At 59.6% G+C, this 139,788-nt stretch overlaps 2 protein-coding genes and 3 long non-coding RNA genes across 6 annotated transcripts; 4 read left to right on the forward strand and 1 right to left on the reverse strand.

Annotated features, from left to right (window-relative positions):
* The first annotated feature begins 7,087 nt into the window (after window positions 1-7,087).
* LOC131505634 (uncharacterized) lies at window positions 7,088-10,074 on the forward strand. The gene is made up of 2 exons (XR_009258497.1): window positions 7,088-9,017; window positions 9,712-10,074. It is a non-coding gene; the product is annotated as an uncharacterized LOC131505634 (long non-coding RNA).
* Window positions 10,075-10,679: 605 nt separating this feature from the next.
* LOC131505630 (uncharacterized) lies at window positions 10,680-14,144 on the forward strand. The gene is made up of 3 exons (XR_009258493.1): window positions 10,680-11,233; window positions 11,358-11,507; window positions 13,128-14,144. It is a non-coding gene; the product is annotated as an uncharacterized LOC131505630 (long non-coding RNA).
* A 1,255-nt stretch (window positions 14,145-15,399) lies between these two features.
* FAAP20 (FA core complex associated protein 20) lies at window positions 15,400-24,791 on the forward strand. Its single transcript, XM_058694212.1, is given in 9 exon segments — window positions 15,400-16,124; window positions 16,126-16,160; window positions 16,162-17,222; window positions 18,195-18,523; window positions 19,520-19,647; window positions 19,685-20,044; window positions 20,359-20,488; window positions 20,591-20,877; window positions 24,709-24,791. Coding segments are annotated over 9 exon segments (2,712 nt in total). The 5' UTR covers window positions 15,400-15,815; the 3' UTR covers window positions 24,782-24,791.
* A 3,219-nt stretch (window positions 24,792-28,010) lies between these two features.
* PRKCZ (protein kinase C zeta) lies at window positions 28,011-108,219 on the reverse strand. The gene is made up of 15 exons (XM_058719412.1): window positions 108,106-108,219; window positions 61,306-61,391; window positions 56,639-56,770; window positions 55,584-55,662; window positions 54,113-54,165; window positions 51,017-51,205; window positions 48,124-48,221; window positions 37,826-37,912; window positions 35,946-36,081; window positions 35,656-35,743; window positions 33,923-34,042; window positions 33,198-33,277; window positions 32,700-32,789; window positions 28,769-28,884; window positions 28,011-28,480 (listed from the first exon to the last, which is right to left on the reverse strand). Exons 1-15 carry the CDS (start codon window positions 108,113-108,115, stop codon window positions 28,393-28,395), a joined length of 1,452 nt encoding a protein of 483 aa, XP_058575395.1. The 5' UTR covers window positions 108,116-108,219; the 3' UTR covers window positions 28,011-28,392.
* On the forward strand, window positions 28,884-33,006 carry LOC131505632 (uncharacterized). Of its 2 annotated transcripts, XR_009258495.1 has the most exons (3): window positions 28,884-29,879; window positions 32,264-32,581; window positions 32,794-33,006. It is a non-coding gene; the product is annotated as an uncharacterized LOC131505632 (long non-coding RNA). The 2 variants fall into 2 exon arrangements; XR_009258494.1 differs by having other exon boundaries at window positions 32,264-33,006.
* Window positions 108,220-139,788: the final 31,569 nt, after the last annotated feature.

The raw sequence follows: 139,788 nt of genomic DNA on the forward strand, positions 1-139,788 counted from the left end.
GCACAGTGTGATGTGTGGCCCTGGGTTGGATCCCATGCACAGTACTGGGACAACCAGAAAGTCTTGGATGTAGTCTAAGACCAGATGGCGATGACCCTACTTTGGACGAGGTGTTATGGTTATGTCAGAGAACAGCCTTGTTTGGGTGCAGGGTAGAGCCCTAGGTCAGCAATTAATTCACAAATGCTTCAGGGAGAGGTCCTGTATCATTCTTACAACTTTTCTGTAAGCTGGAGATTGTTAGAAAACACGAAATGTATTTTTTTTTATTATTTTAACGTTTATTTATTTTTGAGACAGAGAGAGACAGAGCATGAACGGGGGAGGGGCAGAGAGAGAGGGTGACACAGAATCGGAAGCAGGCTCCAGGCTCTGAGCCATCAGCCCAGAGCCCGACGCAGGGCTCGAACTCACGGACCGCGAGATCGTGACCTGAGCTGAAGTCGGACACTTAACCGACTGAGCCATCCAGGCGCCCCCAAAATGTATTTTTAAGGATGTTATGGGAAGAAGCATAAATTCTCTCTTTGACCCCTCTTAGCTTGAACTGCCCAGCGGAGCAGGCTCTAGCCTGAGGCAGCCGAAAGTCTTACCATTGTGCCTGTAGGTTGAGGCCTGAGGGGACACTAGGAGGACACCAAGAGCATCGGCTTCTCTTTCAAACAAGAGGGCAGAGGAGCTGGCCCCCTTCCTTGTGTAACACAAACGTATGCCAGAGAGTGGAGGCCACTCTTTAAATGTTCTGTGAAAATGCACAGGGAAGGAAGTTCTGCAGAACTGGAAACATTGGAACATGAACCATAGTGGTGAGCAGTGTGGAGACAGAGCAGCCTACATGAGGCCTGGAGCTGGCCTTATGCCTGTTGTGAGCTGAGAGTTCAGGCCGGTGTGGGACACAGTGGAGGTCATAGGCCTTTCTGAAATGGGAGTTGGAACCAGTCATGACAGCACAAGTTAGGAAGGGGCTGTCCACTCTATGAAGGGGACTTGGAGACTCTGCCCACCAGCCTGGTGGTGGAGCTCAGAGAGCAGCCATCCCAGACTGGGACAGGACAGAGAGTTCTAGGAAAATGCAGAACCAATGGAATATAGGATGCATTCTACTAGATCAAAAACTGTACGGAGTGCCTGTCGGAAGATGTAGGAGGCATTAGCTATAGGTACAGAGGAAACTCAGCAGGTGAAAACATAAAGGCAAATGTTAACTCCAGGAAAAACAAAGAAAACAATCTAAACAGAGTTCACTACTTGGCCCAGCAGTGAATAGTATTTATATAATTATAATAGTGCAAACAACAGTAACAAAAAAAAATGAAATAGTTCACTTGGGAAGGTGAAAGAAAAGAAAGACTGGGAGCTGAGGGTGCTGGTGAGAGCTCCTTCAGTGACGTCTCATAATGTCTAAATCTGGTTTAAAAAAAAAGCAAGGGCATGTAACTTAAAAATGTGGAGAAACATCAGACAAGAAACAGCTGAAAGAATTGAGAGAGGCTGACACCAGACCCTTGGACCCAGGGTCCAGAGTGGGACTCAGGGACCACTACGGACTTGTTGAAAGTGGCCTAACTTTTTGGCTCCTTCTGTTCCTTTTATCTATGTATCTGTCTTTCTTTGGTAATAATTAAAACAAACAAACTGGAACTCTAAACTGAAAATAACAAAGAAAAATGAATTCATATCCCCACCATAAAATGCCACAGTTTGGGACATTAAAGAACAGACTTTGACTAAGACATTGATTAGAAAAGGAATTAAAATGGAATCACAAAATCTTTTAATGAGAATGATAACGAAAACACTGTTAGTCAAAATTCCTAGATGCAGCTGACGTAGTACTTAGACTTTTATAGCCTTCGGTTCCTATATCAGAAAACAAGATAGTGGTTTTTGCCGAGTGAGGAAACTATAGATATTTTTAATTTCTTCTTTGTGCTGACCCGCACTTTCTAGTTTTCTAAAGAAGCTGCTTTTGATTTTGTTGACCTTCCCTGTTGTTTCTTCTGGACCATTCCGGCCAGGAAGAACGCCCCCCCCCCCCATTCCCCATAGGAGCTTCTGTGGGGTCAGCCTTGTGGGCTATCCAAGAACTATTCATTCCACGTGGCTGAGATTGTGTGTCTGCCTTCCCTGGGATGGTCAGGGGCCAGGGTCTATGCAGGGTCACCCATGGGTCCCAGCATTCAGCAGGCAGTTAAGACCTGCAGAGTGGGGGTCAGCCAAGGTGACGCTTGGGAAGCTGAGCAGAGCACCTGGCCACAGGACACACGAGTCCCACTCTGGCTGCCATTGGGAATGAGGGGGCGAGCCCAGCACAGTGCTGCAGGGGCTGACTGCCTCACCCTGTGCCCCGAAGTCCTGCTTGTCACCCCTATGTACCCGTCTCCTGCCCAGGAACTGCCCTTGTCTTCCTCCAGGTGGGAGGAGGGAAAATCAGGGGCCCCTTGCCCCAACCACCCACCCCGTGGCTCCATGGCACTGCCGGCTTGGTGGGTCCCACCGTGGCAGGCCTGGTCTCAGCTGCCGAATGAAGCTGGATGGGGCAGCACTGTCACTGCCCAGCCCCTGGGAGCCTGGGCAGGGCATTAGGGCCGTCGCGCCCAGGAGCCAGGTGTTTGCTATGTCCTGCCTGTGAGCCCACAGCCAGGGAGGGAGGGGGCCTGGCCCAGGCCCCAGGCCCCGGGTTGGAGAGACCAAGCCGGCTCTGGAACCCTTTCCTCTGGGAGAAACAGCTCGGCCAGCACAGAGCACATTCGGGATCCAGGAACAGCAGCAGGAAAGGTGAGCAGGGGTTGGACCCAGAGCAACCCACCCCCCCCCCCCCGCCGACCCCCAACAGGGGCTTTGAGCTCCAGGGCTTGCTGGCGTGCTCTGGGGATGTGTCCTCAGCTGGTGGGGCCCTCTGGAGAGGACTCAGCCTGGAGGAGTGCAGAGAGAGCCTGTGTGGGCGCTCTGCCCTGCAGCCCCACCCCTGCCTGCAGGACCCCGTCCCCCGAAGCATCCTGTGCTGCTCTGGAACGTACACCTTGCCGGGCATGGCCTGCCCGGGGCCCTGGCCATACCCCACAGATCACAGGGTGGCCGCCTCATGCCTGTGCCCTGTAGCCCTGGGCCAGCCGGGGGCCCCAAAGTCAGAGCGTGTGGCCTCCACGTAAGCCAAGAGGGGTGGGGGCACAACACTGCAGGGCGGAGGGGATATCAGGGCCGAGCCGGGGCCTGGACATCACCAGCATCCTTCAAAGACCTGCCCCCACGCCCCACCCCCGCCTCTTCGCCCTACAGACACTGCTGAGCCGGGTGGGCACTGGGGACCCGATGGGGGCAGGAAGGGCAGGTTCTTGCCTGCAGGAAGTTTCCCACCGGCACCTTCCAGAGTCGGTCCTCCCGGGGCTGGACTTACTGCAATGCGCTTATGACCGTTGGGCCACGTGGCCAGAAGTGGGATCTGGGTGCCTGGGGCTGTACGCACACCCCAGTATCGTACCTTCGAGGCACTGAGTGGGGAGGTGCTATGGTCCCCGTGTCAAAGCAGAGCACGGCGAGGCTCAGGGTGCCCCCGACCTGCCCGGGGCACCGTGGGGTGAGCCGGTGGGAGCCTGCCGCAGGGTTCAGACAGGTGATGTGGCGGTGAGTGCTCCGAGCGCCCCGGTGAGTGCTCCCAGCATCCGGGGAGGGGCAGCAGGGAGCCCCTTGAGACAGCCATTTCCCCAAGCGGCTGTGTTCCCTCCCCATTGTGGAGGGAGAGTCCCACCTGCTGGGCCCCCACCCCCACCGAGGTGTCCCCTCTCTCTCCTGTATCTGCCCTTCCCCACAGCAGCAGGACACAGCCTCGTCTTCCCTCTCTCGGGCCCCCAGCCCCTCCGGCTGCCTCCGTTCGGCCCTTCCAGCCACACGTCCCGGGCGCCAGCACTGTCCTCCCCCTCCTCCGCCCCCCACCCAGGCTCTGGAGTGAGCCTCCCCTTGCCTGGTGCCATCTGCCCTCTGCCTGTCACCTGCCCCTTGCCCGCCAGGGGCCCTGTCACTCTAGCAGCGAGTGGTGAGTAGACAGACTCTCATTAAATCCTGGTGAACCGACTGACCAGCTGACAGAGGTCCGAGGAGGCACGTTGCCTCAGGCCCAGCCACTGGTCTGGCCAGGTGTCCCCAGGTGCTTCCTCTTGTCTGACAGGCACCGCCCTAACGGCCCCCAAACTGCGGGGGCCCTAAGACCTCTACCTCTCTGGGCCCGAGGTAGCCTCTCCAGGAGACAGAGAGGCCAGGTTGAGTTAGGGTTCGAACCTACTGCAGAGGAGGCGAGAGGACACCGCACACCCCAGAGGTGAGGGGCCACGGCGGGGGGGGGGGGGGTGCTCCGGCAGGGAAGGGAGAAAGGGGAGTCATCCTCAGAGCGGCAGAGTCCCAAGATGAGGAGGGTGGCTGGCGCCCCCCTCCGGGGCTCCCTCAGTGCTCCCTATAGGGTTTTAGATGACTTAGGAGGGTTCTGTCAGCACCTGGCTGGTCGGCGGCGGGGGGGGGGGGGAGTAGGGCCCGCACCCCAGGCCTGGTCACAGCACCCAGCCCCTCCAGGGCCTCCTCCCGTGCCAGGGGGACCCAGGTCTGTCATCTCCCACCCCAGGCCCCTGGGCTCCTCTCTCCTGGAAGCAAGGCCACAGGCTCCCCTCCCTGAAAATCATAAACTGTAAATCGGAGGCATGCTTGGTTCCCCGAGCAGGCCCCCTCCCGCCCTCCTGCCGTCATTCCTGGCAGGCGGACCAGTGAGCTCACTCATTACATAAGGCATGTGAGCTATTTCTTGGGGGCAGGAGCTCCCCCTACACGGGGCTCCGTTTCCCCTCTCCAGCTCCAACCACAAGCCAAGGGGGTCTGGGCCTAAGACGCAAGACCCCCATGTTCCCAGGGCCCCCTCACCCCGTGCGGGAGGAGGGGCTGCTCAGCCCAGGTCCCAGCCCCCACCCCTCCAGGAACAGGAGACCGAAGGTCCTCCCTGAGCGGCACCCGGAGGGCGGTGGGCAGCGACCCAGCCCCAGCCAGGTCTCAGGCATAAGGGAAGGGGTCCCAAGGGCATCACTGGCTGCTGCGTTTCAGTCATTGCTCCCAGGACGGGCACAGGCGTTCCTCTCTCTCTGGATTGGGGGTCGCTCCCGCTGGCACCCCCTCCCCCCCCCCCCCCCGGCCCCATCTGGTGCTCTTGGCCCCTCCGAGGACACCTGGATCATCCGAGGGCCCCAAGCCCAGCGACATTTCAGCCAGGACGTGTGCTCCTGGGAGGAGAGGCAACCAGATATCACTTTGCTCAGAACAGAGGACCCCCAGGGAAGGACCCCGGGGGTGGGGTGGGGGGGTGGAAGGAGCCCCAGCAGGACAGCCATGTTTCCCGGAGGTGGGCCCCAGCCCAGGGAGCCCTCCGCTCGCTGCTGGGGGTCCTCCCAGGAGCCTCCGGCCTCAGCTGTTGGGGGACAGGGGCCCAGGGACCTCGGACCCCCTGCCGCACTTCCATGACCGACCTGGAACCGGGGACTGAGGGTGACCCGTGAGGACACGGCTTGAAGGGACCGACGGCAACATGTGCAGGGCATCTGGGGGGCAGGCAGCGAGAGCAGGGCAGGGCCGCTCCCCGCTCCCCGCCTGGAAGGGGGGCCGTGGACGCAGGTGGGGTGGGTGTGCGGGCCGCCTGCGCTGTCTGCCCCGTGGTGGGGGGCTCCTCGGCGGGGGGGGGGTGGGGGGGGGAACACAGGGTGCTAAGCCCCTGTCCTCCCCACCTGCCCGCTTGGCCCTGCCTGGAAGGAGAAGTCGGGAGGACACCCAGCCACTCGCCGCCCTGCCCGCCCCCGGAGGGAGGCCTCTGTGGCGATCGGGGCTTCCAAGGCGCCTCGCTGCGCCCTGCGAGGGGACAGGGGACAGGGGACAGGGCTCTCGGGCGGCGGGGACGCGGGGAGCCCGCAGGCCGGAAACAAGACCACGGCTCCTTTCTTTTCAGAGACTCGATTTCTTGGAACGCACACCCTTCGGGTTTGCTATTTTTACCCGCCCCAGCCTTCCGGTCTCCATGGCGACGCCTCCAAACAGCAGATTCCAGGCGGCAATGACGTCACCTTTCCCCTTCCTGCCGCCCAGGCCTCCGGGCGCTGCCGGGCCGACCCCGTCGCGCGCCCCCCTGCGCCCCGGCCGGGCCCCCACCCCCCTCCCCTCCCCCGGCCGTGGGGTCCCCCGCGCCCCCGCGCCCCCGCGCCCCTGCCCGCCCGCCGGCGGGGCCTTGGGGGGCCGCGCGGCCCGTCCCCGCAGGGCGGCTGTGCTGGAGCCCCCGTGGCAGAGGGCACGGGCCCAGGGCGGCCCTCCCTCCCGCTCCGGGATCCCTGCCATGCGGGCCGCCCTGTGGGAGCTGCGCGGGCCCTCGCGGCCGGGGAGGCAGGGGCAGGCCGGCGCCAGGCCTCGCTGGCTGCGGGGGTAGCAGCCCGTCTGGCCTGGGAAGCCCCTGCCGCTCCCTCGTCGGAAACCGGTGACCTACGGCAGAGGGGCTCCGAGGTGGCGGGAGAGCCGCAGGGGCCCGTGGCCCGGTCGGCTGAGCCCCTGCCGCTGTGCCCCTGGGCGTCCGAACCCCCTCCCGCATGGTGGCAGTCCTGTCCGGGCCTGTCGTGGGCCATGCGCTGCACACCTGGGTCCTGATCGGCAGTGGAGCCGTGCGGCCTCTGCTCCTGGGCCCGGGTCTCCTACCGGGGGTCAACCGCCGCGCCCGTGTGGGCCAACACTTTGCCCAGCTGTCCCTGTAACGCCCAGCCTGAGCTCAGTCCTCGGCGCAAACCAAGCACAAGGACACTTGGGGCTGGAGGGCCAGCCATGTGCGACTGGGGTCGGGTGGGAGCGTGGGCTACCCGGGTCACCGCCCCCCACCTCCCGTGAAACACCCTCCCCCCTCCGGGTGCTAGCGCCACACTGTGGACTCACTTTCTCCACAGTGGTTGAGGAGTCTCCTCGGTGGCTCGTGGGCTGGGAAGCGCTGCGTGGGGTAGGGGGCACCACACCCCTGCTGTGGCCTGCTGGGGTGCGGGGGTGCGGGGGTGCGGGGTGGGGGGGGGCCCACCCCGAACCCGAAGCAGGGCCCGCCCCTCCCCGGCAGCCCAAGGGGCGGAGACAAAACAACCCCCGGCCCCACCCCCAGCAGCCTCCCCCACCCAAAGCAGAAGCTGGGCCTGAGGTTCAGAGAGGGGAGCAGGACAGGCAGGGCGGAGGGTGGGGGCCGGTCGGAGAGTCGGGGCCGCGCTGCATCGGGCCAGCGTCCAGAAGGGCAAAGAAGGTGCTCATAGCAGCTACCCCGTCGGCTGCGGTCTCTGCTCCCAGAAACGGTATTGAAACAAGGTGGTTTCGAGGCTCACATTCCTGCCCTCCTGCTTCATGTGAGGTACGAAGCCCCAACTCGCCCCTGTCTGACGTGGGCAGGCGCGCTCGCAGGCCCGGGCACGAGGCAGGCAGGTGGGCCGCCCGTCTCCGGAGCCCCGCACAGACGCGTTCACAGAAAGGTGTGCAGGGAAGCAGCCAGCCCTGCAGGTGGGCCTCGTGACGCACCCCACCCACCCCTGCGAGCCTGTCTGTCCTCAGGCTGTGTCCCAGGGGCCCTGCCCGTGCTGGGGGCCCCCTGGAGTGGGGGCGGCTCTAGCCGGAGGTGGACGGGGTTGTCCGCTTAAGCACCAACTCCAGCGGGCTCTGTCCGGGCGGAAGACAGGAAGGGGTCACTGGGTCTGGGGAGCTGTTGGACACTGAGGGGCCTGAGAACAGGCTTCATGCGGAGGGTGTGAAATTTGAGGACAGACGGCTGGTGGCCCTGGAGCAAACGGAGTCTGGGCACCCCCGGCACCCGCAGGCAGTCCTGTCCGTCTGCCCTTCTGCCTCGCGCTCTTTATGTAACAACGCAGGCTCCCGGGACCGCCACTGCCCCTACCCTTTCCTCCCGACCTGACCGTATGGGCTCCTGCCAGGCCCCACGCGAGGCCCCTGGTCTGAGCTCCGGTCAGCCAGACGTGTCCTGCCCAGGCTGAGATCCAGGAGGAGGTCAGGGGGCTCTGGCCCTGAGGGGCGGTGGTGTCCACGGGGGAGACCCCATGCCAGGCATGAATGTGGAATCGATTTCTTCCACCTAGTTTATCAAGGACCTGTATTTACTGAGAGATGAGCAGGAAAAAGTTCTTGTTCTCAAGTGCTTACAGTTTCATGAGAGACAATGAAAAATTAAATTTCCATATGTTTTATACGAGATGGGGACACACAGTCCTACAAAGAGTAGACCAGAGTGAGGTAGATGGGATGCTGAGGGGGCTCCTTATGAAGTCCATTTCAACAAAGCCCCAAAATGGGTAAGGAATGAGCATTCTGGGAGGAGAACAGCAGGTGCAAAGGCCCTGAGGCAGCAGCTCTGGTCAGGGTCCACGTGGAGGGTGGAGGACAGTGAAGTAAGGAGGAGGAAGAGGTGTTCACCCCCAGCATTGCTCCCCCAGGGACAGGGTCCTAGGGGGTACTGTGTCGAGCCCGAGAGCCCCCCCTCACCTCTGTCACTGACAGGCTGGGCAGCACAGCTTCCGGGTGGGGCGAAGGGAAGTTCAGCAAACAGCACCCCCTGCCTCCACTTTGCTGCTGGAAACACTGAGGACTGGATACGGACAATAGATTCCGAGTGGCCGAGGCTACTTTTCTGAATGCTGTGTCCCCAGGCTGGAGTAACAGCCAAGAGGAAGTCCCTCGCCTGGCCCCGGCCAGGCCCCTCCGCGGTCCCTGGGCAGCCCCTCCCCACCCTGCCCAGGGACCCCCTGCCGGCTGCCCTGCCCGTGACTTTAGGAGTTGGCCATGGGGCCGAAGGGCCTGGGTACGGGGCGCAGGCTGCCTGGCCCGCCACCCCCAGAGCCACCTCCCACAGCCCCACGGACACGGCAGGGAAGGTCCCGCGGCCACGGGCCTGGCATTGGCCTCTGCCCAGCACCTTCCACAGACCGCCCCACCTCCAGGCCGAGCGCTGCCCAGAGGCTCTCATCTCCGTGAGTAATGTTTAACTTGGAAGGGCTGCCGGGGAGAGGTTAACAAGTTTGGATTGGGATCTGCTTGCAGGAGGGGGAGAGGGAGAGGGGAGGGGGAGAGGGCAAAGTTGAGAGGGAGGAAGGGGGGCAGGAGGCGGGGCTGCGGGCCGGCTCTCACGGCCAGGGCTTGAAGGGCCCCTCCCTGGGATCTCCCCCCTGCGAGCCGAGCCGGGCCTGCCAGCGGCTCCTCCCCGGGGAGGGGGGCTTTGAGGCTGAAGACACACCCTGGGCAGCAGGCTGAGCCCCTCTGGGCTCGGTCTCCCCCACGGGAACCCCGCGGTCAAAGCTCCGGGGGAGAGAGAGCACGAGGAGTGCACACACACACACGGGCCCGTGTGCACGCACCAACACACGCTCAGGAACACGGGCTGTGGGCGGAAGGGCCCCCTGCGGAGCCAAGGCTTCGCCGCGAGGGACCCAGGGAGCAAGGATGAAGCCTGGCCGGGGTGGGGGTGCCGGGCAGCAGGAACACCGAGCTCCTGTCCTGCCCCCTCCGGCTCCGGTGTCCACCGGCCACACCTGAGAAGGCCGAGGGGCGCTGGGGAGGACTCCACTCCAAGCGACCAAGGGGAGAGGCCTTCTGTTCCACCCTGTGTCAGGGACGGGCCACCCCGGGCCGCCATGCTAGGCGGGGTCTGCCCGCCTCCCCCACCAGGACCCTGCCCGGGCTCGAGCTCCCTCACACCAGGCAGAGCGCCCCCCCACCCCCCCTTCAGCATCTGTAAGACAACGGATGCCTTTTCCCGAAGATGGCTCTTCAGGGAAAATGCACCCCTCTCCAACTCGGGTAGTTTCTCCTGACCGGCTTTACCCCTGGGGGGCCCAAACACCTGCTCTTGGGGAAGGGCCTACCCTGGCTGGTTGGGCCCCCCGGCACCAGGTGGAGCAGGGGTCTCACCCTCACGGAGTAACAGCAGTTGATGGAAGATGCTGGAAGGGAGTCCCTTTCCCGCCTTGGCCAGCCCGCCGGCCAGCCGCTGTTGTTTCTCTAAAGATAAACTGTTTCACTTTGAACTTCCTCCTTGAGAATTCTGAATTCGTGACCTGTCTTGTGAGCTTGGCAAAGGGCCTGGACAGAGTAAGGATATTCCGCCCCCCCTACCCCGGTGTGCGTGTGATTGCACGTCAGAGCCTGGGTCTCGGGGCGCCCCCCGCCCGAGTGGTGGAGCCTGGGTCTCGGGGCGCCCCCCGCCTGAGTGGTGGAGCCTGGGTCTCGGGGCGCCCCCGCCCGAGTGGTGGAGCCTGGGTCTCGGGGCGCCCCCGCCCGAGTGGTGGAGCCTGGGTCTCGGGGCGCCCCCCGCCCGAGTGGTGGAGCCTGGGTCTCGGGGCGCCCCCCGCCCGAGTGGTGGAGCCTGGGTCTCGGGGCGCCCCCGCCCGAGTGGTGGAGCCTGGGTCTCGGGGCGCCCCCTGCCCGAGTGGTAGCTGGCAGGGCACCTGGAACCCAGCTGGCGTTCTGCAGTCGGTGTATTTGCATCCCCTAAAATTCAAGGTTTCACCTTGAAACCTAAGCCCCCACTAGAGAAGTGAGGACTTTGGGAGGCGAGTAGCTTACGAGGGGGGAGCCCCATGACGGGATCAGTGGCCTCGAGAGGGGACCCCGGAGAGCTCCCTCGCCCCGTCTTCCATCTGTGACCCAGAAGAGGGTCCTCAGCAGACCCCGACCCGCCGACACCCGGATCTCAGCCTTGCAGCCCCCGGTCTGCGATAATCTGTGAGCAGCCCAGACGGACTGAGACAGCGGGCGTCAGCACCCCTGCCGGGGCGTGCGGGCTCTCAGGCCAGGCTGGGGAGGAATGGAGAGGCTGAGGCCAGAGGGACCCTTGCTTTCCCCGGAGGAGGGCGTTCTCGGGGCCCAGGCCCCTTCTGTACCCAGCTGGGGTACAGAAGGCCCGGGTGGGGGGACGAATCTCTGGGGTTTCTCCCACCCTTAGCAGTGTGTCCAAGCACGTTGATAGGGGATTTGGGGACAGTCAGGAGCCCCTCGCTGGAGCCTGCAGCCTCAATGTGGCAGGAAATGCCCAGAGTGGAGACCACGGGCTCCTCAGGCCCCTGCCCCCCAGTCCACGGTGCTGCCCACCACACGTGGCCCCCGAGCACTCACTCTGTGGCCAACGGACCCTGCACTTGGTTCCAGACATCTAGCGTGACCAGAGAACGTGTGACAACACGCTCATCACGTACGTGCAGGTTCCTCGTTGAAATGTGACGTTTTAGGGATGTTGGGCTCAAATGAAACACGTTATTACAGTTAAGTTCGCCTACTTTCTTTCACACTTCCACGGGGGCTACTGTCATTTACAGTGACCTGGGAGGAGGGGCCGACAGGGGGACAAAGGCCGCGATGGCAAGGGCAGGTCTGAGGATGGGCGCATCAGGGACAACTGACCAGCAGAGAGAGGACAGTGCCTGCAGGTGACAGCAGGGGACGCCGGCGGAGGTGGTGAGGCCCAGGTCTGTTTCACAGGACTCCGTGCTGCGGGGCATCACCACCACTTGAGTACAGGTCCCTCACCAGCTATCCCCGGAAGCCCCGGCCTGTGGGGACAAGGGCAGCTGGAACCCACCCCAACTGTCACTCTGCCACGTGCCCACCAGCTCCAGGCCACTCTGGGTGGTCAGGGGGCCTGGGGCTGTGGCCCTCAGGGAAGGCTGCCCAGCAGTGGCAGGCATCTGGGGTCTCTCTTTGTCCCCAGGGGGCCCCTGTGGCCTGAAGTCCTGGCAGATCTTCCCTCCCTGTCCACATGGCTTGGTGGCTTTTTCTTTGTACTGCCCACCCCCCAAAGCCAGATGCTCTCGTTCCGTGGGGAGGAGGTGCTGCTTGTTGGCGGCTGTTGGGGGGGGGGGGGTCTGGCCATCCTAGGAGGCGGTGGGGGGGCTGGCCATCCTAGGAGGTGGGGGGGTTGGGCATCCTAGGAGGCAGTGGGGGGGTTGGGCATCCTAGGAGGCGGTGGGGGGGTTGAGCATCCTAGGAGGTGGTGGTGGGGGTTGGGCATCTTAGGAGGTGGTGGGAGGGGCTGGGCATGGGTGCAGAGCAGGGGGGACAGTCAGCTCCCCAAGGGTCTTGGGGGAGGCGGGTGCAGCAGAGGGCTCTCCAAAGCTTAGGAGCCCCCAAACGGGAGGAGTGGGCCTCACGCTCTGCCCGGCCTTGGGCACCCAGCTCCGCCCCTCGCGCTGTGGCCCCAACCACTCCTATGCCAGGCCCCCGGCTGCCACTGAGGCAGCGAGACCAGGAGCCCAGACAGCAGTGAGGGGGCGCTGCGTTCAAGCCCCAGCTCTGTGCTCACTGTCCCGTGGTCTAGGACTAAGGGACGGATGGCTCCTGGCCTCAGTAGGCCCGTCTGTAAATGGGGCCGAATGAGGGCACCTCCCCCGCGGGGCTGGACACGGGCGAGCAGGCTGGTGCCCCCGAAGCGAGAGCTGGGCCTGAGGCCCCTGGCCCCTCAGTGGGGCTGCTCGCAGGGCAGGGTGTGGGAGAAGCACACACTGACACAGTCTCACCTCTGTGGCAGAGGGTTAGGGCTCTGAGAAACCAGGGACCTGTCCCTGCCTCCACCCCAGGCAGGGCCTCGGGGGTACCATCCCCACAGCTGGGAGACCGGGGGGGGGGGGGGGGGGGGAGGGGGGGGGTTGCCGCTCAGGCCCCAGCTGCCTGCCCTGCCCTCCACGAAGGGGCGGACGATGACCGAAGGGGCCAGGCACGTGTGACCCATGTGCGCCGAGGCCGCTGGGCCGCCTGGCGTCTGGCGGGGGCGGGGTGGCCAGCAGCAGAGACTTGCCCAGCGATGCGTTAGCAGAGTGCGGGCCACACGGAAGCCCCCACACTCCCCGTGGGAACAGAGGGAGGCGGCGTGGGAGGAGAGGGGCTGCTGGTGGGGCCTCCGCGGTGGCCAGCTGGTTCTGCCCTCCCAGCTCCACCCGGGGGGGGGGGGTGGACAGGACCACCTGCGCCTCCCCGCATCCCCAACAACAACCCAAAAGGAGTCCTGTGTTCCAGATCCCAGTGCCCTTCTCCCTCCCCAGCCCCCTCCCTCCCCCCTGGGTGTTTTCAACCATCATGCACCCCCTCCCCAGGCTTCTGAGCGGCCAGCTGGGCCTGAAGGTGCCTCAGGGACTGGGGGGGCCGGCTGTCTCCCAGGGCTGCCGCTCCAGCCAGGACCCCTCCCTCCGCATCCTGGACTGAGGGCTGGAGAGGTGAGGCCCCGGGGGAGACAGCGTGACCCAGGCAGCGGGAAGGAAGGACAGGCCCATTTCAGTGGCCCAAGGGGACTTGGGGCGGCTGCCTACGTGGGTGCCCCCCCTCCCCCGCTGCTTGGCCCCGGGCGGGTGTGCGGCCAGTTCAGACAAGGGATTCTGCAGGCCGGTGTGCCAGGGCTCCCACCGGCCGGACGGCCCCTGCAGGCCTCAAAAGGGACCCTCAGGAACCAGGGCTGCCCTCTGGCCTGTGCAGGGGCGAGGGGGTGTTGCCAGGCCCTGGAAGGTCCAGGCAGCAGAGTCGGAGAAGCTCAGCGCCTACCTGAGGCCCAGGCCCCGGGGCAGCGGTAGCGGGCGAGGCTGGGGCTCCTGCAGCTCCGGCTTCCGGAAGGGTGAAGCTGAGGGGTCTCAGGTCAGAGAGCCAGCCTGGCCCCTCCTGCCGGCCCCCTCGCCGGGCCAGGCAAAAACCCTACCAGCTTCCCGCTCCCAACCTGGCAAGCGGAGACACAGACCCTCTGCTGGGGACTAGTGTCCCTCACTGTGCCGCGAGCTGATAACCCTGTGACCCCTGGTGGCAGCCTGGCCCTCTGGTTGGTCAAAGGGTCCCAGTAAGACTCAAAGGCTGAGAAGTAACTCCAGGTGCCTGGCCCCTGGGGGTAGGGGTAGAGGAGAGAGGGGGCTCCCCCTGCCCGTGCCCAGCAGCCCTGCCCCCAAAGACCTCTACCTGTCATTGCCAGGGAGGTCAAATAACCATCCACTGACCCCTGACCCAGCCTCTCTGCCCTCAAATGGAGGAGGGGGCCAGAGAAGAAGGGTCAGGGTTGGGGCAAAAAAGGAGGAGGGGAAGAAGGAGAAAAGGACAGAAAGGAAAAGAAGTCAAGTGGGAGGAGGTGCATAACGGAAAGGGGAGGGGAGGAGGGGTGAAGGAGGAGGGAGGGGAGGAGAGAGGGAGAAGGGGAGGAGGGCAGGGAAGGGGAGGAGGGGAAGGAGAGGAGCACGGAGAGGGAGGAGGGGGAGGAGGGGAGGAGACGGAGGAGGGGAGAAGCGGAGGGGAGGAGGCAGAGGAGGGGAGGGGGAGAGGGGAGAGAGAGGAGGGGGAGCAGGGAGAGGGAGGAGGAGGAGGAGGAGGTGGAAGGGTAAGGGGAGGAACAGGGAGAGGGAGGAAGGGGAGAAGGGGAGGAGTGAAGGCCCAGGCTGAGGCCCAGCAGCTCCTCTGACAGAGACCCCCCCCCCTACTGTGGGCCCCAGCAGGTGCCCCAGGAGCCAACTCAAGGACACCTCCAGGGAAGCGGATGACAGCTTTCCAGGTCAGAGCTCTTTCACAGCGCCAGGCTGGAAATTGGCCTCACAGAAACGGGGGCTCGTGGTGGCCGCGCAGCCATGGCTCATGGTGGCCGAGGCCGGGGGCCTGGAAGGCACAGGGACCTGCCGGCATCTCAGGAAGTCAAGGCCCCGGCAGGGTTGTCCTAAGGAGGCAGCAGGTGGGACGAGCGGTCCCTGTGGAGAAGCCACGCCCACTCGGGGGAGGCCGGGGGGAGGCCCCTCGCTCCTGGGAGTGGGTCTGACCCCTGTTGCCCCGGCCTGGGCGCCCCCCGGGACATTCGTGAGCTTGAGGCTGAGCTGGGCCTGCTCCGGGCCATACTCTCAGGCGGCAGCGGCCTCCTCTGCTCTGGGGGGTGGTCAGCAGGCAGGGGGTGAGACAGGCGGGTCGGGGATGCCCAGTCGCCCCCGACTGACCGCACCGCACCGGGCGCTGAAGCAGACGGTGTCCCGACGCTGCCGCACAAATGACTGGGGGCTCAGAACCACAGAACTAGTCCGTGCTGGCACAGTCTGGGGGCCACAGTCCCCACTCAGGCTGAGCAGGGCCGCCGTCCCTCGAAGGCCCCGGGGAGGACCTTTCCTGCCCCCGGGCCGCGTCGCTCTGGCAAGCTTCCCTCTTCCCACAAGGACACCAGTCGGGGTGGACTGCGGGCCCACCCTGACCCAACGCAGCCTCTTAACTTGATTCCGTCTGCGGAGACCCGGCCTCCAGATCGGGTCCCATTCGCGGGGTCCCAGCGGACGCAGAGTTTGGTGCAACGTGGCTCGACCCCCTGACGTGACCCCCGCTCCCCACAGGAGGAGAGCCCACAGCGCCGCCCACCCCCGGCTCACACTCAGGGTCGGCCGAAGAGTCCCGTCTGGGCCCCCTTTTGGCCGGCACCGCCAGAGGCTCTGGGGACACGGTGGGGGCAGACGGCAGGCTGGCCCTCCGGGAAGGCAGCGGCACCCCCCGGCCTCCCGCCCCCACTAGTGCGGTAGGAAAAGCCAGCGGCGGCCACCCGGTGGACGGAGGGCCTGTGGAGGAGCTTCAGGTGGCTCAGGAAGGCTTCTTTGCGCGGGGACGCACCGGAGCAGAGCCCGAGGGTCAGCAGGAGGAGCCGGTGGGGGACAGAAGCCTGAGCCGGAGACACAGGGACACAGGCAGGGCCGGTGTGACTGTGCAGAGGGCGTGGGCGCAGGACGGAGCAGGGGGCGCGGGACGTGGGACCTCACGGCAGTGACAAGGTTCTACGGGACGCCGGGATGGGGTGGGGAGGCTTGGAAGCAGGGCTCGGAAACTTGTCCCGGAGAGAGGTGGGGGCTTGGAAACGGGGCCGCGTCTCTCCCGTGCCAACGCCCCAGCTGTTTCTTGGCTTTTGGGCTCGTAGAGCGGGGGCTGCAGCCCGCTGCTCGCTGCCGGGTCCCGGCCGTCCACGCCCATCCCTCTGCGGCCGGGAGGGGACGCCTGGAGGAGGCCGCGCACGCCCTTGTTCCAGAGCCGGTGAGCGGGCCCCACACACCCGCTGCCGCCCGACAGATCCTGCGATGTTTCCCAGGCAACTGCTTCAATCTGGCCCGTCTACCAGGCACTCCACACGCCCACGGATGCCTCTGCCTGGCTGCGGGCAGGCTTGCCAGCCTGGCACACGCCGGCCGGCAGGTGTGGTCCAGCGGAGCCCGCCGCCTGGCTTCGTCAGAGGGCCGAACTCTGGGGAGGAGGCGGCCCGGCATTCCGGGCCGTCCTCACCTGGAGAGCAGGCACGGCCGGGGCGCCCCGAGCGGGAGCCCTGCTGTCCCGTCACGCGGCAAGGGAGGCGGCGGCCGCCGCCGTGAACACGCGCCGCCCACGGCCAGCGTCACCTACGAGGCCGTTCCGCTTTCCAGGGCTTTCCAGGTCGTGCCCGCCAGCTTCGGCCCCTGTTCCGCCCGTCTGTGCCGTCCTGACCCCATTTGCACGGTGGCCCGCGGGCAGAACCGGCCCCCCCAAAATCCAAGGAGGGGGCGGGGGGCTTAGACGGCCCCAGCTTGTTCCGGGCCAGGACGTGGCTAGAGGCCTCGCGGGGCTCAAGCCCTGTCTCGGAGCAGGGTCTGACTGGGAACCTCAGCCGGGCTCCCGGGGACATCGGCGCCTGCGGGAGGTCGGTCTCGCTCCCCCAGAGGGAGCGAGGAACCCGCACCCACCTGGCTCTGAGAGCACCAGGAGCCGAGACCTGTGCTCCCTGGTGGCGGAAGGTGGCGGGAGCGAGGGGCCCCTGACCGCCCGGCCGCACATGTCCCACGCCGGACCCGGCACCCGGGAGGGGGTGGCACTGGCCCATCACGCACATGCCAGCACTGCCCTGCGGACGGAGCCGGGGAGAGCTCGGAGTGGGCCGCTGGCTGCGGGCTCCCGCACCCCTGCCCCGCACTTGCTGCTTTGCCCGAGGGGGCCTCTTCTCGCGGAGACGGTCTCCGTAAACACGAATTTGGCTCGTATGGAACTTGTCTCCGCAGGGCGGGCATCCGTCACACTCAGAAATGATCTTCCAGTGAAGCTCCACTCGCTGCCTGTCACCGCGGTGGGCGGCCCAGAAAACGTGAGCCCTTCAATCAAGTTCAACGTCCGACCTTCTCCTGTCCCACACCGCCGCTGCGTCGGGGGACCCGGCGCTTCCACTCCCCGTGCGAAAGGTCCCTGTGCGGGCAGGGGCAGCGGGCAGCTGTCTGTCGGGCAGGCGGTGGCAGAGAGGGGGAGGGGCAGGGCTTCCTGACAGGCGCCAGCACCTGCCCCCCGCCTGGCGGGTCACCCCGGCTCCGTCGTCTGTGGAAGCGTCCCAGGCTGTAGGCGCCGGCGGGATGGGGGGAGTTGATCCCCGGGAGCCGGATGAAACCAGGGAGGAGGAGCCCCCAGGAGGACGAGTTGTACGCGGTGCTCTGGCTCCCGGAGGGCCTCTGCTCCCCCGGCGGCGCCGGCTTGGCCTGGGGACCCGGGCTTCTCCCTTGGCAGCCAAGGGCAAGCAAGGCCCCCTGGGCTGGAGAACGGGTGCCCCCCGCCCTTCTGGGCCCTAGGCCACAGCCAGGCTCTGTCAGGCCCTGACTCTTTCCCTGGGCTCGTCCTCACCGGGTCACCTGCCCTCACCGGGGGCACCAGTCCTTACCAGGGTGTCACCTGCCCTCACCAGGGGTCACCTGCCCTAACTAGGGGGTCACCTGTCCTCACCGGGGGTACCTGTCCTCACCAGGGGCACCTGTCCTCACCGGGGCACGACTGCCCTCACCAGAGGGTCACCCGCCTTCAACGGGGTCACCTGCCCTCACCAGAGACAGCTGCCCTCACCGGGGGGTCACCTGCCTTCAGGCCAGGGCAGTAGTCTCCCCGCCAATGCCTTGCTCTGCCTTTCTTTTTTTTTTTTTTTTTAAATTTTTTTTTTTCAACATTTTTTATTTATTTTTGGGACAGAGAGAGACAGAGCATGAACGGGGGAGGGGCAGAGAGAGAGGGAGACACAGAATCGGAAACAGGCTCCAGGCTCCGAGCCATCAGCCCAGAGCCCGACGCGGGGCTCGAACTCACGGACCGCGAGATCGTGACCTGGCTGAAGTCGGACGCTTAACCGACTGCGCCACCCAGGCGCCCCGCCTTGCTCTGCCTTTCTTGGTCAGGAGCCCAGGCCGTGCGAGGTCTACAGAGGAAGGCACTGGAAGGGGCAGGAATAGTTGGGACACTGAACCCCGGCGCTCAGCTCCCGGGGAGAAGTCAGCGCCTTCCTCTGCCTCAGGGAGGCGTGGCGCCGGCCCTCCCGCGTGTCCCCGTGGCCCGGAACGCAGAAGTGCTGGTGTTTCCATCAAAGGCTTCGAGGCTGTGGAGGCTGAAGCCGGGCGCGTGGGAACCCCTGACACGAGCCGCTGGGCAGTCCCGGGGCTGCTGGGCTCCTGCGGCCTGCATGCCCGGGGTCCGTCTGGGCTTCCCCACCCTGGGAGCAGGCCCCACAGTAGGTCGCCTCCTCTAGGGACTCCTGGGACCACCTGCTGGCAGCTCTGCTGGCTTATGCACGTGGGGTCTGTTTTCCATCGGTGGGCAGGCTCTGGGGGTGAGGACCCTGCCTCGCTCCCCCGGGGGGCGTTAGTATCTACGACAGTCCCCGACACAGGTAGACATTCAGGGAGCATTGGTGAACAGGCCCGTCCCCCCCGGTGAAGGTCTGTCCTGGCAGCTGGATGAAGGGTGACCTTGACCTCGGGATGGGGGGCCTTGGGACTGGAGTGTGCAGTGAGGGGGGGGGTGCTCAAGACCTGGGCTTGGCAGAGGGCAGGACCGTGAGGCGCAGAGGGGCCAGGGTGAGGAGGGTTGGAACTGGGCCGTGGGAGCCCTGAGGAAGGGGGTGCAGGAGCAGAGCCCCAAAGCCGCTGGGGTCCCAGCGGCTCAAGTGACATCCACGTGTCCACGGAGGGGAGCTTCCGGCCCCCCGGCTCCCTGTGCACTCCAGCCCCCGTGAGGTGGGGGGGTCACCCAGGGGCCTGTCTTGGGGCCCACGGGGCACAGGGCAACGACGGAGCAGCAGCGGCGGAGGGTGCCTGGACGTTTGCTGCCACCAAGTGGTGGGCTGGGGGCTCGCCAGCGAGAGCCTCCCGGCGAGAGTCTCCGGGAGCCCCCACAAGCCCTCCCCTAGAGGCCCCCTCCCCGCCTTGGCTGGCCACCTGGACCTTGTTGCCTCACTTTTCCCCCCCTTAATTAAAAAAACAAACAAACCAGGTTCCTCCCTTTATTAGGAAAACTCGATGGTCCTAAGGAGGCTAGTCCCTTTCTCCGCCTGGACTGAGAGGGAAGCTGAGGGTCCGAGCTGACCCCTGCGGTGGGAGGTGGGAGAGCCAGGGCGGGCCCAGGCGATGGGGCAGGTGGGCTTTAACTGAGGGTGGCTGCCGGGGGCGGATGCGGAGGGGCCCCTGGCCTGACTTCATGTACAGTTTCTCCTCCCAAACCTCTGCAGACCCCAAACCTACCGGGAGGCAGCCCGAGATGGGGTCCCCCCACGCCCCTCTGCTGCTGGAAATCAGTTCCCTCAGTCCCACCTCTGGTTAGAGGAGGGACCCCTGGCCTCAGTCTCCCCAAATGTTGAGGTCAGAACCCCTTCCTCCCTGACGGTGTCCCAAAGGCGAGGCCGCCTCGGGGCCGCGAGGAGCAGGCTGTGGGGCGCGCTGGGGCGGGTGCAAAGCGCGGCTCCCAGCGCGCACAAGGGCGGGGTGGGGTCGGGTCGAGGAGGGGGCCCGGGTCCACGGCGCGCAGGCGGGAGGTTGGCGCGCGGGCCCGGGGCCCGGGTCCTGTCCCCGCAGGGAGGGGGCGGGGAGCCGGCGGGGGAGCCCTGCGGGGGCCGGGGCCGGGGGCGGGGCCTGTCTCGGGGGCGGGGTCCGCGGCGGGCCGCCCACTTCCGCCGGACGCGCGGCTCAAGACGAATGGAGGCGGCGCGGAGGCCGCGGTTGGGGCTGCGCCGCCGGAGGCCGTCCTCGGGGGGCGGGTGAGGCTGGGGGCCGCGGGACGGGGGAAGGGGGCGCGGGGCGCAGGCCCGTGTGTGCTTCCCGGAACCCGGCTCGCTCCGCCCCCTCGGGGTTGTCACCCTCCCCCGCGCCCCCCTCCCCGCTCCCCCCCCCCCCCAGCCCTCCCGGCCCACGCCAGCCGCGTCCCTCGCGGGACGCACGCTCACTAGGTCTCCCCGCTCCAGCCCCCCACCCCCCCGCCGAGGTCTCCCCGGTCCCACCCGCCCTCCCCGAGCCCCCTCCCCCACGGGCCCCCTGCGGAGCGCCCCCCACTGAGGTCTCTCTGCTCGCTCAGTGGCCGCGCGGGGCCCCCCCCGGAGGACGGAGGCGAGTGCGCGCGGCCGTGGGCGGAGCTGCTGCGCGCTGCGAGAGCGGATCTGAACCCCGACGGAGAGCTGCCGCCGCTGCCCGCCTTCCCCGGCCCGGTGCGTCGGGGGGACCCCCGGGGTGGCCGGGTGTGTGTGTGTGTCCCTGGCCCCGGAGGCGCCCAGGCACCAATGACGCGGCCCGTCGACCCCATTTGGCAGGAATCTGGACGCGGTCCCGAGCGTGCCGCGTCCCCCGAGGTGTTCACCGTGGGACCGCACACCTTTTCCTGGACGCCCTTCCCACCGGCCCCGAGCGGAGGCGGGGGCTCAGGCCGTTGCTACAAGCCGCTCCTTGGGGCCGGGGGGCTCCCGGGGTCCCCCGCCCGGTCCCCGCAGCGATGTCTGGGGCCTGAGCCCCGCGGGACCCCCGGCGCCCGGGAGCGACCGTGGGAGGCGGCGCCGACCCTGCGGACCTGCCCCATGTGCCAGACCGACTTCGCCCCCGGGTGAGTGCGCCCCGCCCTCGGCCTCCCTCCGCCTCTGCGGACCCCAGCCCTGTTTGGAAACCACAGCGGGCTTTAGGGGGTTAAGGGTGCCCGAGCTCAGTTGTGGGCGCTTCAAACAGTAGTTCGTGCGGGCGGAGTGCGGGACTGCACGCCTCGGGAGACGGGCAGGTCTGGGGGTCCGCCGGCCCTCTCCTCCCTGGAGAGGACGCCACGGCCCGGGGGGCACCGAACCTCTTCCCCCGCCTCTAAGCCGGTCCACCCTGACACAGGGTCCCTGTGGTGACTGCCAGACTGTGGGGTCACCAAGCAGTTTCCTGTGTACATAGTTCACCGGTACCTTCCCAGTGGTAGGTTGGAGGTTTTAAAAATGATTTTTTGTGTCTAGAGGTGTTTTGTTCTTTAAAAACTCGATGTATACCTTTTATCTTTTTTTCTTTTTTTTAAGTAAGGGGAGTGGTTCCAATTTTGTTAAGATATTAATCTCCAGACGCCCAGCTCGTGGGCCGTGTGTCACACAGCTCAGGACACAGACGTGGGGGTCACAGGGGTCAGGATTATCAAAAGGATCCTGGTCAAGTGAAGTGAACGGACAGCAGGTTCAGTAAGCGGACCAGCGCCGGACCTCGCGTGGCTGGGAGAACGGTGTCCTTAAGTCGCGGGTCACGTCCCTGGTCCCCGGAAGCAAAAACAGCCCAGGACGGTGAAGGCAACGGAGCCGCTGATGACATAGCAAACACCAGCAAACCTTATCGAAATAAGCAGCGCAGAGCCCGCACCGGAAGGTCTTTAGACCCGACCTTTTAATCAGAGAGACGATGTCCCGTCTGTGCTCAGCTGTCTGGGCTTCTCCAGGCTGCGCTTTGTATCACAACAAGCCTTTGAGAGCCTGGTGTTGGGGGTGGGCCCGGCACCCCCGTGCTCATCTCCTCGCGGAGCCCACAGGTCGGGCGAGGCAGTGGGTGAGGTCTCGGCAGGGGAAGCCACCTGCCGGGCAGGGAGAAGGGAGCCCGGTGGCCCACGGGAGGTTCCCTGGCTGTCGTGTGAGCGCCAGGTCTGCAAAGCGTCTGCGGACCCGGCCTTTCACCGTCCTGCCTGCCTCTTGCCAGAACCGATGTTTGGGGCTGGCTTGGCCGTTCTGACAAAGCAGTGAGCGCCTTTAAACCAGGGGTGCTCCTGATTTCCTGATTCATCCCCATCCACAGAAACCCAAGGGCCGGAGGTACCATCGGGAGCCCCGGAGGGAAATGGTTTTCTGGAGAGCTGATGCGGTCGGGGTGGCCCAATTGTCCTCCTGTTCTAGGGGGTCCTTTTTATCCTTGGCATGCTGGCATTTCTGCACAGTCTAAAAAACAGACTTCAGCGACGGAGACGTTACAGAAAAGTTCCAGTTTCGAGTTTTGTAAGCAGTTGAAGGAAGACTTGGGAGCGCGCCTCATTTTTCCCAAAGTAGGTGTCGGCGCGTTTGGGCTCACGTCTCCGCGCATTGGAAACGCTGTGGCACGTTCTTCCACTTGATGAGGGAGAGGGTCCGTGGGCCAGAGCACAACCCTCAGGTTGTGGCTGTGACTGGGGACAAGAGACATCCCGGGTCACTGGAAGCGAAGGCTCACGTCCTTTGTGGGATGTTCGGGGCAAGGAGACAGACTGGGCCTTGGGAGAGCCCGGGTTAGCAGGTGGACACGGTGATCGAACTGTCAAATTGTCTTGTGACTTTTCTAGAAAAGCGTGGGCTTTTAGTAATTCTTGGGAATTTTTTAAATGTATTATCTTTCATTCAAAACCAAAAATTTTTTTTAAAGTAAAGTCTACACCCAACGTGGGGCTCGAACTCATGATCCCCGACGCCAAGAGTCACACGCTCTTTTGGGCCCAACCAGCCAGGCGCCCCACTTGGGAACTTCTCCCCCGGAAACTGAAGTCCTGCATTGCTCTCCGTGTTCGTCCCCGGGGGGGACAGACGCCCGTAGCGATTCTGGCGGAGTATGTGCCTCGGGGAGACGGCGCCTGAGGACAAACTCGCTGATCTTCTCAAAGCCTTAGCGTTTTCCAGGTCACTCGGGGCACTGTTTTATTCTTCAGTGTGACAGACAACTACGTACTGGGTTCGCCAGACCAGGTGTGAGCCCTGTGCCCTGAAGATGTGCCTGTTGCCGTGCCTGGTGCCCCGTGTACTTTCTGATGCCCGTGAGTCTCTCACACACACACACACACACACACACACACACACACACACACGGTTGGGAAAACAGGCTCCCATGGAAACCGGAAGCTGAGCTGTGTCCCCTGTGCTCCACGAGAGCCTGGCTTGTTGGCATCTTGCGGCTCCGAGGCCCCTCAAGCTGCCAGACACGGAGCCCGCTCTGTTTGAGTCGGCAGCCAGCGGAGGATCTCGGGCTGAGTCTCCTCTCGTGCAGCCGGGCCAGCTGTCCACACACTGGGTTCCCGTGTGACAGCGAGGCAGGCCTGTCTTGGGACAAGCTGCTGCAGGGACTCTGTAGAACTGGTTTGGCCGAGACGAAGCTCGGTGTACCTCCCGGACACCCCAGACAAGGTGGCCTGGTGCAGACCTTAGAATCTTCTGGCAGCCTCGGAGAGAGCCTGCAGGGGCCCCAGGGACTTCAGAGCACACCGAGCCGCCTACAGGGTCTGAGGGCGGCCGACGGCCACCAGAACGGGCATGGGCTCCCCGGGCCACAGGGCGAGGGCGGTGCCGTGGCCCTCAGGGCCTCGCGGTGATGCCCCGGGAGAGGGCCTTGCCCCTCTGGCCGGTGAACTTGACCAGCTGACCAGGAGGGCCCTAGATGTGGGCAGGGGAAAGGTCCCATCTTGGGAGGTCTCTGCGAGTAGAGAAGCCATCTGGACAAATCCCCTCAGAGGCCATGTCCCACAGGCGTCTCCGGAGGTCCCGACAGGACTCAGGACGTTGTATGAGGCGGCCGTTCTGTCAGCCACTGATGGAGACCTGGGGAGCCCCCGGTGGGGAGGGCTGTTGGGGCAGGACCCGCGTCTTCTACTCTGTGAGGTGCAGGTGGGGCCTCGGCCGCCGTGACACGTGCCTGGGCTGGGGCAGAGGTTGTGGGTGACGTTCGAGTCCCAACGTGAAAGGGGTCGTCATCCAGGCTGCCGAGCCCAGGGAGACGGAGGAGGCTGGGCCCGTCCGGAGCATGAGCAGGGCTGGACGAGGGGGGCCTGGTCCGGGGGCGGCCGATAGCAGGGGGCCCAGGAGCTGCGGGCCGGCCAGCCACCAGGTAAGGGAGACCCCACGCTGCAGTGGACACAGGAGCTTTGCTGCTTGCAGTCGGGGGGGCTCAGCCCTCTGGGGGTGTGGGCACGAGGAAGGAAGACCGTGAGGCCTGACGGAGGAGCCGCTGACCCGTTCTTGCACCGCTGATGGTCTCTGCCGATCCCCTTTCTGGGGACGGGCTTTCAGGCTCCAGCCCCGGCAGTTGGCTGGGAGCCGTGAGGTTCTCAAGCCGAGTCGGGGCCAGAATCCCCTGGGGGGTTCGTTCAGACACAGGGTGCCCCCGCCCCCCAGCCTCAGAGGCAGGAGTCTGCGTGAGCCTCGAGAACGTGTGTGACGGACCCGTGGCAGGTGCACTGAGTGCCTGGGCCCAGAGAAACCTCCCCAAGGGACAGGATTGGGGAAGGGCCCTTTCCGGTTGGTGCGCCACCCCCCCGCCCTCCCCCGGACCTTCCCCTGGGTTCTGACCAGCTGTGGAGACCGGGTCTCTCTCTGGCTGACCTTCGCTGTGCTTGTCAGCAGAGGGAAGGGCGGGAACGTGTGTGCTGGGCACCCTTCCCTCGGTGTGAGTGACCATCTCCCTGTCGCAGGCTGGCCCAGCTGGACATCGACAACCACCTCGCTCAGTGCCTGGAGGAGAGTGCAGAGGACGTGGTGTGGTGACTGACCTGCGTGAGCCCCGCGGGCACAGAGGCCCTGACTCCACCTGCCAGAACCGTTTTGGAAGCTGCCTATTAAAAAACGTGTCCGTGTGGACTGCTGGCGTTGTAGGTGCTTCGTCTTGAGGCCGAAACACAGGATCCTTTCTGGCTTTCGGGAAGCAGGGTGCTTTCCTGGAGTCAGAAATGGGCGGAGCCCCTCGGCGGGCGGGCCCAGGCTCGCGCAGATGAGCGGAGATTCTCGTGAGCGAACTAGGCATCTGTCCCAAAGTCGGCCATGTCTACAGACAGGTGGACAGGCGGGGGACAGTGCATTCTCCCGCCTCCGCGGACTCCGCTCGCACCGTGTTTTAATTCCCCGGATGAACTTGTTCCTTGCACAGCGCAGACTGCTACAGGGTGAAGAGAATCACTGTGAGGCACCCCGGACCTCGCCGACGGGCAGCATCTCCTCCAGTGGGGAACTTCAGGGCAGGGAACGGGCCAGGTGCCACCGGCAGTGGGCAGGCCAGTCTGCCGGAACATTCTGCACCAGCCCTGTGTTCTGGCTTCCAGGGCAAGTGGAAGATGGGGCACGAGACTGTATAGGTAGTTTTCCTTCTGGTGCTGGTGGCCCACGGGCTCTGGTGACCTCTTCGTCCCCACCACAGCCACGTGGCTGTAGAGCACCAGCAGCAGGAAGCGGGTCACACAAGCCATGGAAAGACCACGGAGGGCCCGGGTGACAGACACCACTCTGAAAAGACTACATGGGACAGGACTCCCAAGTGTGGGAGCTTCTGGGAAAGGCAACGCCACGGAGACGGGAAGAAGACCACTGGGGGCCAGAGGATGGGGGAGGGGCACGAATCGGGAGCCCGGGGGTCTCGCGGGGCCCGAAGCCACTTGGCACGAGCTAAAGTGGTAGATGCGTGTCCTGAAACGTTCTGTGCCAACCCGCGTGCTGCCCAGCACCGAGACGTACACGTGGCACCCTGGAGACGATGCCGCGTCCCTGCAGCCTCTCGGAGGGGGAGGGGGACCACGAGGGTGGGGGGTGCGTGGGGGGCTCTGCAGCTGCCCCGCCATTTTCATGCGAACCTGAAACTGCTCTAAATAAAGCCTGGTTTTGAAAAAACCGCCGCTTCCTAGAAACATCCACCGCTGACGAAAATAACAGCAAGTGTGTCCGCTACAGCCTGTGCTAGACGGGCAGAGTCCGACGGCCTGGGCCCGAGGGCAGCAGCATCGTCTGCAGGAGGCAGGCGGCCAGCCGCACGGCTCGCTAACCGCACAGACCACACGGGACAGCGTGGCGGCTCCAGTTTCCTCGGGCCGGCAGGACGCGCGCCATACGGGGCCCAGAGCTGTTGGCAAGTGTCAGGACGGCTGTCTCCGACCCCTCCTTCAATCTGTCCCGCACCTTAATTTATACTTTGGCCACAAGCAGCACGCTGCACACGTGAGCGGCCACGCTGGTAACTGGGAAGCCGGTGGCACCGTGGCAGGGAAATACGTGCTGTAAATGGGGACACATCCGGGGCCCCTGCAGACGTTGTCCTTGTACCCACTGTGGCAGATGGCCCCCATCAGGACGAAGGGGGCTCTCAGGGGACGTTATCCCTTTCCTGGGCACGCCGGGGGTCTCACCCTCCCCAGGTGACATCCGCTCGTCCCCGGGCGCTGCTCACCAGTCAAGAGTGACCGCGTGGCCCTCTGACAGGAGCCGTGCTACTGGACGTCACCACCGGCTGTGACCCTGAGACCCCGAAGTTGGCTCCCGCATCTGCTCTGCGGTCCTGAATTTCGGTCTTCGGAGGCAACACTTCCGGGTTGCGGTTGAGGTGCTGGTTGGGGCAAGTGTCCGTGGTGTGTAAAGGCTGCTCTGCAACCGGGGTGGGAGGGTCCAGAGGCCACGGGCGGCCGGGGGCTGTGGGTCGGTGGTGCCTCGCCCTGAGCACGCGAGTCGGCTCATCTGCCTGAGTCAGGGCAGGACGGGGGCACTGCCATGCAGGTGCCCCCTCGTTTCCACTTTTCCTACCACCATCTCCCGCCCCAAACCCCCAGCCGCGGGGTGCAGAGGCGAGCCCCGGTGCGCGGGGGATGCGGTGCGTGTGGTGACGGAGCGCAAGTGGGCAGAGGGACACTCGGTGTGTCCCGCGGATGGAAGAGGAGCCCTCCCACGCCCTGCCCGGGGCTCGAGCCACAAGGAGCGTGTTGGGGGCGGCTCACCGCCTTTTAGAAAACCTTCAGTTTGGCATCCATCCGAGGAGGAGGGTGATGGGCGCATGCCACCCGGGCAGGTTATGGGGGCAGGAGGTGGGCTGTGTCAGGAGCGTGCGTGTGGGTGTTCCAGACTTATTCCAGTAAGCGGACGGCCACCCACACAGATCTGTTCAAACTTCCCAATTCTGAGCATCATTTTTACTGATACAAATAGTTTTTAAAAAATGTAATACGTAAGACATCATGTAGGCGCTGCTTAGTGTTTTCAGAAGTATTTTGTGCGAGTTTAGTTCGACTTTCTCCCTTTTCTGTGGTCTTCAGGAGCTTCGGGGAGCAGCGTTAGAATCTAGGATCCTGGGGCGCCTGGGTGGCGCAGTCGGTTAAGCGTCCGACTTCAGCCAGGTCACGATCTCGCGGTCCGTGAGTTCGAGCCCCGCGTCAGGCTCTGGGCTGATGGCTCGGAGCCTGGAGCCCGTTTCCGATTCTGTGTCTCCCTCTCTCTCTGCCCCTCCCCCGTTCATGCTCTGTCTCTCTCTGTCCCAAAAATAAATAAAAAAATGTTGAAAAAAAAAAAAAATAATAAAAGAATCTAGGATCCTGGCCCCTTGCCATCCAATGCCCCACTCTGGGTGAGGCGTGCCCTCTGCATCAGCCTGCGCCGCTGTTCAAGCACCTACGTGTTAAGGGGCTCATGGGGGGCTCGGTCGGTGAAGGGTCCGACTTCGGCTCAGGTCATGATCTAGCTGTTCCTGATTTCAAGCCCCGTGTCGGGCTCTGTGCTGCCAGCATGGAACCTGCTTCGGATTCTGTGTCCCCCTCTCTCTGCCCCTCCCCCACTCACTGTCTCTCAAAAATAAACATTAAAAACAAAAGTCAAACAAAATATGTGTTAAATCTCAGCGACAGGAACTTACCGAATCCAGCCTCCTGCAGGTGCACGGCCCCGCCCGCTGGCGGCCCGCCCGTGTGATGTCACCTGCCAGGCCGGGCAGGCGCCCCTGGCAGGAAAAAAGGCACCGAAGGCAGGCTTCGACATCATGGGCACATTTTATTCCTCAGGACGTTACAGGCTAACTCTCCTGGCGGAGCAGGTCAGTTCTGTTTCTGTGGAAAGTGTGCACCTTCGAAATCGTGGGGCAGTTTGTCCCTCGGACACGGTCACCGCGGCTCCTCCGCGGCGCAGGCACAAGAAGCAGGTTCCTCCAGCACGAAGCCGGCCGCGCGGGCCCAGACGCGAGACCGGTCCGCCCCGAGAAGCGCCGGCGGGACGCCCCCGTCCGCGGTCTCAGCGGCAAGCGTCCCTCCCTGGCCGCGCCCGGAGCCCCGCGCCCAGCCTGGCATGCATGCGCTGTGGTTAAGGATAGAGTGAAGGGGTCATTCACAGACGTGTCCATGACACAGAAGACGGCCTCACACGGACTCCTCGGTGGACAGCAGTAACGGGTTGATGTACTCAAAACCTTCAAACTCCGACTGGTCGATCCTCTTTATGACGTCCCTGGGTGCACAGAACAGCGCGGGCTTGGGTCAGCCCCGCCCCCGCCGGCAGCTTGGCACCCCAGCAGCCTCCGCCCCAACCCCAATGAGGCCCCTACGGCCCCGCCCCCAGCAAGCCCCGCCCCTGCCCGTAGCCTCCTAGCCCCTCACAGCCCCGCCCCCAGAAGGCCCCGCCCCGCCGCGGCTTCACCTCCTCAGACCCCGCCCCCAGCGGAGAGCCTCCTAGCGCCCAACAGGCCCCGCCCTAGCCTTCCCCCTGTCTCGCCACGCCACCCTCCCCAGGCCTTACTCGTCGTCAGGGGTCAGTTGCACGGGCTCGCTGGTGAACTGGGTGTCAAAGTTGTCCAGACCGTACTCGTCGGTTATCTGGGGCTGGAACGGCGGGAGGGCCTGCTTCTTCTCCAACTGGGAAGGACAACGCGACAGGTCAGAGCCGTGTACTGTGCGTCGTCTCCACCGGATTTGGGTTTTGGAAGGGACTTAAGTCACAGAATGGAATAGGAAGACGGGGTTTAAACACGTCCTGTATCTGAATGCCAGTTTTCCATTCCCTTAAACACAAGATCTGGGAAAACGTATCCGAAGCCAGAAAAGTCCTGACCCGAGTTAAAAAAAATGCTGGCTGTACCCGGGACAGAGCTACGCTGGGCCCAGTGGTCCTGCCACTGAACCCGAAGGAGGCTGCCCTTGGGAGTTTTTGTTTCTTACATCTTGGAATCCTGGTCATAAAGGAGCGGGGACTTGGCAGGGGCACCACTGCCCATGCCGGTGCCTGGTGAGTGCCCATCCCGCCAGGCCCTTCCTCCCCATAAAGCCATCGTTGACCTTCTGACTTTCTAATCGCAGTGCTCACCAGGTAGGAAACAGGACTCCTCAGGATCCAGACTCTGACTTCCAACTCACCATTTATGGGGCTGGGACATACTTGTGCCACAGGGCAGAGACGAGTGCCCAGGACAGGTGCCATTCAGCAGCATGTCACATGGGCGAGGGTGGGGAGGGCCTGCCGGCTCAGTCCCTCAGTTACACGCCCAGTTCCCTCCCCCCTCACCAGGTGTGTGCTGTGCACCTACCAGTGCTGGGCCAGGCACGTTCCCCAGAACACTGAGCCGTAAGTGAGGGACGAGGGTCCCTGCTCCATGGATCTATCGCGTTGGGTCTCCTCCCTCCCATGTAGCCACACGTGGAGCCAGCCCTGTGCAGCCCCCACCCCTCAGCTCCCGGGGCCTGGAGGGCCCTTGGAAGGGCTGAGCCCGGGACCTCCTGCGGGGGCCGCCACATGTCCCCGAGCAAGCCGTGGGACTGTCCAAGACCAACGTGACGGGGAGCTGTTCCGGGCACGGGATGTGACAAGCACGGGCCCCGCTTGAGCCAGTGAAGGACATGAGGGTGTCTCAGACGTGAGTCGTTTCCGGCGGCTGACCAACACGCACAGGGACGTGGCCAGCATGGCAGCCAGTCACAGGGCAGAGACAGGCGTCTTCTGTCACCCAGAGGAAGCCAGGAGGGGTGCGTGGCAGAGAGAACGGCCGTCCCTGCAGCCAGAGCGGGTCAGCCGTGTCCAAACGCACGGGGGCCACGGGGCTGTGCCTGGGGGGAGTTTGCAGCTTCTCACCTTTGCGCAGTTACCCAGATTCTTTGGTCAGGACGAAGTCTTTTCCCCCAAGAAGTGGGAAGGGGGGCATTTCTTAAACTAGCTGCCTACCTTAGGTCTTGGCTGCTATAAGATTTAAACAGCAAGTCACGGCGGATCAAGAAGCGAGCGCACCTGGGTGCTCACCTGGGATCCTCCCGGCCCCCCCCACCCCCACCCTCCCTCGGACCCCCTTTCCTCAGTCAAAAGCAGGAGCGAGAACGGTGCACCTGGAGTGCCTCCCGGGGCGGCTGCCGATTGGCCGCACCGGGTGGGAGCAGAAGGAAGGTGCTGGAAGGGGCTCGCCATGGCGGCCGGGTGGGTCTGTTCTGATGGGCTGAAGGAGGTGGACGGCCCTGCAGAGTGTGCCAGGGGCATCGAGGGGCTCAGTGCCGCCTGAGAGGAGGCTGCCTCTGGCGAGGCCGGGCAGGGGACCGCTGGGAGGGCAGCGGTGGGGGCGGGGAGAGGCACAGGCCCCGGAGGCCGGGTCCCCGAGGACTGGGCAGAAGGGAGGGGCAGAGCAGGGTCCAGCTGACCGCAGGGCTCCAGCCCCAGCCCGGCGGGAGGCTGGTGCTGTACGCCGTGGCGAGACGGGGCCCCGGCCTCTCTGAGCGGGGCTTCTCTGGTCTCCACTGCTCCCTGTTTCCCCAGCTCTGGGCTATGACCCCCCAACAGCAGCACGTGTGTGGAGCAGGGACTGGCCTGGGGGCCATGAGGCAGAGGGACCCTAGCACCCACTGCATCAAAATGCTTCTTCCCTCCACTAGCTCATAGTGCTCTCAGCGAAAACGCCACCCCCTCAAGCACCGCGGGGGTTCCGGGCCCTGGACCCCGTGTCCCTCTTCACGCAAAGCACGTGCTTCTGCTCAGGCAGATGTGCATCTGTAGCAACGGCGGCTGCCGGCCAGGCTGTCCCTCACTCGGTAGAGCCAAGGGCGGGCCCACATGCGCCTGCCTCGGCCCACTGGGGTCTGAACGTGGCTTATAAACATGGACTCTGATCATAAAAGACTAACCTCCTCACTTCATATCCACGCCCCCGACCCTCTCCCTTCTGATCTTGGGAAAACCGTTAAGGTCTAGAATGAGACCCAGGCCAACTAGAGACAGGAATGGGGCTTTCGGCAAGGACGCACTGGTCAGAATGAGCAGGTGCCACCTTCAAGGGATGCGGCATCAAAGGGCTCTCGCCGAGGCCGGACATCTGGCCGGAGCCCCAGGGCAGTGGGCGAGGTTTCCACAGAGGCCTTTCCTGTTTCTGGGGCTGCACTTCGTGGAACCTAAGTCTGCAGGGCGCGAGGGCACTGGGCACTGCCATAGCTTAGCCAGTTGGCACGTGGGCCATGGGCGGTCCCTCCAGGGGTTCTATGGGTGCCTGGGTGGGGGGACAGGCCTGAAAGCAGAAAGGGGCCATCACTAACCCTAGCCTGGGGGCAGCTCGTTCCTCCAGCGTGTCCCGAGCTGTATGGATAATAGAGACCAGCCAGAATCTAGATCTCCTCCCCACTGCTGCTGGAGTCATCAGAGGCAGTTCCTTTTTTCTTTCTTCAGCTTTCCTTTTTTTAAGTAGGCTCTATGCCCAACGTGGGGCTTGAACTCACAACCCTGAGATCAAGAGTCACAAGCTCCACTGACTGAGCTGGCCAGGCGCCCCTCAAAGTCAGCTTCTTAGTTAAAAAGTGCATGTGCTCTGAATATTGTTCTAAGTATTTGTCTAATAACCCCAAGGAAGAGGAGGCTGGATTCTGTCTTGAAAACAGCTCAGCCAGGGCCTGGACAGGGCAGCGTGTGGCAGGGCGGGCGACCAGGGTCTTGAGAATGGGGTTGGCCCTTCTCCCCACAAAGGCACAGATGACTGTCCTCTGGAAAGTGACAGTGACAGTGACCAGGTGGAGCGGACAAGAGCTTCTCTGTCCACAGGGCTGGGGGTCGTCCTCGGCGCTGGCCGTGGGGCCACTACAGCAGCCAGGAGGGGGGGCACGACACTGCCCCAGAGAGGGGCTTTCACCTGATCTAGTTCAAGCTCAAGTTCAACATGTACTTAGTGAGCTAATCTCCTTTTCCTCAGAGGAGCATATTTTCCAGGTTATATTTCAGTAACTTGCAACCATCTATGTATTTCAAAACAAAATTGGTTCAATTCCCCTTTAGCACCAGAAACCACGGCACGAAGGTCGGAAGGGCTTGCACACTTTGCTGTTAGCAGCAGCCCGGGACGGGAACAAGAAAGGCAGCTCTGGAAAACCAACTATGAAACCAGAGAAGACGCCCCTCGCTGGGCTGGCTCCCGCCACTGGATTTCGGACCAGGCGGTGTGGTCACAGATCAAGGACATCCCCAAGGCGACCCGAGGCGGTATAGCGTGTGCTAGGGGACTCCCAGGCAGGACTTCTCCTAGGACCACCTGGGACCACCATCCCAGGGGCTGATCACGGCCCCACAGGGTCCCTGTCAATTATAGGTGAACAGGTGAGTTTCCAAATCGCTTCCGGGGCCCAGATCCTCACGACGGCAGGAACCATGCCCTTCACCCCCATCCCTGCCTTGGGGGCGAGGTGGGGTGGGAACTGGGTCTTTTGTGCTTTACCAGGTCCCAGTCGATGCTGCGAAAGAATGCATGAGACTTGATATCGGAAAATCCAGTCTGTGGCCGGCAGCCGAGCCTCTCTTTGGGGTCCTAGGGGTCAGAGATCAAATAAGGACATGTCAGCATTGAGCAAAGAAGCCCCAAGTCATGGCAAGAGAAAACCAGCTTTCCTTCCCTCCAGGATAGAAAGAGCTTCCTCGAATCATCTCCAGCCAGTCTTAACCAGCCCGGTGATGAGCAGACATTCCCTTCACTAAAAATTCTACCCCTAACACCGGAGGCTTCGTTAAATTTCTCTTTGGCATGATTTCGCATTTCGTGTTTCGGCAAGTGTGACTAAAAACTGATGATTCACGGGACAGAGGTCAAATAGGGAGGCAGAGATTCACACCCACCCCGAGGCGTCCCGCAGCTGACCCTGGAAACAAGTGCCCGCGGGGCCCCGGTCAGCCCAGGCAGCCACAGACGGGGCGGGACGTCAGGGCGGCCACAGTGTACCTTGTTTAAAAATCCTTTCAAGACGTGGGAGGCTTTCACCGAGAGGAATCGGGGGATCCGGATGGGTTTCTCCAGGATTACTGCAACGATCGGGGCCCTGGTGAGGAGTCTGTGTCCCTCCCGACGCTCCCTACTGTGTTTGCTCTGCCCAGCTACCTGGGAGCTCCAAACCCTTTCTGAGCAAGAGTGTCCAGGGCGCTCTTAGGGCCCTGGCCCCTCCTCCCTCCATGCAGCAGGGCCTCTCGCCCACAGAAGGTCCCCCACACCCCCCATGTGCACATAGTCACACGTGCCCAGGACCACACGGGAGCCAAGAGCATCCTCACAAACGTGGGCGCCTCCACACACGACCGCCAGAGGGCGCCGTGGGGACCCGGTGTTCCTGGGCATCAGCATCCCGCAGGCAGGTGTTCTGCACTTCCGGATGGCCCCGCCCACCCAGGCCTCCAGGGCTCACAGCTGGCAGGGGCAGGGAGGAGTCTGGGCTACAGCAGGGCAGGCTGTCTTTCCTGGTGGGGCTCCCACTTCCCACCCCAGCCTTTGCCTCCCCGAGAGCCAGTCTATGAGGACGTGGCTTCTGTAGCACTGCAGGGGCCAGCCCGGGACCCTTCCATCCATAGCCCCCCAAAAGAGGAAACACCTGCTCCGTGAGGTGGGGACAGACCTGCGCGCACAGCCTGGGGGCGGCACCTGAACCCTCGGGAGACGCCCGGTGTCCCACGTACCTTGAAAAAGGTAGTCCTCTGTGTTCATGTCGGGGTTGTCGGTGATGATGTCAAAGGGGGAGCGCCCGGCCATCATCTCAAACATCAGGACGCCCAGTGCCCACCAATCCACGCTGAACCCTGGAGGGATGGCAGAGGCCCGGCACACGGGCGGTCGGCAGGGGCACGGCTGCAGGATGGGTGTGCTCCGACCGCTGAGGGAGGCAGCCGAGTGGGGCGGTGTGCACGTCTCTGACTGGCGCTGTGACCCCTCTGCCCACCATCGTGGGGCCCTTGTCTTTTTCTTTCTTAACTAGTTGCAAAGCTGTTTTCACACCAGGACCATTAACTCTTTGCCTGGCACTTTGCTGGTTTTCCAGATTGTCGTTTGGCCTTTAATCCTGCTTGTGGCCCCTTCGACCACACAGACACGTAAAACTGAGCACACCTGTTGGGCAGCCGTTTTCCTTCGGTTCACCTGAGCTTGAAAAAAAATCCCTTCTCTAAGCCTGCATAAACTCAGGGGCACCTGGGTGGCTCGGTCGGTTAAACGTCCAACTCTTGAGTTCAGCTCAGGTCCTGATCTCATGGTTCCTGAGTTCAAGCCCTGCATAGGCCTCTGTGCTGACCGTGGGGAACCTGCTTGGGATTCTCTCTCTCTCCCTCTCTCTTGAAAAAATAATAAACTTGAAAAAAGAAACCCCGTTTTTCACATCTTTCTATATTCACTGTTTCAGTTAATCTGACAGGGTTAACAATTTTACTGCACAGGGCAGCGGGAGTGGGAGAGCCTGGCTTCAGTCGTGCCTGCAGCCCCGAGACTGTTTGGGACAGTCGCCCCCATCCCGTCCCGGGCCAGCTGCTAGGCTCTCCAACCGGCCTGCCCATCTACCGGCTGTCCTTCCCCGTCTGGCTACTCAGCGACTTTGGTTGTAGCAGCCTCCTGGGCGCCTCCTGCCCCAGAGGACAAGCGACCTACCCGCCCAGCCAGCCAGCCCCCATTTTCACGGCAAAGAAACGTTTAAAAATACTTGGTGACATATTGGTGATGTGCTCCACTGCAAACCCTAGGACACAAGGGTGTGGGGTGTGCACATGTGTACAAAGATGCATCACACGTGCGAGCACACACACACACGTATCCGGGGCACACACGTGAACACAGGCACGCGCACACACTGTAATCTCGTTTTCATTTCAAACCCGGAGAACGGAGAGGTGCAGACACGCTCTTCACGGTCTGCAGGGGCTGCAGGGCATTCTGGGTAACCTACAGCTGCTGGCTCGGTTTACAGCCGTGTGTCTCCCACTGACTGGGGGCAGGACACCAACTGGGGCTCCAGGCCTGGGGGCTCGTGGTTTCGTGTGGCTTTTCCTCCTTCCCAACCCCTCAGGGCTCCTCGAGACAAAAGGAACCCCACGCAGTGTCCTCCACCAGGGGACGCTTGAATGGACACCCGGGACACGTGGGAGCCACACAGGTTCACATAGGGCGGAGGCCAGCGGGTGACAGGAGGGAACCAAGTGAGGGCTGTGTTTTAGGTGTAATTTGGTCAATAAAACCGCTCTCCCCGGCTGTGGGGTCCGTGGTTAGGTCCCCCAGCAGCGTCAGCCCCAGCAGGTCAACCTGACCCTCTGCATCGTGCCCACATCCCCGAGGGGTCAGGGGTCCCCTTACAGGGGTGGGGGGCTGTGCTCGTCCACACCCGCCTGCTGTGTGCCTGTGAGCAGCCCCGTCCCACAGCCCCGCTCACCGTACTCCTCTCCCCGCAGGATCTCCGGGGCGATGTAATTCGGGGTCCCGCAGAACGTGCTGGTGGTGTCGCCAGGGCCCAGGCCTTCCTGCGGGGACACAGTCAGTTACCAGGAAGGAAGAAAAGCGTCTGAGGTCGGTTAGAGCAGGAGGCGCCTTGCCTGGGCCCCTTCGGGCTGCGGTGACCGGCCGGTCAGCACCTCCAACCCTGAGGGGCTGAGACGGCCACGGTGCTATGCTGACCGTGAATTCCAGGGGCAGGCGGGGTGGCCCTGGGGGCCGGGTGCTCGCCTTGCACATGCCGTAGTCCGTTAACTTGATGTGGCCGTCCGCGTCGAGGAGGACGTTGTCCAGCTTCAGGTCCCGGTAGATGATCCCTCTCTCGTGTAAGAAGTTGAGTGCGATGCAGATCTCAGCAGCGTAGAATCTGGGGGCAGCAGAGCAAAGTCAACGAGGCGCCTGGACGAGAGGCCCGGGTCCAGACAGAGCGGGAGCTGGGGGGACGCCCGACGCCCTGGGGTCCTCGTGCTCATCCAGCACGTGGGGCCAACCAGACCACCAGAGGCGCTCGGCGTCCCAGACGTTAGGGGAGCGCAGATCGGGACCACCACACACCCGCTAGGGTGGCCACTCTCAGAGACGGGCGGGAAGTAAGCCACGCTGGTGAGGACGCGGAGAGCGGACTGTGAGAGCACGACCGGTGGGCGCTCCCGTGGAGAACAGCACGGAGGGTCCTCAGTAAGCTAACACGGGAATGCCACACGATGCAGCGTCCCGAAGGGCCCGGTCACCGGGCCACCCGGTCACCTAAGCCAAAGGCGGGAGCAGTGTCAGACAGGCGGGTAAGCAAAACGGGGTCCCTCCATACAAGGGAACGTTCCTGAGCCTGCTGCAACAATGAAGCCTGAGGACGTCGGCCAGTCCTCAAAGGACACATGCCTAGGATTCCACTCTCGAGGTCTCTTGGGAGGACTGGGGAGACGCTGGGGGCCAGCATTTCACAGGGGCAGAGCATCAGTTAGGGAAGATGGAAAGTTCTGGAGGCGGGCGGTGGGGATGGCCGCATGACTGTGTGGATGTGCCTAATGTCCCTGAGCTGTGCGTTTACACTGGCACAGCTATTTGGGGTTACGTCTGTTCTACCACAATCAAAGAAAAAGAAAACGTGAGGCGCCCGGGGGGCTCAGTCGGTTAAGCATCTGATTCTTGATCTCGGCTCAGGTCCTGATCTCACGGTTCGTGAGATCAAGCCCCATGTCGGGCTCTGCACTGACAGCGCGAAGCCTGCTTGGGATTCTCTCTCTCTCCCTCTCTCTCTGCCCCTCCCCCACGTGTGCCCTCTCGATCTCTCTCAAAATAGATAAACTTTAAGAAAATAAAAAATAAATAAAAAAGAAAAGGCCACTGTGTGGGGAGCGAGCCATTCCTGGGTTAGTACCTGCCTTTCCCCGGAAAGGATGTAAGGTGACCAAAATCACTGTAAGGGATTGACTTTTTTTTTAATGTTTATTTATTTCTGAGACAGAGACAGACAGAACATGAGTGGGGGAGGGGCAGAGAGAGAGGGAGACACAGAATCTGAAGCAGACTCTAGGCTCTGAGCTGTCAGCACGGAGCCTGATGCGGGGCTTGGACTCACAAACTGCAAGATCATGTCCAGAGCTGAAGTCGGACGCTCAACTGACTGAGCCACCCAGGCGCCCCTGCGTGGAGTTGATTTAAGGGAGGTGAGGAGGAGCAGGGAAAACCATGGAAAACAGGAAGGAGGTGGAGAGGAGATTCACACTTAGGGCCCAGGCTGCGGAGGGCGGGCGGGGTGGGTGGCCCCGAGAGTCACTGTCACTTCAATAGAAATGGGTTATTCTCCTCCGAGAGCCATCGCCCTGCATCCGTGAACCAGAACCAGAGGCGGTGGCCATGATGCCCACTCAGGTGAGTTCCCAGCAGGAGTGTGCCCCCCCCCCCCCATTTTGGAAACAGGAAAAAGGCAAAACAGCTCGGCGGTGTCCCTGTGAGCACATACTCGCCTAGGAAGCACCCACTTCTCCGGGCGACGTGCCAGCTGGCTCTGGAGTCTGACACTCGGCAGGGGACAGCGACGTCCTCTTTGCTGTGCCCCCCCGGGCCCCTCCCAGCTCATTGCCGGCCTGTGCCCGCCTGCCCACACCCACCTGGCATGGTCCTCTGGAAGCTTCCTCTGTCTCTGCATGTGGAACATGAGGTCCCCGCCGTTGACATACTCTATGACCAGGAACAGCCTGGAGGGAGACAGAGGGTGGTTGGGGCTGAGACGCCAGGGCGGCCCGTGCGGACCTCACCAGTGGGGGTTCAACGTGGGGAATCCCCGGGGCCAGGAACGCTGAGCCAGGCTGCGGGCACGTCAGCTCTCCTCCCATGAGGAGGGAGGCCCCTGGGTCACCTGACCCCTCTCGCTGGGTGAGGAATGCGGCCCAGCCTGAAGAGCTGGGTCACTGAAGCAACATCCTGGGGGGCGTGTGCTCAGTTCCAACAGAGAACACCGTGACAATCCCGTTCAGCCGCTCATGTCCCTCAGCACAGGAGCAAGAACTCCCCCCACGGGGCCGGCCCTAGGGTAAAGGAGGTGAAGGTACGGCAGGGGCGGGGGCGGAAGCCACTGCGGGTAGGGAGGGCACCACGTGCACAGGTGGCTGGGGAAGGTGTCCCAAGAGGGCAGACGCAGGTCATGGAGCTGCAGGGCCACCCCGGAGGCAGAGGGGACAGGAGAGCGGTGTGCGGGTGCACAGGCCAGGTGAGGGGTGACGACGTCCGGCGAGTGACCGCTCTGGCCGCCGAGTCCGGGTGGACCCCAGGGAGGCACAGGAGGTGTCCTGTTGCCGGGCGGGAGCCCAGGAGGTTTGGATGGGGGCGGGGCGGTGAGCAGGCACCAGGGACAGCGGGCGAGGTTGCGGGGGGCTGGCCACCGGACGGACAGCCCCGGCGCAGGGGTGACTTCATGGTGAGAGGCCCGGGGGCAGCTGGGCAGGGGGGCCCGAGTGACCCTGTGTGACCCTGCGACTAAGGAACTAAGACCACACGCTGTCCCGGTCTCCAGGCCAGCTACCGCGTGGTTCCTACTGCGTGACCTCTTTCTCGAGTTCGGTAAGATGCCGTTTTCAAAGTTAAATTCATGCACAATCTTCCAGAAACACCCCGTTGAGGGCAGATCATGGTTCCTCCGGGCGGGGAGTGGGAGGGTCACAGGTACCCACACGACTGGAGAAGACGGGCTCCAGACCACCTACCAAGGTTCTGACACACACTTTACACACTTACAAGAGCAACGGCCCGAAATCTGTGAATCCGCAGATGGAAACAGGCCCGAGCAGCCCCGGCCACCCGGCCCGAGGCGGGGGGCAAGTCAACCCTCACTCCGCTCCCCTGCTCCAAAGGGCACATCTGGTGCAGAAACCTGGACCTCCCCACGGGCTCGGCTGCGTCTGTGACGCTCCCCGCCACAAAGCCTCGCCCGCTCACGTGTGTGTTGTGTGTTGGCATTCACGCTGCAGCAGAGACAACAGGGTTCACGCCACCATCTGGCTCTGACAGTTTGCACAGGCGGCCACCAGGGCGGAAGTGTGGCAAAGGTCATCGGACCCCTGGGAAGTAGACCCCCGGACCTCTAACCCCGAGGGTGACTTCAGATGCAGGGCAGAGATTTTCCACAAGGACCAGGAATCACGTCCCCAGGCGATACGGCTCCCTTGACAGCCTGCACCCCCAGCAGCGACGTTCACCCCAACGCTGTGCTCCCCGGGAAACGCTGCTGGGGCCCGGCCCGCCTGCGGTGACGTCAGGTGATGATGCAAACCCACGCCGTGGCCAGAGAGAATAACGGCACGCTAACTCTGGGGAGAGCATCGGGAGCTTTAAGGAGCCGAAAAACGGAGGGGACGTTTAAAAACGGAGCAGTGGAAGCAAAGGCAGTTTCCTTTTTCCACCCAGAGAAAAGCCGTGGGAATCTGAGGGGAGGTGGAGCCAGGCTGGGCTGCTCTGTGGTCCTGGGGTAATTCCCAGGTCAAGGGGTTTGTTCACTTTGCAAAGCTGATCAAGCCCCAATCCCAGCGGAGGAGGAACTCTGCTTTCTTTGCGAAGGCGGCGGCAGACCTATGTTTTTCCCCGTCTTTGGTCTACAGATAAACCTAAGACTGCTTTCGGCGTTTCCTCAGAGCAAAACTGCACCAGAGTCACAGGGCTCACCTCCCGCTAGTGGGCGCCTGGCACGCGGGGCGGCTCCCGTGTGGCACGAGTCCCTTCACCCACAGCCCCTCCCAACCCAGAGGGGGGCCGGCGACGGGTGGAGGAGGCCTGGGGCGGCCCTTCAACATCGGATGGCCAACCTCTGCCCAACTCCCCCCAGCCTGCGTGTCCGCCACCGGGAAGGGAAGGAAGCAGGACTGAGGAGCCCAGGTCAGCGCCTAACCCTGCCCTGACCCCCCCAGAGGGGGACCGAGGGGCTGTGCCCCGCCGGCTGCAGTAAACCCGGGCATGGGACCCCCACGGACCCCCACAGACCCTCAGAGCGAGAGCCCAGCGTGCACTCACTCCTCAGAGCCGAGGACCTAGCACCCCCTCCCCCACGTCTCCCCACCCCTGGGGAATAAAGCCCCCAGCCCCCCAAACCAGTCAGACGGAAACACCGATGCCACAGGATAGAGCGAGCTTGGGTCAGGGGGTGAAACTATGAACTAGGTAGGGGCCGGCACGACCTGTTTGTAAATAAAGCTTTATCGGGACACAGGCGAGCGTCGGTGTCTCCGTGCTGTGTAGGGCTGCCTGCACCACGGCAAACACTTCCGACACGAACCGAGCGGCCCTCAGAGGTGAAAATCCTCACTGTCTGACCCTCTGAGAGAAGGTGCAGGCCCCTGGTAGGAGAAATAAGGAGGGCTCGTGCGGCCTCACCGAAGCTCGGGCAGTGACCTCAGCACATCCGCGCCTTCACGGTCCGCCCGGTGACCGAGAGGCAAAGCTCTACCCCTCCCCTACTTCACACGCGGGAGGCCGGGGCCCTGCAAGGCTAAAGGACTCCCTCGGGGTCACGGTCGCTGTCGACGAGACCTGACGTCACACGAGGCCGGGGCACCGAGACCCCAGGCTCAGAACCCCCGCTTGCAGGTGCCTTTCCCACACCACGGGGGCTGTCGTCCTCCCCCCCGCCCCCCCGCCCGAGAGAACGGTCCCGGGAGGAAGGAGAAGCCGCTCGGGGGACAGAGGAAAAGAAGAACTCGTGGTGAACGGCAAGGAGGGGAGGCAGGAGGCAAGGCCGGTGAGCCCCGCAGGACCGGGCAGGTCGAAGATGGCATAGAGGTGCCGGCAAAAGGCGGAAGCTTCCGGAGCGGGAGACACTGCAGAACATACCCACCCGTGGCTGGGGCCTGGAGGCTCGGCCCGGGGACGCAGGGGCCGAGCTGGGGCAGGCGTCCTCACACGGGAGAGGGACACACAACCGCTCAGGAGGCCACCTGCGCACGGAACGGAGCAAAGCCAAGCAAAGCAGGAGAGGCCACCGCCGCGAAGCGGCCGCAGGACGCCGGCGGGAGCGCGTTCCCGCCAGGAAAACGTAAAAGTCATGTGAACAAAGCTGGCAGGCAGAGGGGGAGGCGGCTCCTTCCACAGCCCCAGCCCCAGCCGTCTCGCGAGGTCCTGCCAAGAGACGCCAGCGCAATTGAGAATGTTCTAGAGAATACAAGAGAAAACTCAAAAATCCAGCGAGGACGGCACAAGAAGCGTACGGAACGGATGTTGGTGAAAACTCCCAGAAGAACCATCCACAAACCAAATCTAAAAGCACATTAGCAATAATGCACGACGTGGCCTTGTCCCCCAGGGAGTCAAGCAAACGTCAACCCCACGTGTACCTCGTGACGGCACAGCTCAGGGGCTTAGTAACGGCTGCGTCCCGACATGGTGGGGACACTGACACGCCCTTTCTCCCTTTTACTTTTATTCTTCATTTTTAAAATGTTTATTTATTGTGTGTGGGGCCGGGAGGGGCAGAGAGAGACTCCCAAGAAGGCTCCCAGGTCAGCACGGAGCCCGACGCGGGGCTCAAACTCACAAAACAGGAGGTCACGACCTCAGCTGAACTGACTCAGGTTGCTTTTCAACCGACTGAGCCACCCGGGCACCCACGGCCACGTTCTTTCTGGACGGTAAACTAGAAACAAGGCCACTATCCCTGCTGGTTACTGGCCTGTCCGCTCTCAGCCTGTCTGGAACCTTCATGCAACTCCTGGGGCTGGGAGCCTGCAAACTGTAGCCCAGGTTCCCGGGGGAGGCCCCGGAGGAGACCAGGTGACAGTCGTCCAAGCGTCAGGAGGGGACGGCTCCGGCAGGCGAGGCACCCCTTCTGCAGATGCAGAGCCCGGTGTGATGGCCGCAGGTGGGGACACCGGCCTCTGCTGTCCCCCACCTCCCCAGCCTCTTGCGGGAGCAGGTGTCTGTGTGACACTCGTCAGGTGGCTTGGTGCCACTTTTCCCACAGCAGCTGCCGATGCGCTCACAGTGCAAACATCAGAACACTCCCACGAGGTCGGGAAGAGGCCAGGCTCGCCCACTGCCACGCGCCGCCCGCGCGAGGCAGCACGGGCCGCGTCATCAGAGAAAGAGGTGAACCGACGCGTGCACGGGAAGCGAGGGGCGGCCTCCTGTCTACCAGCGTTCTAACCACATGTCTGAAAAGCCAGGAGGGCGCGAAGCTTAGCCGGCCGCTCTGCGGGGAGGAAAGAACTCGGGCCAGAACGACACCAGGGAGTGGAGACTCCGCACGGAGAAAACTGTACCCACGTCAAAAAGCAAACAGCAGAGGGGCGCCTGGGTGGCGCAGTCGGTTAAGCGTCCGACTTCAGCCAGGTCACGATCTCGCGGTCCGTGAGTTCGAGCCCCGCGTCAGGCTCTGGGCTGATGGCTCGGAGCCTGGAGCCTGTTTCCTATTCTGTGCCTCCCTCTCTCTCTGCCCCTCCCCCGTTCATGCTCTGTCTCTCTCTGTCCAAATATAAATTAAAAAAAAAAAAAAAAAAAAAAAAAAAAAAAAAAAAAAAAAAAAAAAAAAGCAAACAGCAGAAAGGAAAAAATAAGACGCAAAAGCGTGACAGTGAAAACCCAGGGCGCTGGGGGTCCGCTGAGTTGTCTCCCCCGCTGGCGTTTCTCTGCATTTTAAGACTGCACAGGGGCGCCTGGAGGGCTCAGTCGGGAGAGAGTGTGGCTCTTGATCTCGGGGTCGTGAGTTCGAGCCCCACATGGAGATGGCTTAAATAACTAAATAAATAGAAAAATAAAATTGCATAAAGTTTTTAAAAGAGGCTACTCTTTTCTGTGGCCTCTGAGGTCACAGTCTGTCCTGACAATTTCCTGGACATGAGGAGCCCTGGGTTTGTCTGAGCCCGAGTGAGAACTGTCCTGGGCCAGGATGACTTGGCCTCATGGCCTCATCCGAGTCAGGTCCCCAGGTGCTGAGGGGACAGTCCCAGGATGCCCCAGAGCATGGCCTGCGCCCAGGCTCCTCTGTCCTCAAGCACACGGCGATAACGTGCCTGCCCCCAACTTGTCCTGGCCCCGAAGCGACCGGTCACCTCTGGATGAGGCAGACACAACCACCCGCTTGCACACAAGAGCAGTGTATGGTCCCCGGTGGTGGGAGGGCTCGGCGCTGAGGCCCTGGGGACGTATGCTGGTCCCTGAGGGCCCCTCACCGTTCGGGGCTTCGAGATGGTCCATCAACACGGCCCTCGATGTTTCCAAAAGCAGTGCCGTCTACCTGGGCTTGTGAAGGTAAAGCGGAGAGCCCCCCTAAACCTCCTGCAGGTGGGACTGAACGACCCTCCCCCCACTGCGCCCTTCCTGCTGGGGGGGTCCAGGGCCCAGGCAGTCCCACCCTGGGAACCGGGTCAGGGCCAAATCTTAACCCTTTCGGACGGTCCAGGTACAAAAGGAGCAAATGCATCGATGGCTCTGCCCACCCCCCCACCCCCCCCACCACGTGGCACCTGCTTCTTTAATTCCAGGCTCACATTAAATCATGACTCTGACAAGCGTATTGTAATTTGAATGCGCGGTGGCTCACGCGCTCACAGGGGAGGCGCCCATGCTCCTGCCCTGCTCACGGCCTCCCTCTGATCCCACGGCTCCGAGGCAGCCTGGTTTTCCCCCAGCCCCCAGGGACACGGTTTGCCTCTGCTCAGCCGCCTCTCGCCTCGCCAACCATCCCCCGGCCGCCACCGTGTGCACAACCAGGTGATGCACGGGAGCTCTCCCCCACTCTCGGGGCTGCTTGGGGATCCCGCCTGGCATCGGGCAACACACTTCATCCCCAGCTCCGCTCTGAGCCTTCCCTTCAGGCCTCCGTGTGCCCACAGGGCCTTTGCTCATGCCCTGACCCCACGCTGCCAACCCTCCCGGGGACTGGGCTTCGGGCTTCCCTAGCACAACACCACCTCGCTGGGAATTGCCGTCGCCTCGGTTTCCCCGGAGCCTAAATGGTTGTGCACAGCTTCGGGACGGCCCCTTACATCTACAAGTCGTCTCCTGCTCCTTCCTGACACACACCAGCTCGCCTGGGACCCATCCCTGCCACCTGCCCCGCGGAGAGGCGCTAGGGCCGAGCTCCAGCCCCCTCCTCACCCCCGCTCTCAGGGCCTTCCCGGGCCGTCGCTCACGCACTGCGGTCCCTCCTCGAGCCGGGGCCATCACCGAGTCCCGGCTGACATCTCTCCAGAGCTGCAGGCAAGTATTCGAGTGCAGTTTATAAAGAGCACACAGAATAACACTGGCTAAGTGGCATTTACTACCTAGACACCACTTTGAACCAAGAGCAATTCACTCGAGTGTCTAGGTCGGCGGAGAGCGCACGAGGCTCTTCCGTAAACAAACAAGGGTGGAACAGGCTCCTTCTGTTTCCCAGCGAGCTCGCCCCCCACGCGGAGTGAGGGTACGACGATAAACCGAGGCACACGGAACAGCCAGTTAACTGCGAACGGCGTAACGGCAGCGTGCTCGTCTGAGATCTGAGATCCCGCGAAGTGAGAAAAGTGTCCCCAGACTACAACTTCATGGGGGGGCTGCTAAAAATAGCCACGTTAGCCCATTTTTCCTGGAACGGCTCGAACAGAAGCAATTCCTGTTGAGGCAATTTTGCAGTTGATTTTGGCCGCTCGCTGGAAGATGGGCGGTCGGTGCAGCGCTCACGTGGTCCCTCCGCGACGCAGGTGTTTATTTTGTATCACGACACGACTGCAGTTGTTTCGTGACGTTCGCGGCGATATTGTTGCCGAGCCGTAAAACTTGGGGTTTCCGCGTAGCCACGAGCACGGACGCGGCCGCCCCGAGAGGCAGCCACAGCTCCGGTGGCTGATCATCCCGCGGTGTCTGCGGGCGCTGCTGCCCCCAAGGGTCCTGTCCCCGCGGCCGCCCCCACCCCGCACGCTGGGGCCTCGGCACGGCTCCTGACTTCAGTCCCTGGGGGGGTCCTGCTGGCGGGAGGGTTTGTGGGCACAGTGCTCACAGACACCTGACCGCAACAGGGAGGCTGCTTGTCCCTCGGGGCCCCGACACCCCGCTGGCGGTGCCTCTGTTCAAAGGCACAGCACCCACGTGGGGAGAGGCCCTCAAAGGGGCCCACGTCCATGCACAGGTGGCCACGAGCTGGGCCCGTGGCGACGGCTCCGTGTCCTACTAATCCCACAGGAGCCCCACGAGGCAGCAGCCCTGCAGCCCCATTCCCAGAGGACACCGGGGCACAGAGAGGCGACCCCGTGCGAGGTCGCACCGCCGACAGCAGGGCTGGGCCTCCAGGCAGAAAACCGGGGGCTGCGTGCACGAGTCCTCCCAGCTCTCTGCTCTAGGGGGTCTCTCGGCGAATCGGGGTGACCTCCCAACTGTGTAAGCGGCTTTGCCAAGGCCGACTTGCGAGGCAGCCCGTCTGCCGGAAGGACCCCCGGGCCCCCGGGCCCCCGGGCCCGGAACCAGGCGGTTCTCCCCTCGTGAGTCCGCATCTCTGCCGTGGGTGGCTCAGGTGCGCGCGGGAACTGGAGCTCTCCTCCGAGCCGGCTGTGACACCTGTGACCCCCGCTGATGTGTGAGTCGCGTTCTCTTATCCCCATACCAGGGACTTGATTGTACCTTTACAAAACATGCTTTAAACTCCACGCCTGCCTACGAGGGGCCAGGTGTTAACCAAGTGCTCAGGACACAAAACCGCCCAGCACCACTGCTGCCCCGGAGCCGGAGCCAGTCGGGGAGGCAGGTACGTGAACACAGCTCAGGACAGACGCCCCAGCCCAGGCAGCCAAGCGTTTGGTGCTTCCAGACAGACTGACAGATCCTGTGAAAGTGAGAGACAAACCTGTCGTGCACGTTAATTATTGCCCCCCGCCCCCGAACACTGTAAACAGATCTTCTAAATGTCCGTTTGAAAAGCGGTGGGGCATGAGGTTGTGCCACAGGGGTCACAGAGACACCGAACGGACAAGCAGTCCACCTGGGCACATGACACGCCAGGCCATCTCCGGGGGCAGAGAGGGCTGTGCTCCAGGCAACAAAAATGGGAGTGAAGTTGGAAGTCCGGCCTCCCACATCCACATCCCCGCGGTTCGTACAGGGAAATTAACCAAAACACAAGTCTTTTGGAATCTCGCCATTCGGGAAGGATATGGTTGGGATGGGCTGTCTTCCCCTGGGCGTGTTCCATGATTCCCAGAGGCTGCGGCCAGCCTAAAAGGACACATGGAGAGAATGTACCGAAACACAACAAAGGGAATCTGTGACTGCCGGGCGTTTCCAGAAGCTCTCGGGCAGGAGGGGAGGTGGGAGGGGCTGGGACCACCTGGCAAAGTGGCAAAGGGACGGGGCGGGGGAGGGGAGGGAGCCAGGGAGGAGCCCGGTCACAGCAACCTCATCCACATGCCGGGGAGCCCGGATCGTATCGCAGAAGCAACTGGGAAAGTAGCCAGAGAAGCTTCGAGGCAGGAGAAAGACACTTTGGATCTGTGTTTTCCAAACATGGCTTGAGCGCGACGTGGGGGAACAGAGACCCGAGGCCCCAAAGAGGCCGGGGCTCAGGCTGGAGAGAACAGAGGAATCTGCGACACACTGAGGAGGTGCGATCAGTGAGACCCAGGGAGGGAACAAGGGCAAGGTCATTTATCCCAGGTGCTTTGGACACACAGGTGGCAGCCAGTCCAGGTGGGCCAGGGGACTGAAGGTCAGGAGGGAGTTGCGGGTGGACGTGGGACTGTAGGAGTCGCCGGCCTGACTTACAGCTGAGCTGAGTTACCACGAGCGGGACAGACGCTGTTGTCCTCAGAAAGGCCTGCTTGCAAGGCTGGCCCTCGGCTGACTTGCCCGGTAGCAGCTCCTGCCACCGATCAGGGAGGGCGGCCCCGCTGGGCACCCACAGTATGCTTTCTGCTCAACACCTGCTCGCCTTCCGGCAGCCCAGAGTTCTGCTCTGTGCCAGGTGGAGGGCGCTCCTTTGTCAGCCCCCAGTAGACACCCCAAGCTGTCACAGTTCCTTGCTGGACGAGCACGGGCATCCTGTGTGACTGCCCTTAGAATCTCCCGCCTGCTTTTCTCCTGACTTGGCCCCAGGCGTCTCTTTCCTTTGCCAGTTTTGCTTTATACCCGTTCACAGCAAGAAATCTTCACCTTGAGTCCTACTGTGTGCCAGTCCCATGAGTTCTCCTACTAAATCACTGAACCTGGGGGTGGTCTGGAAGACCCCGACACAGAATGTGGTCAATAATTTTTCAAATAAACAAACTGGGCGAGTTCAAGTCAACTGGCTGAAAAGAATTCTAAATATATATTGACTATCCTAGACCAGTAGTTTTCAAGCGTTTTGTTTTAGTTTAACTTTTTTTTTTTTTTTTTTTTTTACAGAGAGAGTGAGCGAGCACGAGTGGGGTTGGGGCAGAGGGAGAGGGAGAATCTTAAGCAGGCTCTGCGCCGTGGAGCCCGATGCAGGGCTTGATCTCATGACTGTGAGATCATGACCTGAGCTGAAATCAAGAGTCGGCTGCTCAACCAACTGAGCCACCCAGGCCTTTTAAAACAGTAGGATTCCTGTACACCTAAGTTTATGAGTGAAGCCGTTGGTATTTATTTATTTATTCTGCTTGTCGGTAAGAGCTATGAGCACAGAAACCCACCTCCTGCCCACAGTGGCATCCCAACACCTGACCCAACGCCTATACGCCTAGACTCAACTCAGTGGGATGTTTTCGTTAAATATTTTATAAATGCAGTGAAATAATTTAGGTTCAAATGCATGAAATTTACTTAATATGACACCAGCTAATGAGAATAACAAAGCTAGTCTGATGAGCCAAAGAAGAAGCCCCATGCTTGCAATTCAGAGAACCTCACATACGATAGTGAAAACCTTATGCCAACTCAGTTTCCACGTAGTTCAATTCAGAAAGCGGCACTCTTAGAAACATGCTCGTTTTCTTACCGACTTGTTGTCTGGAAGCAGGAATGTAAGCCGACCAGGAAAGGGTTGCTGGATGCCTGCTCAAACACATGCTTCTCTGTCTGCACCCAGTCAATATCCTGAAATAGAAACCAGGGTGTGTTAACGAGGCTCCCAAACACCCTTCATCCTGGAGAAGGGGGGCAAGAGAGACGTGTCTCTCACCTCTGCTTGTAAGAAGACAGTGCACACAGGAAAGGAAAATGCCCACTAAGAAATGTATCACCATCACCATCCCCACCATCATCACATCTCTGCCTCCACCACCAGCTCCGTGCTGGCCTCTGGGTTACAGGCTCTCCATGCACTGCCTCAAGTGCTCCCCACGGCAGCCTCGGCAGGTGGGTATTATCATCTCCGCTTAAGACGCGAGGAAACAGGATGGATGCTTAAGCAGATTCCCCGGTATCCCATCCCATGTCTCGCACCAGCTCCCGCCACAGGCTATCTGCCTCCCAGTCCACGCTGGAAGTGGGGGGAAAGCTGCAAAGTCAAGTTACTCTAGAGCCACAATGATTCCACAGCACTGATTCCATTCCAACCCCAAAAGCAGAGGTAGATGAGGTTCCCAAACTTCCAGGTTAAACCTCTCCTCCTAGGGGCTGAGAAAGCGAGAGGGAGAGGAATGTGTCCAGAGCGGCGCCGCCTGTCCCTGAAGGTTTTTGCAAACAAAAGAGTGCACTCTTCAGTGGACCAACGACCATGTCGGCTTCGTCCTCCTTGGGCTCAGTCTGGAGCCCCCTCTCTCCCCCAGAAGACCCCCTGTGCACACCGGCTGCAGACCTGACGTCCATGCAGAGCGCTCCCAGCCCACCTCTCCCTGAGCTCCAGACTCGCTCGGGCGATGGGTGCTGGGTAGCCGCAGCGGGCGTCTCGCACTGCAGAGGAGGCCTCCCGCAGCGCCCGACCAGCCTGGCCATCCGTGCTCCAAAGGGGCCTGGGTCCCCAGGTGCTCAGGCGAAAACCCTCGTGAGTGGCCGAGACTCCCCTCCTCTCCCCCCCCCCCTCCCCCCCCCCCCCCCCCAGAGTCCAGCCGCCAGGGTCTCCCACTCCACTGCTGCCAGGCTCCCGAGTTTCCAGGGCCCGGAAACTTCCCCACTCGTACTCTCTGTTCTGAGTCAGAAGCCTGACATGGGGGTGGGCCAAGGGCGGGGGGGGGGGGGGGGGGGGGGGAGGGCCTCTTGACTCTCCTGTGCCTCCATCACCACATCGGCTTCCCTGGGTGTCTGTGCCGCTTCTGTCTGTCTGTCTGTCTCTTTCTCTAGGACACCTCTCATTGCATTCAGGGCCCACCCACATAATCCAGGATGATCTCCCCAAGATCCTCAACCTAATTACATCTGCCAGGACCCCACTTCCAGATTCACAGGCTCCAGGGATTAGGATGCAGACATATCTTTTCAGGGGTCACCATTCAGCCCACTGCGGTGCCCCTACGCCTGATGTCCACAGCCCAGACTCACGGTCACGGACACCGGGGTCTCCCTCAGACGCAGACATGCACACAGGCAGCCATGTGACACGAAGTCTTGCACACACACAGACACGCCCATGACACGGGCAGACACGTAGCGACACGCCCGTGACACACGTGGACGTGCACACACACTCACACACATTCAGCTCCCACTCACTGACTCCCAGAGTCCCGCTCTTCTCGAGAGACCACCTAAAAGTCCCACCGCCACACCTTGGGCCACAGGGGATGATCTGAAAACGCCAAGCATGAACCAAAGCAGTAAGTCTCTCCTGACCTTTTCTTTCAATTCTACAAACTTGACCTCACACATTCCACTAACTTTCCAGTTGGCCAGGGTGCTGGGAGGGGGCGTCTGGAATCATCCTGCAGTGCTGCTGGCCAGCAGTGAAGGTGGTAGCAAGCCGCTGCTTCTCTGAGCCGCAGTCTCTTCACCTGTGAGCTTAGCACTCAGGGCCAGTTGGGCAGTCCGTGCACTGCACGAATGCACCCTGCTGGCAGAGCAAGTAAAAGCTCCAGTTCAGCCCCCCTTCTCCCTCCAAACCACGAGTCGGGGCCCGGGCAGGGCAGCCTTCCTGGGTGCTCTGGCCCCACATGCACCGAGCCGCCTCCTGCGCTACAGGGCTGGCAGTCCCAGGACCACTGCTACCTGTGAGCCAAAGACGTGGAACCCGCACTCAAGTGCGAGGCAAAAAGACCCAACGTCCACGAAGCCAAGAGGCCCACGGAGGGAGTCACCACGGGAATGCAAAGCACACTGCCGTCTCACACCTGCCGGGACAGCGGTAATCGAAAAACAGGAAGCAGCAGTTCCTGGAAAGGGTGCGCAGAAAGCGGGAGCCTCACGCGTGGCTGGTGGGAACGGGAAATGCTGCGTCTGCCGTGGGACCGCTGCTTGGTGACTCCTCGAATAGCTAAGCACCAGGAACCCTGGCGCCCCGGCGCCCCCGCTCCCGGGAAGACCCCCAAAGGCCTGGACGCAGGGCCTGGAGCAGATGCCCGTACGTGGACACTCACGGCGGCACGAATGACAGTCGCCAAAAGGTGGAAGCAATCCCGATCGCTGCCAACAGGTGAGCACATAGACCACGTGTGGTCTGCTCACCAAACGGAGTCTTGCTCAGGCATAAGAGGCAATGCAGTTCTGACTACACGCAAGGGCCAGAGACAGGAGGCCGATGGGTGGTGCAGGGGGGGGCGGGCGCGGGGCTTCCTTCTGGGGGTGCCAACGGCCCGGGACGAGACGGCGGGGACGAGGCACCGAGTATACACAAACGTGTACTTGGACGTGGCCGCAGCGGTGAATTTTGCTACGAGTGTCTTGCTCCCCTTGACGGGACAAAGCCCAGGAGCCCGAAGGTCCCCACGAAGGAGGCGCGAGCCCGCGCCGGCCCTCACCTCGTCGTCATGGACCAGCTCCTTCTTCACCACCTTCATGGCGTACATCTGGTCGTTCTTCTTCAGCCGCACCAGGAGCACCTTGGCGTAGCTCCCGCGCCCAATGACCCGAATCAGGTCAAAGTCCTGCAGCCCGAGCCCCTGAGATATCTTGATTCCATCCATCCCGTCGATAACCGGCTTGAGGTCCTGAGGACGAGACAGAACGTGGGAAAGGGCGGGACCCCTCCCCGCGGAGGGTGACGAGTCCCTGCGCGTGGCCTGGAGCTCAGGGCACGATTCCGCTCACAGGCCCCGACTCTGTGCCCCGAAGACCACCCCAGTCCCGCCACTCCGAAAGCCCGTCATTTCTGCAGACCGTGGCCCAGTCGCCAGCCACAGGTGGCCCTCTGTGGGCACGTGGGTGACGGGGGCCGGCCTCCCCAGGACAGGCTCCCCCGGGGGCTACAGAGCAGAACTAGCTGAGATCTGCAAAGCCCCGAGTTCGGACTCCCGGAAATACACAATGAAAGAGAAAGGTGATCCGATTAAGAACAGAAGCCTCCCTCCTAAGAACTGTCTCTGGCAAGGGTATCTGTAGGGGAAGCAGGGGGTAACTAAGTGCTCCTGACTCATCCCAGACGGGGAATGACCAGCAAGGAAAGTCAGGAAGTCTGGGCGCCATTTATCAGGTACTCTGGGAGAGCTGTGGTCCCAGCAAGGCAGAGCTGTCCTGAGGTTTTGTGGACGGAGGCTGCAAACTGGAGTCTGTGTGACTTCTCCTCACTCACTGGAATCATCTGATGCCCCACCGACCGCCCAGAGCCGGCCGCACACTGGGCCGAGCCGAAACTCTCAGTCCAAAGCCGGGGTGGAACACAAAAGGGCAGCAGCAGGCTTCCCGGGACAGAAGGAGTAAATCGTGACCCTGGGATTTATACTGACAAATATGTTGGTCTCAGCCCCATTCCTGGCACAGAGTTCCCAAACACCCCTGGAGCTCCCTACCTCACAGAAAAGGCATTTTTTTTTATGTGAATGAGACAACTTTTGAGAAGCCCAGGCCACCTAAAGATGGGGGTGATTACCAACCCCTGCTTATTATAGAGCGCCAGAACTCAGCCTCACCCCCTGACCTCCGGGGAGGGGAGAGGGGCCAGGGTTGGGCCCCTTCTCCAATGGCCAAGGACTCATCGACTCATCAGTCACGCCCCTGTTACGAAGTCCCCACACAAACCCAAAAGGACCACGTCTGGAGAGCTTCTGGTTGGTGACACGGGGAGCTGGCCTGGACGGAGCACGGACACCCCGCCCCCTTCCCCCAGCCCTGGCCCCGTGCACCTCCTCCATCCGGCTGCTCCTGAGCGATCTCCTCTTATCACAAACCAGGCATCCAGGAAGCAAAATATTTCCCTGAGTCCTGTGAGCCGCTTTAGCAAATTAACTGAACCCCAGGAAAGGGTCGTGGGAACCCCGATTTACAGCTGGTTGGTCAGAAGCACACACAGGTGGCCACCGGGATGCATGAACGGTATCTGAGCCCTTCCCTTTGGGGTCTGACACTAGCTCCAGGTAGAGGGGGGTCAGAATTGTAGGACACCTGGTCAGGGTCCCCCAAGACTTGGAGAATTGCTCGGTGGTGTGGAAACAGTACAACAGACAAATCCAGGGAGGGTCTGATGCACATAAAATCCGACAAAAGTTGCAGCTCAAGAGCTGTAAGCCCTGGGCCCACTCTGCTGTCTGGACGGAGAGGGGGCACTGGGGAGACTGAGCCTGCAGCAGGTGTTGCCACATCTGCGCCCCAAAGAGCCTCTGGGGGATTCATAAAAGGACGTGCCCCAGCAAGACTGAGCCATGACAGGCCAGCAGCCCGTTTTCGGCAGGCAGGTTCTGGGCCGGCGCCCACCCACTCCGCACTGCCCCCCAACACACTGACTTCGCCACACTGCATACCCCGTCCCCCAAAGCCAGAGGCCCCGTGCCCCACGCGGGCAGCGCCAACATCCTGCTGCTTCCTGAGGTACCAATTTCCCAGTGACGGGAACGCCTGTCCTGTGGCAGGAGACAGGAGAAAACGCGACGTTTGAACCTTAGGAGTGAGGGGAGAACAAGTCACTAGCAAATTCGGCAAGAATCTATCAATCTACCTCTGACCCTGGACCGCCCAGCCATAAACACGCCCGAAACAGGACAAAGGGCAAGAACAACCCAGGGTGATTCCTCCACGTGGACCCCGGGAGACAATAAAAAGCTAGCAACCCCACCCACCAGGGACCAGCTCTCCCTCCTTTTCTCAAAGCCGAAGAGCATGGGGGCTCCCTTGTGGGGGCGGGGATGGCCTGTGCCACCCTGGACCGATGCGGAAAGAGCCCCGCACTGATTGGTGTCGTGGAAAGCTTCCTGTGTGTGCCAGGAGTGATCATTATCCAAACTGGACAGAAGAGGATTCTGAGGTCAGAGAGGCCCCCTGACCCAGGCTCACACCAACCCGTGGCCTGGGCTCACACAGGCCTGGCCAATGACACCTCATCCCCCAGTTCCCCGTCGCTGAGAGAACCATGCAGTGAACGCTGCACCCTCACGCCTGCGACTGAGCCGTGGCTCCTGTCAGCCGCACACGCTCGCTCTCTGTCCACCTAATGCTCTGGAGATCCCTTCTGCGCGAAATGCTAGAACCTCCGTGGGACTCCATCCTGAAGCCCTGAGTGAACATCACCCTAGATGTCCGCAGACCACTCCCTCGCTTACGGTGAGGTTAGACAGGTTAGCATTCCCAAGCCTGTCCAGTTCCTATTTAAATTTCCATAACTGGGGGCACCTGGGTGGCTCGGTCGGTTAAGCGGCCGACTTCGGCTCAGGTCACGATCTCGCGGTCCGTGAGTTCGAGCCCCGCGTCGGGCTCTGCGCTGACGGCTCGGAGCCTGGAGCCCGTTTCAGATTCTGTGTCTCCCTCTCTCTCTGCCCCTCCCCTGCTCATGCTCTGTCTCTCTCTGTCTCAAAAATAAATAAATGTTAAAAAAAAAAAAATTTAAATTTCCATAACTGCCCCAGAAACGAGCTAGTGAACTTATAAAAAAAAATTGGAAACACTAACGAGCCATCTCATTTACTCACCTCAGAATCATCTTTAATGTTGTCATGTTTCCGGCTTGAAGAAATATAAGCAACTAGTCAAGAGAGAAAGAAAAAACAGGGCATATTCTAGGCATTGTCAGGAGTGTAGCCTGACACACAGGGGAACCCAGGGCCCCCCGATCCTCTGGACACACCGGTGGCCCAGGCCAAATCTGCAGCATTCAGGGCGAATCACGGAGTGGCCACAGCTGACCGCACAGTCATAAGAAAATGCAGCTTCCTGGTCCCACCCAGACCTGCTGACTCTACACCTCTGTGGGTGGAGCCTGGGAACCTGCATTTGTGACACATGTTCTCAGCGATTCATGTGGAAGTAACGTCAAGAAGACTGTGGTATTTAGCTTTCCAGACACTGTTCTTAGAGTGTGCAGATGGATGGGTGGGCAGGCGGGCAGAAGAGGGGATGGTGGATGGATGGATGGTGGATGGATAGATGGATGGATGGATGGGTAGGTGGGTGGGTGGGTGGATGGAAGGAAGGAAGGAAGGAAGGAAGGAAGGAAGGAAGGAAGGAAGGAAGGAAGGAAGGATAGATGGATAGGTGGGTGGGTGGACTGATGGACTGATGGATAGTTGGATGGATGGAAGGATGGGTGGATGGATGGGTGGTGGATGGATGGATGGATGGACTGATGGATGGTTGGATGGATGGACAGAAAGATGGATGGAAGGATGGATGGACAGAAGGATGGACGGATAGATAAGTGGATGGATAGGTGGGGGGGGTGGATGGATGGATGGTGAGTGGATAGATGAGTGGACAGGTAGACAGATGAATAATAGGTAGGTGGATGGGCAGATGGACAGATAAGTGGATGGATGGTTGGATGGGTAGGTAGGTGGGTGAGTGTGTGGGTTGTTGTCTGCTTTGTGTGAGCTGTTATGCTAAATGCTTTATCTTCTGTGGTCTCATTTCATCCTTCAAGGACTCTCAGGGTGCAGAGCTCACATTCACCACTCGAGGGCAGGGACTCTTCCAAGCTCTCATAATAAGCCACAGACTTTGGGAGCTCAGAGCTAAGCTATCAGTCCAACTAGTATTCAAAATCATTCTCCGAATGCTTCTTACTATTAAACAAAAGTCTCTCCCCCACCCAAACCCCCACGAAATCCTACAGAAACTCAAGAACCACCTTGACAGCAGGCCTTTCCACGGATGGAGACCAGCTCGACGCAGCAGCCTGCCCAGGGTGGGTGCCACCGTAAACAACTTCTAGAACTCCCACGGTCGGTGCCGAGGGAAAACGCCCACCCCGACTCCTATGGCAGCCACTCACAGAGATGTGCGTGTCCACAGAAGGCCACCCCACCCTGCCATCTCTGCCCAGGATGAGGGAAGGCCCTGGGGACATCCCCAGCCCCGCAGTGAGGTGTGGTCAGAATGGCGGGCAAGCAGGGATTCCGGGGCGGAGAGCCCGGGCTCCACGAGTGGGAAGAAAGCAGCCCCTACTTCCATCGGTGTTCTCAGAAGGAAGGTCCACGTTGTCCTTGTCGTCTACTGCAGGTTCTTGGGAAGGCATGACAGAATCCTGCCAAGACATGAGCATTACAAAGTGACCAGTCAGGTGTCACGGTGTAGCTTCTGGAGATACCCTGTGACTTTCTAGGATCACCTCTTCTGGTATACACATTGTAGCGTGTGTGACAATACATGTTACACAAGTGTACCTGGTAACATTGTTGCCCTGGAGGTGGAGAGACCCACATAGAAATAATTACGTGATTCCACAGGCAGGGTGATCACTCAGCACCTCACACTGTGACCTTTCCAGTAGGTGCTTTAAAAAGCAGGGCATCTGTTCATAGTGCTTGGTAGTCTCCCTTGCCCCCACGGCTGCATCAGAGTCCCAGGAGGCTGAGGTCACCCCTGCCACAGCCCCCTATTGGCGGACACCGGGCTCCAGGCATTGGCATCGTTCGGCCCCCGACTGACTACATCTGTGGGGCTGGCCTCGTTTCTTAGGCCGACGCGGACCTACGGGACCCCACATCCCAGGGCTCAGCAACATCGGGGTGCGACAAGGTCTGGACTCTGCTCTTGTCCCATCAGGGGTGACGGCCAGAGGCCCAGGAGCACAAGCGAGCCCGGACGCTCAGTAAGGAAACGAACAGCATCTCAAAGGGCTGGGAGCTCCGACTCCAGGATCGCGGGCTGGCGGTGAGGGTCACACGGCGCAGGCCCTGGCGTGCGGAGCGTCATGGCGCTTTCCCCTCTGCTCTGCTCGAGGGCTGCTTCGTGCCTGGGGTCCACACAAGCCTTCCCTGCCCCCGCACCTTCGTGCCAGAGCGGCAGCGGGCACCGGAGGCCCCCGCCACGAGTGCTAGGGGTCACAGGGCTCGGAAGAGGGGCCCCGTCCCAGCCCCTCCTCTTGCCCTGCTGGCGGCAGGACCCTATTTGGACAGAGGGGGACTGAGGGCCGCCAGGGTCAGCGTGGGCAGTGGGCTCGAGGCTGCCCCCCCCCCCCCCCCCGCGGGCCCCCGGGGCCCAATCTGGGCCACACTCACCATATGCCTTTTGCAGGTCAGCGGGACGAGCACGTGGCAGCGTTTATGGACCAGCAGCTTGCAGTTGATGCATCTGTAGCCCTGCCCCGCGAGGCCCCATATCCTCTCGCTGCACCGGCCGCAGTACGCTCTCTGCAAGGACAGCGGCCGTCACGCCGAGGGCCTGGGCACCCCTGAGGCCCGCGCCTCACTGCAGGGGACCCAGCTCAGCCCTGGGGCACGCTGCACCTTCCCGGATGTCCCGAACGATGATGGGAGCTAGACAAGAGGTGGCCCAACCAGTGGGTCACGTCGGGCACCAGGCTCTGCCCAAGCCCCGGGCCCCCTGCTTGGGTCCGCTCCCAGGCTGGGGGAACCATGGGGTCCCGCTCCGGCAGGGGTGACAAGACCCCTCCCCGGGCAAGGCCCCCCCTTGCTTGCAGGGACCGGAGGGGATTCCAGCCCTTGCCGGGTCGTGTGCCGAACAGGGTGGCGCCCCGTCTGGTGCAGTGACCCAGGCTGAGTGGGGCGCGGGGGGGCATCCACACACCTCCCCCGCACGGCCACAGAGAGACTAACTCTGCCTGGCATTACGTGTCGTGTGTTGGCCGCTAGGGGCGGCCTGCGATTGCTTGGGTTTTGGTAGTTTTAAAGATTTTTCCGCGGTCAATCTTCGTGCTTCAAGCTCTAAGTAGCTGAAATTAATGGCAATCGTCAGCTGGTTTGGTGATGTTTTCCTCACGTTGGGCTGTTGAAAGGGCACGAAGATGAGTGTGTTCAGAAAGCCGGTCACACGCGTGGCCGCACGTCCGCCGGGTTCCCGCGACCATCTTTCCTGGCTTGAACTCCTTGGCAGGCTTTAGCCTCTTTTGCCGTTTTTAACAAATTCCCTTCTTTTGAGAGAGTCTCTGCTCCTGGAGACAACCGTGAAGGACCACACTGTACTGCAGTTCATTCACGACGGCTGATGGAATCCTCTGATGGGTGGACTCGGGCGGGGGCCGGATCGGGGTGACACGGACAGGCCGTGGGCCTGTGCTCAGGGCCACGGGCACCAAGAAGCCGACTCCTCACCAGCGAAGCACCGAGCTCGGAAACCAGGGCCTGAGGGGGCAGGTCCTGGCACACAGGTGGTGCCCCAATCACGTTTGCTAAGGTTAAGCAAACACACACTCACACACCCCACGTCACTTTTAACTTCGGAAACAGGAAAGAGAAGAATTTATTCCGAGTCCTCCGTGTTGCCTAAAGCGTCTGTCCCACGAGCTGGCAGGCACAGAGGGTGGGCCCGGCGGGGAATGGCCTGGACGGGGCGCAGTGGACGGCCATGGGGGCCACGGTCTCATGCCGAGTAAAAGCCCAGCTTCGCATTCAAAGGAGGAGCTTCAGGTATGAAGATGGGTTTCACTCTCTTCTGCGCGTGTGTCTGTCAAACACCATTTATGAAGCCATGAAACAAAAGCACCTTCTTACGTAACCCACCAACACGCACAGCCTTCCCATTGTCACCCCTGAACAACCTAATCTGCAACGCTTGGCTCGCGGATAGGGGCAAACTCATAGCCGACCGGTGCCTTTGCGAGGTAACACATTCCTTCCCAGAGGTGAGCAGGGGCCGGGCCGGGCCAGCCGCTGACCAGCAGCAGCGTGCCCTCGCTTGTCCGGAGAGGCTATCGCACGTTGGCAAGGGCTCTTGATCTCAGACCTGTGTTTGACTGGTTAACACTTCAGGAGACATCACGAAGAAATAAATCAAAACCTAACCCCCGAGCCACGATTCTCTGAAATTCACATGAATTAATAAGTTAATGGGGTAAAAACATTTTAAGTCTCCTTACACACCACTGAATCTGTCCCTTGCTCGGATTTCGCATCATCCGTTCTAGTTTTGGGCCATATTGAGCTCATCTGAGGTCGGAGCCTTTGGTCTGGGTTTCTGCTGCTTCTTGCGGGGTGGGAAAGGCGGCTCCCGCCAGGCCCCAGACCTGCTCCTCTCGCGGCCTGATGGTTCAGCCAGTGGTAACTCCAATCCCTAGTCCAGGGGCAGGCCAATGAGGACCACCACCTGTCTTTTCCAAATAAAGTTTTACTGGAACAGGCCCTCACTCGTTTGTCGACCCACTGCCTGTGGCTAGTACACTATGACGGGGTGGTGGCTGCGACAGAGGCCTTGTGGCCCAGCGAGTCTAAGGTATCTACTCTCCGGCCCTCAACATGGATTTAACAGGAATTGCTTGCTAACCCCCGTTCTAGTCGCTGGGACCAAGAAGCTTAGGAGAAATCCTCGACGGGCATTTGCCAGAGACGCTCACGCCCCGGGGCTTCCCAGGGCGGGACTCTGACCATCAGTCGCATCCTGCAGAGGGGGCCTCGCCCTCGTGCCCCCCCATCCATGCCGCCCGTGTCTCCTGCTCCAGGACAGAGGTTTTCATTTCTTCTCCAGAAACTCGCTGGATCTCTCCCTTTGATTCACCAATGGAACCTTTTCTCATTGTTCTAGAAGAAACATCATGTCGAAGGCAAATAACGATCCAGGCAGGTGCCTCGGGAAGATGGCCGGCGGTGTCACTGAGTTCACTCACTTTCCGCCCTTGAGTTGCCGAGGAGGACGGAGGAAATGACCTCCGGGGGCTTTTTGCCTGTAGGTCTTGCCGATTCCTGTAGAACAAAGCGCGGGGCTCTGCAAACATCCTTTCAAGTGACAGGTGGAGTTGAAGTGCACAGCCCTGTGATTAACACGGTGAACGGCACAGCGCCAGCCGCCAGGGCTCAGGCAACGGGACGTCGAGCCAAGGACAGTCAGGCGGGAAACCAAAATCGGAAACAAATTGCGCACACATCTGCCTCCTCATCTGTGAACGACCAAACGATCTGAGTCGAGGGTCTTTGGGCAGGCTCCCTTCTCCCTCCCCGTGTGTGGGGAAACCCACTCTGGGGCTCTGGGGACAGCTGAACATGTATAACAGGGTGGGGACGGGGAGGGGCAGGAGGGGCAGGCAGGGGAAAGCAGAGTCAGGGTCTGCACCCTGCAATCAGAAAAATGGGGTTTTCTCCTAAAATCTGCAGGGGGGGACAAGCCGGGCCCCGGCCTGTCTTGCTGGCTGGGTGGGCCTCGTCTCGGACCGGTGAGTGAGCTGTGATGAAGAAACGGTGTTTCACCAGCAGTCAACATGGGGGAGCGGGACTCCTAGAACCTTCTGTGATACCCCGAAGGGTGGCTGGTCCCGTCTGGCCGAGACCCCTCTCTGTCCAGGACCAAGCTGGTGCCCAGATGTGCAGAAAGAGAAGCCTCCTGGCCGCAAAGCTGGCTGGTAAAATAAACACGGGGCGGGGGCGGCAGGTGCTTCGCACCCTGGGAGTTGGGATGTTTCCATTTCTTCGCGTTGTCACTAAAGTTCCCGTCCACACCCAGTCAGTCGGCCCAGGGATGTGACAAGCGTTCATTATTCATGCAGCCACACCTCTGTCCTCAGGCACTGGCTTGCTGGTGATGCCTAACCTCCCCCAAGACACCCGACATTCCCTGGAGCCCGTGCTCTCCTGCCACCCACCTCGGTTCCCAGGGTCTTCCTCATTCCTCACAGACGTGCCCCATTCTTCTTGGTCCCTACACAGTGCCCTGGGTCTCCCCTGGCCGACCTTCCTCCAATCATCGGGGAACCCACGTTCAGAGTCCCAGTGACCGGAGCACTGCACCCAGTGGGGGGCAGCAGGTGCATATGTGACGGGGGCACAGAGGAGGAGCTGGATAGTCGTCCAAGCCAAGAGACAGAAAGTAAGACAGAGCACGTGCTCCGAGAGCATGGGGGCGGGCGCACCGGGCACAGCACTCAGCACGTGCAAAGGCCCTCAGGTGAGCACGCGTGTGGCTGCTGGAGCGGGCTGAATGGTGTCCCCGAATTCACGTCCCCTTACAACCTCCAAATGAGGCCTCATTTTGAAAAAGAATTTCTGTAGAGGTACTTAGTTAAAATGAAGTCATAGTCAATCAGGCGGGGGCTAATCCCGACGGACGTCCTTACGAGAGAAGAGAGGCCATGTGAGGACAGAACAGACATCGGACTGCAGCAGCCACAAACCCAGGACCGCCACAGCCCCCGGGAGCTGGAAAAGGCTGGAAGGATGGTCCGCTAGAGCCATCAGAGGGAGCAGAGCCCTGCCCACGCCTCGGCTTGGGGCCTGAGGCTCCGCAACTGGGAGAGAAGGACTTGCTGCTTTAAGCCCCGTCTGTGGCGCGTGGATCCGGCGGCCCCGGGACGTGAAGGGCCTTGGCCAGTGAGGCACCTGCAGCCACCCCCTGCCCCCTCCCCCACTGTGAAGCGGACCCACCACAAAGCCACACAAACCGCATCATTCCTGGAGAATGGGACAGCGTCCTGAAGAGGAACGATGGAAACGAAGGGCTGGGCAGCGGGCCCACCTGGGTGGCAGACGCGGGCCGTGAGGGGACCCCGGGCACACAGGAGGTCCTCGCGGCCAAGAGCACACGCTGCGGCTGGTGTCATCCCAGCAGAGCAACGCCGAGATGCACAGACTGCATCCGTCAAACAGCCACCACATGCAGAAAAGGCCTGACCTGAGCCTCACCACGGCTCATTTCTGGAACCCGCCGGCACGGCCTCCGCGGCCCCGCCCACTCTCCGCGGAAGGGCCCCGCTCAGGCCGGGCCCCGCGTCGGCGGCACTCACCCTGTTAAAGCGCTTGGCCTGGAAGAGGTGGCCGTTGGCGCGGTGCAGCTTTCTCCATCTTCTGGCTCCGCGGCGGTAGACGGACTCTAGGGAGGATAGAAGACGGGTAAAGGACAGCCCCGCGGCCACCAGCGCCCCCCCCCCCCCCACACGAGGACAGGAGCCCGGTGGCCGTCAGCCCGCGGTGACGGCCGCTCCGTCCAGGGGCTGGCGCGACGGTGTGCCCGGCGGCCACCCTGGCAGGGAGGACAGCAGCCGGGCGGCCCCCGAGAGGGTCCGGCCAGAACGTCACTGGAGGCCCGCCCACTTCCAAGCCCTCCTCCTTGTTTTCCTTTCCACCCTCCTTCCTCCGGGCGCGGAAACCAGGCCCCCTGTTCCACACTGGGATGTGGTTCAGAGGGGCCGTGAGCTCACGTCTCACCGTCCACAGAGGGGCTGCGGCTGCCACGTGGAGTCCACGGTCAGCCAGAAACACAGCATTCGGCCGGGCGACCTGCCCACCCGGACACACAAGACCCCCTCCCGGTGTCCCCGGCCTGACACATCTCGGGGCAGAGGTGGGGCAGACAGGCCGGGAGCTCGCGCTGAGTCGAGCGTTACCCAACACGTCGCTTTCAAGACACACGTTCAATAATGTAAACTTGTAAGAAGGACACTGCTGATCAAAAATGCCAGAGCCACTTGGGGCACTAGAACCGCTGGTTTTCTTCTTCCCTAAAAATGCTCATAACTCGCTCCTTCCAAACACTCTGAGGCAAACGCTGGTGCAAACAAAACACTCAGGATACAGCGGGAAGCTTTGTGCTTTTATGAAGTTCCGCCGCGAAAGCCACTTTCATGAGCCGTGGAAGCGCCACGAATGTACACCGGTGTGGAAACTGTAACGGAATGTTTTTAAAACAAGCAAATTGGCAGCTCTGGCTGGACGGCCACTCGGAGCCTGCCTGCCTCCCTCCCTTTGAGCGGGAGACCAAGAAACAAGAGGTCGGATCCCTCTGCGGCAGGAGCCCCACAGCCGGCGGGCAGCTGGGGCTTTGGCGGAGGCCCACGCGCTGCCCGAGGAGCCCTCAAAGGTCTCCCGCCACAGGCTCTCAGCAACTCCCGGGCGAGAGCAGGGCCCGGAGGGAGGTGGCAGCAGCCTCCACCTTCCTGCTCTCCCCCTGCGAGTTCACGCCCGGGCTTCAGGCCACAGGAGGCAGTACCACCCTCTATGTGTCCCTGCCCTTGAGGAGTCCCCGGTGGCCTCCAGGGCCTTTGCCCGGCCGACAAGGCGTGCCCTGCCAGGCCCAGCCCTTCCGGGCCACCTGCCCCGGTTTGAGGGATGCCCGGCCGGCGGCGGGTCGTTGCTGATGTCCACAGGTCTGGCTGTCCCCACGCATGGTGATCACATCCCCTGAGCCTCCCTGGATGTGGCATTCACAAGCCCCAGGTGTCCTGAAGAGAGAAAGCACTGAGTGACAGACACAGACCAGGGGACACAGAGATACAGAGGGAACTGAGCCAGCCTGACGGGGACACACCAGCACCAACACTCTGGCTCTCTTGATTCCGGCCCACTTGCCACACGGAAAATATGCCCTAAAATATGTCCGAAAATATGCCCAACTGGACATCCTTCAAATTTGGTTAAAGTCGGCCAAAGTAAGACACACGAAGATGTCCTAGCAGAGGCCAAGGGGCATGAGGGAATGCACAGCAGGCAGGCACACTCACCGAGGGGACAAGACCAAGGGCTGCACGTGGCCCGCATAGGCCTCACTCCACACACAGCTCTGTCCCCTCAAAAGACTAGAACTTACACATGAGGAGCAAAACGACAACAAATTCTATAAGGAAACGCAGGAGAAGATCTTACTAATATGAAGGCGAGAAAAACTCTGAAAACACAAAAGGCAGTAGAAAAAGGAGCAAGTGCACCCGAGTGCATCAAAACAAGCAGGGATGCTCAGCCAGAGGCCACCAGGGAAGCCAAAGAGAATCAGCACACACACGTGGTGAGGCTTCGTGACTTAGGATGCACACACAAGTTCCATAAGTTAACAAAGGAAAAACATGAACAAAAGACAAGAACAGGCATTCCACAGAAGACAGACAGTGAATGAAAATGACCAGAAGCCCCACCTCGTGAGTAATCAGGGAAACCCAAAGGCACCTCGGTATCCTCGATGCCTGAGCGGTGGGCCCAGGTTAATCTCCCACAACCCTGACGTACAGCAACCTAGAAGCTGCTTATTCTCCGAGAGGGGGGGATAACATAGCACCGATATTTGTGGGGAGGAACATTTGCTTCCTCCATGACCTAGCGATTGCATTACTCCTTGATCAAAGCCCAAGAGAAACCGTCGCACACGAGCTGGGGGACATTCAAGCGCGTCTGAAGATGCCCAGGGTCACAGACAAGAGGATGGTAAATGGACGCGGTGAGCGTGCGGCTGCACCACAGAGACCCGACTGGCGGTAACACCTGACTTGAGCCACCCACAGCATGACAGATACATCTTCGAAAATCAAACTACCTAAAAAGTCAATAGAAAATGATATATTGATACACATATCAATATATCAATGGCTTTAGGAAACGGTGCCACTCTTACACAACCACAAAATAGACAAAATCAACAACAAATTGTTTTAGGATCCATAATCACGAGGTGAAATTGTTCTAGTAAGTGAAAGACCAATGCCAAGTTCAGGACAGTGTGGCCTCCGGGCGACAGGTCACGGGGGTGGGTGCGGGTTAAGCTCTATCCTGGCTGGAGGCTATGGGCACAGCAATTTACAATTTCAGACTTGGGAGGAACGGTGCAGACCGCAGGCAGGCCCGGTGCCCCTCTGGTTGACATCGGACGAGTGTGTGGAGCCTTCGTTACCGCCAACGAGCTGCCGCGTCAACTAAGGCACACGCTCTGCCCCACTAACTTTTCCCTGACGCGCTGGTTCTGGCCCAGACAACACCCTCAATCCCACACGGCATGCCGTCCTTCCGCGGACCCGCTGGGGGTGGTGGTTTCTCAGCCGGCCCTGGTTTTCGTGACGACCTTGCTGGCCTTGAGGAGACCTTGCTGGCCTTGAGGAGCGCGGTCAGACTCGGGTGCCCGCCTGGGGGTTTAGCCTGGGGCTTCTCTCACGACTGGATTGGGATTAGCACTTCCTTAACTTCTGAACCAAACTGAGAGCCTTTCCTGGAAAACCCAAATTCCCACAGTGGCAAACACCAAAACGCCCAACGCTTTCGAAGCTGAGTCTTTCCTGGAATGTTCCCCAAGTGCGGGGCCGGACGCAGCTGGATGGAACCCGCTCTGCCCTCCTGAGCCCCTGATCTCAGAGGTGACGATGGAGGCTGTGGGGGCCCAACGGTCCCCTCCCCTCGGAGGCCACGGCCACCGACCTCACGGGCCACCGGCTCGGGCAACGGTCGCGTTCGCAGGTCCTGGGTTTCTGCCCGGAAAGTCACGGCCCTTATTCCCGATCCGAAGTGACAGGCACGGTTCACAAAGGAAGAAAAGAGCACGTGTCCTCGGAGAGCACGTGCGTGCAGAGGCGCGGCTGCTCGGGGGAGAACACGGGCCCCGCGCCCCCACTGCTCGACCACCTCGTCCCCCTGATCCCAGTGCCCGCGGAGCCCGCCCACAGACGCGTGGGGGGCCCGCGCGAGGCACGCGGAGCTCGCCCACAGTCCTGGTGGCTCCCAGGGTCCCGTCTCGGCTGTGCGGTCAGGGCCGAGCTCCGGGCTCGGGGTGTGCCCTCCGGGGCCCGTCCTGGGCGCCGCAGACGTGGCATCGCGGCAAAGCTGGGCCAGCTCCGGGCGGCGCTGGGCCCGCGTGGGCTGCCCCCACCCCCCACCTCAACTCCAACCCTCGGAGGAAGGGCTGCTCGCCTTTGAAATTCTATAATTAGGAGGCTGTGGGGAATTTTAACGAGCTCGGTTTCTATGGCAATCGAGCGTCTGGAGGGCGCCGACGAGAACGGCCGGCCGAGGAGCCGTGAGATACGCCCTGCGCCCGCAGACCCAGGGCATGGCGTGGGGCGTGCCGAATGTCCCGGCCCCTCTCGTCCCCGGGCAGCGGACCGCCGCCCCGCGCGGCGCCTCGGAACCGGGTGCGAGTGGCCGCACCACGTGGCACACGTCAGGGCACAGTGACTGGATGGCCCGATGCCCCCGGGGAGGGGGTCCCACGTTGGTGACGAGGCCCCAAGTGAGGCCGAGGTGGCTTCGGGCCGCGGGGTGGGAAGTGGCGTGAGGTCGACACCGGGGTCTCAGGGCAGAAGGGGCGCTGCTCCGTCAGGGAGAGCGACCTCCCCTGCGCCCCGGCTCTGTGCCCCCGAGGGCGGGGACCGCCGGGCTTGGTCTGTGACACAGAACAGCAATGACAAAGAGCATGTTTTGGGCTAAGACGTCTGAGATGCCCTGGTCACTCGGTCATCCAGGACTGTGTGCAGAGCTGGTGTGAGGGGACGGAGGCGGGGGGCCGGTGGCCCTGCCGGGCCGTTCTCTGCGCCACATCGCCCGGCCAGCATCTGGGCTCACAGGACACTCCCCCCAGGTCACATCCCACTGAAAGGCTCCTACTGCGTCCTTCACGTGACCTTGTGTAATAGCAGCTTGGGGGTTCGGGCGGGATGTCAGCCCGGCTGTGGGGAAACTGTGGGGCTGCTGCACAGTCTGGAAGGTTCTGAGGGACGAACACACGGTCACCGTGCCAGGGGCTGGGGCCGCGGGGTGGGACAGGCACAGGACACAGACCTCGTGCACCTGAGGGGTGTCCCCGATCACAAGGCTGCCTCTCAGCATCTCCTTCCAGCTCGAGGTGTGGGTCAGAGGGTGCTGAGCCGTGGAAGGTCGGCGAGGAACCACAGGGACAGACGTGGCCATGGGAAAGGTCTTGGGACCACACAGCCGGAAACCACGTGATGAGGGAGGCGAGTGGCCTTCTCGGGTCACGTGAGCCGCAGTCCTTGTCCCCGCGGAAAGTGTCGTACCTGCCTGGCTTCTACCTGCACGGCAGGGGCCACCTCTTCCCCACAAGGATGCAGCACAGGACACAGCCTTGTGACAACAACACCACGAAAGGTCTAGGTAAGTACACGGAAAACACAGGTGCTTGACTGGCCCACACGGGAGCGAAGCCGCTGCCCGCATCTCCTCATCCCTGCAAGCAGTCGGCACCCTCGGGGGGCACTAGGGACACACACAAAGAGGACAGAAGACTATCCTCCTGGAGCTGGCGGCAAATGATGATAAACACCATGAATATTTAAACCAGGGGACGAGGGGACGCGGAGGGGACAGCTGGGCAGTGACGTGCCATGGGGGGCGGCCCAGTAATCATGGGGTCAGCCCTCAGGACAGGTACCCGGACGTGCCCCGGGGCAAGGCTTCCTGGCCCATGGTGTGTGTGAGGCACTTGTCATCGTAAGTCCTGGGTGCCCTCGCTGGGAGCACACGGGCACGGGGCCACCCCAAACCTTGTCATTGTGCAGGCGGGGAAGGGCGCTGACGAAAACAGAGCAGGGCGACCCCCAGTGATGTCCTGGGTCCCGGGCAGTCACATGACCGAAATGGCCCGACCAGGCTGCCGAGAGGGACTCCCCTTCCCGGGGCAGGAGCACCAGGCCGGGTCACCACTGGCTGGGTGGACATGACAGGGACAGCAGACAGCATCCACACGCCAGGAGGCCACAGGAGGCAGGAGTGAGCCGGGTTCGACCGGGCCCACGCGGGCACCCCCCGCTCTGGGCACCGCCCCCCCCTTCCGAGCAACCCGCGGCCACACCCGCTGGCAGACCCTGGTTTTAAAGCTTAAATTGTGTGAGGGCCGCACAGCAGAGCCTCTCCAGCAGGGGGAGTGGGGACGCACTCGGGCTGGGCCGCCAGCATCTGCCAGCATGACATCCCTGCCACCCCCTCTCCCCATGGCCAGGCCAGCAGGGCAGAGAAAGCCGGGTCACCGAGGAGGGGACGGGGAGGCGCTGCCGTGTCAGTGGCCGGGGCAGGGGACGCAAAGCGCTCCTCCTCCAGAGGGAAAGGCGCCGCGGACAGACGCAAGCGACCGGGACACGCAGGACGCCCGCTTCGGAACCGATCTCTGATTGGCTCTAAGGACCCAGCGAGGTGCACGCACGTCAACCACGGTGATGGAGCACCCATGGGGGCGCAACCCCTTTACCGCCGGGAGGACAGGGTCGCGGGCCGCCGAGGGGTCCTCACAGCCGCCCTTCCTCACCGAACACCATCCACGTCCGTGAAGAAGACCAATCCTAAGAGGTGTTTTGAGCGAGAGGAGTTATAACAGTTCAACTTTCGAATAATTTTATCACAAATATCTTAATGTTTGGTGGTACAAATCAGCGTTTAATGAAACAGCTGACCGGGGGTCCCTGGGTGGTTCAGTCAGTTAAGCGTCCGACTTCGGCTCAGGTCATGATCTCATAGTCCGTTGAGTTCGAGCCCCGCATCGGGCTCTGTGCTGACAGCTCAGAGCCCGGAGCCTGCTTCAGATTCTGTGTCTCCCCCTCGCTCTGCCCTGCCTCTGTTCGTGCTCTCTCTCTCAAAAATAAAAAAAATAAAAATAAAAAAAGAAATGGCTGAGCGAAATTTCTGAAAGAGTCTATGGAAAGATGTATACCAACTTCCAAGTAACCTACTGCAAATACACTCATGCGGAATGCAACTCTTCCCTGCGTGGGGGTTTTCCTCTGTGGATTCACTTTTACAAGCTGCTCACAGCTGCCCGGCGCCCCCATGGCTGCAGCAGGACCAGCCGCCCCTCCCACGACACCTCCCACGACACGGGAGGCAGAGCCAGGCTCACCAGGGAAGCGGCAGCTCCAACCAGGAGAACGGGCACCGCGGACGGGCACCTGAGTCCAATCCTGCCTCCAAAATCAAACCACGACAGCAGGAAAAGCACCATGGAAAGTGCCAGGGCCTCACAGTCAGACACATGAGCAGATGAGACGATGCCAGGAGGAGCGCTGTGTCACCAGGGCCACCTTGTGTCCTCAGGTTTTTTTTTTTTCAGTGTTTATTTATTTTGAGAGAGAGTACGGGGGTGGAGGGGCGGAGGGGAGGGCGGGGAGAATCCCAAGCAGGCTCCGCACCGTCAGCGTGGAGCTCTAACTCACGAACCATTAAGATCCTGACCTGAGCTGAAATCCAGAATCAGACGCTTAACCGACTGATCCCCCCAGGCGCCCTGTCAGGCTGCTTGGTGAGTCCTTGGAGGCCAAACAGAAAGGCCTGCAGCTCCTGGGCAGCCATCAGGAGACAGAAGCCGGGGCTCAGCGTGCCCAGGAAAACCCAAGCCTAAGGAAGGGGCGCAGCCAGCCTGGACTCCTGTGACACAACACCAGAGACGAGGAGGGGGTGGGGAGCAGCCAACAGTGACTCTCGGTCTGGAGGGTGGAGGTCTGGGCAGGATCAAGGCGCAGGTGCGGCGGTCCCCGAGAGGCCTCCTCCTGGCCCGAGGATGTTCTCGCTGTGTGTTCACAGCAGAGACAGCTGTTGGGCTCTCAGAAGGGCAATGACCCCATCATAAGCGCCCCGCCCCGTGACCTCAACTATCACCTCCCCGAGACCTCATTTCCAAACACCATCGCGTTAGGGGTTAGGGCTTCCGTATAGTTTGCGGGGACACATTCGGTCCCTGACATTCTGCCCCAGTCCCCCCAAGTCTGTGTTCTTCTCACATGCAAAGTATACTCGTGCCACCCCACCGACCTCAGGCCTCAACTCATCCCAGCATCAGTTCTTGCCGTCCACGGACTCGTCTCCATGAGGCACAGGTGAGACTCTAGGTACGATTCACCCGGAGACAAGACTCCCGTCCAGCTGGGGACCTGTGACTCCAAAACAAGACGTGTGCTTCCAAAATACAATGTGGGGACGGGCCTGGGATGGCCGTTCCCGCTCCAAAAGGGAGAGACAGGAAGGAAGGAAAAGGTGCTGGGGCCCGAGCGCGCCCACAACTTAGCAAGGCAAGTCCCATTAGATCTTAAGGCTGGAGAATAAGCCCTTCTGGGCCGATGCTTTGCCCTCAGGCCCACCGGGGTGGCATCGTGGCTCTGCCCTGCGAGGCCCCCTCGAGACCCTGCAAAGAAGGGAGCCTGCAACCAGCCTGCAACCAACCTTCGGGGCATCCAGTGGTTCCCGAGCTGCACAAGTTCAAGGCCAGAGGCCAAGAGGCCAAGCAACAAGCAGCTGCTAAAAGAAAAAAACAAAACCCAAAAGACAGCCCAGGTAGACATTTTGGCCGGCTCTTGGTACTGGGGAGACAAGAGCTGGAGACTGGGGTTCTGCTAACCCCCGGACCTTCTGGGTTGACATTACTGAGAGACATATATGCAAAAGGGGCAATGGGCCAGCCTGAGCTGAATCAAGGTGATTTGCCCAAACTCCGTCTGCCAAAATAAAATTTAATTATCTCATGAGGAAAATAACATCATTCAGAGTGCCTACCTAGTTTTTCAAACACAATATCTGATATTCAACCAAAAATTACCAGGCAGGCCAAGAAAGAGAAGCATACTGAATAGTCTACAGAAATAGACTCAGGTGATTCAGACATTCAAATGTATTTAAAAAGATTAGATGAGAGAATTTCACCATCAAATGAGACCCAGAGAAAAAGAAGCCCTAAAAAATCCTAGGATTTCAGAAATTTAAAAGCAAAAAAGAGTAATTGATGTTAATAATTCAGGAGAAAGATTTAAAAGCAGATTATACCAAATAAGACACATCAGCAGAGAATATCCAGATTGAAGCACAGAAGGTAAAGAAAACCAGGATGGGAAAAAAAAAATATACAGAAAAGAGCATAAGAGACAAATGGGATATAGTGAAAAAATGTGGGTATGCAGTCCTGAGGGAAGAAGGCGGAGTGAATGGGGCAGCAGTTGAAAAGATACTGGCTGACATTTTCCAAAAAGACAAAAGACATTATACCCTAGATCCAAAAAGCTCTATAACCTCAGTTGGGATAAATTCAATACTTCCCTCTCGTTCACAGGGCTGCTGAAATAGAAGAACAAAGACCACTTTAAAAGCAGCCAGGAAGAAAAAGAGAGAGAAAGAGAGAGAGAAGCATCACCTTCAAGGGAACAAGACTGACAGGTGACTTCCCGAAAGAAACAACGTACTCAAAGTGCTGGGAGACCCCTGACTGCCACACTCGTGCACCCAGTGGGAAACAGCCCTCCAAAATGAACGCAAAACACATCTTCGCACAAACAAAACCAACTAATTATCAGCAAATCTGTGCTAACAGAAATACTAAAAGGGATATTTCAAACAGAAGAAAAATGGTCTCAGACATAAACATGATCAGGCAGGAAGAAATCAAGCACATCAGAAGGTTATAGAAACAGGTAAAACTGAATGAGCACCATTTAAAACAATTATTAATGGGGTGCCTGGGTGGCTCAGTCGGTGAAGCGTCCAACTTCGGCTCAGGTCATGATCTCATGGATTGTGAGTTCGAGCCCTGCATTGGGCCCTGTGCTGACAGCTCAGAGACTGGAGCCTGCTTCGGATTCTGTGTCTCCCTCTCTCTCTGTCCCTCCCCCACTCGCACTCTCTGTCTCTCAAAAATGACTAAACGTTAAAAAAAATTTAAAACAATTATTAATGATGATTTCTGGGGTTTAAAATATATGTGATATCCACATGCATGACAATAATAGCATAGAAATTGATAGGGGTTAAATATAACTGAAGTGTTCTAAGGTTCTTGCCTTACCTGGGAAATAGTACAAGTATTTAATTTAAGGTACATTCCAAGAACATGTTTTGTAATTTCTAAGGCAGCCAGAATATTTAAAAAATGTATTTTTTGAAGTATTTCTAAACAAAGCTAATAAAGGGGGGAGAGTTTGGAATACTAACACTTGACTGAACCTAGGGCAGGCAAGAAAGGAAGGTGAAAAAGAAACAGATGGGTAGGTTGTAAAATGAATAGTAAGGTGGCAGATTTAAACTGTAACATTTCAGTATCACATTAAATGTAATTGGACTAAATGCTTCAATTAAAAGACATGGACTGTCAGCCTACACTAAAAGCAACTTCTGCTAGTACAACCTGTTGTCAAAATATGATACAGAAGAGTTGAAAGTAAAAGGACACCATGTAAACACTATGTTCTCCTCCCCCTTGGCATATACAAGTGCTAGTATAGTTATGTTGATGTTGGACAAAGCAAACTCGCAGGCTAACGGTATTTTTCATCTTAAAAATTTAAAGATGGTGAAAGTATCAATCCGAAAAGCAGATATCATGATCCTAAATTTGTATGCACCCAATATGACACAAAACACATGATGAAAAACTCACAAAATTAAAAAGAGAAAGACAAACCCAATAATTTAATAATATCTATAGATATTAAAGATATTTTAAAACATAATAAAGCTATGAACTTTCAATAAATCTTTAGACATTTCGAAGTCCTTCAAAACATGACTAAAGATGAGAGAAGAAATACAAAATTTCAATATTTGATTTCTATTTTAAAAATTAAACAGCTTTTAAAACTTTCCCACAAAGAAGACTCCAGGTTCATAGAGCTTTACTGGTGAATCCTTCCAAATAATTAAGTTAGGACTAATATCATTTTACGTAAAATGTGCGTAAGAATTAAAAAAAAAAAAAAAAACATTTAATTTTATAAGGCCAAACTACCTCGGTGTTAAATTCTGATGATAACGTTACAAAAAAGGAGAATAATAGGCCAGTCTCTGTCACAAATAAGGTTGCAAAAACACCAAACAAAATGTTAGCAAAGTGAATCCAGCAAACTATAGAAAAGGTAAGCATCACAATCAAACGGATCGCATAAAGGAAGTGCAGGGGTGGGTGACGTTCAAGTCAATCAGTTAATTTGCCTTATTAATAGAAAAAAAGAGAAAAGTATGTCAAGAGACAAAGGAAGCATTTGATAAAATCCAACACAATTCGGGACAAAAACTCGACTAGGAATAAGATGGAACCGCTTTAATTTGATGGTGGGGATTTTCAGGAGGAAAAAAATCCCTTCACAAACATCCTTAATGGTGAAATTTTGCAAGCTTTCCCCAGATCAGGAGCAAGAGGCTGCTGGTTGTCACCACTTCTGTTCCACATCGTTTGGAAAGGTAAACACGGCCAGTGCCAGAAGGCAACAGGTGCAGGGTTGGGGAGATGGAAATAAAAGTTATTCCCTGACAGAATGATTGTCTAGGAAATCGAAAGGTGTCTGCAGATGAAGTGCCAGCATTAATGTGTGAATTTATCATATTCACAAGGTTGCTGGACAAAAAGTCAACGTGAAGCAACTAACTGCATTTCTCAATACATTTCTATCAACAAATAAGTTTTATGGAGAACTATAAAAGTAACATCACTTAACATGAAGTTAAATACCAGTGAAGTGCTCTACAAACAACGTGCAGGGCTGCTGGACAAAAGGCTATAAAATGTTACCGAGAGAACGTGAAGACCGCACAAGTATATGCTCAGGGGTTGGAAGCCTCAATATTGTAGAGATGACAGTTCTCCCGTGTTGATCTATAAATTCAATGCAATCCAAACTGAAACCAACCAACCAACCAACCAACCAACCAACCAACCAAACAGCCTCACTGGGTTTTGGGAATTTATAAGCCAATTGTAAAATCTGTATTGAAATTGAGAAGGCAGAGAGGAACCAGGAAAATCTTGAAGGAAAACAAAATCAGAGGACTTACAACGCACGATATGAATGGTTATCATCAAGCTGAATTAAACCAGTGTGATGTTGGTATACGAGATCAATGGGACAGAAGGCCAGAAACAGGTCACCACACACAGTCACCTAATTTATGACAAGGGTGCCACTGAAATGTGGTGGGAGACAGACGGGCTTCTCAAGAAATGGTCCTGGTTCAACTGGTTGGTTACCAGCAAGGATGCAAACGACCCCTACCTCACACCACACACACCAAGCTCACTCACAGGAGTCACAGGAGTCACGAAAGCTTGCAATCGTGGCATGAGAGAGCGTGTTCAGGTCCTTGGGGCAAAGAGGCATTTCTTCAACACACTACCAAAAGCACTAACTGTGACATAAGAGTCCATTTTCTGTTCATTGAAAGAATGAAGACACAAACCGCTGGGCGTGGGAGCAAATTCGTGGTAATCAAAGACCTCACAACCAGAATACACGCAGTGACCCTACAGATCAATAAAAAGGACGCACACCCCAACTGGGTTGTTTTTAAACACCCCAATTTTGGGGCACCTGGGTGGCGCAGTCGGTTAAGCGTCCGACTTCAGCCAGGTCACGATCTCACGGTCCGTGAGTTCGAGCCCCGCGTCAGGCTCTGGGCTGACGGCTCGGAGCCTGGAGCCTGGAGCCTGTTTCCGATTCTGTGTCTCCCTCTCTCTCTGTCCCTCCCCCGTTCATGCTCTGTCTCTCTCTGTCCCAAAAATAAATAAACGTTGAAAAAAAAAATTTTTAAACACCCCAATTTTGAAAGTACGCAGAAGACGTGGGCAGGCACGTCACAAAAGCGGGTCCTGAGGGAAGTCCAGAAGTATGCGGGAAGAGGCGATGAGGAATGCAAACCGAGACCAGAATTTCATTTCATTTTACATCGGCTCCGCTGGCACACCGGAAGAGCTTGGCGACACCCCCACGTGCTGGACACCCCCCGAAAGCCTGAAGGGGTGCGATGAATTCACACTCATCACAGGGGTGGGCTGGTGCACACGTCCTAAACCCCTGCACTCTCCAGAGTGACAGAGGGAGGGTCTTTTGTACACTAAGGAGAGGACTCGGTAGCTTCAGAGAGAGTGAGGCGTGACTGGAGGGCTGGGACCCCACACCCAGCCTCTGGGGAGGGGAGAGGGGCTGCAGGCTGAGTTAATCACCAATGGCCGAGGATTTCATCATCACAGCTCTGTAAGGAAACGTCCCCAGCCAACGAGGTGTGAAGGGCCTGCAGGCTCGTGCGCCCGGGGAGGTCACGGGCGTCCACAAGCCGAGGCCCGCGCCTCACCCTCTGCAGCTCCCCCGTCAGGCTGGTCCCGAGTTGCACCCTTTACGATACACCAGCAAACTGAGGTGTCCTCCTGAGTTCTGTGAGCCATTCTGGCACATTCCTGAACCTGCGAGGGGATCTTGGGGACACCTGGCTGACAGTGGCTTGGTTGGGAGTATCGTGGGACCCTGACAGGTGTCTGAAATCGGGGCAGTCTTGTGGAAGCAACCCGTGGGGCCTGCACTAACCCCGGGCAGACGGTGTCAGAACGCAGTTCAATCGTACGACACTCGATGGGTGTCACGACCGGTTGCTGGTCTGGAAAAAATCCACACGAGTGATGTCCGGAAACAGGGCGGAGCGTAAACTGGGGCAGCCGCTTCAGGGAAGATGGCAGATGAAACACGGCTGGCCAGGCCCGGGCCCCGAGGCTCAGCGCACATCCACGTACACGCACGTGTGCAGCAGCTAAAAACCGGAACCTCCGCGAGCGCAGCGGATAAAGTCGCGGTGAATTCACACAGTGCGCCCGACAGGGCAAAGGGAATGATGAGCCAGAACCACATCCGACACTCTGGGGAAGTCACACTCACGGATGCTGACTGAGATCCTGTAGGATTCCACAACAAAAAGTTCGAAAACAAGCAAAAACTATCTGCCGGTGGGGGGGCGGTGGGGGTGGGGGGAGGCGCCTGGGTGGGGGGTATCCCCTATTCAACTGGAAGCTGACAGGGACCTTGTAAAAACTCATTCCGTTGAACACTCCAGACTTTACAGTTTCTGGAATGCTTTATTTTGGTAAAAAATCAGAAAGAAAATGGAGAATGGAGGCACCAGGTCATTTTCTTCCATGGAGAAAAGTTAAAACTCCCAATATCAGCACAGGCCCAAGAGGGGACTCCCGTGCTGCGTTCTTAACCTTGTCTTTGGCTTTTTTTTCCCCCTCTAAGATGAACCTTCTGGGGCCCACACTCAAAACACAACCTCTTATTTGGCCACCCTTGTAAGTACCCTTGTAAGTCACATAAAAGCACCTCTGAAAAGAGCTCACGTCTACTGTATTCTTTTAGTGCAAGGAAGGGGGCGTCTCTCTTGTTCCAGACGCGTCTTCGCTCACCACAGTGCATCGATGGCACTGCCATGAGCACAGACACCCGGGACGCACACAGAAAACCCGCTCCCGGGGTCCCCGAGGCACCTCTGTCAGCCTGCGCTTCCTGTCCCTGCCGCGAGGGGCTGAGCAGGCTGGTTCTCTGCCTGATGTCTCTGACTCCCCAGCAGACACGTGACAGTCGTGCAGAGCCCCGGGTCATGTGTTTCTCTCACACCACCTGCAAGCCCCCTCTTCCCCCAAAGCCAGCCCCACGGGGCCCTCGACCTGGCATCCACCTCCCAGGGCCGGGGATGGCGGGCGGGCTCCCCGCGACCACTCCCTGCCCCTCTGCACGCGTCAACACCATCATCTCCCCACCCTCAAACATCTGGGCACTGGGTCACCTTCTCTCCATCTCAACACCAATGAATGACCTTGACCGTCCTCCTCCTCGGCCACACCACAGACCTGCCATCCGTCAGAATCACCTCCGGGGACTGGACCACAAGTACTTCTGTGCCCGCACCCCCCGCCCACACCCAGCCCTCCCCCTGCCCCAGATGCCAGCCCAACCCCTCAACATTCCGCATCTAATCTAAGAGGCCCAAAACTGGAAACACCACTATTGTGCGTGCCCCCAAGGGACACACAGACCTGCAAGACGCGCCCGGGCCTCAGGGATGCCAGCAGTAAGAGGCCTGCCCTCCAGCTGCGGGAGAACAAGGAGGGGTCTGCCCCAGCTCATCTGTGAGAAAACCAATGGTGGTCCTCCCCTCTTGGGTGGAAATTTGCAAACCTCGAGGGACAGATGGCTGGATGGTGGCCGGATGCACATAGGTGCCAAATTTTTGTAAAGTCTGTGTCTGAGGATCAAATCGTAAGGAAGAAAGGTTTTGGGGAAAGGACCTGGACCCCCTTGAACAGGAGCTCAGAGAGGGTCTGGCAAGGGTGGGCTTTGTCCCAGGCAGAGCCGAGGTTGACACAGTGGCTTAAGGGAGTCCAAGGCTGAAGCGTGAGTGTCCCCAGAATCCTGCCAACACGCTGGCGCCTCTCTTACCCACCCCATGCACACTTACTCCCACCTGAGCGCCGGCATGAAAACAGTCCACATCTCATAACCCGAGGTACAGTGTGAATATGCCCAGAATCTGTCCTTGGGAGTCGGGGTGGGGGGGCGCATGTGCTCTCCGGGTTTGCGTGACGATGACAGGTGTGGCACCCCGAGGAGAGGACCCGCATGGCCACGTCTGAACAGGTGCTTGTACCCCCAGCATTGTGGGGCTCCACTCCCCACCTACACAGTCTGCCCCCAGTTCCCGTCGGGCCCAGCCCTCCCCATCCCCGTAGGGCGGGGGGTGGGGGGTTGGCCAGTGAAGGGTTTGTGAAGGACCAAGGGCATCCAGGGGACAGTGGAACCTCGGAGTCAGGCCAGAAGCTTTGTTCCCCGAAGATGTGACCCAATAGACGGGAGGCTAGGAAGTCACCTGACCGGGGGTGGAGCCCCTCCCAGGAAGCTGGTGCTGCGGAGAGAAGCCGATCTCTGTGCCTGGGCCCATCTGCTTCCTGTTCTTGGTCACTCCTGGGAGCCCTGAATAAATCACCCTGTCCCGAAGGTCCCTGGCCTCTTCCTGGGCTACCCTGGCAACAAACCCACACTCCCCCCGCACCCCAGCAGGTGACCGAGCCCACCAACCCTGCCTCTGGACATTTTGGACTCACCCTCACCCCACCATCTCCGGCCTGCCCTGGTCGGCCGCCGGACATCAGGCTGCCGGCACCAGCAAGATCAAGTCTCAGGGACGCACTTGGACCGCAGGCCTGTGTCAGGACATCCCCGAAGCCGGCCTGAGTGTGAGCCGACATCAACCATCAAGGTCACTGCTGTCACCTCCCCTTCCCTCCGACTCACATTCCAGGGGATCGGCTCCGTGCGGCTGGCACCTGCTGGCCACCTGGGGTTGCTCAGTGCAGGTGTTGTGATTGGCGTGTTTCAATCCATTACTACCTTGGATCAGAAGAAGCCAGATAGGAGGAAGGGGTAGGCATCATGGACTCCACTCCACAGAAGCCAGTGGAGGCCACCCAAGGCCAAGGGTCCCCTAGGGATAGCTAGAGCTGGCTCTCAGGCTCCCACTCCAAGAACCCCACCAGTGGGGACAGAAATCCCCACTTACAGGCCTAGAAGCTTCCATGTTCGGCTGAACGACAGCCCGCAGAGACGTCCCCATCCTAGTCCCTGGAAACTGTATGTCACCTTACAAGGCAAATGGGACTTTGCTGCTGTGATCAAGTTAAGGGCCCTGAGATGGAGACAATGGGTCGGCCCAATGTCATCAAAGGTTCCTGTAAGAAGGGGGGGTGGGGGGGATGAGAGAGATGACAGAAGCGTGCGGGGTGTGCCCCTCACTTGCCTCAGCCCCTGGCGTCCTGTCTGCACCAATCACGTTTGTTCCAGAGACCCAGCATGGGGTCACGCTCAGGGGGCCTCAACTCAGGGGACACCCCATCTCACCACGGTCACCAAAGCCACCGCCAATTCCCTCACCTCCTCTGTTCAAGCTGTCACGAATGCCGGGGACACAACAGTGGTCTGCCAAGACCAGGAACCCAGAGGTGACGACAACATGGCCCCAGCTCCAGGGACCCAGAGGCGGTAGGAACATGGCTTGGCCTCCAGGAGCCACCAAGGTCAGTGCCTGGTCCCAGGGATGGGAGACCCCCTAACCTGAGGTACGTGGAAAGCACAGAGGTAGGCGGGGCCAGGCAGGCTTCCCGGAGGAGGGAACATTTGCACTGAGTTCTAAGGATGAGGTGAAGAGAAGATCGGACGAAGGGCGGGCTCGGCACAGGCTTCCGCCAGGCCCAGGAGGACCACGGGCCCCGCAAGAGATCCGCAGGAACTCACGGAGGGGTCTACCTTGATCCCTTTTTCTCTGAAGCGGTACTTAAAGTATGGCTCTCCCGCTGTCTCAGGTCCGCCGTCACGGAAGGACAGCTCCGTGCGGGCACGGGAGGGCCCGACGGCGGGAGTCAGCAGCACCAAGCATAACCACACAGGCACCCATCACGTGACCCACTGCCAGGAATCGCTCCCAGGGAAGCCCCTGAAGGAGCAACGCGGGTGTGGTGTCTGCGTAAGGATCCTGCTGCGGGCGAACCCAAGACCCACTGGTGAACGGCACCCATCCACGCGGGTGTTCGGTGCTGCTCCAGGGAGGAGTGGCCGCTGGTCTGGGGAGGGTCTCCAGGACTCGCTGCAGGAGGGCGAGGCCATCTGCCACGGGACTCACACCCACCACCCACTGGTGAGCAGCTGACCAGGGCATGTGTGGCCACACCGTGGAGCGCTACACGGCAGGAGAAAGGAGCGCACACACACACACACACACACACACACACACACACACACACACACCTCCCTGGGTGAGTCCCCAGACGCTGTGCTGAGTGCCGACACCAGTCCCAAAGGACCGCACACTGAGCACATACTCACCAAACACCAAAATAACGGAGATGGAGAACAGGTGTGCGGTTGGCAGGGGTTAGGGATGGTGGGGCGGGGCAGGGGGCCCAGAAGAACAACCCCGGGGGGACCCTGGTGCAGATGGAACGTTCGGCACACGCGATAAACGACACGGACCAAACAGGCATCCACACGCGCGATAAACTGCGAGGTACGTGCCTTATTGATTACAGTTCATTTTCAAAAGCAAGCCCTCTTTTAAAAAACTGAGGCAGTTTGGGAATTGGAATAGTATTTACCAATTTGGCGATATTAAAATGTGACATTAAAGGTCCTTCTGTGTTGGTGGGACAACGCTATTATGGGATGCTTGTCTGCTGGAATGCGGAAGCTAGATGTCCGGGATTTGGGCTGGGAAGGGTGGGGCACTGGCTGGCCGGAGGTCACTGGTGGAGCTGTCTTCAGTACACAATTCTACTTTTGTAGATGTTTGGAATTTCTCATGACAATTTTCTTTAGAAAAACAAACAAGAAGCTCATTTCCATTTTTCGGCTCTGGCACCCACTCTGAGTCGGAGCCCTGGTCTCTCCAAAGCCAGCTCTCGGGGAAGAAGGCTCTGTGATCATGAGAATCAGAGATCAGTAGGGCCACTGAGTCAGCTGGGGGGCAGGGGGCTCGAGCCTCCGGAACAAGTCAGGTGCAAATGAGGCCACAGAGGGCCAGAGCAACAGCTCCCCTCCCACGGAGGGCCCCCCCCCGGGGCTCGTCCCAGCACGCTGTCCACCCTGCAGGAAGGACTCTTGTCCCACGACTACTGAACATCTCAAAGAAATCCTCCCGAAGTCGTCCGATCATGGCCCCCAGAGCAGCACCGAGAAAGGACCCTGGGGGGCCCTCGGGCTCCTCTTCGAAGCTCTTAGCCACGTGACTGCCTCACCCCAAACCCACTTCACCTGGACATTTAAAAAGACCTCACGGGACACTGGAACAACAGCTTGCTGCCCTCACTTCACTCTCAGACCAGCCGGAGGGAAACGAGCCTGTTGTCAGCAGTGAGCCCCCCACATGCTCACGACCACCTCCCCACACCTCCGGCCCCTTTGGGGCTCGCGTCTGCCGGTGCCCTGTGTCCCCGGCCATCTCTGGGCTTGGAGGACCACACGGGACAAGCGCAGACACGGTGCCGGAGACAGCGGGCAGGGTCAGTGTGGCCGTGACACAAGTGTATGTGCCTTCGAAGCCCCCTGACAGGAGACCCCAGGTGCAGAGGGCACTGGCACTGTGACGAAAAGGAATGACCTTCCCCACGAACGAGTGTCCCAGCGTCCGCTCGGACAGCACCACCACTCTGGAGGTACCGTGGGGCCGCAGGGGAGCACAGATAAGCCAGAGGCCAATGGGGTGCCGTCCCGGATGCGGGTGGACCCCGTCGCTGAAAACAATGGCTGGATGCCGCCGGACGGTCAACAGGGGCTGTGCGGGAAGGGTAAACCTTGTAATCCTGTGTGCCCCTCCCCCGGAGACCTGCCCACGTCCACCTGTCCACGTTCCTCCCTCCACGCTCACTTCCCGCTCCCACCCATTCACAGGGGAACCACCCCCAGCCCCCCCAGGTTCCGCCAATGTTGTCCCAGTGCCGGACTCCTGCCCCTTCTCCCTAACCCTCTCCTGGGCAGCAGTGGGCCCATTTGGTTCCTATATCATAGGTCCAATCACGTCCAATCCCGTGGCTCCCACCTCTCAGTGGCACCTCCCCTCCCCTCACCCCCAGTCACCCCTGTTCCTCTGCGCTCCTGCCTCACCTCCTCCCACCTGGGCAAAGCTGGCTCCCTCCATGCATGGAGGCAGCCCCCAGCCCTCCCCGCAGCTCTTCCAGCCATCGTGTGGCTCCATGTGCCTGCGGGCTCACCTGTCCCAGCTTCTCTCCCCAGAGGTCTGCAGGCTCACCTGTCCAATCTTTCTCTCCCCGCCAGGACACAAACTCCGTGTGGACATGTGGCGTCATCCCAGGCCCTGAACCAGAGGCGGCCACCATGGGCCCTGCGCACAGTGACCGAGTCCACTGTCTTCCCTGTCCCTCCAGGGCAAGGGCCCCGCGTCCAGGGCCACCGTCCTCTGCGGGGCTAGAGATCCTAAGAGTCCGGCCCCAGTTTTGATGTTCAGCTGCGGATGCTGTAAGCCCCACCTTCTCCTCTCTTCTGCCCACATCTGGGCAGGCCGATGAGGAGCCCCAGAAGCACAGGTGCGCACATGGCCAGGAGCAGCTGGCACCCGCCGCGCTGACCATGTCCCGCCAGACCACCATTTACTTCGCTGTGCCGGCCCTCGCTTGTAACCGGAAGTTTCCTGAGCACAGGAATCACATTCCCATTTCCATTCTCACCATGGGCCTCAGTAAGTGTGCATTAAACAGACAAATGGCTGCGGACTTTCCACTACTTACACCTCGCCTCATTCTAAAAGGGACCGGAGAAAGCCAGCTGTAGCTCTATCCACTGAGAAAGGCCTAGAATGGTCGCGATATTAAAAATTTATCACATTGATGTGATTTGAATTCAAGAGGCGGTTAGATAGGGCGCTGGGAGCAACCAGCCCCAGGCTAGGGAGGCAGCTGTGTTCGCAGAGCGCCCTAGCACATGTGGGGGTGGCCGGGGGTCAGGAAACAAGTTCCTGCGGGCACCTCCTTCACACCTTGTCTTCCTTGAAGAGAAGCTTTGCGCCTGCCCAGAGAAGAAAACATCACAAGAAAAAGAGGGGAGGGTCCCGTGATCCCCTGGTGGGGCCACTTACGGGTTATCTGCCCCCATGGTTGGCCATTACATTTGCTTCTGGACCCCCAGTGAGGTGGGGGGGGGGTGGCTGTATTTTTAGACTTCTCTTCTACAAAGTTGAAATAAAGAAAAAAAAAAAGACGAAGTTTCTAGGAATCTATGGTTGACCCACACAAGCAAAAACAGAACAAAAACTTGCAAGCAGGACTTGCAAAGCCCACAGAAGACTCTGGGGGAGAAATACAAATTAAAACAAAACAAAACTTCAGGCAGAGCTAAGGGACGGGTCCGGGGTGGGGCTGGAGTCGGGGTCAAGGCAAGGACTGGATCCAGACCACCCACCCACTCTGGCCTGAAACCCCGCCGGGCATCAGGGCCCCCTCAGAAGTTAGGCTCCCCCACCGGCCGGGACAGGAAGAGTGGCTGTTCTACGTCTGGTAACGTGAAAAGACGGAAAGGAAATTGCACTGTTTTTCCAGCCCTTATCCGCAACCCTTTCTGGTGCAAAGGGCCCTGGAATCATTCCTGATGCACCATCAGTGTGCTGGGCCTGTTATGTATCTACTACGTGTCTGTTTTAAGGTCTGGATTTACCAGGCACCTGTCACAGATGCAGTTCTGCTACAGAGCCATCACCCAGGTGACCCTTGAACACACCCTGGTTGGGGGTGTCGACCCCACCGCACAGACAAAAATCCACGTAGAGCAGTAACAGCCTACTATTGATCAGGAGGCCTTATCGATAACATCAATAGTCGATTGACACACATTTTTTGCGTTACCGTAATACAGTATCGCAGCACCACAACAGCATTACAGTAGGCTGTACTGTACTCTTAGAATAAAGGAAGCTAGAGAAGAGGAAATGTTGCAAAAATCGTACGGAAAACATTTACAGCCACGCACCGTATGGACAACAAGCATGTGTAAGCGGATCCGTGCAGTTCAAACCCATGTTGTTCAGGAGTCCTCTGCGTACCTACTCCGCGTCCGTGGTACGCACGTCTCCACTGTGTACTTGTTACACGTCTTTGCATCTGTCACACGTGTTTCTGCTGTGTCACACATCTCTGCTCTCGAGACACATCCACTGTGTGTCCACCACATAAGTGCCTCTGATCTGTTTGTCTTACGTACCTGCCCTACGCCTGTCGCATACGGAACAGGTGTCTCCTGTGTGTGGCAGGTGCTGACGTCCTCGGTTTTCCAGGCCGGACTGCAGGGCCGGCTGTCTGGATTCAGGTCAGTTCTGTGTCTCTAAAGTCTGCCCGGTCCTTAACCTCCAAGTAGCAGCAACAGACAGGAGAGCAACACAGCAGGCAGGAATGCGTGTGCATGCACACACACACACACACACACACACACACACACCCGGGCGGGGGTGGGGGGCTGGCTGAGGCTCAGATGTGCATCCGCGGGCACACCTCTCCCTTCCTGGGGCCTGTTCTAGTGGGTGAGGGACAAGAGGAATCCCGACCGCTGCCAGCACAGAGCACGGTGTGGCCCCTCACACCAGCCCCACCTGCCAGCCTAATGGGCAGGCAGTCCTACCAAGAGGGAGAAACTGAGGCACGAGGAACCTGAAGTCTTTGCTCTGGGTCCCACACCCAGTGGCCAAGAGGCCAAGTGCACCTGAATTGCCTGGCTCATGGTCACAACAGCTGAGCTTGAATGAATGAATGAACGAACGAACGAAACAAACCGAAACTAAAAAGAAAACAAGTAAATTAGCATCGGAGCCTCCCCACTGAAGGTCATCCCTGGGCTTTTGTAACAAGGTCGAAGGAGAGAAAGGGGTGGGGGTGTCAGCAACTGCACGGGGGATCCAGGGTCCCACATAGAAGAGTGAGGGTGGAGGGTGCCCCCCAGCATCCCGCCAGTTAGAGGACTTAGCCAGTGCATTTATTTAGATTCTCAAATTCTGTGTGAGATTCAAAACAGCTTTAGTAATTAAACACACAAAAGGGGCCTGTTTCTCCTAGAAATTAAGCCTTCTGAAAGGTTTTAAGAAACTACTGTGGGAAAGCTCGGGGTTGTCAAAACTAAAACCAGAAGGGGGCACAGGTGGATTTCGATATTGCCAGCGGGACTCCAGGGTCAGAAAGTAGCACCGCCCCCCCCCCCCCCCCCCCCGCCGCCACCCTGCGAGGGGCCAGGCCAGTCCCAGAGGAGCCCCTCAGGATCCCTGCACAAAAAATCATTTTATTTTTTTATTTTTTATTAAAAAAAAAATTTTTTTTAATGTTTATTTTTGACAGAGAGAGACAGAGCATGAGCAGGGGAGGGGCAGAGGGAGAGGGGGACACAGAATCTGAAACAGGCTCCAGGTTCTGAGCTGTCAGCACAGAGCCCGACGCGGGGCTCGAACTCACAGACTATGAGATCATGACCTGAGCCGAAGTCGGACGCTTAACCAACTGAGCCACCCAGGCGCCCCAAGCATCATTTTAACAAAATAAAGTAACTATTTCCTCATAGTCCTGCTTACTTTAGAAAGGCAGCCGTCAGGAAGCAAGGCAACCCACCGGAGCCCCCAGCCTCCAGGAAGTGAGCCCCATACCCCCCACCCCGCCCACCCGAAGTGCGAGACTGTGTACCAAAACGACAAAGTAAAAGTGTGATCCTTTACCTGATGGAAATTCTAGCAAGACCAAAACCTCCCTCCAAAGAAGTGTCCCCGCCACAGGGGCCTCTACAGAACCCCCCACCCCGCCTCCCCTCAATGAGGCGGGCCTCGACGGCCCCTCACGGCCACCAGCCAGTGTGGCCGTGTCGGTGTGCAGTGCGGTGCTGGCCCGTCTGTGCACTGGCTCATCCAAGCTGATGGAGTTCTCACCCCGTGCTGGTCACACCAGAGTGGGAAACTGAGGCAAGGAAAGGCCACGTGACACCCGCTGGCCACCGAGAGACGAGGGAGGTGCCTGGAGAGAGGCTGCCCACCCCGGCCCCGCCTGGGATCCCCTCCTTATCGGGGAGCAGTCTGACCAGGGCACCTGCCTCCTGGGTGTGGCCCCGGTTTTCCTTGAGGTGAGTGGAGGCAGTGGGGGCACGAGAGGTCAGCTGGGGTGTGCCCTCAACACACACACTGGGCAGCCGGTCCTCAGGGCAGCAGAGGAGAGGGCAGGGCTAAGGGCGGACCGCCGGTGTGCCTGTTCCTCCTTCGTCCCGTCCCCCATCCCCCTACATTCACCCCAAACGGCCGCCCGGGATCCTGAGCTGGGAGGAGGTCCAAGAGCCCGCAAAGAGCCCGTGGGCTCCCCATCACTGGTGTCCGGGCGAGGCTGTAATCAGAGAGGGAGGGGTGAGGCGTTCAGATCCAGAGACAGAACCCTGGGGGCAAAACCCTGACCTCGGAGACAAGAAGGAAGGGGCAGCCAGTCGGGGCCACCGGAGGCAGGGACAGAGAGGAGAGGTCCCGGCTGGCAGCTGGTGACCGTCAGGTGAACAGGGGACAAGACGAGATGCGCCAGCACAAAAGTTGCTGCCTCTGTGGAATCTTCGCGACCGCAGATGGTTTCCCCTGACGCACACGGTTTTCCACGTGGCACATTTAGAAATAACTTTAGCAAAACAACCTCTACCACTGCAAGACGGAATCGAACCGAGGGAGGCTGCACTGTGGGTCACAGGGAGGAGCGGGCGGGTCGGCCAGGGGAGGGGAAGGTCTCCGCTTCGCCTCTGGGCTGGGGTGCAAAGACTGAGCGGCGCCGTGTTGAGAAGACACGGGGACAGTTAACAGTCGACAGGGATGGGGTCCGGTTCAACGAGCTGGCTCAACACCGGTGCCCCCGTCACCCCGGGACAGGGGTCGTCAGCACGGGGTGCTCCACACCGAGCGGCACCTTCTCCCACAATAAGGCATCCCCGTCTTACTTTTGTCACCTTGAAAATGTATCTCAAGATTTTTCTGCTCCTTGCAAGTCCGTTTCAGCCAGACACGGACAATGCATGTCCAACCTAATGAGAAGAGGAAGCAGGTCACGCCTAGGTTTGTCGCGTTGACTCCTTACGGGCTCGAGAAATGCAGCGGCAGCAAATCAATCACCAGGGACCCTGTGCAGCTCCCCCAGCGTCGCCTCTCACAGCTGCTCTGCCAACAGGGCCTTTGCACATGCTATGCCCCTACACCTGCAGGCCGCCCCCCACTCCTTCCCCGGAACGTCACCGCAGGGGCCAGGCTTCTGCGGGCCGTCCTGGGTGCGTGGGCCGGCCGACCCCACCCAATGTCTCCGTGTTGGCTCCGCCGTGGCAGCCACTTACACTAATTATAACGTAGAACTTTAAATTACCTGTTTCTGCATGTTTGCTCACTAACAAGGGGGGATTAGCAGTGCATCCTGCAGGTCACTGCTCTCCCAGCGTCTCCCCAGCCCTGGCACGCAGGGACGGCCACTAATGTGCATGCAAAGCACACACGAATGAACTACTGAATGAATGAATGACAGGGCCCTGGGAGGGGGCCTTTCCAGAATGCCGTGCTGAGGGGCCATCTTAGAAAGGGTAAAAAAAGAGCCCATTCGCTGGGTACCTCGCACCGCCCTTCACACTGATCTCCTAATTTACGATCCCACCAGTTCGGGGGAAGGGGCGTCCTTCCCTGTGCCATAATGGGGGACCAGGAGGTTTCCGCTCACACAGAGCTGTGTGGCGCCAGGAACAGATTTCTCCCACGAAGCCCCAAATCACAGCGCACGTGAAGGTGGCTGTGTTACCAGCTTAAAAGCAGTAAAGCCCCATTATCCTGTCCGCGAGTGGCAGCACGGAGGCTGTAAGTCCTTGGAGGCCAGGACGCACGGCCGCGGTTCTCCGTCACCAGCCTCAGCACTGGCCACTCCACTTCTGCCGGGATGGACGGTCGAAAACCCCCCACCAGCAGCAGACCCACCAGAAGCTTCCAGGGGGGTGGTGGGGAGTTGGTTTTCCCGCTGGTCGCCGACCCCTCCCAGCTGCAGTCCACCCGTCCTCAGAGAGGTTCCGAAGTCGCGGTCGCTGACTCCAGGAGCCACGACACCCCCCTGGGCGCAAACAGCCCCACCGTGCAGAGAAGGTCCCAGGGCCCACTCTACTCAGAGGCAGGGTCACAGCCCATGCTGAAATTCAGCACACCTCGTGTTCCCATTTTCGCAGACGTGTCTGTTTTATTTAACTGAAGCATCTGCTACATCTAGGGGGCCGGTCTGAAGGCCTCTGCACATCCCAGGGCCGCATCCCCGTGAGAAGCCACGCCCTGGACGCCCCGGGGTCCCCAAAGCCAGCCAGTGAAGTGTTCCGTACTCGTGGGACCTCCTCTCCCATGGGCCCCTGCCGCGGGGAACCTGACGTGCCTCCCACATCCTCCAACAGCCCGGCTCTTCCCAGCCTTCTCCCAAGTCCCCCGAAGAGGCCAGAGAACGTCACACCAGGGTCCTCGGTCGCACCAGAACGTAAGACAACCAGTGCTCCCCGCAGCCACGTGCCTGACACACGGGTTGACACACAGGTGACCCATGAGTCTGCACAATCCCGAGAAGCGGGAATCTCGGCCCTCCCAGAAGTGAGTGGGAGCCAGGCCCACAGCCTGTGTCAGCCGGCCCTGCCACCTGTGTCCACTGCCCACCTGACAACGTCTCCCCCAGAAGCTTCAGCACTGGGGGGGCCAGGATGGGTCCAAGTCCCCCCCAGACCCAGGCCTGTGACGTCAGGGCATCGAGCCTGAGGGTCAGAGAGGGCTTAGGACCCCGGAGGATAACCGATGTCAGGGCAGAGCTCGGGGTCTTTGTCAAAACGGAGAGGAAGAGAAACCGCCTTGTCCCCGGGGGGAAGCAGATCGGCGGGGGCACCAGTGGAGCCCACAGCCCCTGGTAGGTCTGCGGCGTCCCAACTGACCTTGACCTGGCCCCAAAGCCACCTTTGTCACCATGCCAGCCAACACGCAGCCTTGCTGTCCTGAGCCTCCTGTGCGTGGGCGCCTCGTCTGTCAGGGTGCCGCCGAGTGATGTCGAAGGATGTGCTGGGTGACAAACACCGTCGGGACCCGCCTTTGTTACGAGAACTTACACCAGCTCTGCACGCACGCGAGCTGATCAACCTTTCTGACGGCTCTCTCCCCCGAAACACGGCAAAATCCGACACGAGCGTAAGTAATGGCTTCCAGCGTTGAAGGCTCCGCGTGCTGTGGGCAAACACCGTGTTCCCAGGTGTGTGTGTGTCCAGTGACACTCAGGCTGAGGTCAAGGTGGGCCCCCCCCTCCCATAGCACTCCCTCAGTCTCTGCTACACGAGAGCCAGCAGTTGGCAAAGATTCAGGAGTCTGACGAGCAAGCCTGACCGTCCGCGGAAGATGCTCAGCTCCGCCTCCCCAGGCTCACGACCTCCAGCCCGGGACCACTCGCTGCTGACTCTCGGGCGGTGGCCGTGGGAGCGGCCGTGCCCCCCTCCCGGAGAACCCTCACGCACCCCAGGGAAACACGTTACCAACGCCGGTGCTGTCCCGTACCGGCCACCGCCTCCGAGCACCTACAAGGGGCGCGTTCAATCCTCTCAAACTTGTGAGATGAAGCTCTTTGTGTCCACATCTGCCCCCTGCGGAAACTGAGGCCCAGAGAGCAGAGGCCGGAGCAGGACACGGGGTCTGGGGGACGCTGCCACCCAAGCTCGGAGCCTCCTCCTGGCAGGCAGGCGTCTGGGCGCTGAGGGCAGCCTCCGGTGCTGCCCTGATGCTCGGTGACCTAAGGCTCTGGCAGGAGTCCCTGGGGCACGCACAGGACCCACCTGCCTCAATCACAGGACTCAGAACAAAGAATGGGAGGGCATCTTCGTGACCACCGCCAACACCCCACCAGGGAGGCAGATGCGGGCGGGACAGGCGCCGTGCCGCTGAGCCCAGCCAGGGTCCTCCGGCGGCCGGACCGCCGAGCGCCTCCCTGGGAGGAAGGGCCTGGGCCGACCGGATGGCCCAGAAGACTGAGCTGGCCCCTGTGTCCACGCACACCGCCGGGGCCCCGGGACACATGCTGACCAGGTAGTACTGACCACGTGGGCGCCAGGGAGAAGAGAAGCTGGAGCGGGGAGGCTCAGATGTGGGCACAAGACTCGTGGCGCTGGGGACTGGACGCCACCTGGAGCACCGACAGCGGGCAGGGGCCCCAGAAGGCGCGTCCCCAGAGGAAATGCCCAGACCGTGAACTGCCCTCTTCCTCCTGAGAATCTCCTGAGCAACTTGGAAACCCAGGCGCTTTTGGGAGGAGCGTTTTCTTTGTTCCTCCGTGAGGGGCCTGACTCCCGCAACCCCGTGGTGGGAACCAAGTACTGACCAGCACACATGGGCGTCGCCTCCTGCACCAATATGCCCCGTTCACAAGCAGCGCGTCCTCCCTCCGAGCGCGCCCAGCCTGCCACTGTGGCCACCAAACCACAGGCGGACCATCCATGCCTCGAGAGCTGACCACACACCAGGAAAGGGCTCCCCCCAGGAAAGCAGAAGGAGTCCAACAGGACAGCACGAGTCCCGGACGTTCAGGACGCAGAGCTGGACCATCACAGAACCAAAGGGGCTCTGCAAGGCAAGCCAGAGAATGTCACGGACTGTGTGAAACAGGAACACTGGGCACACGGCACGCCTCCGGGGACGGTGTGGCCAGGGGCCTGCAATCCGGGGGCGATGTGCACGGATCCCCGGTGACCAACAAAGCAGCAGCCCCAGACCCCAGGGGAAGAGTTCCCACCCACCGGGCACCGCAGGCCAGGGCACATGACCCTATCTGCACCATGGCTCAGGCGGGGCACGGGGACACCACACTAATGGGTGGGGAGCGCAGGGGAACGGGGACAGAGCTTTCCACGGGCAGGAGAGTGAAGGCGACCACTGTCGAGCTTTCAGAAGCGTGACAGCGACGGCAGGAGTTAAGTCGAGGCTGAGAAGAGCGAGGGGAGCTGGGGGACCACTGAAGAGCAGAAGGCTCGGAAGAGGTGACACGCTGAGACTCCACCACAGCCACCGCCGTGTCCCCCAAGGGGCCGGCACGGGCACGCGCCTGCGTGATGCTTTCACGTAGGAGGGGGGGTCCCTGGGGCCACACAGCCTAGTGCAGCCAGGCTGTCTCGCCAGAGATGGGGTCCAAACAGGGGCTGCTGCTCCAGATTGGGGGGGGGGGGGCAATGGTAAAGGGAAGCACGCCAAAACCGCATCAGGTAGAACATTCCAAGGACCCGTGGCTTCCGTGGGAGGAGGCTGCACAGGATGTGGAGGGCACAGGCGTGTCCAGAGAGAGACGTGGCGATAAACATGGGGACCGGGGCACCCCCCCGTCCGCCCTTGGTGCCCTGACACAGGCCTACACTCAGGAGTCCCCCACAGAGCAGGCCGGGGTCCCACACCCACAGTCTGACCTGCCCAGGGACCCGGGGGGTCCAGAAGGTACTGGGCTCCAAGTGGGTGCTGAGGCAGCAAAGGAGCACGCGGGGAGGCCAGGGAGCAGCGAGTCGGCTCATCTATACCCGTCTACAGTGTCCATACCTGTCTACACCGCATCCATACACACCCACACCTGTCCACCCTCATCCACATGGCCTCTGCGCCTGTCCACACCTGTCCACACAGCACCGTGCCCATCCATGCCGGCGGCACTGAGGAAGAAGCCAGGAGTCCCGGTCTCCAGCTGCAAGCCTCTCTCACAGCAGGATCCCCCCACCCCCCGCCCCCCACCCGCTCTGGCAGGCCCTGCACTTTCTCTTGTGCTTTGGTTAAAATAACCCATCACGCATTTCTGTGCCAAACCGGGTCTCCAGACGCTGGAGCAGCAGGGCGGCGCCTGGGCTCCCCCACTCGGAGGGGAGCGTGGCTGCGTTTCCCACGCACACACCAGGGAGGCAAGAGCGTGAGGGGCACGGGTCTGGGGGCCCCTCGTTTAAGATGTCAGATCTGTTTAATGTCCTGGCTGGGGCTGAAATCCAGTCCCCCCCCCCGCCGACTCCCACGCATCAGCCAGCCCCCAGCTCCTCACAATCTGAGCATCTTGAAAATCAGGGCCTTGGCTTCCTCAGATGAGCCATCGTTTAATGCTGAAAAATAATTAAATTTAAAAGTTCCCTGGGGCGCCTGGGTGGCGCAGTCGGTTAAGCGTCCGACTTTAGCCAGGTCACGATCTCACGGTCCGTGAGTTCGAGCCCCGCGTCAGGCTCTGGGCTGATGGCTCAGAGCCTGGAGCCTGTTTCCGATTCTGTGTCTCCCTCTCTCTCTGTCCCTCCCGCGTTCATGCTCTGTCTCTCTCTGTCCCAAAAATAAATAAACGTTGAAAAAAAAAAATTAAAAAAAAAAAAAAAAAAAGTTCCCTGTGTACAAGAACAGACCAGCTAAAACCCATGAATAAATTATGTCTATTTTGTTTGCTTGCGGGAACATCAATGTGGCGTTCCAGAAGGTTTCCTTCCTAAATAAACTGGCAGGACTTCCAGTCCACCTGACCCCACGGCTTCCTTAAAATCCAAAAGCTGGGAAAATGAAGTTGGTTTTCATTCACCTGTGACTTACGCTTACAGGGGCCCAGCACTTGCTGCCAGAAGGGAGGAGGGCAGGTAGAGGGCCAACCATTTAGACCATGTGTTTGCTCCGGCAGGGGTGTCCAGGGCCTCCTGCCCCAGGCAGGACCGCGGCGGCCCCCCCCTCTTCGTGCTGAACTGGGTCTCCCCGTGTGTGGCATTATCCTAGGAAGCACTGGGGACTGTCACTGTTGCCCTCACACAGAGGGGGCCAGAGACCCCGGCTGGGCTGGGCTGTTCGAACTTTTCCGGTTCTCATAGGGATTCACTTGGTGCAGGGAAACGTGCTGGGGGCGGGGGGAGGGGGCTGAAATAACTGAGCTTGCTGGGGAGGGCTGGGCACAGACCCAGTGACAGGCTAGGCTGGAGCCCCACAAGTGTCCGGGGGAGAAATGAAATGCAGGCCAACAACTCACTGCACTGCTGGTGGTGAGGAGGGGATCAATCCACTTACCTCCCTCAGGGCGCTTCTCAAACAATGGTCTCTGCTCTACACAACCCTTTTTCCTTCGGGTGAGTTTTTCTGCTATATAAATAATCCGATTAAAGGTCTGAACAACATCAAAAGAAAGCAGAAGAGGAGGAAAACAGTCACCCACACTCAGCGCCGACACCACGGACGCTCACGTGTTCTCCACCCCGGAAGACAATGCCTTCAGAAGTTTCCTGCTTCTACAACATGTGAAGAGCAGTGAGACCCAACAGACCAGGTAAAGATCAACACGGTGTGTGGTCCGTCACCGAAACCCAACCAGGACAACTCAACAATAAAAAAGGAAACACTCGACTTAAAAATGGGCAAAGGACTTGAATAGACATTTCTCCAAAGAAGACACATGGCCAATACACGGAAGATGCTCAATGTCACTAATTATTAGGGAAACGCAAATCAAAACCACAAGAGACCATCTCACGCCCATTACAGTGGCTACTATAAATACACAGCAAATAACTGTGTATTCCTGAAAATATGGAGAACCCGGAAGTCTGAACACTGTGAGTGGGAGTGCAAGATAGCGTAGCCTCTGTGGAAAAGAGTTCAGCTTTAAATACATTAAAAATTTTAAAGCACCTGGGTGGCTCAGTCTGTCGAGAGTCTGACTCTTGATTTCCACTCAGGTCATGATCTCATGGGTTCATGAGATCGAGCCCCACATCTGGCTCTGTGCCGAGCATACAGCCTGCTTGGGATTCTCTCTCTCCCTCTGTCTCTGCCCCTCCTCCTGCTCATTGTCTCCCCCTCTCTCTCTCAAAATAAATAAACATTTATAAAAAATAATAATAAAAACAAAAACAGAATTACCATATGACCCAGCAACTCCACTTCTGGGTATGTGCCCCAAAGAACAGAGAGCAGGGTCTTAAAGGGACATCTGTACCCCTGTGTTCACAGCAGCCAACAGGTGGCAGCAGCCCAGGTGTCCCAATGGATGAATGGATAAACAAAATGTGGCATAAACATAATGTGGAATATTATTCAGCCTTAAAAAGGAAGGGAATTCTGGCACCTGCTACAACATCAATGAGTCTTGAGGACAGAACGCTGAGTGAGGTAAGCCAGTCACAAAAGGACAAATACTGCGTGACTCTACTTACGGAGTTGGCAAATCCAGAAGAGACGGGGGGCGGGGGCATGCGGGATGAGGGAGGTAGTGTTTAATGGGGGCAGAGTCTCAGTTTGGGAAGATGGAAAGTTCTAGACATGGATGGTGGGGTTGGGTGCACAACAATGGGAATGTACTTAAAAATAGTTAAAATGGTATGTTTTATATTATGTGTATTTTGCTACAATTAAAAAACCCACAAAAAACAATGCTGAGCCATAATTCTCTGACCATTATTTAAATATATCCATATCAAAGCGCCTGGGTGGCTCAGTCGGTTAAGCGTCTGACTTCGGCTCAGGTCATGATCTCACGGTCCGTGAGTTCGAGCCCCGCGTCGGGCTCTGTGCTGACAGCTCAGAGCCTGGAGCCTGCTTCGGATTCTGTGTCTCCCTCTCCCTCTGACCCTCCCCCATTCGTGCTCTGTCTCTCTCTGTCTCAAAAGTAAATAAACATTTAAAAAAATTAAAAAAATAAAATAAAATAAAATATCCAAATCGTGTTACACTTGGCAGGTTTTGAAAGTGGTATTCACTAAGTGTATTCAATAATATCTCAGATCATCATACCAAGAAAAATGAGGTTCTGCAAATTGTACAGAAAGTTAAATTAATATGGTTAAAATATTTGTATGGAAAAAAGTCCAAAAACAAGCCACAAAAATGACAGCCCCTCCCACAGCCAGGTCACTGGCGTCATGGATGGACTCTATCTCAGACCCTTCCCCTGATGCTAGGAGGCAAAGGCCGTCACTCTGGTCACACCAGGTCTCACGAACAGAACCACAGACACGGGGACAGGGACGCGCAATGCGATGAACACTCAGAGCTTCGTTTCTCCATGTGAAGCGCCCCCCCCCCCCATGGCCCCGAGAAGCACTTTGGGTCGCATCCTCTCTGCCAACGCACCCACTCGCGGTCACCACTGTCCCTCCGGAGACAGTCCCTGCTGGGGGGAGAAACTGTGACGGCTCCCAGACAGCTGAGCTGTACACGTGACCCCAGGCTGTTCAGGGCTCCCGCAGCCTGACCCAGAGAGGGGAGGTGACCTTCCACGCAGGGCGCAAGCAGCCTCCCCTCCCCCCACCAGTCCCGGGATATGGGGACCTTTGGGAACCCCCTCGACAGGAGCAGGGGGAGTTGAGTCGTGAGATCCATTGCTGTACTGAGGGACAGCTTCACTGAAATTTGTTTCGTAAGCGCCCATGGGGGCCACAAGGGTGGGGTGAGCTTTCGTGTAGGGGGAGGCCTTTGAGCAGAGACTGGGGAGGGAAGGATGGTGTGGAAGGGGGATGGGGAGAAGGGGATGGGGGAGGGACGGGTAGAGAGGGGAAGAGGGAAGGGGGAGGGGAAGGGGGAGGGTTGGAGGAAAGGATGAGGGAGGAGGGAAGGAGGGGAATGGGGAAGGGGGAGGGGTGGGGAGGATGAGGGAGGGGAGAGGAGAGGGGGTGGGGGATGGGGAGGGGTGGAGAGAAGGATGGGGGAGGGGAAGAGAGGGAGGGGAGAGGGGGAGGGGTGGAGTGAAGGATGGGAGGGAGGAGAGGGGAGGGGAGAGGGGGAGGGGTGGAAGCACACAGGGAGACAGCACAGGGACGGGGGGAGGCAGACAGACCCTGAGGACGGCTGTCCAGGCGGAGGGAAGCGGAGCCTGGGCCAGGTAGATGAAGAAACAGGAGAGTGACCTTCCCAGGTCACCCAGGGCGAGGTGGCAGAACCTGGATGGCATCTACGGAGAAGCGCCCCCCACCCCCTCCCGGGGTGGGCAGAGAAAGCAGCTATTCAGAGCCAGCCCTGCTCCGGCCTGAACAAAGGATGCCCTCACACCAAGCGTCCAGGCGGCCGACACGTGCCAGTCACCAGGCAGCCTGCCCCTCACGCCTGTCCCTGGGCCCCACCTCGAGGCGGGACGGGGCTCCGCGCCCCACGCCCGAGCTGAGCCGGCCGGCCACCTGCAGGACCCTGTCCCCCCTCACACTACGGAAGAAAGCCCCTTTAGCTTCTTCCGGTCACGGTGCATCCCTCTGACCACATAATAACACGCCGCTTGGATATCTTGTTTTACTCCTGGGGAGACACAACATGAAAACCTTCCGCACGATGGGTAAGGCCCAAATGGGTCCTGCAGAAACGAGGGCGCCATCGACACCCCCGCGAGGGGACGCCTCCCCAGAGGCACCTTGGCCGTGAGGGCCACCCGGCAGCTCGGGACGCCGTCCACAGGTGCCGGCGGTCCGGCTCTGTCCGCGGGGCTGGCCTCTTCCCAGCTGTCCGCCCGGGGACAAAGCCGCCTCAGCCCCGCCCGCCAGGGCTCCTGCGTGCTGGGGCCCAGGAGAAAGCGCTCTAGGTCTGTCGCACACACAGCCAACGCCTCTGAACCACACACTGAAATGGCTAAGCCGTGCCTGCGAGAATGACCAAATTCCAGAGCTCTCACACCAAAACCTGGGACCATGAGGAGCAGAAGCATCACTGCCAGTGGGAACGCAACACGCTGCAGCCACTCTGGGGACCGGTTTGGTGGTTTCATGGAAAGTTGGATGTGGGGCGCCTGGGTGGCTCAGTCGGTGAAACGTCTGACTTCAGCTCAGGTCATGATCTCACAGTCGGTGAGTTCGAGCCCCACGTCGGGCTCTGTGCTGACGGCTCAGAGCCTGGAGCCTGTTTCGGATGCCGTGTCTCCCTTGCTCTCTGCCCCTCCCCCACTCTCTCTTTTTCTCTCTCTCTCTCTCAAAAATAAAACATTAAAAAATTTTTTACAAAAATGAACTAGGGGCGCCTGGGGGCTCAGTCGGTTAAGCGTCCGACTTGGGCTCAGGTCATGATCTCACGGTTTGTGAGTTCGAGCCCCACGTCGGGCTCTGTGCTGACGGCTCAGAGCCTGGAGCCCGCTTCGGATTCTGTGTCTCCCCCTCTCTCTGCCCCTCCCCCACTCATGCTCGCTCGAGCACGCTCGCTCTCTCTCTTCCTCAAAAATACAGAAACATCAACAAAGCTGAACATACTCTTTCCATGCGATCCAGCGGTCACACTCCTCAGGATTTACCCAAAGGAACTGAACGCTTCCGTCCACATAGAACCCGGCACACGGAGGCCTACAGCAGCTTCGCTGATCACTGCCCAAACTTGGAACCAACCACAACGTCTTTCAGCAGGTGATGGATAAATTAACTGCGGCACACTCAGACAATGGGTGTTATTCAGCGCCAACAACAAATGAGCTCTCAAGCCATGAAAACACAGAGGAGCCTTGAATGCATGTCACTAAGTGAAAGGAGCCAATCTGAAGGCTACACACTGTAGGATTCCAACTACGTGACGTTCTGGAAAAGGCAAAACCATGGAGACGGTAAAGAGATCAGTGGTGGCCAGGGATTGGGGGAGGGAGGGGTGAGCAGGTGGAGAACTTACAGGGCAGCGAAGTCCCTGTAAGATACCACGATGGTGGACACATGTCCTCACACTGTGTAAACCCTCACATCGTACGACGCCGAGAGTAGTCCCAACGTTAACTGTGGACGGTGATGTAACAGGTCCCTACAGGCTCATGGACGGTCGCGGAGGCTCAGACAGTGGGGCAGGCTGTGCGTGTGTGGGTGCTGGAGACATACGGGAATGATTGCTCTGCGAACCGAAATAGCTCTAAAACAATAAAAGCTTCATCAAAAGAATAATTTAAAAAAGATTAAGTGAGGGGCGCCTGGGTGGCTCAGCCGGTTAAGCGACTGACTCTTGATCTTGGCTTCGGTCTGGACGTCAGGGTTGTTAAGTTCAAGCTCTGCTTTGGGCTCCATGCTGGGCATGGAGCCTACTTAACAACAAACAAGCAAGTAAATAAATAATAAGTAAGTAATAAAAAAGGTTAAGTGGTAAATTTTATATTAGGTGAGTTTTTAAAACCATAATTACCAGGGAAGACGCGTGAGGGGGAGGGTGGCTGGATGCGGGCATCGTGCTGTCTGCCAAGACGCTTTGCATGGCCAACGATCACCACCCACCTGCCTCCTGGTTTCGAAGCACAAGCAGTTATTCTGAAGAAAAAGGACAACGAATGATGACGGCGGATGACGGCGAGCGGCGTGACCTAGAACGCGGGAGCGGCACCGCCCATGGTGGCCGTCCTCAGCAGGGTGACACCAAATCGGGCCCAACACCTCACACACCTCCAGGGCTTTACAGCGTGGGTGCAGAGAACGTAAAATTCACACAATGGGTGCCTCCAACGAGGGCTCTGACGACAACATAATGGGGCAAGCTCACTCCAAAGAGCAGTGAGACCGGTCCCCCACAAGGGGACCCAGAGCACTCTGAAGCCCGACCCACCTCAGATGAAAGCAATGGGCTGAGATTCTCCCCAAATTTCAAAACAATCCTCAACATTTATGCGGCATAACCAGTAATAATTAGGAGGCTGGAAAAAGAAAGGATTTTGTCAGTGGCCAAGAAGTAAAATTCCGTCAACCAAAGGACAGGGGCATGGAGGTAACGGTCACTGAGGCTTCTCTATAGAAAATACCGGAAAGCTGCCGTGAGAAGGCCGAGTGTTGACCCTTCGAAAATACTGCCGAGAAAGAAGTCTAGAATCGTGCCCGAGAAAGAAGTCTAGAATTTACTGCACGGTGTAACTTGCGTTGTTTTTCTGGATTTGGGGGTACTTGTGGCGATCGTCGGTATTTAATTCATCATTTACTTTGATCTCTGTTCTCCTTCTAAAGACACAAACATGATCCTATTACTAAAAAGGTGGGCGCGGGTCAGACATTAACAAGGGCATACACACACGGAGACCCTTCGTAGGAGAACACGCACTCACGCTCCCGTGTTCACGAAGAGACACACGGGAGCGATGGAACCGCTTAAAGGGGACTGAGCAACCTTTTCATGCAGCTTTTATTTCTGGATCAGGTTAATGGTTTATACAACCCGCACGTATGACAAACGAGGATGGCAGAAATGCCCTAAAACTACGCGACCAGGACAAACATAAACCCAGGCGACGGCCAGGCTGACACCAGCTCTGGGACAACTCCTGAAAACGTGTGCCCCGGGCGGGCACACAAAGTGCAGGGAACAGAGGCACAGAAGCCCCGCCCCGCGTGCGGAGGCCTTGGCTCTGGCCACCAGATCTGGACCCCTCGTGTCTGCCTATGCGGGCTGCACGGCAGGGGGGGGGGGGGGCAGGGCTGGGGCTGGGGGCTGCGTGGGGTCTGGGGCTTCCTGAGGAACACCGCCCCGGGCTGGCCTGCAGAATGAGTGGGGGTCCCGGAAGCAACTGGGCCAGGAAGCAGCGAAATGCTCAACAACTCGGAAACGTCAGAGCCCGCGGAGCCCGCCGACCCCGCGCTCGATGTGGGAGGCTTGGAGCCTGAGTATCAATCACAGCACAAGGGGAGTTTCATACACTCGAGGGTTAGGAAACCCTCCAGTCCGTGTGGGTCCTGCACATGTTTTTGTAACCAGGCTGGGCAGGAGGCGCTCTCCCCGCAGCATGATGCCAGCCAGCGCGGGGGAAGGGTCCCCGGCATCCCAGCACCTGAGTCTGGCAAAGCCACCAGTCGATGCCGAAACCGTCTGCGAGGCCCTCGTGCTCGAATGGAAACCACCAGCGCATCGGCCGGGAGCATCTGCAGATACTAAAGTGTTTCCAAAAAAGTACAATGAACAAAAACCTGGTTTGGCAAAGACTGGGGGTTTCGGCCCCTGCCGCCGGCCGGCCGCAGGACCACAGGGATGGCCGCCCCTCGGAGCCCGGTTCTGAAGGTCTGCGGACACGTCTGGCAAAATGCCACCATAAAGGCGCCCCAGGTGTTGGCTACGAACCCCCAGGGGCCGTGGGAACACAGGCCAACTCCACGTCCTCATCTTCACCTCAAATATGCAAAAAAAAAAAAAAAAAATCAAAAATATCATCAATGAAGTTTTCGTTAGAAAAACACCATCCAAGGAAGTACAATTTAAGGGCCGGCTGGCGGGACCCACAGGCACAGCGACGCGGACCTGCCTCTCCCTCAGGACCCTCCTGCCACTCCCACGACTCCGCCCTCCTGCCACGCTGCAGTGCCCACCTGAGCTGGTTCAGACAGCCCGGGGGCACCTCTGTGCACTCACCTGGCTCCCTCATCGCTGGCCCAGCCCCACCTAGACTCACAGGGCAGGGTGGGGAGAGCCCACAGCAGGCTCAGGCCGGTCACCGTGGGGTGCAAGCCCCACAGCTGTGAAAGGCCCCGCCTCCAGTGCCTGGCCCCACATCTGACCTCCACTTGGTGACGCAGTGCAGCCATACAGGCCCAACTCTGAGTGACCTGCGTGGCGGGGCACCCAGAGGTAGTGGACCCCGAATGTCCTCAGCACAGACAGCAGGGCTGCAGACCAGCCAGCCACATGTGTTCTACCATGGCGGGGGTGGGGGGGGTGTGGGGGGGGGGACAGGGGTAGCTGGCTAAGCCCGGTGAGGCCCGGGGACAGACCCCAGGGTGCCGGGAGCCCCTGCTGGAGAGCCCTGGGTACAAGCTATCCCCACAGTTAGACCGTCTCTGCCTCCTTCAATCTCTCAACTGAGTGGAGGGGTTCCCCGAGCCTCTCTGGGAGAGCCGCACAGCTCAGGGACAAAGCACGCTTGGGTCACGAACACCCTAAAATCAAGACAGACCGAAGGATTTTAACCTAAGATTCGGTTTCCGAGTCCTCATGGCAACTGACCTGTAAGAAACAACCACTTTGTGCACATGTATCTGAAAAGGCTATTAAAACCCTCCAAATTGTTTGATATGCTAACTTTCCCCCTGCGTTTCAGCGACGGGCTGACCTCGAAGCAGATGGGCTTATCCAGCCGGCTGCCCCACGCCCGACGGTGCCCGATGGCACCCGACATCACCGAGGTTGGCAGTGGAGTGGCCACCCTCACCCTCAAGGTTTTGTTTTGTTTTTTTGGACAGGAGTCATTAGAATTAAATTTAAATTTTGTCATTAACATTCCGTATGTTAACATGTAACAGGCTTAAAACGCTTGAATGAATTACTATTTCCCTTTTTAAGTTTCAAATGCAGTCAATGCTAGATGAAGACCACACATCCAAAAGGTCTCAGATCCTCAGGTTTTCGTGAGTGTGGGGAGGGTGCTGCGGCTGCTGACCAGGGCGGCAGGTGGGCCAACGGGGCCGGGGGCTGGAATTGGAAAGGAGGGGTCCACGCGGCCCCTCCCTCGAGACAGCGTGTTCTCCCTAAGTCCTGTCCCTCCAGGGTCCCAGGGCAGGGTCCAGTCCAAGACCCAGACGCTTCCAGAGAGTGAGGCGGGACAGAAGCATGCAGAACTGATGTCACTATCTCCATGTCACTTCATTGGCAGCCCTATTAAGATAGAAGGAGGGGGCGCCTGGGGGGCTCAGTCAGCTGAGCGTCCGACTTCAGCTCAGGTCATGATCTCACGGTTCGTGGGTTCGAGCCCCGCGTTGGGCTCTGTGCTGACAGCTCGGAGCCTGGAGCCTGCTTCGGATTCTGTCTCCCCCTCTGTCTCTGCCCCTCCCCTGCTCACGCTCTTTCTCTGTCTCTCAAAGGTAAATAAACATTAAAAAAAAAATTAAAAAGAAAAAAGACATGAGGAGAAGAGGAGAGCGGAGGGGATGTGAGAGGCCGGCAGGCGCAGCATGCTGTCCCTCCAATGCGGCCTCCAGGGTGGGCTGCCCCAGAGGCTGTTGTCACCAGGCTCACCATCACACGTTATGGGCCCTGCGCTGAAGGGGGACAGCCCAGGGCCAATCGGAAAGGTGTCCTTTTCAGAGCTGCGGCGACTAGCCCACCAGGACCTGGTCACCTGTCACCTCCCCGACCTCCTTCTCAACGGGGGAAGCCCCTCTCCAGGGACACCTGCAGGGCTGTGCCCAGTTCTCAGGAGCCAATCGTGCCTTCAGCAAAGTCCTGGTGGTAGCTTGGAATCCGTCCAGGTGAGAGTGTCTACACCCGACCAACAGGGAAAGAGACAAACCAGGTCGGCCCTGTCCTTTCCCCAGAGAGCGGGCGGCTGAACGTTCCCAGCACACCACTGCTTCTAACTCAGGATCAACTAATCTCAGATCCACAAAATGATCAGCCACAGTCTCCATACCAATTCATGTTCCTTCCTGGCTAAGGTAAGCGAAGCGTTACCGGATCTGCAGACGGTGAGACGGATGCTTGAAAGATGCACGTTACCAAGTCTGCCCTGAGTGGCCGCTCGGGGAGCCCCCCAAGCCCCCGCCGCGCACGCTTCCGCCTCACGACAGGCACAGCACCGGAGTGGAGACAAGGCTCCCAGGACGGGTGGGGCAGGTGGGAGCACCTTCCCCGGTGCAACGACGCAGTGTCCAGCTGGGGACTTCAGTTGGAACCACGACAACCTTGATCAAGCCTGTTTTAATGTCACCGTGGAACAGAATCACACGATGGAAGAGAAGTGAGCAGGCTTACCAAGCAGAGGCGTCCCCATCGAAGCTTGGCTGCTCTGTCCAGGACTGAGCTACCGTGAAGGCTGATCAGGGCACCGCCTTGGTCTCCTGAGACTAAGCAAAAAGTGCCATGTGTCCCCGAGAAGCTCCAGAGGTAAAGGGACGTGAGGGAGAGCCTGTGTCCGGGGCGGGCGACTGGGCAGTGTGTCTGGGCCTGTGGGTCCGGGCCTGGCTCCTCCTCCGTCCTGGCTGGAAGGGGGCGCAGAGATCCCCCTCCTTGCCTGCCCCCTGGGGGCCGCAGGAGCACCCCCCAGGCCCTCATCGCTCCCCGGAGCCAACTTGCAGCAATGAGAACAGTGCCAGCTGTGACACCCGCACCCATGAGCCCACACTGACCGAGACAGACGTTGGTGTAGAAATAAACAGAGCCAAGAGTCAACCCTCGGTGCGGAACCCAGGTAATTCATACAGACGTCCCTCAGAGAGGGGGTGTGCCTCCCTGCCCTCAGGTGTGGACTGTGCAGTGACATCTTTCCCAAGAGGGAGCGGGGTCGGCGGCAGACACAGCCCAGCCGGGTGATCGGGGCCACGGCACAGTGACAGGCCGTGTTGGGAGTGGGGACCGCTGATTCGATGAGAGAATGCTCCACCTCTGGGGTTTCCTCTCCAAAACCCACACCCTGGTCCAACCACGAGAAAAAACATCCGAGGAACACAAATCAAGAGACGCTGTGACCAGCAAAACACCTGACCAGCAACCCTCAAAACCGCCGCGGTCATCCAGAAAAAGCAAAGTCTGAGAAACTGTCACAGCTCAGAGGAGCCCACGGAGACGTGGGAACTAAGTGCCCGTCATGTGGGGTCAGAAAGAGGATATGGAGGAAAATGAAGAAAATCTGGATAACGCGTGGACCTTAGCTAACGGTAACCTATTGAAATTGGTTAGTTCCCTGCAACATACACACCAACGCAGGCATCAGTAATGGGGGAACTGTGGTACTCTGTGCTATCTTCCGAGTTCTCTGAAAATCCACAAGTGCTGTAAAAAATAAAGTCTATTCGCACACACACACACGCACCCCGGTGTGGCCGAAAACACCTGGGTGTCCACCCAGCTGCACCTTCTCAAATCCACTCAGGGACAGGGGTGTGAGAGTCACCACCAGCCGACAAAGGGAAATGAGTCACAGCCGCTCCTGGAAGGCCCTGGCCTCGTCCTGGTCCCGCGGTGATTCAGGGCCCTCGGGACGTGCTGATGATGCACAGCATCCACGCACGCCCACGTCCGTCGTGAAGACGTCTCTGACCCCAGTCCTCCTGCATAATTTAGCCTCAGGAAGGTATAATCTAGATGGTGTCCAGGTAAACACAGCAGCAGGGACACATTTACTCACATTCCCTCCCAAGACCAAAGCCAGAGGGAGGAAAACACCAATAAAAAGAGCAGCAAAGGAGGGAGCAGCCCTAGGTGGGGACCTGGAAAGCAGAAGGCCCGGCAGTCAGCAGGGGACCGGGCAGAACGGGACACCAAAAAGCCCGGGAGTCCAAAGCTCCACGTGCCAGGGAGTGGGGTGCCCGCGGCGCAGGCTCCCAACCTCTAAAGGGGAGGCCCCGTCCTCACCCGGCGCAGCGGGTGGACCGTGGGCTCAGCCCGAGGGATGGCGGCGTCCCCTCACCCAGGTGGGGCACCCGGGCCCCTGCCCAGGCAGGGTGCCCCCCTGGCCACCATACTCTGGCCTCCCCCAGCTCTGCAGTGCCCCCCGTGTCAACACAGGCAGACAACGAAAGGTCACCCAGGGGCTGCGGAAACCTTCCCAGGCCAAAACGAAGGGAGGAAAAGAACTTTGGCGGAAACAGAGCCGTGTCGGGAGCCAAATGAAACACCGGACGAGACTTCACCACTCACTCAACTCCACAACTGTCATTCCTGTCTGTCACCACTCCGAGCTCACACCGCGCTGCCCTGACTCCCCCAGTCTTCGCGGCGATGGGGAGTCACGCCCAGGGTCTGGACCGCAGGGTGGACAGGGCTGTGACCTCGGTCATGTGGCTGGCAAGGGGCAGAGTGGGCACTTGCACTGCAGCAAAGAGCATAAACTCGGGCCCAGCCGTGGGGCACAAGTCTCAGTTCCGTGTGGCTGTGATTTGGGAAAATCGCTTGACCTCTCTCTGCCTCAGGTGCCGTTGTCACAGGATGGAGACAACAGTGTATCCTTCACTGGGCCATTGTGAGGGTGACTCCAGCTCATACGTGGGAGCCTTGAACCAGCACAGTGCTCGAGAACGTGCACAATTACATCATGGGGGCCCTTGCCATAATTAATAACCTCAAACAAACGATGTGATCTCCCACCTCTGAAACAAGAGAAAGTTACTATTTTAAAAAGGAACTTTCGAGGGCACCTGGGTAACTCAGTTGAGCATCTGACTCCTGATTTCAGCTTGAGGTATTGAGTCCTGTGTCAGGCTCCACGCCTGTTATTAAAAAAATAACAACAACAGAAAAAAAAAAAAAAGAAAGAAAGAAACTTTCAGGACACAAAAAAGAGCTCTTGGAAATTAAAAACTAAGGACAAGACAACAAACTTAAAGATGGTTAAGACATGAAAAATGGAAGATATCTCCTAGAAAATAAAACTTCTCCTAGAAGTGGAAAATAGACAAGAAAATTAGAGGATCAGTCTAAGAGTGCCAATGAATGACCCACGGTAGCTCCAGGAAAAGATGATAGCATGAGAGGAAATCATCAACGAAATAAATAAAGCCTCCCATGCCTGAACGTCTTCAGTTTCCATACAGGAACTTCCCAGCACAAGAGACAAATAAGGCCACATCAAGACACATCATAATGAAACCTGAAAACACTGAAGACAAAGAAAACACTTTGGGGAGTGAAAAAAAGACACTTTCAGGAGAAAAGAAAACACACACGCACACACACACACAAGTCGAAATGGCTCTTGACTTCTCAATTGGACTGGAAGCTAGAAGATGCTGGTGCAAGCCCTTCAAAGCTCTGGGAGGGGTGCCTGGGGGCTCAGTCGGTTAAGCATCCGACTTCAGCTCAGGTCATGATCTCGCAGTCCTTGAGTTTGAGCCCCGCATCGGACTCTGTGCTGACAGCTTGGAGCCTGGAGCCTGGAGCCTGCTTCAGATTCTGGGTCTCCCTCTCTCTCTGCCCCTCCCCTGCTTGCGCTCTGTCTCTCAAAAATGAATAAACATTAAAAAGGCTCTGAGAAAGGGGCACCTGGGTGGCTCAGTCAGTAAGTTGTCTGACTCTTAATTTTGGCTCAGGTCATGATCTCAGGGTTCGTGAGATCGACCCCCCTGTCAGGTTCCACCCTGAGAGTGTGGGGCCTGCTTGGGATACTCCGTCTCCCTCTCTCTCTGTCCCTGCCTTGCTTGCTCTTGCTCTCGCTCAAAATAAATGGATAAAAAAAATTAAAATGCTTGGGGAAAACGGTTTCCAATATGGGATTCTATACCTAGCTCAACTATCATGAAAAGTACGGTTAGCGCAAAAGCACTTGTAAACCAGATCTCAAAACATCTACTTCCAGGCTGCCCTTTCTCAGAAAGTCTGTGAAGGATGTCTGAACCAGAGATTAAGCCAAGAGAGGGGATGGTGGAGCCAGGGACGGAGGAAGCAGGCAGAGAAGAGGGGCAAGGGGTTACCCAGGATGATGGCAGAAGAGGCCCCAGGACAGACTGTGCCAAGGCCCTGGAGGCATCAGGAGGGATATGGTGCAGACATCAAGGGGGTGGGGGCTACCCTGCTGGAAAAATTACATGCAAATTTGAGATAAGACTTCTAGAAAACTCCATGAAAACAAGGCAATTATTATTTCCAAGAAAAACTAAAAGTTGTACTAAAAAAATGTTATTCTAGTGGCTCATGACTATCTTTGCAATCTGTCATAATGTGAACACTCAGTGATTAAACAATAAATGGTGATCTAACACCATTTTGGGGGCAGAAGAAGGGAGAACTCACCTATTCCAGAGACAGAAGGGAACAGGTAATGTCCCAAACAGAACAGTCTAGAAACAGCAGCATAAACGTGTTATTTAGAAATCTGGAAATAAATGCCAAGAACCCACTCAGATTGAAAGCGAGCTCCTCCAGGAGGTGGAAGGGGCAGAGATACCTGTTCTGTCCTTTTAAACCACAAAGGACTATTCAACACCTTAAGACAGAAATATATCAAACTCAAAATCAAATCCAAAATATGAGAATAACATACAATACAAATTTATACACAAGCCTTTAGTGGTAACGGCATGGTTCCCTCACCAAGATAAGGCACATCCAACCTATGCCCGACGTGACTTTGTTCAGTTCCTTCCACAATCCCAGCTCACAAATGGGTAAACAGAGGCAGGGCACCAGGGCGCCATCAGGGGCCAAGTGAACAGGCAGCCCTGGTGGGTGCCGACCACCCACCCACTCTCCACCTGGGACCCTTCACCCCGGCGACGCTCCATATTGCTACAAATCAAATCATTTTAAATTTCCCAGAAGTCAAAAAAGCAAACTGAACACACACACACACACCCATTCAAACCACCAAACTGAACAATAAAACATAAACTCAGGGTCCCCTCCACCCACCGACATCGTGGATACTGTCTCTCGTTCACCCAGCGAACGCACAGGCAGCAGCGTGGGGCTGGGTCAGCGGGCGTCTCTGTCCGACTGCACGCAGAGCGCCTTTGAAAGATTCCTTAGCTGTCAGCTAGGCATTCCTGCCTCTCCTGGTTCTGAACCTTGCTCAGGGGAAGTGGCAGAGCTGCCGGGTCACAGTCCGGCTGCCTGGGGTGGGGACAAATCGGCTGGGTCATCCTGGAGGCCTCAAAGACACAGAAGGAGACACGGAGACCAGTCATAGATGAAGTGCCCTACTCTACCTATTTAGGATAATCCTAAAAATAAGCTGCCACTCCAAATACACCTGTGGGGGTTTTGCGGCGCTGTCTTCTGTGCTGTAACTTTATTACCAAAAACAATCCCAATGCTGGATGAGAAATTGGTTCAGAAGGCTTACTTTGCTTTTCTGTCCCTCCCATAAAGCAACACAAACTTACAGAGTGGGCTCCCTGGGCCTAGAGCTGGGGCCCCACAGGAGCACAAAAGGACCATCCAACTCTTAGGGGGCAGTGGTTGTGGGGACAGTGGCCCTAAGCGCCACTCACTCTGCAAGAGCAAGGGAAACGGCACAAGCAAAGGCCCTGTGGCAGGAGGGATTAATTAAGCAAGACCAGCCAGACCCACCCAGACCCTGGCCCCTAAACTCCTCTTTGCCATGAGCAAGGAAGGGGGAGGCACAAAAAGTAAACTTTCTCGGGATGCCTGGGTGGCTCAGTCAGTTAAGTGTCTGACTTCGGCTCAGGTCACGATCTCACGGTTCACGGGTTCGAGCCCCACGTCGGCACGTCAGGTCCTGTGCTGACAGCTCAGAGCCTGGAGCTGCTTCGGATGCTGTGTCTCCCTCTCTCTCTGCCCCTCCCCCACTCACACTCTATCTCTCTCCATCTCTCAAAAAATGAATAAACATTCAAAAAATTAAAAAAAAAAAACAACTTTGTTCATTGGATATAAACACCAAAGACACGTCAAACCTGGAATAGAGGTTTATCCTCAGTAGGACTGGGCTGGCTCCCCCTCTCCCCAGAAAAGCGTGCCCCTGAAACAGCTCCCAGTCCTGGGAAAGGAAACCCCTTTGGCCTGGTCTTTGGACCCTCAGGAGTCTGGAGCCTGACCCCAGGCACCCGCCGCCCTGATCTCCGACCCGGTGGCTCGACCCACAGGGGCTCACTCTGTAACATGTGGGTGGTCAGACGAGATGTGGCCTTTGCCACTACACAAACAGCAGAGGGGACAAGGCAGGAATACGGACGGCTTCGGGGACAGGGAGTGTCCACTGGAGCTACGGACAAGCCCACGTCCGCACCACGGTGACACCTGACAGGAGGGGCTGAGGGCGGCATCCACCGGGCGGAGGGAGCCGTCCAGGGCTCTCGGCTGCTCTGGGTGACCGACTGGTGTCCAGGCGGCCCAGAGCCGATGTCTGGAAGGTCAGCAGGACCACACTCCCCGCAGAGTTGGGCAAACGGCACACACAACTCCTTTCGTGACTGTCAGCGGCTCTGAACTTTGTGATGGCACCTTGTCGGCGGCTGACGCGCCAAGACAGGAGGCATACGAGACCCCACGCGGATTTGACCAGGACAGACACAGGTGAAACACAGCCCAGCCCCCTCTGACGACAGCAACACACACTGGGGTCTTTTGGGGGGTTCGCCTCCCCAACCTGTCCCTGCTCTTTGGCTCTGACCAAACCCTGCTGAGGCCCCGGAAGCCACCTGCTCAGGCTCAGCTCCGGGTCCCCCCGCAATGGGTCAGCACCGTGAGGGTTCACATCGGCCGCACACTAGCAGCACGTGACCACACGGAAGGAAAGAGGCCAAGATGTCCCAGACATCCCAAGAAACTATGACACAGCTAATTTCTCCTCATTGGCAAGCACACACGTGAGCCGACACCCCTGCTCCCTCTCCTCTCCCACGCACACATCAGCACACCCTGAATTTCCTAATTCAAGGACCAAAGCTAACGAGTTACCCCTGTGACCCGGGCTGGCAGCACAGAGACGATCCCTCCTGCTCCTGGGGGAGGGGTGGGCTTGCTCACAGGCCTCCCCATCACCCCGGCACCGTCCACACGAGGGGCCATCCCATCCGCCCCGGCAGCCCGTCCCCCCAGGCGGTCAGCTCCCCGCCAGCCCCAGGGAGGGGGGGTTGCCTGCTGTGGTTGTTTTCTGGGGTTTTTTGTTGTTGTTGTTGTTTTTTACAAAAACACCTTGCAAAATGGACGTCAGAAATCACCCCCGTTCCCACATCCCCACCGGCAACCGAACGGCCCCTAGGCGCATCTGGGTCTACCTCCGACCATCTCAGCACGGAAAACCGGACGCTGGCCCCACACTCATCGCCGACACCCGAGGACCCCGCTGGAGCGAGCCGGGCACGTCAACACCGGCCGAGCCGCCCAGACTCCGACACGACGCTGTCGTCAACGCGAACACGGGGCCGGGACCGGCAGGGGCACGCACAGCGGGAGCAGCCCTGCGGGGCTCGGTGCGGGGAGGCAGGTGCTGGCCGCGGCCGGGGGCGGCGGCCCCGCGGAGCCCTCGCCCCGCAGCGATGCAGAGGGAGCAGCCGGCGGCGCTCACGCACGGTCACGGCGGACTGGAGTCGCCAGGACGAGCCCCCCGCCGCAGCCACGCTTCCCGCGGCCAGAGCCCCCCAAGGACCGCGAGGCCGTTCATTTCCCGGGGCCGCCCGGCCGCGCTGACAGGCCGCGCTTCGCTTCCCGGGGATACGTTTCCTTCCGGCACCCCCCGCGTCGGCAGCTCCTCCCGGGCCTGTTTTGCCGAAAACCTGTCAGCGCGGAAACAGGAGCCTCCGGCCGCCCGGCCGCCGCATCCCTGCCCCCGGCGCCCGTGGCTGGAACATCTGTGCGGCGCCGAGGCTGCGGGCCAGGCCGCCGGCCGGGACCCAGCCGCCGGGCAGCATCGCCGCCTCGCGCGGGGCCTGCAGCCCCGGACAGAAAGGCACAAGCGATGTGCATTACTCACCGGGCTTTCTTCCCCCCCCCCTGCTCAGCACAGGGTTCTTTATGCTCTACGGAGCGGTGGGCGTGAAGGGAGGCATCTTCCTAACCCTCCCTGCGCCGGCGCTGCCCTCCGCTCCCCTCGGGCCCACCGCGGGCAGGGTGCGCTCAACGGCGGCGAGGAGCAGGTATTTAAAGGCAGGCTGGCCAGCCCGTCCCCCGCCTCTCACATCCCTGCCTCCTCGTGTCTCCAGGCCGGGTGGTACCCGGCTCCCCTGGGAAGCTGGGGCCGGCAGCTGAGGCACCAACTAAAACACGGCCTGGATACCGAGGAGCTGACGTCACATGAAAACAAGCATCTCTGCATTAGGACGGTCCTGAAAGAGGACGCGGGGCAGCGGCCACAAGGAGGGCAGCTCGGCCTCAGAGCCTTTGGAGTGCAGTGTCCGTGGGGACAGGGCCCAGGCGGCTGTGCCGCGCCCCCCCCCCCAGGTCAGGCCCCCGGGCAGGGTGCGGGAAAGCAGGGGCCGCTTGAGTGCGAGTGCCCCCCCCCCCAACCGCCCCGCCGGGTCCAGAGACTCAGAACGCGTCCCGAGGCCTGGGTGCCGTGGCCCCAGAAGGGAAGGGGGACAGAAGCCACGGTCCCGGCCATCGTGGCTACAGGGGAGCCCACCCCCAATTCCCTCCAATTCCCAAAAACCCCAGGAAAAAGACACTGTCAGCCTAGGCCGGGGAGCTCGTCCAGCCTGCCTGGAGTCACCAGACTTGCAATGACCCTCCATGGCCGGGATTCACGCTGGGGGCTGGGGGCTCAGGGGGGACCTCTCCCCTACCAAGCACCAAAACACACCCTGCCCGGGACCTGCACACGCCTGGTTCGAACACCCCCACCCACCACTTACAAGCAGGCGCCGGGGCTCCCACATCTGTGCTCGCTCCTGCACACGAACAGGCTCAGGGCCAAAGCTCTGGGTTCAAATTCCAGCCCCGTCAGTCGCTCACAGTGGGGCCTGAAGTCACTTGGGGGCTCCAATCACCCTGCCGCTGAGTGGCCACGGGAAGGCATTTCACACACCGCGAGCCGTGAAGGTAACACTGAGGCTCCCCCCGAGGTCCAGGGCTCCACCACAGGGAGCGAGGGCTGGGGGACACAGGCTCGGGGCCTCAAGCATCAAGGATGGCTTGTAATTTCTCAAGAGCGTGGAATTTACACAAAACACGCATTTGAGAAATTTCAGCCCCTGCGGCTCATCTGTCTAAGGCAGCTGAGGCGCTGGGGCACAGACCGCTTGATTACTACCTGGCCTTTCCAGAAAGTGTGCAGACCCCTGGCTGAGACTACAAAGTCGTAAAGTAACCGAACCACCACGTCTACACAGGGCTCAGCAGGAAACCCCAACGTAGCCCAAGTCCACTGCAAGCAAAGCCTTGAGCTTTAGGGCACAGCCCCTGTCCTCCAGCCAAGCGCACACTTCAATCCAGACCAGAACATCCAGTTTCGAAGATCTCAGAAAACCCAGGCTCAACTGGCCGGCTGCTAATTCTATCTATCGGAAGCCTGAAGCCCGTACTAGTTGGATGACTAGCTTTGAGTTTGTTGCAAGTAATCTGAGACAAAGGTGAATGAAACACCATTTTTACGAAAACAATAGACACACCTATAAATAGCAGGGAATGGGCATATTCCAGAAGGACTCCCAGATAACCTGCCCTCCGGCACCTGGAAGATGCACCCGAGGGCTTCAGCCCCCAAGTCCCTGCTCCACCAACTGGTCCAACCTAGAGCCCCTCACCCCCGGGCTCTTCCCTCCTCCCAGTGTCGCCAACAACCCTCCTGCAGGGCCCAAACGCACCCACAACCGCCCGCAGGGCCCTAATACACCTGACCAGCTGGGCGGGCTCGGGGTGGGGGCAAGCCGGCCTCACCGCAGACTCAGCTCGTTCCTGGAGCCCCCACGCAGCCCCGCGAGGTGGCCACTAGTACAGACCCCTTTACAGGGAAAGGAAGCCCAGGGAGGCATGCCCACCTGCCTGAAGCCACACAGCAGGCTCACCTCAGAGCTGAGGTTTGGACCAGCAGCACTGTGACCACCGGCGTGTTACAACCACCACCTTCTCTGGTCTCCCGAACACACTTCTCACACCACAGACTCTACACCCGGCTTCCAGCCGGTGTGGCTGTGTGGGTCAAGCCCAGCCAAGTCCCCCTCCCTGAGTAACCCTGCCTCCAGGCAGCCGTCCAGCCTCAGGGAAGCTTCTAGCCAGACAGTGCCCTGGGCCATGGGCGGGGCAGGCAGGAGCCAGAAAGCAGGGCCAGGGGAGTGAGGCTGGGCCTGGCCCAGGGGTCCTGCCACGGCCCAGCAAGAGGTTCTGCCACCCCCTTCCCTTCCCGTCACCACAGCTTTTCCCCACCAGCCCCAACCCAGCCCCTATTTTGGGGCCACTGCTCCTCTGAGCCTCTGGACAGATGTGTCCAGGTGAGCCCAGCGTCCCCCCACACAGGTCAGCAACATTTGTCAGCCTGTGTCAGGACACCCGCCTTTAACATCTCAGTCTCAGGCTGTGGAAACCTTCCTTCCCGGGAGTGGAAGTGGAAATGGCCTGGGGCCGGGCCTGTTACCACCCGCCCCACAGCAGCTGGTAGGAGGAGGACTTCAAAAGCTCCCAAACGCCTGGGGCTCCCGACAGGTGAGGAAGCCTGTCCCAGCCCACAGGGCAGCAGACAAAGGGCAGATAAAGGCAAGCTCACATCGTCTGGGCCAACCCCAGACCCACAGGGTCACGCTGGGAGGTGGGTCTGACCTCTCAGGGTCCTGACCCAGATACAACCTCCCTTCAACCACAGAGGCCTTGCCCCGGGGGCCAGGCTCAGGCCCAGAAGTCACTTCTGCTGCCCCTGCCCAAGAAGGGAGTGTGTCTACAGGGCCCAGTCCAGCTCTAAGTCAGGCGAGACTCCTCCTCCTCCAGGAAGCCCCCTTGGGACATCACAGAGGCCCCGGCCGGGAGCCTCTCTCACTGTCAGGACGGGCCCCTCTTGTTAACCGCATTGAAGTCCACCACCTGGGCCTCAGTCCTCTACGGACATGCTGAATAAGCACTTACTGAGCACATACAATCCCATCACTCCCGTTGTTTTACAGACAGAGGCGGAGTCACAGACACTCGGGGGAGGAGCTGGAGGGAAGAGGCAGCGCCCACCACCAGGAGCCAAGAGTCCGAAGGCGCCCTCTTGGAGCCCCCTGCTCAGACTTCAGGCCTCAGACCCAGGTGGCCCTTGGCTGCAGCAGCCCTGGGGCTGGGGAGTCAGAGAGGGGCGGCCCCTCCCAGGAAGGGACCTTGGACCCTGCCCACCGTCCAGCCCACGCAGCCTCCGCTGTCTCGCCCTCGCCCTCACCAGGCCGGTCCCACCCCCTTCACCTGGTGACACCCCCAGTTAAGAGCACTGCTCTGCTGTTTGTCACAGTGACCATCTGCTTCCAGGGAGCCATGGCCCAGGCGTGTGTGATGCATTAGTAACATCCCCCCCACTCCCAAGTGAGACAGTTGCTGCATCTTGCAGGTAAAAAAGCCCAGGTTCCCTGAGCCCCAGGTACAAACCAGAGCGAGGTGTGCTGCATCTCGGGCCCAAGAGCTGGGGCCCCTTGAGACGCATGCACGTTCCAGACGGATCAAAGACCTAAACGCAAAAAACAAAAGTCTGCCCTTTGGGGTAGCCAGAAAGGAAAATATTAACAGATTTGAACATGCAAAACTCACAACAATAACATTTCTGCGTGACCAGAGGTACAAAAAGGCACGAGACAGAGGAGCAGCTTGGGCGACGACGTCTGCCTTGCACACCAGTGCCGGGAAGAGCCACCCGAGTGAGAACCGGCGGGCGTGGCTGTGAACGGAGCTGCGCACGGGGAGTGAGGCCCAGCCACTCACGAGGCCACAGAGCCCCTCTGTGCAGCCGCCACCTTCCTCTCGGCCTCGGGTGGCCTGGAACGGCAGGTGGGCGTCCCACACTGTTTCTGGGCCTCAACAAACTGCTAGGGCCGCCCCAGGCCTGCCTCACTGCGGGTCCCCTCAGGGCCACGGGTGGCCTGCTCACCTCTCCCACAGAGCCCTGGCCCCCCAAACTGCCAGGATTCTTAATTCCTTATTGTGCCACAGGCCTCGTCCCAGAAAGCCCCGGAAACGTGCTGCCACTTGGTGGGAGGGACCCTCCTGGGTCTCTCGGCTCCTGCGGGGCCCTCATTGCTGAGGGCAGGGAGCCTGGCCTCGCAGCCGAACCCCCAGAGCACATTCACCCCATCACTTGCACCCGACAGGCAACCTCAGGCTACTGAGGTCAGCTCACACGGGACCCGGGGCTGGACTGAAGTCAGGCCGCCTCTAAAGGGGGGACGCTCAGGGGACCCTGCTGACAGTTCACCCCGATGATGCCTCAGCAGGTACAAACTGTACGGTGTGGCCAAAACCAAGCTACCCGTTCGGGACTTTCGAAGCCTGGAGCCCGCGGGAGAATGTTCACAGCAGGGCTCTCCAGAAAGAGCAGCCGGGGAAACAGCCAAGTGCCCACCAGCACGCGAACGGATAAACACATTGCGGGAGATCCAGACAGAAGGTAATAAGGACACAGAGGTCTTCACACAACAACCCAAGGCGACCTCACAGACCCGCACAACGCTCCGCTCAACAGCCGCACCCACGTTCTCAGGCGTCCGCGGGACATCCTCGGGGACACCACAGGTGAGGCCGCGAGTCTCAATGGATTTTAAAAGATAAATGTCACACAAAGCGTCTTCTCCGACCACAGCAGGACGGAGTCGGAAGCAAATCACAGAAGGAAAACTGGAAAAGTCGCCCCTGTCCACCAATGAGACAGCGGATGGATCAAAAGAGAAATCACAAGGGAAATAAAACAAACTTAGAGACAGATGAAACCAGAGGCGCAGGGCGCGGGGGGGCGGGGGGGGGGGCCCTGCCGCTGTGGAGCCAACACCGGAAACCAAGGACGGTCGCCCGGTCGCCCGCCCGCCCGCCAGCTAAATTCTCGACTTACGGAACTGGAAGAAGACGATGACCCGAAGCTAGCAGGAAGAAGGAAATAACAAGGATTAGAGCAGAGATCAACAAAATGGAAAATACAGAAACAATAGAAAAAAAAAAATCAATGAAAACAAGAGTTGGTTCTTTGAAAAGATCAACAGAATTGACAAACTTTTGGGGCTCCTGGGTGGCTCCGTCGGTTGAGCGTCCGACTTTGGCTCAGGTCACCATCTCGCAATTTGTGGGTTCCAGCCCCACGTCAGGCTCTGTGCTGACAGCTCAGAGCCTGGAGCCTGCTTCAGATTCTGTCTCTCTCTCTCTCTCTCTCTCTCTCTCTCTCTCTCTCTCTCTCGCTCTGCCCCTCCCCCACTCATTCTCTCTCTCTCTCTCTCTCTCTCTCCCTCTCTCGAGAATAAACATTAAAATAATTAAAAAATAAAATAAAATAAAACATGGCTTCTATAAATAAATAAATAATTTTAAAAAGGATTTCTCTTTAAAATAAACATTAAAAAAAAAGAAATAGGAAATATAAACAGACCTACAATCAGTAAAGAGACTGAATCAATAATCAAAGATCTCCCGACAAAGAAGGCCCTGGCCCAGACAGCTTCACTGGTGAATTCCATCCTTCTCAAACTTCTCCAAAACGCTGAAGAGGAGGGAAATCTGTGAACTCATTCTAGGAGGCCGCCGTGACCCGACGCCAAGCCAGGGAGAGACACTACAGGAAGAGAAAACTACGGCCCAGTATTCTTCTGATCACTGACGCGAAAGGAAACAGAACTCAGCAGCACAGCGCGTGACCAAGTGGGATTTGCCCCAGAACGCAGCAATGGCTCCACAGGGGAACGACCAATCAGTGCGATACACAGGAAGAGAATGGAGGGAAAAGCCACACAACCACACGGTCGGCTCCACGGACAAAGAAAGGGCATTTCATGAAGAGAAAAATCCTTTCATGGTCAAAATACTCAACAAACAAGGGAGAGAACAATATGGCAGATGGGGAGGCGGAGAGAAGGAGAACAGGGGAGCTGCTGGCTGAGACGCGGCTGTCCATGGTGGGTGTGGGGACACTGGGGACTGGGAAGGTCTCAGGAACCATGTAAGGAAGTTCCTGGAGCACTCCGGACCCTTCACACACCCTGACTTCCAGCCGAGCACCAAATCTCTCCAGTCTTTGTCAGATTCACGGAAAGTTCTAGTCACTGGAGGCGGTGGCTTAGGATGGGAGCTCCTGAAAAGTCCGGCGGTGTCCGGTTTTAGGCAGATTCACGTTGTAGACATGCACACTGTAGATGTTTCCAATCTAAAGAGGCAGTTTTTATTTGGGCCTAGAGATGCCAGAAGCCCTCAGGTGAAGCTGCTGAATTTCTGCATGTTAGAGTTCCCAGCTCTGTGGAACGTAGTTCCATATCCTCTTGACAAAAGTGACTTCTTTTATTTACTTATTTTTTTAAGTTTAGTTATTTTTGAGAGAGACAGAGACAGCATGAGCTGGGTAGGGGCAGAGAGAGAGAGAGAGAGAGAGAGAGAGAGAGAGAGAATCCCAAGCAGGATCCATGCCGCCAGCACAGAGCCCACACGGGGCACGAACTCACGAACCCGTGACATCATGACCTGAGCTGAAACCAAGACGCTTAACCGCTTAACCGACTGAGCCACCCAGGCCCCCAAGTGACTTCCCTTTTAAAACAACAACAACAAAATCCTCGGCAAACAAGGAACGGAAGGCACCACGCGTGGCTTCTCCCCCTAGCGCCAAGCAGTGAACTCAATTCTGACGCTCTCTACCTGGTCAGCCCCAGATCCCACAGGTGAAGGGTTCGGTCTACAAGACCGCCGCCTCCCCACTTCAGAGGCCAGTCACCAATCCAGGCTGTCAACTGTGTGCTGTTGACCGAATGGCTACAGATGACGCATTCCCTCAACCCCTCCCAGGTGGGATTAATTTGCTGGAGTGACTGGATTAACTCGGCAACAGACGGACGGAAGAGATCCACAGGGCAAGGTGTGGGGGAAGGGCGTGGGGCTTCCACACTCTCTAGACAAGCCCCTGTCCCCACATCTCCCTGTGTCACCGCCAGACACCGCCCCCACCCACCCTCCTCACGGGGTTTTAAGGAGGCATGATTGATTCAACCTCCAGCCCTTCTCTCCTCCCAAGAGGTCAGGGGTAAGACTATAAACCGCTCTAGTCACTAGGCCTTTCTGGTCACCGCCCCATCCTGAGGCTATCTAGAGGCCCCACCCTAAACCCCCTCATTAGCATAAATTCTAATGTGTTCGAAAGGTACTCTTAAAGAATGACACTCCCATGACAAAGAATGACAAAAGACACTCACCTTGCTCAGGAGATTCTGAGGGACTTAGGAGCTCGGCCAGAAATTGGGGACAAAGACCATATACAAGTCTCATTATGGCAACAAAGGAAACTACGCACCTCGACGTGGTAAAAGCCATATATGAACATCCCCTGCAAGCATCTCCCCGAGTGCTCAAAGACTGAAAGCATTTCCTCCAAGATCAGGAACAAGACAAGGATGCCTGCTCCCCTCTTCCACACACTAGAAGTTCTAACAGGAGCAGTCAGGCAAGAAAAAAGAATGAATAAAAGCACATCCATTGGAAAGGGAAGAGGAAAATGATCTCTTCACAGATGACACAGAAAACACTAATGATTCCACAAAAAAGTTGTCAGCACTAGGACACAAATTCAGCAAAATAGCAGGATGCAAAGCCAACACCAGAATCGGCTGCATTTTTATACACAAGCAACGAGCAACCCAAAAAAAGAAATTCAGAAAACAGTTCCATCTCACAATAGCATTAAGAATAAAGTACTTACTAAACCCACGAAGGAGGTCAAAGACTTGCACACTGAAAACTACAACATCGTGCTCAAAGTGAAGACAATAAAAGTAAACATCCCGCGTGTCCGGGCTGGAAGGCTTCATGTTGTCGTCGCGTTAATACCACCCAAACCGACCAAAGATTCCATGCAACCCCTAGCAAGATCCCAATGACAAGTTCTTGCAGAAACAGAAATACTCATCCTAAAAATCATCTCCAGGGACCCAGAACGGCCAAACCATCTTGCAAAGGAACAAAGCCGGAGCCCTCACACTCCCCGATTTCAAAACTTACTACAGTAACCAAAACAGCGTGATGTTGGCATAAAAACAGACTTTCGAAGTCCAAGAGAACAGACAGTCCAGAAGCCAACCCTCCCACGCCGGTCAGGTGACTCTTGAGAAGGGCCATTCAATGGGGAGAGGTTGGTCTTTTCAACAAACAGGCACTGGGAACACTGGACGTCCTCATGCCAAAGAATGAAGCTGGACCCCTACACCTCACGCCATATACGAAAATTAACCCCAAATGCATCAGAGACCTCAATGTAACGCCTGAAATTATAAAACTCTTAGAAGAAAACGTAGGATAAAACTTGACCACATTGTAGTCGACAGTTTCTTGGATGGGATACCAAAAGCAGAGGCAAAAACAACAAAAACAGACAGACTGGACTTCATGAAAAGTTAACAGTTTTGTGCATCAAGAGACACGATCCAGAGCGGAAAGACGACCCACAGAGTGGGAGAAAGTATGTGCAAACCATACAGCTGATGAAGGATTAAAACCCAGAACGTAAAAGGACTCCCCAAACCCAGCAGCAAAAACATTAACAACCGCACTCAAAAACGGACCAAGGACACAAACGGACATTCTCCAAAGAACACACCGCGTGGCCAAGAAGCCCAGGAAAAGATGCTCAGCGTCACTCACCCTCAGGGAAATGCGGGTCGGCACTACGAGAGGCCCCCTGACACCCATGGGGATGCTTCAAAAAACGGAGGGGCACCTGGGCTTCTCAGTCGGTTGAGCATCTGACTCTTGATTTCGGCTCAGGTTAGGATCCCAGGGTCGTGGGATGGAGCCCCGGGCTCTGTGCTGAGTGTGGAGTCTGCTTAAGATTCTCTCTCTCTCTTCCTCTGCCCCTCTCCCCCACTCGCTCACTCACTAAAATTAAAAAAAAAAAAAAAAAAAGGAATTGGAAACTGGTAAGTGCTGGTGAGGATGTGGGGAAATTGGGACCCTGTGCACAGCTGGTGGGAACATACACCGGTGTGGCTGCTGTGGAAACCAGTGTGGAAACCAGTGTGGCAACAGAGACACCGTATGACCCAGCAGCTCCACTTCTGAGTATATACCACCACCACCACCCCCCCCACCCCGCCAAAATTGAAAGCAAGATCTAAGAGATATTTGTACATCTGTGTTCACAAGAGCTGAAGCAAGGAAGCGACCCAGTGTCCACCTGTGGCTGATAAACCAAACGTGGTCCGTAGATACGATGGAATATCATTCAGCCTTGGAAACACAAGGAAATCCTGTGATGCTACAGGTCATACGCTATGTGGATGAACCTTGAGGACGTCCTGCTACGTAAAATAAACCAGTCACAAAAAGACAAATCCTGTTTGACTCCACTTACGTGAGGTACTTCGACCAAAGTCATAGAACGGAGAGTGGCAGGGGCTGGGGGAGGTGCCGGTGGGAACAGAGCTTCAATTTGTTTTTTTTTTAATGTCTGTGTATTTATTTTGAAAGAGGGAGAGAGCAAGCACGAGCAGAGGAGGGGCAGAGAGAGAAGGAGAGAGAGAGAATCCCAAGCAGGTTCCCTGCTGTCAGTGCACAGCCAGACGTGGGGCTCGAACTCACGAACCGTGAAATCACTACCTGAGCTGAGATCCAGAGTCCAGAGCCCGGGAGATGGATGGTGCTGACTGTTGCGTAACAGGGTGAATGTGATTAACATCAACGAACCAGCCACTTAGAAATGGTCAAGGGGCACCTGGGGGGCATCCAACTCCTGATTTCGGTTCAGGTCATGATCTCATGGTTCATGGGATCGAGCCCCACGTCAGCGTGGAGTCTGCTTGGGATTCTCTTTCTCCCTTTGTCCCTCCCCTGCTCACACCCATGCACTCTCTCTCAAAATAAATAAACTTTAAAAAATGGTCAAGACGGCAAGTCTTACGCTGTATGTAATTTACCACAGTAAAAAACCGGGAAAAGAAGCAACGTGGTTTTGACATGCACCATAACAGGGATGAAGGTGGAAAATGTCATGCTAAGGGACAGAGGTCAGTGACAAAGTGCACCTCCCATGACTCCATTTACAGGAAATGTCCAAAGCAGGTAAATCCAGAGCCGGAGCGACAAGCCGTGGCCGTGGGGGGCTGGGTGGAGCAGGGAATGGGGAGCGGCCGCCGACGGGCGGGAGGGAGAGGTGGCACAACACTGGATGTCCTAACTGCCACAGAGTCACTCGCTCCACAGTGGCCAAAACGGTGCATTTTATCTTATGTGTACTTTACACGATCTTGTGAAACTCTATAAAAACGACTAAGTTCAGATTAACAACCCGAATAGAATGTGCTGGACGGTGTTTTGCTGAAAGTGGACACAGGCCAGATGGTGCAGGGTGGCCCTTCCAGCTGGACGTGCCCAGGTGCCACCGCGGGACTGCACTTCTGCCGCCTGTCCGTCCATCAGTCCGTCCAGCCCTCCTCACGTGGTCCTGACACAGCTCCGGGGCGCCACTCACCTGGCACCTGTCTGACCCTTCTCGCTCCCCAGGCATCAGGCGTGCTGACCAATAACACCGGATGTGAGTGCCCACACAGGCACCAAAATCTCACCGCACACCGTGGCCATCGGTGACCAGAACGGATTTTTTTTTGGCATTAAAATCAAGCCAAAAGAGCAAAATATTGGGGAGAAGACCAACACTCAAAGAGCCCAGAGCCCAGGAGACCCGCGTGAGGAAGGCGTTCTGCTCACACACCCCTGGCCAGCAGGTGAGGCAGCCCTTGTCCTGTGTGCCCGGTGCAGGGATGTGGGTGTGTGCAGCCGGAAACCGCGCGCAGGGGGAGACAGCACCTGTCAGCCAGCCTCAGCCCCTCCCTGGGACCGGCTGCCTCCAGGTGCCGGCGGTACGATCAGCAAGGCTGAGTGGTCATCAAAGCTCCAGAGCCACCCCTCGAAGCATCTCAAGGACAGTGCTTTCTAGAAGCTCCCTACATTCTCTGCATTCCTGCACAGTGACACAGCCACTGCCCGGCACTCCCACGTCTACCGCGCTGGGGGCAGAAACCCCGCACCCTCCTGCACTCCAGAGGCTGAGCCCACACAAGGCCAGGTCAACTCCCATCGACAGCTGGGTGCCCCTCTGCGGGGAGGCTCCTGTGGGAGGGCCCGCCCCCGCTGGCAGGTCGGCCCTCTGGCCTCCATGGCTCATGGGCCAGCCCCTCTCCCACCCCCTCCTCAGTGCGTTTCCTGGCCTCCAACTCTCAAGCTGCAGGCTCACCCACCCCGCCCTGCCCCCTGCTCCCCCTCTGAGCGTTTAGGTGTTTATCTGGCCGTCGCCTGCCTCCCAGCTGGGAGGTCCTGGGGCTCCCGCTGCCCGCACCCAGCCTGTGCAGCACCGGGCACGGAGGCACAGGCACGACTGAATGAAGGAACGAGCCCCTATAGCTTCTTCCGCTCTCCCCGAAACCGTCCCCCACATCCAGCACCCGCCCACCCACCAGGGCAGCATGTCCAGCCAGTCCCGCGGCAGTTCTGGCCCCGTCAGACCACCCTGTTCCACTCCTGCCAGGATTCCACAGCCTTGCTGGCCGCTCCTTCAGGGTCCCCAGTTCTCTCTGGAAGCCCCAAGGCCACTCCCCAATCACCAGCCACTCTCTCCTCGACACAAAGGGTCCCCGAGTCTATCCTCAGCCCCAGTGCTTTAAGCCCAACGCTCACGCACACAACCCACTCACTACCTCCACCGGGTCCGGGGGGCCACAGGAACTCAGCACAGACCAAGGGACCCGACAAGAGGCTGAGAGAGCCCGCCCCTGGGTCCCCTGTTGGGAAGGGGCCGAGGGGAGCCCAACGCGCAGGCACCCAGGCTGGCCCGGAGGTCGGAGGTCGGTGCTCACCACAACACAGAGGGCAGGGCACCGGGCCAGGGGAGGGTCTGGGTGGCTGGTGAGCGATTTACGCCCACGTGAGTGCCCTGTCTTCAAGGACAGGGCAGGACGGAAGTGCTCTGCCTGCTTGGGGTCCGATGGCCCCTGGGACGAGGTCAGAAGCTCTCCTCCAGCCCCACTGCTCCTGGGACTCCATCCCCTACCAACAGCCCCAGGAGGAGAAGTCCTGGGGAGGGGGCAAACGACCAGATGCGGGCGTGGCAGCAGCTGGGGCAGATGCCCCAGCCCGGCCCCTCCCTCCTCAGGGAGATCAGGGCTTTCCTGGACTTTTCCTTACGGCACCGTTGGACAGGCCAGCGCCGGGAGGGCAGCACTCGCTAGCCATGCACAAGGGCCACGGCAACCACGTGAGGCCGCATCAGCCACGCGCTCTGCCCCGCGTCGCTGCAGGAGGATAAGTGTTCCTAAGCCACGGGCCACACAAGGCAGCCAACTCCACATTCCCGACACGACGGGCCACGAATTCGAGCCAGAACACGCAACACGAGTCACAGGAAAAGGTACTCACTGTGTTCTCCCGGACAAGGCATGCCTGGCTGCTCGGGGATGCTGGGGAACACTGGACAGAGGGAGAGAGAGCAGTCTGTCACTCGGGGCACCTTGTGGAAGGTCCTGCTCCGAGTCGGGCTTCGCACACAAAGGCCACGTGGCTGACAAGCCCCCTCTGAGGAGATGCTCACGGGGGCACAACCGTGGAAGGCCAACCACACCGACGTCAAACCCCCTTTTACGGGACTTCAAAGTCCACTGAAAACTTGGGGGCGAAAAGCCGTCGGGGGACTCAGGCAGAGCCGCCCAAGGAAGCCGGCCGGTGCGCAGCAGTAAGCCAGCACGGACAGGGGAGGACACACACCTCCTTCACAGAGGGACTTTGGAAAGCACGTTAGATTCCACTTCGTACTCAAGTGGAATCAAAATGAAGTATCTTAAAATATACCCTGGGCTTCCATAATAGATTATTAAAACAGAAGCTTACAAAGTATTAAACCCTAGCTGAAACAACCCTTCCCTTAATCTAGAAAATAGAAGTGGCTTTTTAAAGCACCTTAGCAGCGTCCAGGCAGCAACTTAAGCGTGTTTACCGCCAGGAAGTGGGCGGGGCGAGACCTCCAGTTTCTAAACCACATTTGCATAAAGAGCCTCAGAATCGATCCTGTACCCACCCACTACCCCAGTAGCAGGGACAATGATGGTCCCACAGAAACCGCTGGTCCTGAGCTCCGGTCGCTGCCCGCTCGCCCCACGTAGAAGGGAATGCAGACGTGGCTGGTGGGCCACAGCTGCCAGAACCACGCTCAGACACCCTACAGAACCCCGAAAGTGCTGGGGGGGGGCAGCCTGACACCCCCAATTTACAGAGGCTATACTGCAATGATAACAGCTCACATTTACGTGACTCAACGTGTAACCCAGCTCTGAGCTTACTGGGCTGAGGAACGCTGTGAGCCAGGAGAGAGGCACAGGGAAGTTCTTGTCCCCAGACAGTGGTGCTGTGCACCGTCCGGGCTCCCCCACCCCCCCCCCCCCCCCGCCCTCCTCGCCGGGGACGGGAACAGATGGAGGCCAGTGAGCGAGCCCAGGCCTCTGATGTGCCCAGAGATGCTGGCCTCCAGGGAATGGGGACGATGAAGACCAGCAACCAGAACCCAGGCTCCTGTGTCCAGTGAGAAGGAGCTTTTCTATCAGCCACAGCAGTTTTTATTTGGGTTAATAAAACATAAGAGAAAAAACAAACCCAAGCTGCACTGTATCCGACATCCTTAAATTCTCTCTGGAATCCCGACATTTTAAACCACGATCCTCCACATGGCCTCTAGTCCCCCAGGCTGTCTGGGGGACGCTGGGCTCCCCATCTCCCCAGACCCCAGTGGGACCACCCCACCCCTCCAGCTGCCACTAACCGTGAATGGTGAGCCCTTCGTCCCTGTGCTGACAGGCCAGGCGGAAGGCCTCCTCCAGCTCCATCTGGGAGGACACAGTGCAGGGGTCGCCTAGGCAGGGCAAGAGACATCACTGAGGTCACCGCAGGCCTGCGGCAAAGGGGTCCAACTCGAGTCTGGAAAGGCCACGTCTCTCTGCTCGGGACCAGCCGCCCACAGCAGAGCTGGGAAGTCCAAGAACCAGCCAGACCAGGAATCAGCTCCGACCAGGGCCCCACATCAGAACCGGTGGATCCCCCAAAGGGAAGTGAGTTCACCCTGAGCCCCGAGAAGGCCACCTGGAGAGCAAAACCGTGCTAACTCTCGGTTGGGCAAGATAAAGGACATTCTTCTTGGCTCAGTCCTGGACGAAAGCAGAGACTCCCTACCCCCATCCTGGATAGGAACACAGAGATGCATAGAACCCATACCCCGGGAGCTGCCCCCCACCCCCCAGCTTCTCAGATGTGTGCACCGCGGGGCCCTAGCTACTCACCCTCCTGCTTTCCCTGAGAAAAGGAACATCAGAAGAGAGCTCACCTTTCCAAATCACCTACTGGAAAACCCAGAACACAAGAGAGGAAGAACAGGGAGGAAGGCAAGGGCTGGCCCAGGCGGGGCAGCGAGACCCCTGCAGCCCTCTCCCCGCTGCCCTGGGGGCTCTCCTCCCTTCCCAGCCCCCAAACCAAGCTTCCCTGAAGGCAGCCTCTTCCCGGAAATGACTTCCAGCATCCCCCCAGGGAAGCTGGCTGTTAACCAGCTTAATTCCATAGTTTTAAACCTCCCTGAGGCAGGGCTGACCTAACTTCCCACAAGCACACGTGTGGAGATTTACGGTCTGTCGTTGCCAGACCACAGACCAAGGGCTACCTTCGTTGTCGACCCACTTGAGGGTGAGCGGGTGCCCCTGGTGGAGACTGCACATCTCTCTCACTTCCTCACAGAGCTCCTCGAAGGTCATCGCCGCGTCTAGGCTGGTGATCAGGAATGTCCCTGGGGCAGAGGATGCACACGTTTCACCAAGGAGCACATTTAAATCAAATACTATTGATTTATTAATAACTGAGTTGATCAAATGAAAAATTTCCCAAACAAAATATTACAGGACCCCCAACAGAACCACTGACCAGTTTTATTCTTTAATTACTACCATGAATGCCTTTGCACAGAAAGATCTATTCTGCACCGGGACCTGCCTAACTGGGGGAAAGAACGAGGCAGGGGCATCGGGAAGAGCCAGGCAAGCACTTGCTCAGGGACCAGGTTATTTGTCCATCAAAGGAGGGGGTGGGGGGTGTGCCCAGTGTGTTCAGCTCAAGCCCACGGGCTTCATCAGACCTTCCCCCAAAGCTGACGGCAGGGACAGCAGCCCAGGCTTGAGCTGGAGAAAGGGAAGACCCACACGGCTGTTCCTGTGACCTCAGGAAAGCGGGCGCTGAGAGGCCACCCAGCATAGCGTCCGACTCGGGTCCACATCACCTGGGAATCTCCTCATGACACAGGTGCTGCCGGACCCTGCTGAGACCCTAGTCACAGCACATCTTCCAAGGCCAAGCTGGGGGCCCCCTATTTTTAAGAATGGCATCTTCGATGTGTCTGACCTCTGCCCCAAACAATCCTGCCAGCAAGGTGGCAGCACAGTCCCATCGGGGACAGAGCTCCACTTGGACCCCCTGCCGTTTGGATAAGTGAGCGCTGACCTTGGTGGGTGCTTTCCAGAATGCATCCTCGCTGCATTCTGAGGACTATGCCTCCCCAGTGCCCTGGGAGACACACGGGGCAGGCGCGGGTGGGGTGAGGAGCTGGGCTAGGCAGGAACTGTCTGCACAGCCTGGAGCACCACAGAGGGAGAAAGGAAGAGTGTGGGAGGGGGAGGAAGAGGGGAAGAGGGTGGGGAAGGCCGGGGAGGGGAGAGGTGGGGAGGAGGGGAGGGAAAGGAAGAGGGGAGGGGAGGGGAGGAAGGGAGGGGGAGGGGAGGGGAGGGGAGGGGAGGGGAGGGGAGGGGAGGAAGGGAGGGGGAGGGGAGGGGAGGGGAGGAGGGGAGGGGAGAGGAGGGGAGCTGAGGTAGGGAATGGGAGGAACGAGTGGGGCCACATCAGCCCAGAGAAAGCAGACTCAACAGGTCACATTACTGGCGGTAACCAAAGCGCTCTCCAGGGGCCAAAGTCAGGGGCAGGGTGAGGGGCAGTGGTGGGCTCAGTCCAGAACCCCCAAGAGCTCCAGTCAACTTTGCCCAGGACTCTCCTCGAGGGCCTCCATCCCCTGCCCTCAGTGCCCCACCCTGGAGGCAGGCTGGGGGGGGGGGGGGGGGGCGCCCAGGCCCCACCCACCCACCCACCCAGGCTGCTGGGGTATGGACTTCCTTTCGCGACACTCTGAGTTTTCACAAAGTGGCTGTTGATCGATCCCACCATTCCTGGCTGGGAAGAGGGCGTCTGTGTTGTGACAGGCCTTCCACAGTTTACTAACCAGCAAGCCAGGATGTTACAGCCTCAGAACTAGTTTTAATGGACAGACCACCCTTCCAGGCCAGAAACAGGATTCCTGGACCTCTTCGGGTGGACTGGCCATCCTTCCCCAGAAATCATTCCTCCCTGGAGCCCTGTCACCAACTGTCCCACACACACCCTGCTCCCAGGCAACAGCTGAGGATGGAAGGAAGGACAGGAGAGGTCTGACCCCACACCCCAAACAAGGTGCCCTCACGAGCTCAAGAGCCGCAAGCCCCTCCTCAGCTGGGACTATGCACCCTACTCTAACCCTAACCTTTGAGATGCCCCCGTGGCAAGCCACTAGGGCCAAGACGGCCAAATTCACGCGCCAGGCTAGCGATGCTCGCCCCTCCAGCGCCGGTACCGGTGACCCTCGGACAGCCCGTCCGATTTCAGGGCCCCTGGAGACCAACACGGATGTAAGGAAGCTCTCCCGCCAGCCTCGTCTACAGCGCTCCCGGGGCAGAGGCAGGATCTGGCCTCTGGGCACCGTCCCCGCCCGCCCCCCCCCCCCCACGCAAGCCCTGCCCCGCGGCTGCTGGGTGTGGGGCGCTACCCGAGCCGTACCGGGCGCTCCCGGGCCTCTGACCTCTGTGAAGAGCCCGTTCGCCCCCGTTTTTACAGCGAGCAGGTGGAGCCCCGGGCGACGCGCGCGGACGCAGAGCTGATCGGTGTCCGAAAGATCCGGTCCCAACAGAACCGCTCCCGGGACTTACGGGAACCCCCACCACGCCCCAATTCGCGCAACCACGGGCTGCTCACTGCCCCTAACCTGCGTCTGCACCCAGGACCTGGGTCATTAAACTTTTCTTAGAACTCCGGCCGGCTAAATTGGGGAAAGTTTAGGAAGCCCTGATTCTTACAACTCAACCAGGATTTTCACAACTTGACGAAAACTTTAGTCTTTACAGGTTTGTGGCCTTGATGTCCAACCAGCTTGTGGCGGGAATATGTCAGTGCGGGGCCGGGGCCGCCTCCGCGCCGCAAGTCCTCGGGGCGAGTGCGAGCGAGGAGGGACGCGAGCGGCCGCCGGAGCCCGCAGCGCCCCATCCTCGGCGCCAGAGGACCCCGCGACCTTTCCCGCGAGCGACGTCCAAGGGCGCCTGGAGCGCCCGTCCCGTCCACGGCCGCCTCTCGGCGAGGGCGCGTCAGACCTCCCCGGCACCCCTGCGCCCCGAGGGCCCTCGCCGTCCCCTCCCTCCCGCGCCGCAGCGACACGGCCCCCGACGGCGGGCGCGGTGCGGGCCGGTCCCCGCGCCTGGCTCTGCCCCCCGGTCCGGGCCGGTCCCCGCGCCTGGCTCTGCCCTCCTGTCCCCGCGCCTGGCTCTGCCCCCCGGTCCGGGCCGGTCCCCGCCGTCGGGCGTCGCGCGCTCACCCGCTGGAGTGCGCATTCAGGCGGACTCGGCAGCCGCTCCCCGTCCATCTTGGGGCCGGTCCTGCTGGGCATGGCGCGCTCCCCCCGGCCGCCGTCAGCGCCGCGCCCCGGGCGCTCGGGCCATGGCGCGGGGACCAGCGGCCGGCCGGGGCGCCAGGTGGGGCCCGCGGTGGAACGCGGAAGGGCGCGCGCGCGCGCGGCGCCGGGTTCCCGGGGCGCGGGTCCGGCCAACTCCGCGGAACTTGGGGGGCGGGCTGGGCGGGACGGGGGCACGGCCGGCGGGGGCGCGCGAGGTGTGCGCACGGAGTCCCGGCGTCAGGCCCGGGGCGGGGGGAGGAGGGGGGGTCGGAACATGGCCGACCCGAGGCCCGGCGGGCGGCCATCGGCGGGACGGGCGGTCCCGGGGCGGGGGCGGTGGCACCTGCGGCCAATGAGGGCGAGGCGGGGCCGCCACCTGGGCCAATCCCCGGGGGTCCCGGCGGCCGCGACCCAATGGCTCCGCGCGGGGCGGACTACCTGTCGGGCGGGCGCGGCCCACCTGCGGCCATGGAGGCGCGCGCGGCCTGGCCTCTGCCCGGCAACCGGAGGCGGCGCCCCGCGGGCCCCGAGCGCCGGCCCCTCCGCGAAGTGGGCTCCAGGGCCGCGCTGCCCAGGCGGGGGCCCCTGCGCTGCAGCGCCCCGGGGACCTGTTGGAAACGCAAGCTGTCTTGGGTGCCCCCGCCCAGACTCGCAGAAGCGAAACTCCTGCAGTCTGTGCGGACAAGCCCCGGGTAATTCGGAGGCGAGCGCGAGTCCGAGAGCCGCCTGGGCCAGGGGACGGTGGGAAGGAGCCGCCGGTGACTTGAGGGGCGGGAGCAGAGGCCCCGGCCAGCGTCACGGGGAGCGTCCGGCTCGGCTGGCTCTCCCGGCCCCGGCTGCCCTCCTCCCCCTTGCGGGTCCGTGACCCTATTGCCAGGAGTCTCGTCTACACTAGCTGGCGATTCCCTCGGTTCCAGCTCACGCCTCCGCCCAGGACAGGGACACTGCATTTGGCCACGTCGCCCATGACCTTCATGTCTGAATCCACAACCTCTCTGGGTCTTAATAACCCCGTGGCGTTTGGTCTGGAGAGCCTGCGCTGGCGCGGCCCACACCCCTCAGGGGCGGCCTCCCGGGCCCCATCCCTTACCGGTCGCATCCACAGGGCCTAAATCTGCTGTTTGTAGAAACTCACCCGGGCACCGGGTGGGCACCCCCAGACTCAGGTCTGCTGTCCCCCTCACCCCTGCCAAACCCCCTCCTCTCTGAGCCAGCCCCCTGTTGCCTTCCTCCCCCCCCCCCCCCCCCCCCCCCGCTGGCAACCCCTGACCCCCAAGCCTTCACTCCCCACTCGGACAATTGTAAGGGCTTCTCTTGCTCGGGCTCATTCCTCAGACACGCGCTGACACGTCTTGGTACCCTGCTCGCAGGTGAGCCTGGAGAACAAGGTGAACAGTCTTTATGGTCACGGACCCCGTATTCTGCCTAGACGTGGGCTCAGAGAACCTGTTGGAGGCTCACCTCTCACGTACCTAAGATGCTGTGAACTCTCCCTTCTGGAAAAACAAAAGGTTGGGGCACCTGCCCCTGCCCATTTCCCTTTCCAGCGTAACTTCCAGGAGGCCCGCAGCCCTCAGCTCCACTTTCCGTGTTGTCACTTTCTCTTCAGCATCCGGTCCCCCCCCCCAACCCCCCAGTGTCCTTCCCACCTCCTGTGTTTTAAATACATGGTCTGGCCCCTCTGAGAAGCTCTTGCCCTAGGATGCTGCCCTCTGCCTTCTCCCCTGCTGCTTCCTCCTGGTCTCTCAAAGGCTCCCCCAACCCGCTTCTCATTTCCAGCAAACCCCCCTCGGCCACGCTCCTCCTCGTCCAGTCAGTGCCGGCCCCATCTCTCCAGGTGCTCAGCTCAAAAACCTCCTTCCCCTCTTATAGCCGCACCCCTCCATCTGCAAACCCTGGAGGCCTGACCTTCAATGTGGTTGCAGATTCCTACCACAGCCCATCACCTCCACTGCTACCACTCGGTCCAAGCCACATCCTCTGTGCGGGAATTTTTCCAGCAGCCTCCAGTTTCCTTAAAACATAAGTCAGTCCGTGTCCACCTAGCTGGTGTTCAAAACCCCCAGGGATTCCCACTGCTCTCAGGAAAAGACCGTAGGCCCTCCAGGCCCTCCAGGATCTGGGACCCCATTCTTTTCTGTCTTCGTCTCCCACCAACTTCATCCCCTCCAATACCTGATCACTTTACTGCCTCTTGCCTCAGGGCCTTTGCACCTGCTGTTCCGTCTCCCAGAAGCACCTTCACCCAGACCCACACTTCCTTTGAGTCTCCACCTAATATCCCTGATGCCTGTATTACTCCCCCCGCCCCAACCCGATGGGGTGGTTCCTCCACAGCCCCAGCACGGGTACACAGAGGTCTGTGGCGGTCCGCCACACATGAAGGGGAATGGGGTACAAGGGTCTGTCATGTCAGGGGAGCAGCGTGGTGCTCATGGGGACGAGCGGGAATCTGCCACGTAAGCAGCACCCAGGAGACGAGTGTGTGGGACGCAGCTGTCCCTGAGTCGGGCCCCTCGGTCAGCCCCTGGGCAGCCGTCCAGAGCCCAGCCTGGACATGACCTCGGGCAGTGGAGAAGAGCGAGGTTGCACCTCGGTGGGCACAGGCCGCTCCGGCAGAGGGGGTCCCCCGAGACCCCGCCACACCTCCCTGGCGCTCTGATTGCCTCCCTCAAAGGCAGAGAAGGAGGCAGCGAACCCAGGCCTTGATCCCCACCCCCCACCGCGGGCAGGACGGGCCGGCAGATGTCCGACCCCATGCACACCAGCAGCCCAAGTGTGGCCCCACAGCCCTTTGTAACCAGGAAGCCCTTGCTGGGGTAGAAGCCTTGAGGGTCCTGGTGCCCCTGTGTGCCCTGGCCTTCCCTACAGATCTCAGCTGACATGTGAACCTCTCTCCTGGAGGCTGGCACCCAGGCCACTGCAGCACCCCCGGGGCCTCAATCTCGGGGAGGGAAGTCCGGAGAAGGGCCTGAAGCTTCGGAGCTTGGGGGCCAGGTCGGGGGGTGTTGGAGGGTGGGGTCTCTGGTCTCCAGCAGGGCTGGGGGAGGAGGAGAGGCCTACTCCAGGAGGAGGGCTGGGGAGGTTTCCACCCCTGGGTCTCGCCACCTCCTGCCCCAGGCCGGGGTGAGGGCACACGGGTCATCTGCAGGGCCCGGAAAACCTCCCTGAGGGCCTCCCCCGAGCGTGGGGGGCTTTGGCGTCCTTCCCGGCAAACAGCTCCTCAAAACATCGGGCCCCACCTGCCCCCCCGCCAGTGGACAGCCCCCAGAGGGTGCCCCCCGCCCCCCGCCCGGCAGTTAGGGCCTCAAGGACAGAGCGCGTGGCCCTGACCAAGCAGGCGGGTGGTGCCTCAGGCCCTGGGCCCCGGCAACGGGCACGAGGTGTTTGTTCCCAGATTTCCCAACCAGTCCCCACTCCACACGTGGTGGGGGTTGGACCCGGTCAGCAGAGGCCGCTGCCGCACCCCCACGGTGTCTCTGGCACATCCGGGAACGAGTGAGCGAGTGAATGAATGAACAGCTGCAGACCCCTCAGAACCGCCGGCACCAGGCCGACCCCCCAGCCCCTCAGGTCCTGCTCCGAGTGTCACCGGGCAGGGTTTCCGCCTCTCTGGCCCGCCAAGCGAGGGAGCTTGGGAGGGTGGGCAGGGCGGTGGCCGTGGACGCCCAAGGACAGACCTGCCACAGGCCCTGGGGCTGCCTATCAGCAGCTTCTGCGTTTCCCAAGTCTCCCCGCAAACACCTCACGTACCTTCGTGATGACACTTATATTTCCAAAATGAAAACGCACAAAGGGGCGGGCTTTTTACGCGGATTACAAAGGTGATGGAGGTTTGCCACACAACCCCAACAACACAGAAAGGTGTCAGGGGAGGCGAGCCCTGGTCCCCTGCGCCCCCCCCCCCCAGCAGACCCAGCTGGGAGGGTGTCCCTGTCTTGTCTCCCGGGCCCCCAGGGTCAGTGTGGGGCTGGTGGGCGAGGAGGGTGACCAGGCCCGGCGGAGGGCAGAGCAGGGCTGCAAGGCCTTGGGTCAAGGCCCCTCCCAGCCAGGCCCCACCGAGGGCACCCTCAGATCTTCAATGCAAGTTCTCTATGAGGACTCTCAAAAGACTCGGGGATGCCTCAGGGGAAGGGTGGAAGCAGGTGGAGCTTGCGTTCAGTGAGACTCCTGCTGCGGGAGGGACAGGACGTTTGCTCACACACATGGCTGCGGGAGGGACAGGACGTTTGCCGGGCGCATGGCTGAGGGAGGAATGGACAGCAGGTGTTTCCTTCCTTTGTCATGGATCATGGGATTTGGAAAAACTGGCTCAAGAGACAACATTCACTCCACTCGCTCATTAATTTGTTCAACGGATGTTGGCCAAGGGCCCGCTGGGTGCCTGGATACGGTGGGGATTCAGCCAGACATGGCTGCTCCCCGTGAACCTGCATGCCGGTGGGGAGACTGGCCACGGCCATTGGTCACACAGACATGGCAGTCTGTTGGAGAGAGGCGGGTTTGACCAGATCTCAGGAAGAAAGCCTGTCACCGGGATGACCATGTGTGTGGTGGAGAAGGATCGCAGGAGAGGCAGGTCGGGCAGCCTGTGCAAAGGCTCTGTGGCCCCAGGGAGCAGGGTGGGCCGGAGGCTGTGGAGGCGCGGCTGCAGAGCTGCTGGAGCTGACCCTGAGGGGCCTCGAGGGCCACATCAAGGAGGGTGGGGAGCCAGCGACAGGGCCCTGGGAGCTTCCAGAAAAGGCTGCTCCATTCACTGAGCAAGGCCCTGCCCAGAGGAAGAGGGAGAGGGATGTCTTCGTCTCCGTGGGCTTCTCGGCCCGCGTGTGTGTCGGTGTGTCCGTGTGTATTGTGTGATCATTCACATTGGGCGTCCGCATCGCGTGTGTGTCCCTACAGATGCTTCCCGTACATCTGTGTCTGTGGGCATCCGTGTGCATCTATGTGCCGGTGGCCAATTGGTTGCCTCTCTGCTCCAAATTCCCCCTTCCCTACTTGGGGGCCTAGATGCCATTCCTTCAGGACAAGGGTGAGGGTCTGTCGCCCTGGGCACTGCTGACATCTGGGCGGGGTCATTCATCACAGCGGGGCCAGCCTGTGCGCGGCAGGTGCCTGGCTCCGGGAGCCGCCGTCCTCCCTCTCTCCCAGCAGAGGGCGCCGGAGGGACGCGGCCGGAGGCGGGGCCCCGCGCGCGCGCGCGCGCGGCTCGGGCCCGGTGGGTGGCCGCGTGGGCGGGGGACGCGGCCCGACTCCGGCCTGGGGAGAGGCGGCCCCTCAGCCCACGGGTACCAGTCCTGCCTCCTGCCTGCGGTCACTGGCCAAGCTTAATCGCCCGTTATGTTAACTGGTCTCTGTTGGAAACCACCGACCGGACCCCGGTGGATACGGCCTGCCTGTGCACGTGCGCGTGTCTGTGTGTTCTGCGTGGGGTCCCTGTGCGTGCTGCACGTGCGCCTTTGTGCGCCACGGGTGTTCCTGCGTGCACGCAAGGAAGGGTGGCTTGCTGGGTGGGGGGCTGCAGGGCCGAACCGCCACCCGGGACACCGACGCCCGGGAGGGTTGGATCCTGCTGTGCCAGCGGCTTCCCGCATTCAGCAACTCTCACGAGCCCTGCAGTTGTCGTCCCATCGTACAAGCGAGGACAGCGAGGCACCGGCACCTGTAGGGTCTGCACCCTGCCCCTTGGCGGACCCCTAGGCTGTGGGCTTCATAGGCCCGTTTTCTGAACGAGGACACCGAGGGTCTGGGTGGCCCAGCGCTTTGTCCAGGGTTGCAGGGCCGGGATTGCCGGGGCCGGTGGGGACGCCCTGCACATCTCTGCCTTCCAGCTGGATGTGTCCACAGAGTGGAGCCCCTCTCCTTGGCGCCCAAGACAAGCAGGGCCAGGGCATCACGAGGGAGAGATACTTCCCAGCCTGGGAGATGGAGTCTGTCCCGCTTTCGATCCCCTCAGCTGCCTGGGATTATATTTAACACCCAAAACAAGCCTGACACGCATCTGAGGAGGCAGCACGCAAAACCCGCGGTCACCATGGCAATGCCACTCCGTGGGGGCTGCCAGCGGGTGCTATTTTAGCCACAAGAAAACCATAGTTAACTAGAAACATCACAGGGAGACACAGTGGCAGAGTGAGACAGGTCCCCAGCTGCTTGGCTGAGCCCCTGCGTGTCTTTGTGTGGGGAGCTGAGCTCGCCCCCGGGGGGGGGGGCCTGTCCGCGTCCGGCCAGGTGTCAGGGGACCCACTGCGCCCTGGTGCCTCCACCTTGCTGAGCTCGCCCTCCCCGGCTTTCTTTGCCTTTTATTCAGAGCCTGAGCTGGTGGCCCCCCAGGCGGGCCCCAAAGCCTACATCGTTTACAGACCGCTCCGCGGTCAGGCACCCGGTAACCCCGTCCTGGGAAGGGATTGGGAGGAGGTCCTCACACACCCCGACCCAGGGAGGTGCAGCTGGGACCGCCTTCTAGAAGGCAAGGTGACGATATGCATCCGGGGCCTTAAAGGTGTCTGCGTCTTTGGGTGTCAACGCTCCACTTCTGGAAATGCACTGTCAAGAGGGAACTGCAGGTACAGTCTGATGGTTGCAGGGTCGAGGGTGACAGGTGACGTGGCCCGCTGTGGAGCCGAGGCAAAGTCCACCGCAGGCCCCACCGCAGGCCCCGCGTGACCTTTGAGATCTAACGTTGCACACGTGGGCTCACGCTCACGCAGGCGGGGTGGCTTTGCCAGGACAGGAGGAGGCAGGACCCCTGCCCGTGGCCCCAGATGGCTGTGGGCAGGTGCCACCCTCATAGGAAAGCACCCCAGCGTCCCCGTGCGGGGAAGAGACTCCTTGGGACCTTGTCACCCGGGGTCAGCAGCTTCCTATGGGCCGGGCCCCGGGCTGCCATCCCCAGAGGCAACGCGCAGCCCTCGCTGACCCCTGACAATTCCCGTCACCCCCCAGCGACCCCTCCCCGGCAGGACAGCTGGAGAGTTGAGAAACTGCTCTCAGGACAGGACCCCACTGCATTCCTGCAACGGCCGCCTGGGGAAGGGCTAAGGCTTTGAGGGCTGCAGCACCTGACAGGCGTCCACAGAAGGTCCCCGGTGCCTCCGAGCACATCTGTCTACCTCCTCGTCCCAGTGCCTCAGGGGAGCCCCGAGAGACGTGTCTTCAAGGCTGACTGAGGGCACCAGCCCCCAGATGAAGCCAGCCCATGTGCCTGACGGTTCCTGGGTCTGCAGCTGGGTCTCCAAGCTGCCCCAGGGCTGTGCTGGGGGTGTCGGTGTCCTTGGCACCTGGGGAAAAGTGGGGCATCCCAGGCTAAGGACGTGAAGCCCACGGCCGCCCCATCCAGATGCTTGTGCGTCCGGGACCCCCTGGGAGGACCAGCCATCAGGTGTTTCCAAATGGAGTGGTACATGCAGGGGGGAGGCCCTTTTAGGGTGGAGCCAGGTGACCTGGCTCAGGAGGGCAGGAGGCACCGGCCTGGGAGACTCTCAGGACACGGGGACACGGATGCCCGCAGCAGCTGGGATCCTTCCCACCACGTGGTCTGGAGCTCTTTCTTGCCTGGCTGGGCCTCAGGTTCTTCTCCTGGGACGTGGGGACTCTGTAGGTGGGAGGGGACGACCACGGAAGGCACAGCACTGGCTCCTGGCTCAGCTCTCGGGAAAGGGCAGGTTGTCACCGTGGTTCTGTTCGCCCAAGGACGTCTCGGCACCCAAGGGGCACAGCTGGTGCCGCGGGGTCCCGGGCAGCCCCAGGGGCGCCCCCTCTGCTCTGGCGGCCTGGGGCAGCTCTCAGCCCCTTCCGGGAGACTTCGCAGAGGGCGTTCAACAACCTGGCGGGGAAGAGCACGTTGCTTCGGTACTTTTGCCCCCGTCCCGCCTTCCTCGAGAGCCCCGTCCACTCGGCAGCAGGAAAAAACACCTAAAGCTTTCATGGGAACCGTTGATGCACTCAGCCTCTTCAGTCCTGCCCAGTGTCCCTCCTCTCTTCATACTCGCCTCCCCCCACAGAGATGCGTCTGCGTGTGGCGGGAAGGGCCGATGCTCGCTCACGGCAGTGGCCTGAAGGGGCCCCGAGACCCTGGCTGGGCCTGCTGTGCAGTGACTGGCCCGGGGCCTGCAGAGTGAGAGCAGTCAGCTCCCCGCTGGGCATCCTGTCTGCAACCACAGTTGAGGGATCTTCTGGACTGTGAGCCCTCAGTGGCACAGAGGCCATCAGAAGACATGAGAGTCCTGGTTCAGAGACAAAGGACCTTATTACTCACGGCACAGAGAGTGGCATGGACGTCAGTGACTTGGCATCGGTCTGCTCGTGCCCCTGTCCCACAGGAGAACACGGGTGGCCCAGGTGGGCACGCAGGGAGCTCCATTATAAGAACCGAACCCTGAGCTCAGAGAACCCAGATATTTCATAATGGGCAGAGAAACACCTGCCCTTTCTCGGGAGGGGAGATAATTCCAAGCTGTTGGCTCAACAAGTCCAGAACAAAAGGCAATTGGCATCTTGCCAACAAGATGTACAGAAACACAAAGACTCGTAGAAAATGGTCTCCCAGTGGGTAATCAGGGTGCTGCTTCCTGACTCGGCTGAGCCCAGCAGCCCTCCCGTAAGGTGCTGGTTACTGACTCGTGCAAGCCTCTGCCTGGTTGTCCTTGGCCCAGGTGGAGCCCCAGCCTCTGTCCCAGGGGTCATGCCACCCAACCTCAGTGCGTCCTGGACAGGTACCGCAGAGGCTCAGGAGAGCAGGCTGGACAAGCTGTCTGACCCCCCATGCCCCCCTCTTAACTGTGTTGAGTTTAGAGAGGGAGCAGCCATGCCCTTGATGGATGTCTCTTCCCCTTGCGCGGCACACATCACGTGCCATTCTGGTAGACCAGCTGTCTGAAAACCAGAGCCCTGATTATAGTGTTTACTAAATTCCACGGCGTGAAGTCACTGAACTTGGAGTTGGATGTGCAGTCAGCTTCTGTGAGCCTGTGGGAGCCCCCTTCCTCTTCCAGCCTCTGTGTGCCTCCTTCCTACAGCCCCCCAGGCTTTCCCCATTTCTCGGGATCAGTCCTTACCCACCCCCCCCCAACGCACACACACACACACACACACACACACACACACACACCCAGGACGGCGGACCTTGGAGCCTGTGCTATGCCACGCTGAGGAGTAAATCTGAGTCTCCTAGAACTGCCCTTCCTCTGCCAAACGGGAGCTTAAAGAGGGAAATTTCCGAGGCACAGCTGGATCGTGAGGCTATTTTCTTGCTGCAAATCCTATTTTGAATATCGAAACCCAAATACTAACTCTGCCCTTCTCTTTGCATTTCTCCTTTAGCAAAACGAATCACCCCCCCCCCCCAACCAGGCAGGGTGGGTGCCTAGGACCAACCAATAAAAAATAATCGCATTTACTAAGTGGTACAAAGTATCAGGCAGTGTTCTAAGTGCTTTTTATTTTTATTTATTTATTTGTTTATTTATAATGTGTTTTTTTTTATTTTAATGTTTATTTTTGAGACAGAGAGAGAGAGACAGAATGCCAGTGGGGGAGGGGCAGAGAGAGAGGGAGACACAGCATCAGAAGCAGGCTCCAGGCTCCCACCCGTCAGCACAGAGCCCGACGCGGGGCTCGAACTCATGAACTGTGAGATCATGACCCGAGCTGAAGCCCAGCGTTTAACAGACTGAGCCACCCGGGCGCCCTAAGTGCTTTTTATTTATGATGATACCAGTTACTCCTCACGACAGTCCTGTACCGTCATTATCCCACTTTACAGATGAGGATGTTGAGGCCCTGGGATGTTAAATAACTTGCCCAAGGTTATGCAGACAGGAAGTGCTATCAGGTCACCCCGAGCCCACGCTCCTAACAACTAGGACTTCTCGACCAAGGGGAAGTCGTACTCAGAAAGCCAGGAGAGAGAGAGATGCACATTTACCTGCCCTCCCCCCAGCAATGCCTACATCTGATACACTGAAAATCCCTAACTTCTTGGTCGTAGGTGCTTTCGGTGTCCCGGGCTCACCTCTAATTTCAGAGCAGCGGGGTAGACGGTCCTCAAGCACACCGGCAGGGTCCTGTCCCCAGTGCTCTCCTTGCCACCCACTGTGCTGCCCCAGGACTTTCTCAGACATGGTCAGCCCAGGGCAGCCCGAAAGGGTGGGAAGTTACCGCCCTTGGGGGCAATTGTCAACCACTGGGGCATGAGAATTGGCTGATCCTTGAAAGATGGTTCCATGTGGCTCCTCAGAGGGTCTCCAGGGAGGTGCGGACCACGCACCCATGCACGTGAGCTGCCCCGCAAGCAGCCAGCTCAGGAACACGGACCCCACCCGCTTTTCCTCCTTTCCACCTCTCCCCACTGGCTCCAGGCGACCTCCCGGATCCCCCGTCGGGCGGCCACGTGCACGGGAGCTCCTGTAGCCGACTCCGCCGTCAGGTACTGGCCATGTGCGTGCGGCTGGGCCACTCACTAGTATGGTGACCGAGAGGGTGCCCGCCGGTGGGGTGTGGGGTGGTGATCACCGGCCCTCAGAGCCCTCACCGTTACGGGTTCCGAGCCAACTGCGGCGAGCTGTGAAAGCCAGGAGGCCCACGCATCTCAAGGAGCCCTGCTGCCTCCAGCCAGAGGGCAGATGGTGCAGAAAATTGGGCCCAAGATGCAATCATAAGGGTGACAGATCCCAGAGAAGAATGACAAGGGGCCCTGCCGATCTCCTATGCCGAGATCAGGGCCCTGACGGGAAGGCGTAGGACCTGACGCGGGTTTGCGGTCGTTACGAGCGAACCACCTGGGAACCGTGTGTCCCTGTCTCACGTCCCGCTTGTTGGAGGGGTCCCAGAGAACACCTCATCTCAGGGGGATACCTGGCAAAGTGATGCTTGCCCGACGCTGCTCTAACAAAAGACCATAGACTGTGGGGCTTGAACTTCACCGTCTCGCAGTCTGGAGGCCAGAAGCCTGAGACCAAGGTGCCAGTAGACTGGTCCTCCTGGAGGCTCCTGGGGGGGGGGGGGGGGCTGTGCCTTGCCCCTCCCCCAGCTTCCCGTGTTGCCGTCAGGCCTCAGTGACCCTTGGCTTATAGACACGTCAGTCCAACCTCTGTCTCTGTCTTCACACAGCCCTTCCTCTCTGCGTGTCTCTGTGTCTCCCATATAAGGACACCAGTGGTTGGATTTAGGACCCCCCCCCAACCCAGTTTGACCTCCTCTTTACGTGCATCCTGATTACATCTTCAGAGACCCTACTTCCAAATAGCATCACACTCGCAGGTACCGGGGGGGAGGACTTAACAAACCCCGTCCAGGTAGAAGGTACGGATGTCAATGCCAACCTCAAAGACACCCCCCCCCGCCCCCATATTCCCATTCAGTTCACCGGTGTCGGCTCTGAACAGACCAGGAGGAGGGCAGCAGTGGCTCCAGCTGCCGTGGTGCTGGGGACGGTGCCTGCCCAGCGCGTCCCCCGCCGCGGGTGCGCAAATTGAGCTGCTGAGGGTCTTCTCCGCCTCCGCCGATGAGGACCGAACATTGTGGCCCTCGCGCAGGCCGGGCAGCCGTCCGCAGCCACCGTCCCGCTCTCCGGCTATGCTAGCTCTCCCGCACTGTTACAATATGGCGCAGGGGGATCTCGAACAGCGCACATCTGAGCACCTTCTCCGGGGTCCACCTTATCAAGGATATTCTGTTCCTCCGACCTGGTGCCCAGGAAGTGGCCAGGACTCTGTGTGTCCTACTGAGACGCCTGCTTGCCAGAAGACAGAGAGATACTACAGGGACTCGGCAGGGGAGAGGATGACCCTCAGTTCCAGCCTCATGAACACCTGTAGCCGCGGGCGCGGACGATGGCTCCTTCCGCTTAGCTGGGTCGCCGCTGTGACAGCGCTGTCGGCTGCTGTGACAGCCACCACCCTGAAGAGCTGGAGGTGCCCTGAGCAGACGTGAGTCCCCACTGCTGTGCATCAGCCCCTGCCCTGCATCGACCGAAGCGGCAGCCCTTCTAGCACTTTCCGGGGGGGGGGTGGGGGGTGGGGGGGGGCAGGGTGGGCCTGGGCTTGCAGGCCAGCGGCCCTGGGGCAGGAGGTGGCCCTCACGCTTCAGAAGGACAATTCACAGAACATTCCACATGTTGGGCAGGGGCTCCCAGTGGGGCAGGGACCTGAGTGCTTCCGGCTGGAGCACCTGGCCAGCTTTCCTGCTTCCTCCTTTCCTGCCTCTGGGACATCACCCACCCCCCCCCCACAGGCTTAAACAGTGCCCCCCACCCCACCTCATGTCTACCCAGTCCTTATTTGGAAATAAGGTCTTTGCAGCTATAATGAGGTAGGATGAGGTCATACTGCATTGAGGGTCCCTAAATCCCATGACAGGTGCCTTTATAAGAAGAGGACACACAGAGAGAACGCCGGTGTCGTCAGGCAGAGACTGGGGTGCTGCCTCTTTAGATAAGAGACGCCGAGGGCCTCCGGCAGCACCAGGAGCCTGGAGGAGGCTGGGACACATCCCCCCACAGCGTCTGGAGGAGACGAATCCTGCCGACTCCTTGGTCTCCGATGTCTGGCCTCCAGTCTGTGAGAAGGTAGATTTCTGTTGTTTTGAGCCCTCGGTCTGCGGCGGCCCCGGGAAAGTAACCTCCCCAGAATAAATGCCCTGAACCGAAGTCCTTGTCCCAGGCTCTGCTTTTGCATCGGCAGGCTCGCCCTGCCCCCGCCACAGGCCGGAGAGTGGAGCTGGGCCCTGCCCCTGCCCCTGCCCCTCCGGCCCCGCAGGAAAGAGCCGTCCCGGCCCTCAGGGAAGCATCTCAGGGTCTGTGTTGCCAACACACTTTCCGGCCTCCGCCGGAGACAACAGACCAGGAAGCCGCCGGCCCCCGAAAACTGTCGGTGCTGCAACGAGGCGCATCTGGAGGCAGCCTCCCCGCCCCACACCGGGCCCAGATGCCTCTGTCACGGGAACTGCTGACACCCCTCTCCCAAGCTGGCCCCTCTCAGCTGCAAACCTTGATCCGCCCGGGCCTTCAATCTGCCCATGTCATCACCACCGGAATAGAACTCAGCGTTTCAAAAGCGCCAGCCCTTCCCGTCCC

Source organism: Neofelis nebulosa, chromosome 2, assembly GCF_028018385.1.
Source record: "Neofelis nebulosa isolate mNeoNeb1 chromosome 2, mNeoNeb1.pri, whole genome shotgun sequence".
Taxonomy (NCBI): domain Eukaryota; kingdom Metazoa; phylum Chordata; class Mammalia; order Carnivora; family Felidae; genus Neofelis; species Neofelis nebulosa.

Coding starts and splice junctions, on each gene's coding strand:
- PRKCZ (XM_058719412.1), bottom strand. Junction 55,663..56,638: donor TGACCTGCAAAAGGCATATG/GTGAGTGTGGCC, acceptor ATGTCTTGGCAG/GATTCTGTCATGCCTTCCCA. Junction 33,278..33,922: donor AGAGGACTACCTTTTTCAAG/GTACGTGGGACA, acceptor CGATCGTTGCAG/TAATCCTGGAGAAACCCATC.